Raw genomic sequence first — 144,179 nt, 5'->3', positions numbered from 1 at the left:
ACATTGTTATCACATTAATTATTATTAATAGCCTGCCTCTGATTGGCCGGCCGGTTCTTCCTGATGTCTCCTCCCCCAGAAACGCTTTGAGCCAATTAAATTAGACTGTGACTCAGAGAAGAAGACAATAAATTAAAACATGAATAAAATAGATATATTAACTTTTCAAAGCTGACACTCCTTTATTTTTATTATTTGAGTAATTTATGTCTTATTTAATCTCTTTTCTTCTCTCAGGAGTTTGAATAATTTAACTCACAACTTACAGGAATTAAATATTAATTTATTTAAGACCTTTTGAAACATCTTTTTTGTGAAAGCACTAAAATGCTTTCACAGAAAGCATTTTAGTGCTTTCTGTGAATAAAGTACAGAAAGCACTAAAATTAATTTAGATTGGTCTGTTTCTTTATATGTAATACTTTTTATGCGTTACATTAAGCACTTGCATGAAAATGTTTAGAAATGAAATATAAATCAGAAATCAACACTTCTTTCAACCATAAACTCAGTTTAATGATTTCATAGTTTAAATCTAACAATAAGGAAGCCCCAACATGAACAGTTTATCGTTTTTTTTGTTTGTTTTCTTTTAAATAATCTACATTTACAGTAAAGTTTCAATACACTTCTCCTAAGGAACATTTATTACATTTCTCTACATCTTTTTTATTGCAGTTGACAAGAAAAAAGTAACAGAAGTGCTTACGGTATTGCTACATTTCCCGTTTCCTAAGCTTTTCTTCCAATGATTCCCAATTCCTTACTGAGAGCTTCTGATAGCTGCTTTTGGTGATCAGAGTACACAGAAAAAAATACTGCTACCCAAGTCCAATACGATCCAAAAACGTGACCTTTTTTTTTGGTTTCTTTAGTTGTCTTTGCATACGTCTACTCAGCAGTGGTTGTGGTCCTGGACGTGTCCCATGATGCTGGTGTCTTTCCTCCCACTGGCTCCTCTGTCCTCCACTGCCGCTTCTGGTGAAAGGTGGCTCTGTTTTCGTGTGCCCACATTAGAAAGCCCCGCGGTTGAAGTCATGAATGAGTCGTCGTCCTGCTGCGCTCACAGTGTGAAACTTATTTCGAGAAGACGCTGAAAGCTTCTGTGCGGAGTGGATGAGGAAACGACAGCAGAAATACGCTCCTGTGTGCTCAGCAAGATTTCTGACAGAATGGTTGGAGGAAGAGTTCATTGGTAGTACAACGTCTTCACTGAGTAAAAAACAAAATAAAACAAAAAATGAAAATGATTTTCTTCTAGCAATTTCTCCAGCCTTACTGCATTTTACACGTAACACAAAAACAAATACTGACATCTGCATAGTGCAACAGCAGTTTCTTCTTTACAAATTCCTATGTATATCACTTCAGCTTTAAGATGCAATATAAAGTCCTATCATTTGCTATTTCCCCTTTTCTTCTTTTTTGTGTCCCACAGAGGTCAGCCATCGACAGGTGACCAGACAGAAACCACAGAGAGTCATCTGCTAATTGCAACAAGAGCAGAACGTTACAGTGGTATAATCCAATCTACGATGACAGCTATGGCGTGAGTCCAGCTAACTCCAGAAGACGCATCTACTACATCTAGTTCTGTGTTTGTATCATATAATTGCTGTAAAACTGTAATGCAGAGAGATGAACATAATAAACAAAAGAGAGGTAGGGTTTGAAGTCTGCCACATGGGATGTTAGTGCCTCAAAAATATTAATACCTCTTGAACTTCTTTGAACATTTTGTGTTTTTTTTTTCTTGGGATTATAAGTGACAGACCAACACAAAGTGGTTATTATTCAGATGATTCAAGTTTTGAATAAAATGTGTTGGTGTCACTTGTGGGACACCAACACATTTTATCTAAATTCTGCCCTAGAATTGCTTGTTTTGAATTAACAAAATAATTCAATGGAAAAACCACAAAAGTTTGATGTTGTCATGCTTAAATGATTAATATCGGTATTTGTACCAGCGATACCGGTCCTGTATTTACCTGGTATCAGATTGATACCAAAATACAGCAAGATAACTACCAGTAGTGATGGTATAAAGTCCAGAACTAAATCCGACCGACTCAGGTTTAATTTCAGATTTAGTTTCTGCAGTGAGACGCGTGCAGCTGCTCCAGTCTGACTCAGATTGGGCTCTAAAAGAATGAGCAATAATGTGTTTCTTGATTTACAAAGTCTATAGAAAGACGGCGACAGAATGCGGTTCTAGAAATTTTCACTTTGAGGGGCTGGAAACAAATGAACACTCCTGTTTTCAGATTTCTTCTTTTGTTATCTTGTGAACGTTGTGTTGGTCCGTCACATAACATCCCAGTGAAACGGTTCAGAAACTTCAAGAAGAATGAAAGCATTTTTGGACACTTGAGTTGAAGACATCTAGCTGCAGACGCGAAGACGTCCTCTTCAAACGATCAGCTCGTAGATTTTGATCACCAGCCGACACTCGGGTGATGACGGATAGAAACATCTCAACACAATGAGGAGTAGTATTTTATCTTCTATAAATAAAATAAAATGTGCAGCCAGTCCAGCCAGTTTGGCTCTCGATGGCACATGGTTGCCTCCAGTTCACAGTGTGCTTCTTCCTGATTCTCCTCCATTCCGTCGCCGTTAGTACGGAGTGAAGAGGATGGGCCCGTGTGTGGTGCGGATGGGGCCCGGGGCCGGCCTCAGCAGGCTGAGGGGCGTTCCCTGTAGCAGGTGTGGGTGAGGGTGGGGGGCCGGCCCAGGAGGCCGGAGGGCCAGTTGGTTCGACGACGCTGCTGCCGCCATCGCTGCGGCGACAGCCAGAGGACTGGGTAAAAGTCCAGGCCCCAGAGTTTTTGGAAGTTCCTGTGAGAAAGTTCAGAAAAAAGGAGGATGTTAGCTGCGTTTGAAAATAAACCCTGGAACATCATAAGGCAACATAAATGTTTACCATAAAGTCTGTGCGCTTCTTGTGCCGACTGAGAAGAGGATTAGGTTTACCCGCAACTCCGTCCCGATGCCTTCTGCTCGATATATGCTGCAACACCAACGACCAAAAGACACATTTTCACGAAGCCGTCTCTCATCATGAGCTCTTCGTTTTGAGCGTTTTTACCTGTTTGAGCTGCAGCTCAGAGTTGACTCTGACGTTGCATATCTCACAGTGGAAGGTGCGTTCCTGAGTGTTTGGGTCGGAGGAGAGATCCCCTCCCTGCTCAGGGCTGGGTTTGGGACCCAGGCGAGGGTACGCTTTGATGGGCCCCAGTCCACTTCGAGCCTCCAGGATAGTTTTGTGTTTGGTTCCTGGGAACAGCAGAAGAAGAGATCATTTGGTTGAAAGGTCATACGAAGCACTGCTTACAGCAACACAATTTAATTTTAGAGTGATCTTGTTTTGTAACAATCTCAGGGACATGATCATTTCTTAAAACATCTTTGCAATTTTCTGCTAAATTCTTACAATAATTTTATCTTTAATTTCACTAAGATAGCTAGAAATTTCCAGGGTATATTTCGTACATTTATTCAGTGAGGGGAAAAACACAAACATGTCTGGAGCTACAACTGTTTTTACCCCAATAATATCTATAAAATGAATCTGAGGACATTGATTTTTTACTTTTTGACTGTTTGGTTTGTGACTCTTTTTCTTTTGACTTTGTAATACTAGAGAAAAATTGTTTCACTTTTCTATTGTGAAACAATTGTGTACTTGAATAAGTACACAGATTGTTTCTTTAGAGAAATTAAACTAGAGAAGCTAAATTTACATTAATAGTAAAAGTTGCAAACAGACACTGGATTTTGTGCTCCACACCACTTGTCCTTGCTCTCCATTTATAATGAACATTACAGTTTTGACTCCTGCAATAATTTCTTAAACTCATGAGATTAAAAAGCCCTTGAAGTGGTACGACGTTAAATTGTTTCTATTATAGCTGAGGAAACCTCGAGGGTTTCAGCTGAAATGAATGAAACTGCAGAGGATGGAGGAGTCGGGTTTTAGATGTGAGATTGTTTGTCTGAATACGCCAAGCGAGTGAGTTGAGTTTTAAAGTTTAATGTTCAATAAAGCAGAATATTGTTGAAAAATTAACTTTATTCCCAAAAGAAAATTCAATAGGTGAAACACTTTATATAGATAAACACATAAACAGAAGTTTTCAAGCCTTTCTTTCTGTTAATTGTGATGATTTTCTGCTTGCAGCTACGGTGGCCGACGTGCAGCACAAAGTGAAACCCAATGCGAACAGGTGTAAATGCAAAGCTGAAGGCAAAATGAACTGCAAACACATGAATGGTGCAAAAACAAATGCAGCAGGAAAACGCAGCACACAAAAAGCGATGCAATCACAAACAAAATGCTGCAACACATGGAATAAGAGGAGCAGAAACGCCGCAATTAGTAAAAACAACAGTAAGTATGAAATCCTGCAAACTCCACAAAACTGAAGAACTCCAGACCTGAAGCAGCATTTTTCATTTGTGTTTGTTTTCATTGTAGGTTTTTGCTTCTGTTTCCTCTGCTTGTGTGCTGCGTTTTTCTGTTGCTTTGTGGTTTTGTGTTTTGCATCATCCACATGTTTGCAGCACATTCTGCTGTTTGCTGTGCGTTTGTAGATGTTGCACACATTGCCAATGAAAATATGACATTACATCAGACTAATGGGAATATATTTTTGAAGCTGCAGATTGTAACTTCAGTAAAAAATGTTTTTCATATATATATTTTTAAATGATCATAATGTCGTGACAATAATTTGTGAAAAAACTGAGCTCCTTCTCCCAGACCTCCCATTACTGACTACAGAAATACTCAGTCAGAAACAACAAATTACAGCCAAGAGGAGGGTCTTAGTGCTGTCAATCACTCTTGTGCTCACCCTGCCCCCCTTGGTCTTTGCATAGCCACAGCTGATTCACCACAACATAGCCCAGCAGGAATAACAGCGGATAAATGGTTTCCTGGAATGGTAAACTGTTTCTCCGCCATTAGCGCATTTAGCAGCGAGTACATAAGGATGACTGACGGCACTGAGACTGTCTTCATGCCTGTGATTGGCTGGTTTTGACCGGGAGCTGTGCATTTCTTCAGATGGCAATAGTAGCTCTGTGAGGAGGAGGATGAGTAGGAACTTGATGTTTTTCACCGATTGCCTCATAATATCACGATGCGGTGACAGTTTTAAAAACCTTTGTAAAATTTTACACACTGCAACTTTAATACATAAATGTAGGATTGATCAAAAGTATGTTTAATATGTGATTAATGTTTTTTTTCCCCAAAAGGCAGGTTTTGCTTGAACTGAGCCTCATCAGGACACATCTTATTTATTGAGTGTGTGTTATGGGATTTTTATTCATTTCAGAATTTCACATCAAGAGGCACAGAAACACTTTTATCAGTTTTCCATGTTCTTCTAAGAGCTCTGAACTTGCATTTTGAAGAGGTTAAGTTCCCACAGTTGTCTCTGTGATCTAGTCAAGCTTCTGCAGATTGGACCAACCTTTGTTATGCGCCTCCAGCTGTGAAAGGGAATTAACAGCCACTTTGCAGAGAGAGCAGTAGAGCAGCTTTTTGGCTTTTTCTTCCTCTGACTCTCCTGAAGTCGGGCTCGGTGCCGGGGAGGGGGCGTCAGGTAGAGCAGCCGCCGCCGGGTCCCCGGAGGAGCCGCTGAGGGCTGCCGAGGAGGAGGGAGAGGACGGCAGAGGTGCGCCGACAGACGACTCTGCATCTGCCGAGTTCATCGGAGTTGTCGGGAGGTGGCTAGGGGTCAAAGGTGAGTCTTTCAGGCTGGGGCAGGACTGAGGATCATCTGTAAGCAGCAGAAATATTTCTGGTCAATGAATTATTTATCGCAAACCAAGCATGAGTCATATGGCGATGATCCAGACGTGACATAAAAGTCTTAAAAAAACAAAACAACTCATGCAATGCCTCTAGCAGCAGTGCTGCGCTTGCAGTTTCCCTGAGGTCAAACAGACTGCAGTGAGACTCCAGCTGGATGTGCAAACAGCAGGTCTGACCAACCCACTGTGACAGGACATGTTTACATGACGGAGCTTGGCGCGGTTCGTTTCTGGGACTCATTGTGTAACCAAACATTTCTATGGCAGGTGTGCAGGTAAAAATAACACAAATAACATAAATTATTTGTAAAGCAAACAGCTGCTGAGCTGACTTTTTAAAATAAGTGACATAAATATTCACTTTGTTCAACAGATTATTTGGATTTTTGACCAATTTTTTCCATCAGCTTCCATGATTTACGTGACAGTCTCACCCTGCTTGTTGGGGTCAGACGTTGGGCTGGACGGCGTGAGGCCCGGTGGGGAGGGCGAGGATGGAGGCCGAGGTTGATGTTTGTCGCCGTCTTGGAGACGTGATGTCTTCGATGTCTCGATGCCCTTCACCCTTCGAGCGTGGCGGTTCCCTTTATAGTGCGCCTCTGCTTGACTCTGGGCAAATATATATACATGGCATTATTGCATTGTTATTTTCTAGCTTCTTTATTTGACATCAATATTCACCAGACACACAGATTTAACTGGATTACGCCTCAGTCAGAAGGTATGGTTGTAAAAACCACCAAGACTTTCCGTCATACTACTATGATGCACTTAAATTCTGTTTTAATGACACTGCTGCACTCTTCTGGTCAGCTGGCTGAAAGAAGGTTGCAACTCTCTTGTCTCTTTTGATGTAGATTAGTGAGGGATTATTGGCAATTTATTTATATTTTTTTAGAAGAATGATAAAATTATCAAATAAAACTGATAAAAACACAAAGGTTGAAGACACTTTTGCCATGAGCACTAACAGTCTAAAAGGCAATAAAATAAAATATAAAAAGAGCAAATAAAAGTTTGTAATGGCAAGGTTAGAAGTAATGATCGGACTTTAAGAGACAATAAAAATCTTAACACTCCACCTGGAACCCAGGCTGAATAGACACATCTGGCTTCAGTTTTGAAAACATCTGGTCCACAGACAGCCTGATTAATTAACCGGCTGTTGCACTCAATAAAGTTCAGAATGACAAAAAGACAATATTCTGCTGAAAACATGCATTTACAGGACAACTACCACTAATTTTGGTGTTTATTTTATAATGCTGATTATGTCTGTCCATACTTATTTACAGTATTGTTAGTCAATATGATTAGTTTCTTTAGAAATATGAATAATAAATAATAATAAGAAATGTTTACAGTATTTTATATTTCTCCGCCTGTGACTGGTTTCCACATATTTTGCAAAAACGAAACATTGCATTTTTTACTCTTAAAAAAAGCAGCTGTGTGGATTAAACACACAGCTGCTTTAATCCACGAGTATTAATTTTATGAAATTCAAAATAACTCAAATTTATTTAACAGTAGAAATAATCAGTTCTATTCAACATATATTTGCTTTAAAGGCGGGAGAATTACAATTAAAGTTGTTTGTTAATGAACAGCTGGATTGTTGTGTTTCTGTGTGTGAGACTCAAACAAATGGCTCAAAAACAGGGAGAAATATGTGGTCTTCATAAAATACAAGTAAAATTTAAAACCTTTAGTTTAGAAAAAGGTCTTAGTCAGGAAGGAACAAGGAGAGGAACCACCGGAAACAATCTGGTCCAAAACAACAGTTCAGTTTCAGTCAGGATGATACAGAATAAAACTCAGAAACAGAGAACTGTGGAAAACGAGAAATCAAAACAAACAAAACAAAATAATCTCTGCATGGCTGTAGAGATAATGCAATATGTCTGCAACAAACAGATTGGCTGAAAAGCTGGAGGCAGAAACAAAAGGAAAATTAAGACATGAGAAATAAAACTGCAACATTGTGGAGATGTGAAGATTTGATGCAAACATTTGATTTTAAAACAGATTAAAACGTGGAAATCTAATCGTCTTCTGCTCATCAAAGTGTTTCTGTTCCCCAACTACGGATGCACCGATCAACACCAGTTCTTCTAGATCAGTGGTTCTTAACCTTTTTTGAGGTACCGAACCCCCAAGTTTCATATGCGCATTCACCAAACCCCCCCACCCCTCCCACACACACAGAAAATAATTTGCAGTATTCTGATTTATTAATGTAATGTAATTATATTAGTTGTGTTACCACCCCCACGCCACTAGAGGCAGTACGAATCCCGAAAAGATGCGACTAAGGAACCCAGGTTAAGAACCACTGGTCTAGATACTCTTACCAAAAAGAGTAAAGAAAGGAATAAAAAGACTATTCTGTTTTGTGGTTCACAGTCTTTGTCCGTAACCTTTATCAAATTTTTTATCAAACTCAGCAAAGTGCATCAAAGTGCCTGCAGTGGGTTGATGCTTTCATACACTGAAAATGGTGGGAGTTTGATTTATTTAAACAACAGGGGGAAGAAAATCAGATTTTTCATTGTGACCTCCTGTGAACCCTGTTTTTGTCCACTGCAGGCGCCGAGTTGTTCCTCGGTTTGAGCGTCCCTCTGGTGACGGCGCAGCCGAAGCTGGCATGACGTGCTGATGAGGCTGTCAGTGAGGATTAGCTTCTGCATTTTTATGTCCTCCTTTGCCACCAAACCACAGTGGTGAGCTGATGATGATTATTGAGTGCCGAGATTATCTAAAATGGGTTCTGCCAGCAGCAGTCGGCATCCGACTGCCAATGCAAAAGATGCAAACGATGCAAAAAATGTTCAAGCTAAAGAGTAAAAAAAAAAAAAAAAAAAAAGAAGAACTGGTGGAAATATGAAAGTTTGTGATGTGGAAACTGTTTTTTGTCTAAATGATTTGTTTGTTTGTTTCATACAGCAACACTTTTACATAAAGCTCACATTCTTTCAAATCAATGTTCTGGAAAGTAAAGTTTTCGTAGAGCTTACACTTTTTCAAAATAATCCTCATTATTTCCACAAACTTTAGTGTATTTTCATGGGATTTTATGTCAGAAAACAATACAAGGTAGTGCATAAATATTACGCTAAAAAAATGTACATTATCTTCAACAGAACTTATGAAGACAAACTCAGAGTCTGTATCTGTATTCAGCAAACCCGAATAAATACTTTTAGAAATACTACTCGCTGCAACCAGAGCATTTTCTGACAAAGGAACGAATCTTGAATATATTTCCTAAATATATTTCCTACTCTTGTTGCATGGATGTAAGGTGGATGTTTTTGCAGACAGTCCTGAAACAGGAACTTATTCTTTCTGCATACTGTAAATGCTGCAATGTGCAAGTTTCACATCAACCATCAACATGCAACATTATTCTGAAAATAGACTATGTATAGAAAAACAAGGTAAAAAAAACAGATAAACCAAACCAACATAATCAAATAAACATTTTTCCAACGTAGTACATATTTGATACTTTTATGTTTGTGGTTGTAACCTGACAAAATGTCAAGAAGTTCAAGAGTATGTGACTAGCTTTACTTTCAGCCATATCCCTTCACGATGGCGCGTTAGTGGCTAAGAAAATGTATTTGTTGTGGCAGATAAGTTGAAGTTGTGGTTTCCGTAGTGCCTCTCAGTCGTGCTGCTGTTAGCAGACTTTCCTCAGAGTAAGACGGTTTCTGGTTAAAATTAGAGCGTCTCTGGTTTCGTGATTGTGTTCGTCTGTCTGGTGTGAATGGCGATCTGTTCTGGCCTGACAACGTCAATCGATGGAAGTCACTAAAGTCTAGGAAACTTTGAGTGAGTTTTTAGTCAAACCACAAATCACTACTGTTTGGTGAGTTTCAAGTAAGGCTTATTTTGTGCTGACTTAAATCTTAGCTCTGTCAAGGGGAGAGAGGACACTCTCCCTTTCTGCCTGACAACACATACAGTTATACTTGTTTCCTATTATATCCATTACACAGCTCAGGGACCCAAATAAAGCATGTCAAAGGTGTTGGGGACTCTAAGGAAGGAGGACATCTGGGACGTGTCCAAGATGCCTCCGTAAGTCTGCGGTATTAACTACCAGTGATGGCTACCAGTGTAGCCCTCATCCTGATTGGCGATGACAGATCGGCAGATATAGCTCTGCTAGAGTAACTCTACTCCCCCAGCTTCTGTTCGCTGAAGCCCTGCAATTAGCCGAACCCACGAAGGCCTGCGACTCGACATGCAAAGGCTACAGAGGAGACAATATACAATATTCCTTTTCTCCTGCATTTGTAGCGTTGTATTTTATTTTATTTTTTGTGCTAGTTCACTCTCTGCAGCCAGGTAAGCACATTTTTTCCTTACCGTGAAGCCAGCATTATCTACCAATGTACAGTTATTAGGGCAAAATATGATCCTGACACTTACTGAACAGATTCAGTTCACCGTTCACAGGACTTTGAAATAATGAATTAATCAAATCCCAGCAAGTTGAGCTTCTGCTCATCCATATTTAAACAGATTTTGAGACCAAGAAAATAATCAGCTGCAGTCAGACCAATTGAAAAGGTCTCCTTCTAATTCTCATGACATAATATGATTCCCTAATTTTAGTCTTTTCCTGCTTCTCCTCTGCATTGTTTCAGTCTAACTCAGCCTGTGCGCCACAGTCTGATTTGGGAAAGAAAATTCGCTTCATCCCAGCGTGATCTGCTTACTCAGACAGTTCATGGCCACGGAGAGGACAGGTGAAGCTGCTGAATCTGAATCAGCTCTTTAGGTGGCATAACAGCACTGGAGCTCACTCACACACCATGAATCTTTAATGACCTTTAGTGACTGGAAAAAAAAAGATTGAAAAGCACATTATTGTCCTTCCACATATATCGTACAACGTATGAAGAAACTAGTTTAGCTCTCATCCTTAAGTGAAAGGAGAAAACAAAAACACTGAGCTTTGCTAAAGCAACCATTTCTGATGGTGAACAAAACCTTGGCAGATAAATTAGAAGCTTTTTGCTGATACAATTACAAGTGAGTCAAATTTAATTACATTTCTAAAATATCTAACCTTAAACTTGGTAAAAAGGATGAGTATTCACTTTGCTTCAGATAAATTGTGTTGTTGAAAACTTTTGCAAATCGGTTTTAGAGGTTTTCAGTAAGTATTGAGTTATCCAGCACTGAAAAGCACTTTTTAATTTGTGAACAAGGTCATTAATTGTTGCATGGAGAGCTGAATATGCACGAGTAAAGTCGAACTGTACAACAACACCAGATTTTATTGGTGTTGACTTTAGATGGTGGATTCAGTCCTGCTCTTACTGATTACCTTCATTTGCAGGTTAATGAAATCATACAACATTTCCAGAGTTAGAAATTAGACGCCACGTGATCAACTGATGTCCTCACTGACGATGTTAATAAAATCTAAAAGGGACAAAATATACTATTTTTTCCCCAGCGTATTGTCACATGTCAGACAGAGCCACGCAAAGGAATATCTAAACGACCGAGGAACAAGAAAAGGGATTTAAGGAGAAAATGAGAACTAGAAAATGTTACTAAAATCCTTTTTCTTGCTAAGCAGGATGTGCTTTGATGTTTTATCTCCAGAGCGACAAAGGCACAGAAAGCAGATAGAGCGGGCTGAGGAGCCAAATCTACTGCGCTGAAGACGAGCAGCGGCGACAGGAAGAGGGGGTGTGAAGAAGCTGGAGAGACGGAGACGGTGCACAATGCGGACCCTGACAAAGGGAGAGGCAGTAAGACGAAAACTGATGAGGGAAATTAAAACATTATCAAACAGGCAGTGAAACATGGAGCAGACCGGGAAAAGAGAGAGAGAGAGAGAGAGAGAGAGGAAGGGATGAGCGAGAGGAGTCCGGCGTGGCGCGGCGGTGGTGACGATGGCTAATGCAGCACACTGTGACGTCAACCTTGCAGCAGAGCTGAGCTCAACACTAGCAGGCTAATCTGTCCTCTGTGGCCTGCAATGAATTGCAGTGTTATAATTACAACACATGCGGGTAAAGCACCTGCCTCTCAAATGCCTCGCTTAGGCAACTGACCTCTTTCACTCTGCAGCCAGTACTAATGCTATACATCAACACAAGGATCAGGCATCACTAATTGTGCAAGTTTTGTTTTTCTGCTGCTCAGCAATGTCTCTTCTAATATTTATATTAGTTTTGATTAATTTAGTCATAAGCACAAGGGAGCCAAGTTGATGAGGAGCGGTGATGTTATGTTTGAAACCTCATAATCGGGTGTTGATTCATAGTGATGAATGAACAAAAGGGAAACATAGTGGTCGCTTGGAGATCTATCAAACCAGCACCTTGCTGATTTAACAGAGCTCCGTCTGACTGACCCCTTGTGACAAAAGCTAATTTAAAATAATAAAAGTCTGGCAGCATTCTGGGTCGGTGTTGTAATTTATGCTAAGGACTGAGCTGCATGTTTCGTCTAAAGGCAGTCCGGCTTCAGCTCTTTACAATTGCTTCACCTTAACAGAGGGGCTAATCAGTCCAAGTTTTACTCATCAGGGTTTATTTCCAGTGTAGCAGCTGTCAGGATTGTCAATTCCTACGACATCTTCTGTCACACCACTCCAAGTCCAACAGGTTTTATTTTTTTTTTGTTTTACTGTAACTTGTCATTTCAAGCCAATGATGCATGAAAGTGGGAATGATGGTGCTGCACATGGTAGACAGATGAGAAGGGGAAATGTTTTGACTGCATTGTCTGATATTCTCTCTATCACAGAGAAAAGGTGAGTTATAACTGCAGGTAATACTTGCATTTAGAGAGATCGGATATTGATTGGTTTAATAAGGCGGTCTGCGTTTATCAGCAGCTGTTTTGTACTGACAAAGGAAACAGAAACAGTAAAGCATTTTGCATCTCGTTGAGTTTATACTTCATAAACAACAGGTTTTGTCACTTCCTGCTCGACCTGTAGTAGCCACAGCACAAATTATTACTTTAGTTTTTTTGCTACACTTAAATCCAAAATATCTATTGAGGAGCAAAAATGCTGCAAAAATGCCTCCTATGTCCTTTTTCTGTACCAAAAATAAACAGACATGCATCAATTATATATATTCCCACTTAAAAAAAACTTTTAGGTCTAGAAAACAATCAGTTATCTGTTTGCGGTTCCAGTCTTTAGTGACGCAGTGTTAACATCATCGTGCCTTCCTGGTGTGACTCATTCTGTGTCAGAAGAAAAGTGGGTTTTAAACTAAATTATGCCCTAAGCATCTAAGTGAGTTCTGGTTATTTATTTATGCTTCAAACTCAAAAATATCTCCGTGTTTTGTATTGAATATTTAACGCCATGACGAAAAATAAGGCGCGTGTCTGCTTTTAAACTGCTGTAAACACCCACCACGGTGAGTAAGCCAAGAACTGCACTGAAAGCAGAGCGTCCGTTCATTATTAAAGAATGTCCACAGTGCTTTAAGTTCCCAGTCTCTCAGGTTACTGTGGAAGGAGCTGTGGAGCTGCAGCAGAGCAGATGCTGCATGCAGCGTTACGAGAGCGGCGTGGACGAACAGGTGCTCCGGTTTAAGACTTCACACGCGGCCATCAAGAAGCCCCCTCAAGGATCTGTTTTATACATGAGTAAGTGAACTCAATGGATAAGAATGTAAATATAAACATGCTGGTGTGAATAAAAGTACTCTCCTGTCAAGAACACCAGACTCTTGTAGATTATGTGGGAACATGCAGGTCTGCACAAGAGATACACATAATTGATGGCTCCTTAAGGACAGAACAGGTCTAAGCTTCAAATGACTCTCTCTCTTTTACACACACAACTGAGTTTAGCGCCGGGGGTGTCCAAAGTCGGTCCTCGAGGGCCGGCATCCTGCACGTTTCAGTTCTCTCCATGGTGGTACTAACAACCTTTTCAGCTTGTCAATGTTCCTCTTAGGCCTTCTGACGAGCCATCATTTGATCCAGGTGCGTTAAACCAGGGAGTGTCAGGGTCTGGGTTTTTTCTGTTTTTGTTTTTTCTTTTCTTGTTGTTGGTTTTAGTTTTAGTTTTTCGAAGTACCTGCCATTTCCCATGGCATGCACTAGATGCCGCCAGGTCTCAGAGACCCTGGGATGCTGCGGGGGTAACCCCGTAAACACACCTGCAGCTCGTTTGGAGGGCGTGGACTGAGGATATAAGCAGAGGCTGAACGACTTCTCATCGTCTGAGTGTTCAACCGAGGATCAACCGGTCTGAGCCCGAATCCATCTGGAGATTTGTTACAAGTGGACCAAGTCGAACTCCGCTTGTTCCGCCTCAAACAAACCTGTCCGCCCTCCAACGAAGCCCTCTCATTCAGCGCTCTGTTTATTCATACTCGCCTTCAAACCAAGTAAGAACCTGTTCGTCTCATTCCTGGAAATCGCTCACCTTTCCCCACTAATCTGTTGTCTTTCATTGACAGTAAGACGACCCGGTCATCCGTTCCAGTATACTCACCCTTTTCCCTCCTGGAATCAATAAACTCATTATTCATTTATTTGTCTCTCCTGATTGTGTTCTTGCACGTGGGTTCGAAAACTAAATACCGACATGACAGAGAGAGAACTAAAACATGCAGGATGCTGGCTCTCGGGGACTAACTTTGGGCACCCCTGGTTTGGAGGACAAATTCTTCACACTTGACCCCAAGAAAAGAGTCCTATTTCCAGCCAAAGCTGTACATTAGGTGTCTGATTCCTGTTCATGCTGAGGTTAAAGGTTACTGTAACAAATAATAAACACAAGATGTTTCCATCTCTTAAAGCTGTAGTTGTCAAACCAAGACAGAAGAGCATTGACCTTACTTCTAGTGGTATTTTTGGTAAAGAACCATGACATGGAGAACAAAAAACTAATTCTCTGTTATGATTAAAATGTTTTGCTTCTCAGCCAACGTTGAGGGAATCTGTTTTTGTGATCTTTTAATTGTCTTTGCTTCTTTTGTCCTATTGGCTTCAGCAGTCTGGGAACCCCCAATACAAATGTGGTAATGGTTTCACAAATAAGGTTTAGATAAACCGCCATCTTCTTGAAACTGGAGTTGTATTAAGACTGATCAGTCTACTTTGGTCTTGGCCCCAATCAGACTAGCCGCATGCTTCTGCATTTGGTGCCAACAAATCTGTATCTAATCTAAGTAAAGACCCTAAAAGAGTTACTGCAGGTAAGATACTTACTGCTTAGAAGCTCTTAACAGAACCTCACTTTGGAAAATCTGAACTATCCCCTCATAGGTCTTAAAAGTGATTTATCATGCTTCCTTGAACAGGTTATATCAGGTTTCAGGGATGAACAAATCATGTCCAATTTTTTTGTGAAATTTCATAATGAAATGTTTTAGGACCTTTTATTACTTTAAATCAAAATAAGATGCAGCTGGCCACACCCTCAACTCGACGTTTACACTCACAACATGAAAATAGTTGCAATTAGATGCACAACTAAACATCCATGCATCTTAGAAAAGCAGAAGTAGAACCTCCTGCACAACCAACATGAATGCAGTCATGTTTCTGGATGGCAGGTCACCAACAAAACACTTGTCTTTTCCAACAGCCATTGTACAGAGATAAAACCATGCAGCTGATCAAATGTCCTGGAGCTCAGCTTGGTTTGCTAGGAGACAGGCAGGACTCAGCTGGGGTTGCTAGGTAACGGCACAGAGCCTGTCGATTGTTACTTAACAGGGAAGTTTTTGAAAAGAAAATTATATTCCAGATATAACTTATTACCTAAAAATGACTGAGTGTTGATTTTAAGCACTTGAGTTGTTTTTAGAAGCAGTCGAAACCCAATCGAAAGTATAAAAACATGCAAAATGTCACAGGCCCCCTTTGAAGGTACTGTCACATTCAGATCTTTAGAACATGCTAAATTACAGTACTGTCTTCTGAAAGAAACATGGACACCTTGATCAAAAGTTCTGTGCTAATCAGGAATTTGTTTTTACAAAATCAGTTTTCATCACGTAAAGAAGTGCAGTGAAAAACACAAAGCTTCCCCTGTTTACGTGTGACCACTAACGTTACGCTCTATAAACAGTCCAGTGGACTCAGCTCATGTCAGTCATGTCAAGCAGTAGGGTTTGGAGCCTTGCGTTACGAGTTATTTGCTTTTCATCTTCAGTTAACGCTGCTGCCTCCTTAATGGGGACACTCGGATCTTTCATCTAAAGTTTCATGACTTCAGGCCTCTTTAGTTTCAGTGCCTCTGCACCGTGTTAGCAAAGCCCTGCCTGTCAAAACTGAAAGGCAGAAAACGTGCCCGATCAGCACCGGGGTGACATGGAGGACGAGCTGTGGTTCCTCCTCCTGCTTCACACCAACCCTCAAACATCTTACAGTCCATTAAAATCCCATCATAACGCCCCACAAACCAGTACTGTCATATTCACACGTTTGCAATGAACTCTTTAGGAAATGTTCCTGAAGTCAAGAGCCACTGGAGGTATTCTAATGTAGAGCCTCTGAAATATGTAAAACCAATCAGTTCCTTGTTTGCCTGACTCCATCTCTCTCTACATTACATGCTGATGCCACTTGTCGGCCAAAGGAAACGCTCTCCCTGACGCTGGCGTAAGTTAAGCAAGCAGGGATTTCTGTCCCCAACGCAACAAGCTAAAATTAGAACCGAGAAAGACTTTTCACTTTCCCCGGCTGTGCTGTCAGTCAGCGACCAACACAGGATTCTGAGAATTTATGCTTTAGGTCAACGTTTAAATAAACAAAGCTCTGGTGCAGTGACCCTAAGGATTGGAAAAAATATCGGTACATGATGGTCTGCCGGTGGATGTTCAGCAACTCTTCTTCCTTCAAGCATGGCTAACCGTTTTCAAAAAAATAAGCATCTTGACTACTAAAAATTAAACTGAATGCATTGAATCATTGTTCCATACAGGATAAACTCTTATCATCCTGTTTTTCTCTAAATGCAAATGATTTCAGCACTTCTGTGAGATTGTTTTAATTATGATTTTCAGCCATTTACAAATGTGACGTAATGTTTATTTTGAAAACTTCTCTTTTTCAAGCGGCAATGCCATCTGGATATTATTAATTATTCCAAACTCTCAGCCTGACGTCCTCAGATATCTGAAGTCAGCCAAGAATTTGGTGAGCAAAACCAAACAACAAACATAGCACACAACTAAATATAGCCCCAATAGTGGAAAAAACATATTTTAATAACTTTTAAATTAAATTTTTATTGCCATTTTGGTTTTTAAGGGCCTCATTAAAACATAATATTTTGCAAAATACTGTTTGTGTCACAATGAATCCTAGTCATCCAACCACCCATGAGGTAAAATATGGAGGACAATGGTGTGAGAATGCTTTTCTTCAACAAACCTCTGAAATAAAGTTATTAAAGTCAACAAAAAACCTTCCAACATAGCAAGAACGCTGAACACACAGCCAGAGCCTTAATGGGAAAGTTTTTATCAAAGTCCAGAACTAAATCCAAAACAGGCAAGAGTTGAATTTAAGGGAATCCAATCGAATGTAGCTTCAGCTATTTTGCAAATGAGAGTGGATTAAAGTTTCAGTCCCTAGATGTGATAGAGATGCAGTCAAAAGTTCTGTAGGTTTTGTTTTTATTTGTTTACTGAGGAGCGTCTGAGTGCAAATACATTTCATACTTTTTCTTTTACATACAACATAACAAAAAATTACCCACTACTTTGGCTTGGCCTATCAGATAAAATCATTATTAAACATAAGTTTGTGGTTTTATTGTGACAAAGTTAGAAAAGCTGAAAGAGTGTGAATACATCTGCAAGGTTCTGCGGACAGTGCGAGCTTTCATACCTCTGAGTTGAAGCGTATTTGACAAACGTTGCAGGAGATTATCGGCCTCTTTGTTTTCACAATAGGCGGCCCAAAGGTATGCGTCATCACAGCCTTCTGGACCGGGTCCATCTGAGGAGAGACGAGCCAGAGGTCGCATCAAACATTCAGCAGCACACGGCAAATTCAGACGCCGTCATTCATCCCTCCTATAGAGCACATAAGGCTTTCCACTGAGGAAATGTGGACGGGAGTTGAAAGAGTGAAGGTGAACGACGGGGGAAGCAGCAGCAGAGGAGGAAAGCAAGTCTAACAGAGAGCTGGAGATCAATCAGTGATTTAACATCAGCAATCTTTTTCATTCACATCAGGGTCAGAGAGCCCTGATTACAACCCCCAACAGTTCTTGGTGATATTGATTCATGTACCAAACATTTAGTTTTCATTTTATTGTCAAAAACTCATTGTATTTGTACAGCAAATTTCAGCAAGGAAGCATTTCAAAGTGCTTTGCATTATAAAAATACAAAGATACAAATAGAGCACAACACGTGTGAATTTTTGTTAAAAAAAAAAAAAAAATTCAAAATAAAATGCAACTTTGTGACTGGAATTATGAAAAAAGTGGATAGAAAGTGCAAAAAAGAAAAAAAAATCAACAGTGGAATGAAAAAACTCCCACAAAAAATGTAAAGACATGCACGTTTTTTTGATACATTCCATATTTAAAACATTGTGCTATAACCTAAAATTAAAGCGTCTAACCCAGTCATTTCTAAATGAAGCGCATACATGTGGCCTGTTATTTTCATTGAAGGGTTTTCCTGCTATTCTTTTCCAGCCGACTCGTTTGAGCGCCCTGACCTGTTGGTGGGGTTTGAACAACCACAGATCTGGGTGTTGCCTTGGTTAAACAGCCAACAGTACACTGAGGTTTTACTCAGCCTATCATCTCCGGCTCACGCTGAATGCATGTTGCTATATTAGATCGTTTACACCATGAAGCCTCGGGCGGCATCGGGAGCTCTGTAATTGGTCTGAAATCCTGAACGTTGGTCCAATAAACTGCAGATACCTACACGGTGTTTATAGAAGTAGTTGTGTTATTTAATTCGTGTAGCTGAGTAGCAGCAACTCAGTGATTCACAGGAGAAAAACATAAGAAGGAAAAACAAGAACATTGCTGTGGGACAGTAAAGGAAAATAAAGAAAAGTTACTACAGACAAAATCATTGATGTTCCAGTTATTATTAATCAAAGGCAACTCTAAACAAAGGATTTAAAGGAATTCAGTGTTTAAACACTTTTGCAGTTTTCTGGAAGTTTCTTTCAGATTAGAGGCACAGAGAAGCTGGATGCTGCTTCTCCGTGTTTGGTTCTGGCTCTGGATGCAGAGCAGACCTGCTTTGCTCTGTTTTTGCCCATTTTTCTCTGGGCCAAACTAAATCAGACTGAACATTGAGCGTCCATGAATAGTAATTTTACAAGAGCATTCGTTCAAGTGTTTACCCAAACAACAGGCTGCTGCCTGTTCCACTGTGGGGACGAAGCAACCATGTCCATCTGCACCAAAGAGTTAAGTTCACTCTAAGAAACTGCTGCTGCATTCATGTTTTTAATGCAGGTTTTGTAGCTGCGAGCGCGGAACAATGAGACACATACTCTGTTTCTTACTTTAGTCCACAGTCTGATTGATGTTTCCCGCATTGCATCTTCTCGCTGCACTTCTTTGGCCACCTGTTCTCGTCAGGATCTCCATCTGTGCACCTGTCCCCACTGTTACGACCTCATTAACTTATTTTATCTACTCCCTGTCTCCTCTTTCACTCTCTCATACACTGGAGCTTTTGTTGCACCTGCACTCTGTCCTGTTCGCTTTGTATCGCATTTTTCACTACGCAGCACTTGGATTGGTTGACATTTCTTAGTTTTAATTGTTGTAAATCCTAAATTAAATAAGACTGAACTCATTTACTGCATTGGTGCATTAAAGATTTAGTCATCCTCAGTCTGCTCTTCAGGTAACGATCCAGACTTTTGGCATTTTGCCTTATTCTCCTCTTTGATCTTTTAAGGAAAAACTCTAGAGAAATTCAGTTTGTGAGATCATCAAAAAATGTCACAGTTTAGGATTAGATTTTCTTTGTGTCATCTTGAGATTAGTTGCTTTCTAATTGAAGTAATGAAACTCCTTTTGTGAGGATGACATAAGAAAGTCAGTTTCCTCTTTAGTAGAAGCTAAAATAAGAGTATTTAGTTACATTCATCTGTGTGTTTTTTAATGACAGTTTAAGTTTATTTCTACATCACAAACAAATCAAAGGAAATGACATTCTGTCATGATTCAAGAAGAAAATATGAAGATAAGAAACGTTCTTTATTGATCAGTGCATTAATGTTAAAGATCATGAGCGTAAAATTTATAGTGAACAGTAGGGCTGTGTAATTTTATCGATTCTATGATGTTTATCGATATTTAACTATCGATTTTTTTCATCGGTGAGTATTGATAAATTAAGTCCTATTTTCAGTTTTATGTCAAATCCAGATGAATTAAATGACAGCTATCACACATGACACTTTTTACCCAGTTGCACATGTAGATTAAAAATGACATGTTACAAAACAACCAGTTACAATTCATTTAATAATGAAATAGATAAGTTACTTTCTCTAATATAAGTGAATAAGACAAAAATGTTCCCTTTCTGCATAATCAGATACACAAAGCCACACAATTAACATTTGAACAAAACATTTATTATACCATCAGTTCAATTAATTTAATCCAAGTCTATGAAACAGACACAAAATGTCACCAAAATCCCTCCGTCCCTCTAAAATCTTTCAGAAAATCCTAAAAATGTATCTAATTGTATCATTTACTGAATATTGTGATATATATTGTATCGTGAACATAATTTCATGTGTCGTCTTGTATTGTGAGATTAGTGTATCGCTGCAGCCCTAATGAACAATGAAACTGGTAAATCGTTTTTATGAAATTTGTAATAAATTGGGTTTTTTTGTCTTAAGTTAATTTGATAAAATTGTTTTGAGACTGCAGACTTTCCAGCTGATGATTTCAAAAAGAACAGAAAAACTTTACGTTTGTCTCCACACAAACACCAAGTATTCTCTGTAACCTCTAAAGCCAAACCTCAGGCTAGATACTACGATTTAAATATGTAGCTGAGGATGACAAAATCATAGACTTTGTAGTAAATGTTTCCAGCACAAAGAGAGAGTGACTTGAATTAAGGCGCTTTGACGCCACTGGTCACCCTAAATGTTGTCAACGAAGCGGGATGAATCACAAAGCTTTGCAGGGGTCGGTCTGTCTGAGTGCATGCAGATGAGAACACTGATTTTGTGTTTATGCATCTCTGTTTGCGACCAGCTTGACCTTCACATGAAACCCAATCTGGAAATGAAAAGGAGCCGCAGAAAATGCTGACTGCGGAGAACACAGCCTGTGCCTCTTATTCGATTGATTAGCTGTAACTCATTTTATTGCAGCAAACCACTCGGCTGTGCTTCTTTTCAATCACGCTGAAACCGGCTGTGCTGAATAGAAAAACAGCTGTCACCCCCATCATTTCAGATGACACAATGTACAATAAGATAAGATGGGCTTTATTGTCCTGCTGGGAAAAATCTGCCTTGGTATAAATAAAACACAAACACAAACAATGGACTAAACTGTAAATCGTGCAACCACCTCTAGGAAGTTTGCCCTGCAGAGCAAGTGAAGAGTTAATGACACAAACAGACGGGGACAGACTCACTGTACATATTTTAACCTAAGTGCAGAGGGACAAGGGAATGCTTGAAGCAATTACTGCATCTCTGGGGAGCCTTTTACTGCCGGCCCGAAGCAGGAATCTCATTCTCTGAATTCAACCACATGGCTAGGAACTAATATTATTCCATAAACTTGTCTAATTATCGCTTGTGAAAAAATTGAGCTTATACTGATGTGAAGCTGAGAGCTTTCAGCTGTTGTATCTACGTTGAGTCTCTTGAAGACAGGAAGGATTTCTTCAAGCCCAAATATGTGACAAAGTTGGATAATATCAATTATTAGACTGGATTATAAACTTAAAATCTATAAACCTCATTGTTACCTTCTCGGGCATCTAAAATCCAGTATCCTTCACTTCTTGTTATATATGTATGTATTTCAACATATGTCTGTCTGTAACATAGAGATTATTGAGTATTTCTGTGTCAATATATGACCACAGAAAATCAGAGACACCAAATTAGTGTTTCTATAATATCAGTAGATGCATCAGCATTTTCTCCAATTTGGTGCAGAAATAACAGAGGATGTTGTTTTAGGTTATTGCTGAAGGGCGTAAATGATGCTCAGTTTTTGTCTGAATTGTACTCTGGGTTCAGGTGTTACAGAATCTGCGATCAGTGTAGTTCATTCGGGTCTTTATGTTGCAGTCTAAGCTGGTCATATTGATGTAAAATAAGAATGAATAATTCTCCTTTTTGTCTCCACACTGTATAAAAAACCTCTGTTCAGTCTAGAGTACTCCAGTTCACTCTAAATATTTCAGATGTTGAACTGAAGATGCTCCAAAATGCCACATTCCTTCTAAAAGGAAGGAACTTTATCACTGAGACCAACTTTACTGTCATGATATCTGAACTGTACAACCTAATGTTCTCAATGCTTATGGTGCATCTCATTGGACTCAGAAACGTGATTTTCTGAGTTCCCAGTGGAGCTGACGACATTGACGCCCCCAGAAGCTGCTGGTTGTCTACTGGGAACCTCTGTAGCCTGGAGTTCAGCGTGGCTGCCACGGAAATAAAACAGTGAAAGCTGCAGGTATTTAGTAGCTTCTGATGCTTTGTGTCTCACTCAACCAGAGGTAGATATAGTAATGCACCATCTCTATTTGTGACTGAATTTGTTGAGCGTTTAAAATCGTAAAATGGTGAAAGATGCGTTATTTTGAACTTTGTTAGCGCTACAACAATTAGCATCTCCCAGTGGTTTTTCAACATGTTGAACTCTTAATGTCATTCCCAAATCCAAGGCTTGACTTGCAATTTTTAAAAAAGCAAATGAAAAGGTGTGTGCTGTGAAATGAACATTTAAATGCATGATAGGTGTTTCTGCTTCCCTTTAATGAATGGAATGACGCCCTGGTGGAGAGCCATAAATCAAAATATCAAAACTGACACCAAATTTGATTTGACAATTAGATGGTATTTAAATGGGAGCATCTGGGTTTTGTTTGCATTATTGGTATCTCTTTTTTACAGCTCTGGAAAAAACTAAGAGAGCACTTAAAATGATCAGTTCTCTGATGTTACTTTTTATATGTAAATGTTTGAGTAAAATGAACATTGTTCTTTTATTCTGTGAACTACTGACAACATGTCTCTGAACTTCCCAGCAAAAACTTAGTATTTATTTGCAGAAAATGAAAATTGGTCAAAATAACTAAAATGATGCAGAGCTTTCAAACCACAAATAATGCAAAGAAAACAAGTTCATGTTTATTTAGAAACAACAAAACTGATGTTTTAACTGAGGAAGAGTTCAGAAATCAACATTTGGAGGAATAACCAGGAGGTTTTCAATGGGGTTCAGTGCAGAGGGCTCTTAAGTTTTCCTGGAACTGTTGATGTACAAAAAGTCTGAATAATTGTTTTAAAATGCCTGTCTTGTTCTGTGCTTGTCTCTGAACTGGCGTTCAGATTTTCTTCATGAAAACACAATTACATTCAGTCCACGGTAGAGCTGATGTGAACGGAGCCTTTAATAACACAAATCCAAATTATTTGTATTAGGCAACCAGGAGCATATTTATAGTGTTAATTGGGTGGTTTATTGTTTGATCTCATAGTCTCCTAATAGCAATTTGTGTGTTTTCCTCTATAAATATTGCAAAAGTAATTTCAGTTTTGATCAAAAGTACCAGAAGTTGTTCCTGTCCATTTTATCAACATCCAAACTTTAAATGCTCGTCTATTCTCGCCTTTGGAGGTAAATGGTAGTGATTCAAAGACACATCGCTGTGTCCACATGCTGGAGTGTGAGAACTCACGGCGTTAAAGTTGTGGAAGAGGCCGATGCCGGCCGGATGAGGCGACTCCAGGGGAAACTGGAGGAAAGGCTTCATGTCCAGAGGCGACGGGAGGACAGGTGGGTTCCTGAGGAAGGCAGGGACCGGCGCCGGTCGGTTTACACTTCCTGTTGTAGATAGAGAAGAAAGCAAAACATTACATGCTTAGATGATGTAAATCAATACATCTAAGTCCCTGTATATCACCATGGAAACAGAAAACAAGAGTATGGAAAAGTACTTTTGTTCATTTCCTGTCTAAATCATCCCATTTGGTTCCAAAAGAAACTTTTGCCACACGAGCAAAACTCATCAAGTCAAAAGGACTCATGGACCAAGAATAAAAAATTACAAATTACAGTATTATTGTTATTTTTTTGTTATTCATCACAGATCCAAAACTTAAAAAGGAATTTGCTGTATGAAAAGAAATGCATGTAGTTTTCTAATTTTGTTTAAACTCAGTTGAACAGATTTAATCTCTGGGGTTTTAATCTGCGCAGTTTGGGTCACTTTTCTTTCAAAGCACTTGCTTTATTTAGCCAAATTTAATAAATCAAGTAGAAGGCGATTTGGGTGCAGATGTCGGCTTTTCAGTAAAACTCTGTAAATAAATGAACTGTAAAAGTTTCATTGTAAAAATATGAATATTTTGTGCTGTTGCTCGTAGCATTTTCCACTCTAAGGAAACTGAGTTGGTAATAATTTTATCCTGATTAAAAACAAAACGTTTAATGAACAAACCTGTATCATTTTTGACCTGCAGTAGGGGGTGACACAGAGAAATCAGTCCAAGGGCCACAAATGGCCCCGAATATACCTGAATTAAGCTTCACTGACTGATGCTGAATGCAAAGCAACTCACAACTCGTTTTTCTCCTTCGGTGTTTAAAATGGAGTGGGTTTGCTCTAAACCCACTCCATCATCTTCTCCACCTCTTCCCACCCCACCTCTCCTCTCCTCACTTTACTCCCAGTAGCTCAGCGGCAGTGAACGCTGCTCTTGAGGAGTCTGCTGTGACGGGCAGGAGGGCTAAGCTCCTTAAGCCTCGCAGCTGGGCCGCTGCAGATATCAGTCTATACTCAAATTCTCTCTCTCTCTCCAAGCTCTGTTTTCTGTTTCCATTTCATGGTCGCTTACTCCACCTGCCTCTGGCTCCCTTGTTCGCCCTCTCAGCCCAGCACCGATTCTTGTGTTTTGTTCATCTACATTTTTCACAGCTGTTCCAATGTTTCTTTTCTGGATTTTGCAGATAATTGGTCAAAGAACTCGGTGTAACATTTTCTGTGGTCATTATAGCATTGCTTGATTCTGCCATTTTATGATGAATACTCAACATTTTGTGTTCAGAAAAACTGTACATTTTGATGACAAAAGAAGATGCTCCTTGTTTTGGCAACATTAAAAACTTGAAGGACTTAGAGGGGAAACCCTTCTTGTGGTGATGCCGTTTTGTGTCTCAACCTGCTTCCATTTTGTTTCAATGTACTTAACCATTGCAAATTATTTTATTTCTCCTGGTGGTTTGGATATTAATAGGCTATGATCATAAACCATCATTGAAATGAATGTAGATCTCATTTATAATTTATTAGTTACTGTGTATTTGTGCTGCATCTCATTTTTAGTTGATATTAAACATCCCTGATGCAGGAATGAATTGGTGCCAAAACTGCTAAAATATTAAATGTCCAGTTGCCTAATTGACCAAAGTGCTTCACAGAGCAATTTGTGGATTTTTCTGTGGAACAAAATGGCCAAATTTATACGCATAATTGTTTTTATGCGGCCCTCTTGACTCTAGAGGGCCACATAAAAGGACCTTCAGCAACATTTGTGTGCTTAAAAATTAATTTTATCAATTAAATCAAAGTCTAATTTACTGCCAAATATTCATCAGATGCAGAGATAACAATTCATTTGTATGTTAAGTTTGTTAATGGGTCATTTTATCATCTGGTCCTTTGAGGATTCATGATCTCGTTATGAACCAAAATGAAAATGAGTTTGACAATCCGCTGTTCAAACTCAGGAAGGGAACATCACTGTTTGACTGTGCAATAAATCACGGTGTTAGAAAACATTTGTGCTTAGAGCTTTGAGCCTAACAGGGAAATAAAATACAGAATTCAAAACATTTGGGATCATGTGGGGTAAAAAGTTAGACGTCATCACGTTCCCAGAAAGAAACATCTTTTTTTTTTGCATATAGAAACACTGCGTGACTTTATATGCAACAATAACTAATGTAACAGGCATTTTTACAGAGTAATAACTCCTGAACTTTGACAAAACTGTTCAGATCTGCAGAACCAGAAATGCCAGCAGGTGGATCAATACCAGCGATGGATGTTGACAGGCTTAGGTAAAGTGTGAGAGTAACACATTATTGTGTGGACTGTGGCAGATTTAATACGTAATATTCAGCCTGACGCAGGGCACTTTAATAGTGTCCAGCTTCTGTCAGTCTCTGTGTGTCCCTCACTCTGCTGTCCATAACCGGGACCTTACCTTTTAATAATACTTCACACACAGTTTGATCATCATCAGTAGCGATGGCAGATTAATTTTGGCCTTTTTAACATTTGTACAAACGTGCCTTTTTTCGAAATAGGATGACACACAACATGCAACTTAAAAGTTAAAGCAAGATCTGCAGTTAAGTGTTCTGATTAAAGTAAAGTTAAGAGTCTCATACTGTCTCAGCCTCAAGACATTAATGCTAATCCCAGCTACCCCAAAATGAGAAAGTTTAGTCTTTTTTAATGTTGTGTCTCTTCATACGGAGGATGCACAAGTACATCTCAAATACTTTTAAAAGATTTATTTTAGTCAAGTATTTCAGATAACGAAGCACATGATTGCAATTTGATGGTAATGAGCCAACAGATGATAAAAACCCAACATTCAGTGTGTCAGAAAATTAAAAAGAGAAACATTTTGTGTCACACCCTCATCAGCAAATTATCTCAAAGGTTTCCTGAGCCTCTAAATGGTCCCTCAGTCTGGGTCAGATGTCCAGAAGGCAGGAACTGACAGCTTCCACATCACATAAATCACAAAAGGTCAGAGCTGATGCAGCTGCTGCATCCAGACATATTGATAGAAAGTTGAGTGGAAGGAAAAAGTGCACAGGGATAATCATTCCTAAAGTCAAATCACTCCTGAACCAGAATCAACATTATAAGCATCTTAATCATTACAAGAAATGATATTGTTGAAATATTTCTCTCTATGTGTGATGATTTTTTTTAATACATAAATTTCACTCTCTGAAATGAGTGAAAAAATATATTGAATTATTTTTGAGAGATATATCTGTAAGTATCTCTTTTTAGCACATTTTCTAATTTTGAGCATAAATATACAAGGATATTTTGTATGAACCTAAAACAGAACTTCCCAAAATGTTTTCCTAAATATGTTTTGCTCAGCAGAATTTGGAAATATGCAGTCGGCTGTGTTTAGATCAGCTTACGGCGCATTTAAAACAGCAGCTCATCGCTTAATCTGCACTGTATTCAGGCGGTTCGTCTGTAATGTTTCAGCTGTGAGGTTTAATACCGGCATCATCACTGTTTCCCTTCAGGTTAATGAAGCTTATTCCTGACGCGCTTCTGGTAAATCTGAAGCTCATTTTACGCTACATTACAAGTGAAAGGTCACAGCCCGTCTTCTATTATAAATCTCTATTTAAGATGCAGACGCTTACACGGGAGGGAGGTTCTGTACAGTTCTGCACCATCGCAGAGCCGCTCGGTTTGGTGTGTGTGCGAGCGTGGCAGCACCGTCCTCCCTGACCTACCCTCCTTCTGAGTGATTTACAATGACATCAGATAAGCGAAACGGCGTGACTCTTCAGCAGCAAACACGCCGGGAGGGGTGGGAGCATTGATCGGACACATTCTGAGGAGCGTTAAAGTGTTAAGGAGCTGCCAAACTCAATAAATCCAGGCACCACTACCCAGCCAGCATACCCATGTGGGCCCCATATGGGATAAAAGTGGGCTGCCAATATGGGCCCCAAATGGGTTTGTCCGCGGGTTCCATGGTGGCCCCACATGGGTTTGCCCAGTTAGATTTAAATGGGTGCTGACTGGGTTTTGAGTGGGGCCCAGATGGGTAACTTACATGAGGCCCATCTGGGCCCCACTTGGGAGCTTTCATTAATTTTTACCTGGGCCCCAACTGGGTCTAAACTGGGCTAGAATATGGGTACCAAGTGGGTTTGTCCGCGGGTTCCATGGTGGCCCCACATGGGTTTGCCCAGGTAATTTAAATGGGTGCTGACTGGGTTTTGAGTGGGGCCCAGATGGGTAACTTACATGAGGCCCATCTGGGCCCCACTTGGGAGCTTTCATTAATTTTTACCTGGGCCCCAACTGGGTCTAAACTGGGCTAGAATATGGGTACCAAGTGGGTTTGTCCGCGGGTTCCATGGTGGCCCCACATGGGTTTGCCCAGGTAATTTAAATGGGTGCTGACTGGGTTTTGAGTGGGGCCCAGATGGGTAACTTACATGAGGCCCATCTGGGCCCCACTTGGGAGCTTTCATTAATTTTTACCTGGGCCCCAACTGGGTCTAAACTGGGCTAGAATATGGGTACCAAGTGGGTTTGTCCGCGGGTTCCATGGTGGCCCCACATGGGTTTGCCCAGTTAGATTTAAATGGGTGCTGACTGGGTTTTGAGTGGGGCCCAGATGGGTAACTTACATGAGGCCCATCTGGGCCCCACTTGGGAGCTTTCATTAATTTTTACCTGGGCCCCAACTGGGTCTAAACTGGGCTAGAATATGGGTACCAAGTGGGTTTGTCCGCGGGTTCCATGGTGGCCCCACATGGGTTTGCCCAGGTAATTTAAATGGGTGCTGACTGGGTTTTGAGTGGGGCCCAGATGGGTAACTCACATGAGGCCCATCTGGGCCCCACTTGGGAGCTTTCATTAATTTTTACCTGGGCCCCAACTGGGTCTAAACTGGGCTAGAATATGGGTACCAAGTGGGTTTGTCCGCGGGTTCCATGGTGGCCCCACATGGGTTTGCCCAGGTAATTTAAATGGGTGCTGACTGGGTTTTGAGTGGGGCCCAGATGGGTAACTTACATGAGGCCCATCTGGGCCCCACTTGGGAGCTTTCATTAATTTTTACCTGGGCCCCAACTGGGTCTAAACTGGGCTAGAATATGGGTACGAAGTGGGTTTGTCCGCGGGTTCCATGGTGGCCCCACATGGGTTTGCCCAGGTAATTTAAATGGGTGCTGACTGGGTTTTGAGTGGGGCCCAGATGGGTAACTTACATGAGGCCCATCTGGGCCCCACTTGGGAGCTTTCATTAATTTTTACCTGGGCCCCAACTGGGTCTAAACTGGGCTAGAATATGGGTACCAAGTGGGTTTGTCCGCGGGTTCCATGGTGGCCCCACATGGGTTTGCCCAGTTAGATTTAAATGGGTGCTGACTGGGTTTTGAGTGGGGCCCAGATGGGTAACTTACATGAGGCCCATCTGGGCCCCACTTGGGAGCTTTCATTAATTTTTACCTGGGCCCCAACTGGGTCTAAACTGGGCTAGAATATGGGTACCAAGTGGGTTTGTCCGCGGGTTCCATGGTGGCCCCACATGGGTTTGCCCAGGTAATTTAAATGGGTGCTGACTGGGTTTTGAGTGGGGCCCAGATGGGTAACTCACATGAGGCCCATCTGGGCCCCACTTGGGAGCTTTCATTAATTTTTACCTGGGCCCCAACTGGGTCTAAACTGGGCTAGAATATGGGTACCAAGTGGGTTTGTCCGCGGGTTCCATGGTGGCCCCACATGGGTTTGCCCAGGTAATTTAAATGGGTGCTGACTGGGTTTTGAGTGGGGCCCAGATGGGTAACTTACATGAGGCCCATCTGGGCCCCACTTGGGAGCTTTCATTAATTTTTACCTGGGCCCCAACTGGGTCTAAACTGGGCTAGAATATGGGTACCAAGTGGGTTTGTCCGCGGGTTCCATGGTGGCCCCACATGGGTTTGCCCAGTTAGATTTAAATGGGTGCTGACTGGGTTTTGAGTGGGGCCCAGATGGGTAACTTACATGAGGCCCATCTTGGCCCCACTTGGGAGCTTTCATTTTTACCTGGGCCCCAACTGGGTCTAAACTGGGCTAGAATATGGGCACCAAGTGGGTTTGTCCACGGGTTCCATGGTGGCCCCACATGGGTTTGCCCAGGTAGATTTAAATGGGTGCTGACTGGGTTTTCAGTGGGGCCCAGATGGGTAACTTACATGAGGCCCATCTTGGCCCCACTTGGGAGCTTTCATTTTTACCTGGGCCCCAACTGGGTCTAAACTGGGCTAGAATATGGGTACCAAGTGGGTTTGTCCACGGGTTCCATGGTGGCCCCACATGGGTTTGCCCAGGTAGATTTAAATGGGTGCTGACTGGGTTTTCAGTGGGGCCCAGATGCCTCATTCCAGTAGGAACAATGGGGTCTTTCTCACCTAACCTGAAAGTGAATTACATTAATAGATATACAATCTTAATCAACAAACCAAAGTATTAAAATGCTTTAGCACAAAACCTGCATTAAAGAAAAAGAGATGAAAAATGTCTTTTGGTCAAGGTTTTTATTTGGTAATTTAAAATATTCAGTTTTTTTAACTCGTCAATTATAAGAGCTTTATTGACACAGAGCAAATGATGCCACAAGAAATGCACTGGCAAAAGAAATCTACAAAATTATTCATATGGCAGATTTGAAAATAACAGAAACTAGTTTAATATAACAAATGTATAAACATAGATCTATATGTAGATATATAATTATCTATATAACTAGATTTCTAGCTATGTAAATATATATTTATCTATATATATATATAGATCTATATATCTAGTTATATTTCTAAATAACTATATCTTGTTATCTAGATAACTATGCATCTAGTTATGTAAATATGTATAGATACATAAATGTATATAGATCTATATCTAGATATGCAACTATATAGATAGATCTGTACATCTATATATAAATACATATAAATATATATCAACACACACACACACACACCTACATAGCTCTTTCACACTACATTTTTGTCAAATATTTTTAATAACCTATATGCCACACTTGAAAGCTCTCATACATCATTGTAACTGTCCATCTTGGAACCTGCCCACCTGAGTCTGAGCTGGCTGCCTCCCTAGTCGCTCTAACTTTTCTATTTCCACCTCTGTCCGGGGCTCCAGTAACCCACTTCGAGTGCCTTTTCCGTATCTTTGTGTGATTCCGTGGATGGATCCATTTCTTTTAAGTGCCCCTAAAAAACAAGCAAAGGTAGAAATTGCATTAGTGTTTTACTTTTAGTACAATGTAACATTAATGAAATGTGCATCTCTTCCCCTTCAAGGGGCAGAAATGCTTGCAGGGATCTGCCAAAATCAAAGCACTCTGGAGTCATTATTATTATGTACATAGAGGTGTGCAGATCGATCAGCAATCATAATCGGTTAATTTCCGTGAAAATGTGTTTGATTGGTGATCGCTGATCACGGCCTCTTGTTGCAGATCACCTGTATCTCATTCGCAGCCTGTGTGTGCAGCTGATCTACTCTTTCCGTCACACTGCGCAGACTTTTTAATTTTGCCAGATAACATGTTATCATTTATACCTAAAGTGAAAAAATAACAGCCAATCCAGATGATCGGCAGAGATGGGCCCCATGGGTGATCGGTATCAGAATTGGAAGCAAAAAACCTGATCGGAGCATCCCTAGTACACACACTATATTCTTATTGTAAATTTAAAATATATTAATGTATATAAATCAACTACTGACATAAAGGTTCTATCATGGTCTTGTATATTTTGTTAATACTGTTTGAAATGCAAACAATATTACCTTCAAATTTTGTCAGCAATCAAATCTTTAAGTTCTTGAGAGCACAGTGAAAGAATACTATGTGAATTAAACCAAAAATTGAAGTCTCAGTTTTTAATCTTAAGAAAAAAAAAAAAAAAAAAGATTACTAAAAATGAACAAAAGGCATAAGACAACCAAAATTAACAAATGTTCAAGAAAAAACGTGAATATAAAAACTGATCTTTACCATACAAAACATCAGAGACGCAGGTCCCGGAACTTGTTTCCTATGTCGGCCAAACAGGTTGAACTGGAGGGCCAATTCAGGGGACATGAGGAATCGCACAGCTTGTTGTACTGCATCATCTAAGGACCCTCCTCCAATTTCTGCAACCATGACAACCTTAAGTATAATGACAATTACAAGACAACATTTTAAAATCAGGACACATGATACATTTAGTTTTTATTAATTGATTTGTTATAAGCTATATATTGTTTCACACATATATAGTTTATAAGCTTACTTTTTATACATGAACAAAATGCCAATTGTTAATGTCTGTATCAATTTAAGTCAATAAATTTTGAAGGAAGGAAAAAGTAAAGCAAGGAGAACCAAATGGGTAAAAGAACTGAGAGCAGCTCAAATGACAACCAGGGAGACAGAAGATCTAGAGCAGTGGTTCTTAGCCTTTTTTGAGGTACCGAACCCCCCAGTTTCATATGCGCATTCACCGAACCCCCCCCCCCCTCCTTGCCCCATCCCTGCGCTCCTCCGCAGCACTGATTGGCTAAGCAATGTAACGTGATCCTCCGCAGCAAATGATGGCAAAGCGGCGCATCACGACTTTACACAAGTTTTTTTTCCCTCCGCGGCAGAGGCTCCGCCGAACCCCTGGGGTTCAATCGAACCCAGGTTAAGAACCACTGATCTAGAGTTGTGTGTTACAGAAGTCCCTGTTCCACGTTACCTTCTACGTCGCTTTTCTGGAATATCATTATCTCTTTGAAGATCTGATGTCACTTCTGCCCTTGCAAGCCTTCTTCACGCTTCTCCATAGTAGTCTGTAGAAAATAATTTTTTAAAAAGTATTAAAACATTGGTAAATCTAAAGCTCCCATTTGCATTGACCAAACAAATGGCTAGTTGAGACCTAAACACCCACTTGTCATGTTTTTTGCAGTCAAACGATGACAGAATAAAACGCTTTAAAATGTCACTTACACAATAAAACAAACATGATTTTAAAATATTTACTACTATGCCTTCATTCTATTTACAAAAAAGCTTTTATGCCAAATATACTGAAACCACATGGGCCCCATTTCGTGTTGCCCATTTCTGTCCCATTCTCAGTTAGCCCACAATAATGCTGAATACAGTCTACATTTAGCCCAAATGGGCTGACAATATGGGTCCCATTTTAGGTTAAACATATGGGCCTCCTGTAGTTAGCCCAGACAAAACCCATGCCCATTCATCATTACCTATCTAGCCCATAACGACACGATTCAATGCAGTTTCATGAAGAAAAAAATATAATAATAATTAAAAATGCACAATTAATGGATCCCAGCTATGCATGCTGGCTTAATTGGCTGCGAGAAAGATTGTTAAAAACCCATGTACACAGAATGAAAGCGAAGTAGTTACTCTTTATAAATAATGTAAGTGGTTTTATCGTGTCAAGGTACTTTAAAAGCAACCTCCGCTAGCAACGTAGATTCATAGTGAACCGATTTTATTCTGCCGCGTTGGCGCTCAAATTTACCGGTGAATGGCGCCGCAGCGTATTTGAAAATGATCTGGCCCAGAACAGTTTGAAATCGCTCTGCATCCAAATATTCTTACCTCAATAATGGCAAATGACTTATTGTGTGTGTTTTAACAATATAAAAAAAATCACCTAAAAGAAAAACAAAAAAAAAGCCAAAAAAAAGAAGAAACAACTAATTAGGTCTTTCGGGGTACTCCGGTCATCCGAACCATTACGAGCAACAAATGTTTTAACTAGCGATTTAAAATCTCTCCCTAAAATTTGATACAATACAGACAAAACAGACAGAAGTGTACTTACAGATTCTTTAGTAGAAGGCCAGCGAACCTGCAGACTCCGCGCCAACGGACTGATGGGACTACGTTTGATTTTGAAACCGCATATCCATCCGCAGTTAACAATTGTACGTTCTCCAAGAAACACGAGATTAATTTTGAGAGTAATACATCGGTTTAACAAATGTAAAACCGATGTAGCACTCACAAATTTTCTCAATAAAAATAAATAAATATAGTCGTCCTTATTCAAATGTGTTTTGGAACTACTTTCTTTAGTGGATGTGTAAAGTATCTACTTCAATTCACCAACCTTTATTGGCAACGGTGCCAGAGAAAAAATGAACAAAAAGGTTAAAAAGATTATTGAAAAAAGATTAAAAGATATAAAAAATAATCATTAATAGAAATGTTTAGTTTTTTTATTTTATTTATGCTGACAACTTGGAAAATGTTTACAGATGAAAAAACAGATGCTAAAAATTTTACTCTTGTCTTTCTCACTTGAGTTTTGTTTGAATTCATTTTCTAAACATTTTGTAATATTTTTCACGATGATCTGATCTGAACTATTTCTCCAAATAAGAATTAAGTCCTTCTGTGAAAAAGCTGCAATGAACACTTTGGATGTCTGAACATCCTATTGATAATAAAATAAAATTAAATTACATTTAAAAAAAGAAGCAAGGACAAAAGTCCACTCTGAACCATTACCTATTTTGAGTGAGCAGCAGAAGATTATGCATATTTAACAGATAATGTCACAAAAATGTTAGGACATCTGGACTGTTCTAGTGTAAAATAATAAAAAGAAAAAATGCTAGGACTTCAAAGTGTAGCTTGAACAATACTGAACTGGTTTAAAAAATAAAGCATTGAAGCATATTTTGGTCTTCTGGAACCCTAGTGTAATGTCGGTGTTAGTAAATGAGCCAGACACAGAAATCATGTAGTGAGCATGGTTCAAATACAATACCTCTTTATGACCTCCAAGACGAGGTAACCATCCAAGGAGAGCTTTTCATTTTGTAGAAAGCTTATACAATTGCTTCAACAATTTACCTTTTATCAGCTCCAATACAGGCCAACTGAGTAACAATTTCCTTAGCTAAAGGCCATCAATCTGACATCTCATAATTTTTTTCAAAGTTTTTATAATCTTGCTCTTGCAGCTTTTGCTTTTGACATATAGTAAAAAGTTTAAAAGTGACAGGGTAACCACATTGTCTAATCAGATTTAAAAAAAATTTTCCCATTACCCCACATGAAAAAGGATTTAGGTCTACATTTTCCTGCCCAGGTCTAACCCATGTATGGTCAGCCCATGCTTATGTCATGTGGGTACAATGTGGTCAGCCCACATGGGCTTCCCATGTTGGGCCCATGATACTGAAACTACATGGGCCCCACATAGTGTTGCCCATTTTTGCCCCATCCCCAGTTAGCCCACATAAAAAAGGAATGGGGCCTACATACGCATGCCCAGGTCCAACCCATGTACGGTCAGCCCATGCTTATGTCATGTGGGTTCAGTGTGGTCAGCCCACATGGGCTTCCCATGTTGGGCCCATGATACTGAAACTACATGGGCCCCACATAGTGTTGCCCATTTTTGCCCCATCCCCAGTTAGCCCACATAAAAAAGGAATGGGGCCTACATACGCATGCCCAGGTCCAACCCATGTACGGTCAGCCCATACTTATCTCATGTGGGTTCAGTGTGGTCAGCCCACATGGGCTTCCCATGTTGGGCCCATGATACTGAAACTACATGGGCCCCACATAGTGTTGCCCATTTTTGCCCCATCCCCAGTTAGCCCACATAAAAATGGAATGGGGCCTACATATGTATGCCCAGGCCCAACCCATGTACAGTCAGCCCGTGCTTATGTCATGTGGGTTCAATGCAGTCAGCCCATATGGGTCCCACATAGTGTTGCCCATTTCTGCCCAATCCCCAGTTAGCCCACATAAAATAGGATTAGGGTCTACATTTTCCTGCCCAGGTCCAACCCATGTACGGTCAGCCCATACTTATCTGGTTTCTATGCAGTCAACCAACATGGGCTTCCCATGTTGGGCCCATGATACTGAAACTACATGGGCCCCACATAGTGTTGCCCACTTCTGCCCCATCCCCAGTTAGCCCACATAAAAATGGAATGGGGCCTACATACGCATGCCCAGGTCCAACCCATGTACGGTCAGCCCATACTTATCTCATGTGGGCTCAGTGTGGTCAGCCCACATGGGCTTCCCATGTTGGGCCCGTGATACCGAAACTACATGGGCCCCACATAGTGTTGCCCACTTCTGCCCCATCCCCAGTTAGCCCACGTAAAAATGGAATGGGGCCTACATAGGCATGCCCAGGTCCAACCCATGTACGGTCAGCCCATACTTATCTCATGTGGGTTCAGTGTGGTCAGCCCACATGGGCTTCCCATGTTGGGCCCGTGATACCGAAACTACATGGGCCCCACATAGTGTTGCCCACTTCTGCCCCATCCCCAGTTAGCCCACATAAAAAAGGAATGGGGCCTACATAGGCATGCCCAGGTCCAACCCATGTACGGTCAGCCCATACTTATCTCATGTGGGTTCAGTGTGGTCAGCCCAAATGGGCTTCCCATGTTGGGCCCGTGATACCGAAACTACATGGGCCCCACATAGTGTTGCCCACTTCTGCCCCATCCCCAGTTAGCCCACATAAAAAAGGAATGGGGCCTACATAGGCATGCCCAGGTCCAACCCATGTACGGTCAGCCCATACTTATCTTATGTGGGTTCAGTGTGGTCAGCCCACATGGGCTTCCCATGTTGGGCCCGTGATACTGAAACTACATGGGCCCCACATAGTGTTGCCCACTTCTGCCCCATCCCCAGTTAGCCCACATAAAAAAGGAATGGGGCCTACATACGCATGCCCAGGTCCAACCCATGTACGGTCAGCCCATACTTATCTCATGTGGGTTCAGTGTGGTCAGCCCACATGGGCTTCCCATGTTGGGCCCGTGATACCGAAACTACATGGGCCCCACATAGTGTTGCCCACTTCTGCCCCATCCCCAGTTAGCCCACATAAAAAAGGAATGGGGCCTACATAGGCATGCCCAGGTCCAACCCATGTACGGTCAGCCCATACTTATCTCATGTGGGTTCAGTGTGGTCAGCCCAAATGGGCTTCCCATGTTGGGCCCGTGATACCGAAACTACATGGGCCCCACATAGTGTTGCCCACTTCTGCCCCATCCCCAGTTAGCCCACATAAAAAAGGAATGGGGCCTACATACGCATGCCCAGGTCCAACCCATGTACGGTCAGCCCATACTTATCTCATGTGGGTTCAATGTGGTCAGCCCACATGGGCTTCCCATGTTGGGCCCGTGATACTGAAACTACATGGGCCCCACATAGTGTTGCCCACTTCTGCCCCATCCCCAGTTAGCCCACATAAAAAAGGAATGGGGCCTACATACGCATGCCCAGGTCCAACCCATGTACGGTCAGCCCATACTTATCTCATGTGGGTTCAGTGTGGTCAGCCCACATGGGCTTCCCATGTTGGGCCCATGATACTGAAACTACATGGGCCCCACATAGTGTTGCCCACTTCTGCCCCATCCCCAGTTAGCCCACATAAAAATGGAATGGGGCCTACATAGGCATGCCCAGGTCCAACCCATGTACGGTCAGCCCATACTTATCTCATGTGGGTTCAGTGTGGTCAGCCCACATGGGCTTCCCATGTTGGGCCCGTGATACCGAAACTACATGGGCCCCACATAGTGTTGCCCACTTCTGCCCCATCCCCAGTTAGCCCACATAAAAAAGGTATGGGGCCTACATACGCATGCCCAGGTCCAACCCATGTACGGTCAGCCCATACTTATCTCATGTGGGTTCAATGTGGTCAGCCCACATGGGCTTCCCATGTTGGGCCCGTGATACTGAAACTACATGGGCCCCACATAGTGTTGCCCACTTCTGCCCCATCCCCAGTTAGCCCACATAAAAAAGGAATGGGGCCTACATAGGCATGCCCAGGTCCAACCCATGTACGGTCAGCCCATACTTATCTCATGTGGGTTCAGTGTGGTCAGCCCACATGGGCTTCCCATGTTGGGCCCGTGATACCGAAACTACATGGGCCCCACATAGTGTTGCCCACTTCTGCCCCATTCACAGTTAGCCCACATTAATGCTGAATGGGGCCCATATGTTTAGCCCAAATGGGCCAGCCCAAGTGGGCCCCATTTTAGGTTACCATATCGGTCCCATACAGTTAGCCCAGATAAAACCCATGCCCACTCATAACCCATGTAGCCCACATCAAACCCAAGTGGGGCCCACCTATCCATGCTGGCTGGGTATCCACGGCTTCTTCACTTCACGAAAACGAATGCCATCTCACCGACTTTCCCTTTTCTAATGCAAATGTTTGGGTGATAAAAAGATCAATGCTCGTGTAATGGCTTATTGAATTGTTTTTTGTGAGTTGTGATCAAAAGGGTGTTTGGTCAGAAATGAAGAGAAAACTAAAGAAAAACAGATTTTTTTTTTCAGTTTCCCAAACCACATTGCAGACACACACACACACACACACACACACACACACACACACACACACACACACACACACACACACACACACACACACACACTCAATCCAATGGATGTGACTAAGGCCTCCTAAATTGGCAATTCATTTAGCCAATTTAGCTTTAATGATCATAGAGGTAACGCCAATGCCAGAGACGTCCTCTGAGCCTTTCTGCATTCCCTGGTTGCGTCCGTCTCTCTGCTGTACGACGGCTTCAGGATGGACCGCCGACAGGACTACCGAAATAAAATTCAAGTCAGAAACATGGCGGACTTTGCTGCAAAAAAAAAAAAAGAAAAAAAGAAGAAAAACAGAAAAGATTTTAAGCCACGTTTGGTTACAGGCCTGTCAGCTCGACGACGGCAGCAGTGGCACATCTGCATCTAAATGGCCTGCTGTGCAAAGATGACTCTGAAATGAGAGTCTGCGGTGGATTAGCCTCCCCCCCTACAAAATGCCCCGCTTACTGTCACTGCAGCAGGGTGGGAGTGAGTCTGTTAACCAGAAACCCACGTGACGATTCTGTTTGTCTTCCCAAAACGTTTTCATGAAGGAAAAAAAAAAACATTGAACAATTGAGCACAAAGAGTTGATTGCACATTTTGGTGGCAGATGGCATCATTTGTGCGTTTGTGATTTACGACTCTTGATTCTAGCTTTGCTGCAGCAGTGCTGAGCTGTTCGTCGACGCACTTTGACAGCTGACATTTATAACCTCCTCGTGAGCAAATCAAGTGCTCCAAACTATTTGTTACACAAACCCGCTTCTAGTGCGAGGTACAAAATGCAGTGCAGCTGTGTTTGAGGCTCCTAACCTTTCGCGGTGGAGGATGGTTCTTTCTTAATGTCGCTCGCTGCTGCAACTGCGAAGGACTGAGCATGAAATCCAATTTACTGCAGCTCAGCTTACCCTCAAGTCAGAGGCAGCTATTTCAACCTAGGCGGGGGATGGATGGCCGTGTGGCGGCTTTCTGCACACACACACACACACACACACACACACACACACACACACACACACACACACACACACACGCACACATACACACACACACACACCTCTGGAATGTGAATGAAGCTGGGTGCTTTAGAAAGAGTAACTTATGCGCTCTGGGGTGATAAATGTTGAGTTTTGTTCTGTGTGAGATCGAGGCGGCGAGGAAAGGACAGAGTGAAGATGGGAGTCGAGTGCCGGTGAAGGAGAACGCGTCTGATTCCAGGCTGCACTTTGTTTTAATGATAGATGCTCCTCTGCACTCCAGCAGCCCAACTTAAATGCCGGCTCCCAGGGAACTCGCTCAAGTCGTCCTTCGCCGGAAATGTGCTCACAAGATTAGCCAGTCCATTTTCCAGTCGACTTTCTGATTTTATGCAAAATTGGTAATTAAAGAAATGTTTCTATTTGCCCCCGAAGGCTTTTAGCACCGCTCTCATCATCATTTATAGATTGTCTTGTTCTTAATATTCCCCCACTTCATTATTATTATTATTATTATCATCATCATCATCATCATCATCATCATCATTATTATTTATTTATTTTAGTGTCTTCTTGTTCTGAAGCATCATTAGGTTGTAAAAACCGGTCATTCAGAACCTGCAGATGAAAAGCAGGAGCTGGTTGAGACATAATAACAGTATGTTGAGTGGCTGGAATCAACCGAGCGAGAAAAAGAGGTCTGGACGAGGAGGGGGAGATGAGGTGGAACGAGCAGGAAAGCATGCGAAGAGAGAGAGAGAAAGAGAGAGAGAGAGAGAGAGAGAGGAGGGAGCCGCATATTTCGAGGTGAGTCCAAGGTTAGCGGCGCAGGTAAAGCAGGCTGTTAACCTGCAGGTTAATGTACAGAACGGACGCCAGCTGCCTTGAAGGCAGTCCTAGTCCCTGGTGCGTCTTTTTAAAGAACAACATGCAGCGCTGTCGAGGCGGAGAAAGCTGTCCAGTCAACACCTCTGCCTAACCTTTGTCATGTCCACTACACAATGTCGTGCATGAACTACTTTGTTTCATGTTGGCTTTGTTCCTCGTGAGCAGATCTGATTTCATATTTCCACTAACGGTGATGTAAAGCAACCTTTACCACTCTTACAGATTTCTCTTGTTTCTGGACTTAAATATCATAGATTACAATTTTAATGCCTAACTCTAACCTGAGTGAATACAGAAGGCAGTTTTCAAACAGTGACTGAATTTATTACAGGGAGGAAGTTATTCAAACCTACCGGCTGGGAAAGGTTAATTGCCTTCCTGGTTGAATCATGAATTAATTTTGAATAACATCCATTCCTTTTAGCCGAGTTCAATTCCTCTTACCACACCAAAGAGCCACCTGACTTTAACCTTTAAACAATGACTGAAACAGAACTTGTCTAAGGAAATTCAGTGACCTAAACTATCACAACATGCTCTGATCTCGAGAAATTAGTAGCAGATGAGGAACATCTGCTACTATTAATGTAGCCAAAAGGTTACAAAACCTTTCTAAGGCTTTGAGACTGAACCAAATGTTCAAGAAAGACTTAATGAACAAAGTTTACCGAAGGAAATTCTTCATCTTTCTTATGTGAAATTTGAAACTGCTAAATGCGGAGCCGATTGATTATTTTGAGACTAAAATGTTTTATAGACGTTTTTAAAAATGGGTTCTTTATCCAGCTTTTGTCCTTTAAGTTTATTGATTTTCTTACTTCATAGCAAATTATTATTACAAACAATTTACATACAAATAAGTAAAGAAGCACCTAGAAGAAACAGTCTGATCTAAACTTGTTGCAGGTGATTATGGTTCTCTGACAATTGAAAGGTTGTGAGTTTGATTCTTGTTCAACTAAACAGCATATTTCCCAAACCTTTGACTCAAATCAAAATGAGTTCAAGAGAAGATTTGTATTCTTTTTCATTTTATTCTGTAAAATCTGCATCCATAAATTCTTCATCTAGCTGTCAATCTGTTGAGTCTACAACATTTAAAGTGTATTTAAAGACAGATCTCCAGAGAAATGCCTTAAATTCACAGCGAACTCTAAAAACAGACTTCATGAGGAAAGAGAAACCACTGAGAGTTGGAGTCTGGAAAATCAGGCCATTTTGACATTAAATGAGTTGGAACCTTGAACACTTTTAGAGGTCAGGTATAAGTTCAGAACATTTATTATATTTTGGTAAATATGCCGACCAGCCATTAAGTGGTGCGCTTGGCAGGAATCGGTCCTCCTGGATCGCCTGGAGCATCAAACCGTTTTGTCAGAAAACACTTAATGAAGGTCGCCAAGAAAAGACGAGGCCTCATAGACGCATTAGGACGCTTTGCTGCCTTTTGATGGACTTTGTCAGAGGTCGTATTTTGCTTAGCTGGAGGCTGTGTGGTTGTGTGTGGTTTCCCAATCGTTCCAAGATCATTGCGAAACCTACGTCCTCCAAATTCCTGGCATTCCCACTGCAGTACCGCCTGTGCACCGAATTATATAAAAACCAACCATTCTTTCTGCATGCTTAATTTTCCTCTAGTGGAGGGTACTTGGTGCTAATGTTGGTGGTGAATAATGAGTTTAAAGGAGGGAATGGACCCATATCAAATTATATTTAATGGCCTCATAAGACCTTCAGCCATCTGTGTTTATTGTAGTAATGCAGCGTTTTAATTACATCAGTTTTACTGAGTTCAAGTTGATGGCTTGAACATAAAAAGGCTCGCGTTCGTCTACCATTCTGACATTTTGAAAATGCTGAAACGCCCAGAATCTGGGACGGATTTATTTCTCGGATTTTTACGTAAAGTTTTGCAGGTTAAAGCAAACAGGCCCATCTTTTGTCACACAGCCACGTTGAGAGAAAAGAGGATCACCAAGAGCTCCGCCGTGTTAACACAACAACCAGCACTGCATTATTGCTTCTCTTGTCAAACAATCCGCACACCTGCTGGGAACAGCAGGGCAGCACTTATCTGTAGATGTGAACCTATAGAAACCGGGGAGTGTAAGCTGGTGAGGTTACACAAGAGCGATGCACACAAAAGAAACCGTGTGCAAAAAGAGCAAACAGTGGCCTTGGATAAACAGAGAACACACAATAGCAATAAGCAGTCCAGTAAATATATTTTTACTGGAGTGTATTTTTAAAGCTGACCTGGGTATACATTTTGAGCATAAAGTTTTGAAGCGAGACGAAAGGCTTTGCATACTTTCTAACTAAAAAATGTCAACAGTGGCGTCCTCCAGCTACCTTTAACATCCAGACGAGTCAAGACTCGTTATCTTCAGACATGTCTAAATGTTCGGGCAGTTAAATGAATAAATAAAATCTTCATGACAATTTTCTCAGTTGTGTTTGCAAATAAAAAACATGAATTTTGCACCACTTGTACTCGAATATCCAAAAGTGACTCAATCCATATTAACTCTGGTCCTAAAAGCGATAAATAAAGGTGGAGGTTTCCCTCCTGGCTCCAGCAGAGTCGCACCAGCAGCTTTTTTTTTTTTCCTTGCTGCTTTTACAGGTGTGTAAACATGGCGCCACATGACACCTTGTCAGAGTCGGCTTACAAAAAAGGATGTTGACAAGCGTTTTGGCAGTGACAACACAGCGACAGGGTGAACGTGAGAAAACGATCAGCTTCTTCACTCAAAGTCATTTTCACATCCATTTATCCACAAGCCTAACTGCTTTGCAAATTTTTCTTTGAACTGTTAAAAAAAAAATCGTCATTTATTGTAAGAAATTAAATTCATAACTTTGCTTGTTGGGCTGCAAAATGTAAAAGCAAACAAATCCCTTTCAGTAATTTTCAGTTGATTTCTTGTACTTGACCTTGAAATCACACTCTTTCTAGAAAACAAGGAAAGCAGACGAGCGGAGAGCAAAATGAGAGTGAATCTAATGTGACAGGAGAAGTGCATAAAAAAATTACATCCCTAACACTTTCTCTGAAACAATCCACCCAGCCATCGTTTCCACGCCGTTTAACTCAGGAGCGTTGGAGCTCGGTATGCTGCAGCTCCGGCCATGTGTTTAGTTTTGGGGTTGTTCTTGTTGGAAAACGAAGCTCCACCCCAGATTTAACTTTTCTGCAGCTTCTTACAGGTTTTATTCCAATGTTTCTTCTTCCACAAGTTTCTTGCGTCCTCTACTCAAACTGCAGAAAGGCCTTGCTATTGCTTTTCTTTAAAAAAGTCATTTCTTTCTTGCCAGTCTTTCGTGAAACCAGCTCCTGTTTAGTGACATGAACGTCTCCAAGACTTCATCCCCAAGCTTTTGTGTGTTCACGTTTTCTAGCCCAAGCCTTTGGGCTTAACAGTCCAGCGGCATGTAAACTGAGATCAAATGACGTCACTTGTATGTACTAACGAGGTAACGGATAGGTAAGAGGCTGCTCTAGATTTAGATTTGCGGTATCAGAATTAGCGTAGGATTCTGATACATGTATGTCGTCTGTATGTTTGGCGTTTTGATTTGACCTTCCCTTATCTGGCATATTTGAACAGCTTGTCACGGTTTGTACAAATTTCGAGCTTCCCAGACGGCTGAAATGTTCACCGGTTTGTCAGACATGCAGAGCGACGGGCGCATTTCTCCAATTTAAATGTCAATACTTTTCACCCTTCGTTGCATCGCCCTGGTGTAAAGGTCACCCTGATCGTCAGGGACAACGTGTACCTGTGATCTCTTCAGAGGACATTTACGAGACGAGGACTTATCTGTTTGAAATGCATGTGTGTCTGTGCACCGGTTGTAAATAAACAAACACATAGAAACACAGATTTTATGCAATCTGTGATGTGTTAATATCTATGTGTGTGTGTGTGTGTGTGTGACAGAGACAGAGACACTGGTTCAGCAAGCCGTGATGCAAGCAGTGAAGTTTCACATACTGCTGAGTGAGGTCTTTGCATCAGACTGGAGGAAGCCTCGGCTCACTTTTAAATAAATAAAAACCCATGGGTCTGAAATATTCATCCTAAAAAAAATCACACAAGAGTTACTAAACTGAGCTCCACTCGTCTTTGCATCAAGGGAGCCAGCTTCGGCACAAATTTCCCAGTCTCAACCTTTTTCATATTTTCCTTTCATCAAAGCAATAGATGGATGAGGAAGGATTAGTGGAACGCAAGGAATGATAAAACAGCGGCGTGAAGAGAGGTGCTCATCCCTCCATCTTTGCAGTCAATGTCAATGATGCTATTTTGGTGACTGCGTCTAACTCTAAAAGGAAAATAATACGGTGCACGGACTTCCACCTACCCACGTTGTCAGGTTCACGAGTTTGTCTGTTCAGTGTTTATAATACATGCAGAGTTAAAGCCTCCGCACCGGGAAGGGGATTACCGCGAGCTGGAGCTTAAAGCCAGATCACAGGAAGACCCGAGTGGGGCTGGGAATAAAGCAAATATTTAGTCAGCGAACACCTACGCTGAACAAGGTCACTGCAGTTAATCAAATTTACTGAGAAGCTACACGTTGGACTCATTATTACTATTATTGTGATTATTAATACACTGACAAGATGAGACGCTGGAAGTGAACGGATCCACTGTGATCACAGTGATATGGATTATCGCAAGTTATATTTCCACGTTTCCATGTGTAGACAGTGAATGTAAAAGTTTACGTAACCCTGTAGAAATACCAGGTTTTGTGATGCATCAAACCAAAATCAGCCAATAAAGTGACTATAATTGAACATAAATGTGTTGCTGAGAAAAATGGGAAAAATAAAAGCTGCAATCACCTGGTTACCTCAGCTATGGCACTTGGATTAAATCAATTTTAGATTAACTTTCAGCTTTCAATTTTATTGACTTTTAATCTGCAAACAATTACAGAGAATCTGATCAACCTTGAATGAAGTTCAGCTGTCCTGATGGGATTTCCCCAACATTTTCTCATTTGCATCCTTTACTTATTTTTGAAAAATTTGACTCTTTTGAATTTTGCATCATGTTATAGTGAAGTGTTGTTTTGATTCCTTCTTGCATGTTTGAGGAATCCTTGTATCTCCCAGACCAACTTGGGATGAGGGTTTAAAACTCTGATTAAAGTCATCTTGTGTTCAAATCATAATTATGTAAAATATTCAGAAAATATATTCAAGGAGCCTGAGAATTATTTTGGATATCAGAGTTAGTAAACCTTGCTCGGTGCAAACAGAGAGTCTGCATAAGGCAACATTAGATTATGTAATGGTATCATTTTAGTTATTACTGTAATATTTGAGTAGGATTTGCACAAAAATATGCATTAAAAATTGCCTCTACACTGTCATGGGATAATAGCATAAAAACGGAAGAAAGAAATGCTGTAATAGCGAGTCTTTGCCTGTAGGTGGCCATTAAGTTGATGACATCAATACTTGAGTTTAGGTGAAGCTGTTCTTGACTCAATTTTTAAAAGATTCTCCCCAAAAGTTTCTATATATAGTTTAAAGGGAAGCTGTGGAAAAATCACACAAGTTTGTGTTTGTAACACAGAAAGAATGGTGGGTCATTTTAATTCTTTCATATTTTTGTAGCTTCAGTAATTTTTTCGTCCTTTTTCACAAATAATTATGTTCCACTCATTGTCTACTGTATCACCATTTGTTTATATAACGCTAGTAAATAATGTTAGCAGAACTTCACATAACGTTGTTATGTATTCATAAGGGTTCATAATCTGACATATTTTATGAGATTCAGATGGGAATCAGGGTTAAAATGAATGATGATTCAGTTTAACACTTCAGATTAAAAGAAACAACTGAATAAAATTCTGTTTTTGCATTTTAAGTAACATCTATCTCCATATTTAATAGATATTATGAACACATTCCCTGATGCATCATGGTTTAAAAACATGCTATGAAATGGTTGGTTTAAGCTGCAAAATGAAAACAGGAAGTAGAATGTCCTTGCTGACGCTATTGACATTTCTTCATGACTAATTAAAATGCGATGCTGATGTTCAACGGTGTGACGGGGGTCAAAAAATTAAACTGTCTGACCGCTGACAGGAAGTGAGGCTGCATGTCATCATTTAACCTTTCATCAACAATCTTCATTTGAATCCTTGCTAATTAAACGTGACGGATCGACTGTCCATGTGACTACTGAGGTAAAATCTTCTTCAACATTTTATGACGTTAGCAGCCAATCTTGTCTAAAAATGTCTGACTTCAACGTGTTTCTTCTGCAGAAAAGAGTCAGCTTCTTCACTCGTACTTTGCTGAAGCAGATTTTCATTCACATTCAGCTTTTATTCTTCTTAAGATATTGGCAGCACGTTTCACACAGAGTGAACATCTCTTGTCCTCTTCACTCACAATTGATTTGTTGGATTTAGACTTAAGTCACTTCAAACCTAAATTCACCTTTTCTTTTCAGTGTAAGATTAAAGTCACTTTACGTGATAAAAACTACAAGTCATCTTCGTCTTTAGACTGAAATGTTGAACTATTTGTGATTTTTCTAATAAATCTCCATGTGATCATATTGAGTCGCTCGCAAGGTTTTTGGCAGATTGGATGTTTTCTTTGAAAGAGAAGCCATCTGTCTTTCTACCAGACATCTTGATGTCTGTAGGGTCAATTTGTGACCTCACTCTAAAACTTTTGTTTGTACCAATCAAGTAATTACGTTACTTTCAGCTACAAAAACGCTGCATACATCAAACATAATTTATAGGAAATCTGACTTTGTAATTTGATTGCTTTAAATTAGGCCTCCATCTCCTTTAGCAGCTCCTGATCTTTAGGAAACGTCATCTCAACCAGGCTGCTCCATGATGCCGTTAATAACCGTTCTCAGAAGCGTCGGACTTATAAGTAGTTTGCATTATAAGCTCAGCTAATTGCTGCCGCCACAAGTCTGGAGAAGAGTTGAGAGGCTCTGTGAGGTCGAAGGAGGAGATTTGTGGAAATAGGCGGCGCTTTGTGAGAGTAAGCGTTTAAGCACCCTGAATGTTTGCCATAGAAAACTCCAGGTATGTTTTTGATGAATAAATAACATTAAAATATGATATAAACATGATATTTCATGTGACATCCCTCTTTTAATAGCCTCGTTATGTCTGTTATGTTTTGACGTAAAGACCCGCAGGAAACGGGTTTCTAGTTACGGCTCCATATGTGGTAACATAAGGAAACCGTTTCACAGCAGGCTTAGGCGTTAAAATGTGAAACAGCTCATTTCATTCGTCAAAAGTGAAAACAGAACAAAAGAGATAACTCAGATAAAGAGCATGCTGTTGAAATGAACCTATTCAGCTCACATTTGGAAAAACTAAATTTGGTGTAATGCCGGTTTTAATAGGTTTAATAGGTTTGATGTGTTTTGATCACAGGAGAAACTTCAGATTTTAACCCAACCTATGAGAAAACAATGCCCACATTCTCCAAAGACTCCAGAATCTTGAAGCCATGCAGTTCATAGAAGGTAAAAATTCCTAAAAATGTTGTAGAACGAGCTGGATAAAATGGCCAAAACTTTAAGTGACCATTCTGAAGGAAAGCTGTGTGCCAGCGAGAAGCCAGTCAATCAGATCAATAGCAGTAAAAAGAAGCAGGAGCTCTTAAATACGGTCTTACCCAGGATCATCCTGAATCCTTCCACTTCTGTTTCCCACGTTGTCTTCCCGTTTCACTCCTCTACTCCTCAGTCTGCTAAAGGGATGACTCAAATCTTTGGAGCCTTACATCTCTGACTCGTACAACTCAAGGTGGAAAAACCCAATCACCATCACAACTTTCACTTTTTCTAGCCCCTAACCTCGTTCCCCTCTTCGTCCTCCTCGTCCTTGCAAGAAGCTCGCTCTGCCTCTGATCTCGACACCCGGCTCAGCCAGCTGTTGACAGAGGAGGAAACCCAGCAGCCTGAGCTGCAACACAACATGCACTCAAGCTGCTGCAAGGAAGCCTGTAATTTATTCTCTGTGATGCAGGAGGAACACCAGAGACACGGAGGCTCAGCTCACAGGAGGAACCTCTGCACTACAGCATGCCTCTCTCTGTCTCTCCCTCATATTTTGGGGTTGGGTATAACCTAAAGGCACCTTGCATTCCCGAGCTACGATTGGCTGGAGGTGCAGCCAATGAGACGAGCCAGAGCAGAGCGTTTACTTGTGGTGTTTGAATCAGGAGGCAGAGTGATAATGCGGCTGTCATTTCTGCTCTCTTTTTCTCTCTGTCACCGTTTCTTTGCTGTTTACTACCGGTCATTTTTCACTCATGCGTCCTTGTCTGGCTGCACATCCATCCTCCTTTCACCCTTCTCTCAGGTGCATAAAGCCAGCTCAGACATCATCCTCTCTCTCTCTCTCTCTCTCTCTCTCTCTCTCTCTCTCTCTCTATAATCCTGGATGTTTCCACTGGTGTCCACCTGTCTTTAGACTTTTAGGTTGGAGACATATTTTCCCCCCTAACAAAAAAAAATAAAAGAAAACGTTGACAGAGTTCACTGAAAGCTGTGTGAGAACAAAAAAGGGAGGCAGACACAAAGGTGCAACGCAGACTGACAGCTTCAGAGACTCAATGAAACATTGTGTGGAGGTGAGGAGAGATTGAGGTTAATGCGAACTGACTCCTGCATGGACGTTTTTGGGCGAGGAAAGGCGGAAGATGTGGTGAAACAGCAGGATGAAGAGAAATGCTGACAGCTGCTTGACAGTCATAGGCAAAGGCTGCCGAATGAGCTCAAATAGTCTTTGCATGCACATCTTTTGCAACGTAAAGCAGAACAATGCAGCCTAATAAAAGCACAACTCTGTGCTAATGGATGTTTAAGGGTTTTATAAACCACATTAGAGTGTCACAAAAGCCTCAGCTTCAGGTAATATAAGAGTTACACTTACAGCAAGTATGTCCATAAAATAAAGAGGCAGTGCCAAAAGAATTTGGTCACATTATAACTACTTTATTATAAGCAAACACAAATTAATTCATATTTTTCACATCCCTAAGTACAAAATCTAACGTCACCTTGTTGGTAAATATTGCCACTTGTGTGTAATTTAATTTGAGTATGAAGTTATTCTTTAAACACCTCAGAAGCTCGTTAGCAAACATCAGTGAACGAGCATCATTAAGAAGACAGAATTAAAACAGAGGCCAGAGATGAAATTGTGGAGAAATTTAAATCAGAATCAGCTTAAAATAGTTTTCCAAACTTTTATGATCTCAAAGCATAGTTCAATCCATCATCTGAAAGAGCCTGACAGAAATACAAAGACATGGCTGTCCACTTGAACCAACTGGCTGGGAAGAGGCAGCATCAATCAGAGAATCAACCACGAGGTCCGGGATACGCCTGCAGCCGAGCCAGATTTATTCAGAAGCATTTTTAAAACAACAAAACTGACCAAAGTGCCGAACAGACTTCATATGCAAACAGCAAACTGAGAATGAAAATGTGTTTCGTAGAAGATTTGCAGTCATGTTGGAGACATCGTCCCCTATGTGAAACGGCAGCATCATGCTGTGGGAACACTCGTCTTCAGCAGAGACAACAAAATACAGAGCAATCCTACAATAATCTGTCCTGCAGGAATTTACAGCCAGAGTTACAGCTGAAGCACCGCAGCTGAAGGAAGGTTAAAATATTGGTTCAGTCAGACTGAATATTAAAGCTGCAGTTTGTAACTTTTGCAATAAATTTTAATTTAAAACGGTCACCACGTTGTTACAGTATAATATGAAAGAGATAATCTCCTCCCCATGCGACAATTGCAGTCTGCACCAGTCAAAAACAACCAATCAGAGTCAGGGGGAGGGTCTTAGCACTGTCAATCATCCTCCTGTATGATGCTAAATGAGCTAATGGTGGAAAACATCTTACTCTGACAGGAAGACTGTTTGGTGGCTGTGCTAACTAGCCTTAGCATTTCTGGCAAGCTATGTTGTGGTTAACCAGTTTAGCTTAGCAAAGAGAAAACGGGATGAGCTGAGCATCAGAGTGATTGACAGCGCTGAAACCCTCCTCCTCTCTCTGATTGGTTGTTCCTGACTCAGTGGTGTTTTTCTGCAGTTAGTACTGGGAGGACTGGGAGAAGGCAGAGGAGCTAGAGTTTTTACAAAAATCTGTTTTATAATGATAATTTTAACAAATATGTACAAAACACATATATTTTTAATAAAAGTTACGTACTGCAGCTTTAATTCTTATTTTTAAAAAAACTTATTTTTCTCCCGGTTCACAGTTATACACTACTGTGTGTTTTTGTGTCATATAAATCAGATTTTAAAAACCCTTTTCTGTGAATGAGGACATCTGAAAGGCCTGCAGCAGCTCGACGTCAGCCCATCTGTTCAGGCCTGGGACGGCGCTCATGACTGATAAGGTTTCCTCATTAGCAGAGTCGGCCTGAATAATGCAGACAGGTGTATTGTTGTAGTCAATAGGCCAGGTGCTAATATGGCTGTCTGAGGGTGCAGGGTCAGACGCAGCATGACTTTAATGGATGTCGCCATTGGAGGATGAAACCAGACCACTGGGCTCATGTTGCAAACCATCCTGCATGTCTGCGGGAGCGTTTGGGTGTTGCTCCATTGGGGATTTATAGCAAAGTTTTAAGATGTTTTCAAGGCTGTTAATTATAAAAATTTATTGCAAGCCTTTAATTTACACAGCTCATGACACTGTGGTCTTTGAAGCTCTAATAAGCTTTTATTATTCAAATATATGCAGAGGAAAAAGTCATGGTCTGAGGGCTTCATCAAAGTCATAATGAAAGGCACGTCATTTTCTGGAGCTCACTTCGTGTGTTCCTCAAGGCGACTTGAGCTTTCAAAAACACAGAAATATTATCGAGACATATGTCAGTTATTGTGTCTAAATGTTAGAATAAAGTTAAGAAGATAATTGAGGGAATGACATTAAATCAGTAAACAGCTGGTTCGTTACATAACTCAAGAATAAGAAAAGGAAGAAGTTTTATTTATAAAGCAGTTTTTCAGAAACACGTTCGTTTAAAGTGCTTTGCATGAATTAGAAGAAAAGCAAAAACAACAACACAGGCACAATAACAAAGAAACAAGCACAATGAAAGAAAAACTGGTTGTTGCTAGTCTGAAAGTCTTGGGAGCCATCTAGATGTTTTGTAGTTAATTGCGAGATTTTGTTGTTCCTATTTTTTTATTAAGAATCATGAACTCTGACCTTGTGACCTCCTGGGCGAATTGTTGTTATACTGTAGGAGTAAGTTTGGTTGGCTGTGCATTTCTGGGAAGATTCATTACTTTTCCATGATTTCTCTATTTGTGGTGAATGAATCCACTTTTCTTTGAATCCCAAAGCTTCTGGAATATATTTTAAACATTTTACAGACTAATTGATGTTAGTAACTTTATTTTTTCTTGAACCTCATCTTCTTTATGTACAGGTTTATGATTGAAATAATTTTGAAACTGCTTTTGTATTATTTGTCAGAGTATATTTAGACGAATAAGCCGAAACATAAGAAGTTTGTAACGGAGCAAATACTTCTTCATAGTATTCATTATGTCTGAACATTGTTGTGTGTTCTCAAACTGTCAGGTATGATTGATTGCACACAAAAAAATAAATGCCAAAGAAAAAGAAACATGTTGGGTGGTGAAAAACATCCAACATGTTGAGTCCAAACATTTTGAGTCAGAGTGTAATGACTAATTTTTGGCTGTGAGCTGTGCAGCCAGGATTACTTTATTGTGACCTCTGCCATCCTCTCACTCCCTCAATCTGCCCCAAGAGGCCATAACTGTGTCGACAGCCTTGTTAAACTAAAATTAGCTTCAGCCGCTAGCAGAGAGTCCAGATGAGAGTCCTGCCAAAGCTAAATGATGTCTTCATTCGATGTGTAACTCCCAAGGAAATAGCTTTAAGCATGTGTTATAATCAGCTACTAACAGGTTAAAGTGCTTTAATTTGAGGAGACGAGAGGATCGAGCTTTACTTTTATCATCTACCAGGCAGCTTAGATTTAGTCTCTACGATTTGTTTTCATTAGCAAAGTAAACTGACTCACAGTTTTCCATGGGGTTTAGTTTTTTGATTCTGAAGTGATAATTTGTGTGTCTCATGTTGTTACACATATAACAAATTGTTCAGTTGAGGAGACTTGTTTTGATATGTGGAAAATATATCTATAAGTTTATCACCTTATAAGCACATAGAAACAAAAACGGACTGTAGAAGTTATGACAACTAGATGCATCCAAAAGATTATATTTAAATGCCAAAGTATTCAAATACTAACAGACTAAAGTCTAAGTAATACATAGATACATGCTGCTTAGATATATTTATGTTTACCAATATGTTTCGTCTGAATGGAAAGCATCTTGTAGATATAAAGTTGGTGGAAGGAGCTAAGGATTATGGTGATGGCATGGAGGTCTTCACACCTCACACCTTGAGGTCTTTGTCAAATAGTCAATGGAAACAATCGATTAAAAAACTGCAGAAAAAGTATAAGATGTCTTCTGTTGCTGATTATCAAGAAACATCTAACGTTTTTTATATAATGTAAATAAAACCAATAAGTGATACCCTTTTTTGTTGTGCAGTGTTATTGTGAATTTTATCTGCATAGACTTTAAATTTCTAAAAGAATAAACTAATTAAGCTCTGACTTACCTAGTTTATTTATCAGCATTATTAGCTTTTTCTTCTTTTGCTCTTTCCTTTGGTTTGTTATCCTGTAAAGCACTTTGTATTGGCTTGTTGCTGAAAATGTGCTATATATATAAAATTATCTTTACTATCCCATCCTAAAAAATATTCTGATTAAATGATTTTACTTTGATACATGAAATCACATTTGTAGCAGGTGGTAAAACTCTACTGCTGACAGTAAAATCTTAAGGTTTCCATATTTTAGTTCTAAAATCTTAAATCTTGCTTTTTGAAACTTTTCTTAGCTCTGCGTCACCAGACATCTTTTCACCAACAGGAGGAAAACACACAGACTGAAATTCTTGTTGTTTTGGGGAGATTTCAGCTACATGTCGTCCTCAGGCAGAATGCAATCACTGAATTGCAGTTTTATTGACTTTTTGCTTCCACCACCTGGGGCTCTGTATGTGTGCATGATATTTCTGTTGTAAAGCTGCAGGAGGGACAGCGTGAATGTCAGGAAATACAGTAGCTTGAAATAATATTAATACTCCTTCATGTTCGTCACAGTCTGTGGAATTTCAATGGATTGTATTGGGAGTTTCTATGATAAACCAACATAATTTTAAAGGGGAAGTATGATTTTTATTTATTTTTATTTTTTCCCAGATAATGTCCTTTTATTTGCTTTAAGCTTTTCTGAGTAAATATTTTGCAGAACCGCCTTTTGCTGCCATTTCAGCGAGAATCTTCTTGGGTTTTTCTCTCTACCACGTCTGCAGATCTAAACACTAACCAATATTCTTGTCCAATATTTTCTCAAACTAACTCAAGCTCAGACAGAATGGCTGAAGAGAGTCAATGCGCATCACTTTTCCAAGTCTCGCAACAGATTCAGTGTTGGTCTGGACTTTGACAGGACCATTATAGCACATTTAATTCAAACTGTGGTTCGATATTCTCTGACCGTCCTCCCTGATCCTGGTGAAGAAACGCATCCTCACAGCATGACTCTGCCGCCACCAATTTACACCGCCGAGCCAATCGTTGTGTACAGATGAAACTTGCCTCCCTGAATCCCCCTCCTTCTCTCCATCGCTCCTTTTACTGCATCAAACCCGCTGGCCAGAGCAGGACGTGTGTTACACGCCGATGTTAGCCGACGACTGCCCAAACTTTCATCAGCATAAAAACCCTCACAGCCTCGTGTTATGTCACTTGCTCTTTGGTTCTGCTCAGAAAAAAAGTCAGCTGTGAGAGGAGCCCAGCTGATGCAGCCTCTCAGCTCTTTTTAAAGTGATCAAAGGACAGGTACTGCTACCTGGAGGTGCTTTCTTAGCCTTACCTGAGCCCCACATCTGCTGCCTCAGGTCCTCACGTTGTTCAGACTGATTTAGATCCGTTCTCCCCAGCTCCAGAACTCAGTGCGTCAGCCGGCATAAAGTAGTACGGATACGTCCGCGTAGAGTGGAGCAAAGAAAGTATTCTCACGTTATTTTGGGTGGATAAATCATGTAGCACTCAGCCACATGAATGCAGATCTTCCACCAGTCAGCTGGAGAGTGTGGAGGGAAACACTGTGTGCAGGCAGCCACATGCCTTCAGTGAAGCCGCATCAAACAACAAGCATCTGCATGTTCATCTTCCCTTCACACAATTTATCCTCCTTCCTTAAGTTTGTCTCAAAGCCTCTTGAGAGTCTGTATTTCCCTCTCGTTTTCCCTTCATGCCGTCACCTCCTTCCTAGGATTGAAGGAAACAAGTGCACAAGATTCCAGGCTAATTCTGCTTCTTAGGACAGGGGAACCTAATATGTGAGGACAACTGTGGAAGGGGGGAGATACAGGCAGCGCGAGAGAGAGGGAATGTAAGGGGAAGGAGGGGCTGAACGGAGGAGGGAAAACCCAGCAACGGATGGCAGATCACAGAAAATAGGGATTGCAGACTGGGTGCAGGAGGGATGTTGAGTCACTGAAACTAGACTTACAGATTCCAGTTGAGGAAGGAAATGCTAAAATGACTTGGTGGACACAGAGATGAACTGCAGGCTGTAATTCTCCTATGAGTTTCCAGGCACATTTTGCAGCCTAACAAGTTCTTATCATCTGATTTAATGAATTTTTAGTGACTAAAAAGGTGAGGAGACTTTCTGCAGGCCCACACAGGCTTTACTAAATGGAAACATGGAGCACAGGATCAGCACACGAAGCTGGACTCTAAGCGAAACTGGCACACATGAAGCAACGCTGAAAATTAAATGCACAACTTTGACATTAAAACAGTCCCCACAAACCGTGTGAACCTGATACTGTGGGAGTTCTCCGTCCCCACATGTCAATTCCTCCTCGCTGCCAGTTAAGGTGTAGATTCAGATCAGATATCTGAAATGTGCTTGCATGTGTCATTTTAAAGAGGTAGGCAAGGAGAGAGTGAAGGAGCAGAAGACGAGCGCCGAGGTGAAACCGACGCATGGTGCAACGTCGAGTAAATGTCAATCTAATTCTGATATACAGGACGGCCTCAGCTCCTCTCTGCTTTGACGCAAAGCGGGGAATAAATGTGTGGTTTGGTTTAATCTTACAGAAATATAAACATGTAACAGTGGCCTTTTGTGTAAATGGTGATAACTGTCCTGCTGGGTATGCCGGGCTCCCATTGCACTTTTAACGATGCATCCATTCAGGAAGTTTATTCCCCTTTTATTTCAGGCACACACCCTGACTTTTATTCCATTTGAATAATGCGAACTCCCAGAAAACAGATGCACCAGCTCCGTCTGGCAACGTGCCGCGTAGAGGTTAGGTTCAGGGACAGCCAGGAAGGACGGCGAACTGGAGCAGTAAGCACATTTCGTCAGGGGACACAGTTATACACTAACACACAGACACACAAAGATGTGTCTCCATCACTTAAAAACTAATTGCACACACTTGCATAAATTTCCTAGAGCCTTACCCAACCATTAGCATAAATAGCTCTATCTCTCAACCACATCTTACTGGAATGCTCCACGAACCAATTTTTTTCTGGCTTAAATGGAGAAGGGCTTAAAATAGGCCTGTAAACATGTTTATGTCCTGACAGCATTGTTGGTGTAAAGACAGCTGACCACGCTGCTCTCTCCAAACCATTTGCTCTCTCGCTCAGTCATAAAACTTTTACATGAACACTCGACATAACATCTGCAAGGCTTTGCAGGACGCTACATTCCTCGGTGTCTCTGATCTATATGTGGCCCGGCAGTGTTTACGCCCTTCAAATGCAGAGCCTTGACATAACCTCTGTCATATATATGACAGCTGAATACACAAAGGATACTGATAAATCTTTATTATTCTGTCTACTTTGGGTTATATGTGTAGATCGGCCTTATATTTGATGCATAGTTCATATAAAACAGGTGATTAAGGTGATTTGAATAACATTCCCTTTCCAGGGACTTTTATTTATCTAAACTAACAAATTATCTTAGATAATTTGTAATACAGATACAAAGATTTTGTTAGCATCTCTGAAACAGCAGATGCCCTTTGAAGCTTCTGTAAAGTCCAATACGTTTTCTGTAAGAACAGAGAAATTATTCATTTAGTTTTTTATCTAAAACATTAATTTCTTCATTTCCACTAAGTGAGCTATTTCATAAATTTAAAAAGGAAATGAGAAATGAAATGAAAACTCAACTAAATAAGATTAACTTTCAAAGTTCACTGACTTTATTAACACCCCTGCAAGGTAATTTGTCTCGCCACCGGAAGAAATCATAGAATATCACAGAAAAACCAAACAGTTTAGAGAAAAAAGTGTTTCAACTATAAGTAATTAATGATTTACTGTATCAATGACACGAAGGTCTGATTCCTAATAATTTATTTCAGTAAGAGACAAAAACACAAAGACGATGTCTAGTTATTGTCATATTGTATTCTTGTTGAGTGGACCCAAACACAGCAGGCGGAAGTGTCGAGTTTTAATTTAAACAAACTTACAATAATATAAACAAACTTATAAAAATTACAAGGAGCCAGGGCAGAACAGCAGGGGAAGAAGAGACGGGAGGAACCAGCGAGGAGTGACTGAGAAAGAGGTGCTGAAGTACTGAGAGTTTGAATGCTGAAACAAAGGACCTGGGCTGATTAGTTATCAGGTTGCAGGTGTGAGGGGAGAGAAATCATAAAGCAAAGTGAGGAGAGGGAGAGAGAAAGAGAAAGTGGCACATGGAGACGAGGGAGATTACACAAGAGACTAGAAAATGAATCTAGCAGTAAAACAAACTAAACATAATAAAACTAGAGTCACTAAGAACGGACTGAACTAAAGAAAACAGGAACAAGACTGATCAAAAGAATACAAACACAATAATAATGAAACTAGAATCAAATCAAACTACAAAAAACCCAATATCCTAGCAATTCTAGTTAAATCTTTGTAGATAAAATAACATTTCATGCCTAGAGCTGCTTTACATTTCCAATATTAATATTAGCTGAATATTAACCCATGGGTTAGTATTTAAAGCTAATTAATTCATTTTATTTATGTTGTTGGTAATAATGTGTAAAAATAAAACTATTTCTTTGAGCATAGCTTTTCAAGGTGATAAAAATACAAATAATTTGAAGAGGGACCGCTTTTAGCTCAGACTGCTACTGATCTAAAGTCCATCAAAATATTTTAAGGAGACTATGGAGAAAAGCAGACTCAAATCCTGTACTCATGAACTATTAAGTATTAACAATTATATTTCTGCATCTATCGTTTTTCTAATAGAAAATGTTAAAAATGCAACTACAAACACAAAATTTTACAACTTTATTTTTACAATAGGCACAGTGTATTCTTGAATAACCAAAGTATTACATTTGTCTCCTGCATCTCTCATCATCGCAGTTATCAACTACATTCAACTCAGATGACCCGTTCTCCCCCAAACTGTGGCTTTTTTTCTGAAAGTACATCGAGGTTCCTGAAAAGAACCGCCTGGTTACTCTCATCCCTTTTTTCCACGTCAAGGATAAAAGCGCCGACTACATCCCTCTTTCCCTGGTAGCCCTTGCGCATCACTGCTGCCTTTGAAGATTTAATCAGTCAGATTTCCTTGATTAATCCCGCTTCATGTACTTTCACAGTAAATAATTACAGATATGATTGCTCGCAGGATAGAGAGGGCAGCATGGAGATTTATCATGAAGCGCAGTCCCCAGGTATCTTCATTAGCCTGATTATTCCGATCCAAACAAACTCCATCAGCCAGTTTACATGCAAATAGGTTAATTTCATTCCAAAATCCCCCCCTCGCTCTGCAGGCATGTGGTGTTTAAAAGATGATTTCCCACCAAATGTGTCCCTTTTTTTGAATCTGTGTTTGTGTGAATATGTTGCTGGAGATATAAAATCATCTTACTGGAATATTTAATTTGCACATTTAGATTTTTCAGCTGATCATGTTTAATAGATGATACACCATGCATACCTCAATGTTTTCAGAAGCAGACGTCAGCGCTTCAGGAAAGTGGTCTAACAGTGACACCTAGTGGTCAAACTCCTAAACTACTCTGCATTTACAGCACTGACCACTTGGTGACGGCGTTCGCCTTCCTCTTTGTTCGACAACTACCCTTCTTGACATCGTTCCCCACCCCCCGGTGTTTTTATGAAATAAAACTGTCGCTCTATCAGACACTGCAGTGCTGCGCCTCAGTAAACAGCGCTGACTGCCCCTCTTCATCAGGATTAGTGAATTAATGAAAACGTTCAGACACTGAGCCCTGATCATCAGCTTAGCTGTGTTTTATCCCAAACAGCACATCCGGCAGCGTGAGCATGTAAGATGAACATGATGCCAGACAAACCTGTGCAGACCGCAACAAACGCGGCTGACATGCAGACACTTCAAGAGCAGGAAGCACGTTTTTTTTTTAATAATTGGTGGCACAGGTGCTGGTATCCATAAAAACCCTGGTAAAATGAATATAATTGAAGCATTTTTATTCCTTTAGATCAGATTTTTTTTTACTCATTTAAAAAGGAATAGGTTACAATTTGTTTCTAATGGAGAAAATTTTGATGTGACACAGAGGTTTGGTTCTTTTAGGCACTAACTAGTCTGGATGAGGGCCCATATTTAACCATGCAGAGTGAACAGGATGGTAAGGGATGCAATGCTAGAACGTTGGAAAACTGCAGCAAAGACATGATCTGGAATAAAAAACAAGAAAAAGAGGAACAAACTGAGTGGAAGCAGCAAAGCAACAGATGCACGGTAAAAACGGACACCGAGGACACGGACAATGGTCAACCAGGAGAGATTTATGAGGAGAAAGCTGATGAAGGATACGAGCAATAAAGATCTTCAGTGCAACCAAACCATTTTATGTTCCTTCATCAAACTTTGTTAGATGTCAGTGGTCAAAAAGGTTTATTGGGGCTCCAGCTGATTCTTTGTCTTCCTCTTTCTTTTTAAAATGTTTTCTGCTCTAAAGGCGGCGCTTCATCAAATCCATCATTTATCATGTGAGAGCTAAACGTCTGTGAGTGTCTGCATGTCCGTTGACCGGAGAGATGCCCTTCTTTTGTTATTCATCCGCTCCCTTCATCACAGTCCCTGCTTTTTTCTGCTTTACAAATACACTCTTACACACAGAGGCTTATACTAATCCTTGTGAAAACAAAGCGATATATTTCTCCCCACACGGATCAGGAATGGGATGTTCATCAGTGTGTTTATCGGGATTAGGAAAATGTCTCCCATAATGCAACCTCTGACATCATACCTACAAATATCTGGTCTAAAATGATGAGCTGCTGCAACTCTGCGCAGAAATACAAAGTAAGTGATGAGGAAAAAGTAACGATGCAATGAGTGACCATTCTCACCACTGAGCCCTGACCCGGCGTGGCCTTGTGACCTCTTTCATTGACCTCTCGGTGGGTGGTCATTGATACTGACCGACACCAGCGCTCTCAGATCAGATTTGTTATTTCTGTCGTCCCTTCTTACGTTTTCCTCTCTTTCTCTTGGCTCCAACGCCGGCTCTCTCTGTCTGAAGTCAATTGTATTGATGTGAGTATTTAGTTTGTGGTCCGATGTCAGGACGGGATTACGCTGACCCAGAGCCGGTGAGGAGAAAAGTCTGCACAGGCGGTTGGACACGTTAATCATAAAATCTTTATCTTACAATCCAGCCTCACGCATCCAGGCTTCATTAAGAGACAACCCTGGGATTAGGGCAGCTAAACCACAGAGCTGCAGAGAAAAATGAGAGAGGAGAGGGATATGCCTGTCTGTCTGTCTGTCTGTCTGTCTGTCTGTCTGTCTGTCTGTCTGTCTGTCTGTGCTGTTTTCATCCTGGATTATGGTTAGACACTCCCAAGTCATCTGACTCCCTCCATGTCCATGTATGAATATGTGAACATTCATAAGTAAGTAACAGTGAGACTTGTCACGTCAGTATTTTGAGTTATGACTAAAAAGCGCTGCGCAGGTCGCAGTTTTTCTCAGTCGCTTTGATGAACTTCTCATGAGTTGAAATTCTCAAAACTACTTGTTCAATCTTCAAATCTTTTCATCGCCTGTGAACATCAAAAAATAAGTTTTTCATTCTTTCAACAAGTTGCAAATATTTTTTTTATATCCACATGCATGAAAATGTAAAACTCTCTGCTTTCTCCTACATTTTCAATCGCATAAATCATGTTGATCAAAATCTAGATAAGTCCCTGTTGAATAGTCTCAACCTCCATAACATTTAGTCGAACGTTTGCCGTATAAATCTTAACATGGAAACTGTCACAATATGTCAAGCATGTCAAGCATTTTTCTGAACTCAATTAGAATTTTCTAAATATGTCTTGAATTGGTAAATTACTGCCAAGTGAATCCTGAATTTCTCTTGTGTAGGTAAATGTGTGAATCATTTAATCCACCAATGATCAACCAGTTTTCTGAATTAGCTCAAAGTACATCTGATGAAATATAAACTGGCAAGTAAATAATATAGTCAGAGCAAAACATATAAGAAGATCTTCTAAAGCCCAAATATGGCAGAGATTAATGTGTGCATGTCTACTCATGAAAGATGCAGAGTTTAACAATTTTTCAAAAATATTTTAATGATACATTTTCCAAATAGAAACAAGAGTGAATAAGTCTAATACATAACACAAATCCAATGCAAAAATGGCTGCTTTGTCAACCTGAGAATTATATGCTTTTCTTCTTCTAGTATCCACAAAAAAAACAAAAAAAAAAACAAGAACATCATGTTGAGAAATTTACCTTTTGATGTGTTTTAGTGGAAAACATCAAAACAGAACACAAAAAAGGAAACTGGACACAGAAACAGCGTAATAGGACCAATTAAGCAAACAAATAAAAGCATTGACAAAACATATGCAAGTAAAAATCAAACTTCATATACGCGGTATTAAATTAAAGAATAAATAAACGTACTTTATGCAGCAGGTCTCGTGTCACCAAAGCAAACATTAGAAGTGCTTACTGTACAGTACCAGAACATCTGGTCAAAATGGCTGAAGCATCAGCTGAGGACGAGCACTCCTTTGATCATTTGGTAATAATCAGTTTGGGAGATAATGTAGTGGTTTCAGTTAAGTATTTTCTAATCATACTTAGCAGTGCTAATCTACTGTGCAAATGCACCTTGTGTTTGTAAAAACCTAAAGTTATCCTAGCACTTCTTCATGAAGCGATTGGTCAGTCTTAAAGGTGACTTATTATGCTTCAGGATGAGAAAGGACTATGGGTTATACAAAATATGCTCATCACATGTTCTGAACAAAATCATTCTTAGGTAATGAAACTTTAGTCTGCCTTGTTCTGTTTACACTCACACGTGAAAATGGCTGCAAACAGATTAATAACTATACAACTGTACAACTTTGAAAAGCATTGGTAGAGGCTCCTGCATAATCAACAAGGATGCAACAAGTGGTTGATGAATGGTAAGTCAGCCACAAAACTCTTGTCTTTTCCAGCAGCCATTGTACAGCAGTGAAACCAGCTGAGCTCCGCTTGGGTTGCTAGGTGATGGACTTTACTCAGCTGAGGTTGCTAGGTAACGATGCACTGTGCCTCAAAAATAGGGAAATTTTTTGAAACGGCTCAGTCATCAAAAAACCATTATTGTCAAAAAAATGTATCAGTTTTTTGTTTTGTTTTTTAAGCGCTCTGGCTGTTTTTAGAAGCAGTTGAGACTCAAACGGAAGTATAAAAATGTGCAAAAAGTGAATTTTGCATAACAGATCCCTTTTAAAGAGGTCATGAAGGGTTCATTGCTTGGAATCAGTCAGGTTGGAGTGATTCATGAGGTTGTGTATTGGATTCGTCTCAGTCTCTGTAGACTGAGGTTATTTGTCTTGGGACCATGTGCGGTGGATGGTAGGAGTCATACGGACCCTCCAAGTGAACATCATAGCTGGTCTGAGTCTGATAGAGAACCTGGTCCACGTTGGAGGGGGAGTACTGGTGCGGAGGCGGCGGGTAGTGGGGGGACGGCTCCCGTTTGGGCACCATGTTGCTGCTGATGCTCAGAGGCGGAGTGGGGGGGCCGTCATACGGAGGGGTTCCCACACTTCCAGCATTATACTCCGGCGGAGAATGGTTCTCGCTCTGCCTTCCTTTCATGGCTCTCAGGTGAAGCATGTGAGCCGTGTCGTAGGTGCCGTACGGGGGACTCGGCAGGCCTGGAGAGGTGTACCCCACCATGCCTCCCAGAGGATTAGGTGGTGGACAGACTCCAAGTCTGTCCTCGGGTCTCATCCCAGTGCCGGGACCTGATCCAATCTGTAAACATCCGGCAACCAGGTTGGTTGTGGGCTGAGAAAGCCCCTTGCAGAGTGTCTCCATGAAAGCCCTGCTCTCGGTGGAAAGCCCTCCCTCCAGGGCCTCGGACAGAGCGCAGATGTAGTTGCGGGCCAGTCGCAGCGTCTCAATCTTGGACAGTTTCTGCGTTTTGGAGTGGCAGGGCATGATGCTGCGCAGGTTCTCCAGAGCGTCATTCAGGCCGTGCATGCGCGAGCGTTCCCGGGCGTTTGCCTTTATGCGTCTGGCACGGAAGCGCTCCTGCCGGGCTTTGGTCATTCGCTTTTTCTTGGGCCCACGTCTCCTGGACTCATTTTCATCCTCCAGTCCTTCATCTGCGTCCTCCTCGTCCTCCTCTGCGTCTTCACTTCCCATCTCTCTGCTCTGCTGGGACGCCCCGCCGGCGCCGTAGTGGTGCGCTGGGACGGAGGTGCTCCCATCCGGTGAGCTCACATCTCCATCCATCCACTGCAGGGGGCTGATGACCTCCTTTCCGTCTGCTAGTCTCACATATGGCTTAATCATCATGATGTTCTGCAAACAAGAGCTTTGTCAATCACATATGCTGTTGCAAAGGTTTACAATATTCAAACATTTTAAACCAGATACTTTAAATTTGACCAAACTTTTAATGTTATAAATTTATTGTATTTTTTTTAATCATTTATCGTGATAAATTTCTTATTATGGTAATAATTCTGATTTATTATTGTCATGATAAGTTCCAGTTATTGATATGTAAAATTGCCCAAAACTGTCCATAATATCATAATTGTTATTTTTGACTATTTTCTCCAACGTTTGTTTGATGAGAATTTCAGAAACTGTAATAATTACTCTCATGACTGTGAGCAGCTTGGAAATCAAACTTTCAAAATGTGACTTGTGTCCTAAAGAAGCACATTACAAATAGATTTGTTTCTCAAGAGATTATTGTTGTGCCAAACAATTGAAAAGAATAAAGTCAAAAATTGTTTTTTTAATCAACATTTTCATCCTTATCGCAATAGTACCACAAAATATTTTAACAAAACTTAAAGTCGATATCGCCTACCCCAAAATTAATCATGCTTACTGAATGCCAGAATACAGAAAGACATATTTTCGTGAGACGCGACTAACTTGAAGCTCAAAAGTTTACATACATCACCTCCTTTCCATTTAGACTTTGTGACTTTAATTATCCATCTGACAATAATTTGCTGTAATTTTGGTCAATTCCTCCTGACAGAACGACTCTAACTCTCAGTTTTGTAGGCTGTTCTTCACACTGATCTTTTCGACAATGTACCTAACTTTTCTCTGGGAACAAGATTTGAGATCGCTGCTCTGAAACATGGATTACTTGAAGTTATTGGTGATTTAAAATACCAATTTGCTCCAATTTCAACATTTAGCATTTGGTATTTCTTCATGTCTACAAAAATTATGGTCTTTATCTCTGACTGCATTTGCATTAATACTTTTGTTTAAAAAAAAGAGGCTTTTTCCACACTTTTGTTAATGAAATGTTATTCAGACATATTCTTGGCCTTACAAACCTGTTAAGCCGTGATAAAGCCTTTCCCAGATTATTTAAAGGCATCTTAGTGTATGTAAAGCTTCTGAATTTGAATAAAGTGAAACAAAAGTTGTTGTTTTTTTAATCTGTCTCATTATTCTGGCATTTATCAAATAAAATCAATGCTGTTAACAAAAGATTATTATGATTTAATGTCAGACAGTAAGGAAATAAATAGCTGTCTTTTTATGAAGTTTATGAATATGTATGTGTTTTTCTTTTGTGTGTGTGTGTTTATTGGTAAAACTCTTTTTTAGGGAAGAACGTCCCATGCAAAGTCAGATTATTGAAATTTCTAACCAGTGCAGCTCGAGCAGCTCTACATGGATCTGTTTCTGGGCCTGTTTTTATGCATCATGTTATTATTATTATTTTTTTCTTAGAGGTCAACAGCTACTAAGTTAATACTTTGAGCTTACGTAGCTCATGTTGTTGGTTTTTCCAAGAAAAAGATTTTTAGTGCACAATTTTGCTTTCACATCCAAATAGTGAAGATACTCATGTCAACAGATCAGAACATGAAATTGCTTTTGCAGAGAATTTAATTTCTCTAGCATTTTCTAGAACTCAAAAGCAATGCAAGGAAATCTGGTTTGCTTGCACAGATTACACATACTAAAAGAGATAATGTTTATGAGATATCATTGTTACACAACAAAGTTAAAATGCAACACTTCCTTAGATTTTTTTTAAAAACGTGAATGTCGTGGTGGATGCTTTGTAAAACAAAATGTAGTTAAACATTTAAATTTCAACTCTTATCATTTTGTCCATATTGAACAAATACAATTCTTTTAAAGAAGTTACAAAAATCACAAATGATCTTAAAAGTTTATAAATAAAGCTGCACTAAAGTAGATGCACATTTCAGTTCGAATTTTATTATATTTTAATACATTTTAAAAAAATAAAATAAAAGTGATTATAAGGACATTGGATATTATTATTTGAGAAAGATGATGTGTGAAGTAGTTGTTTTTTTTTTTTTTTTTGGATTCACTACATGAATACTTTAAATAGTGATGGACTCCCATTCAGACTCTTTTGTACTCTACTCACCAGATCTTGTACATCATTATGTAAATTTAGTTTTAACGATTTGTGGAATGAAATGAGCTCAGTAAAACAAAACAAAGCCGAACTGACAGGAACAATCTCTGCCTTTAAACAACTATAAATTGTCCTGTGTTGAGATAACAATGATGAACCTTTCACTTTATTTATACACAAATTAAATGAACAACATCCATAGGTAGTTGAATATACGTTTACTAAGCAATATCTTTTGTCTAATAACTTCATTTTATTTAAAACAGATGATAATACAGGTTATAGGCCAATATCCAATAAAATACACTGCTCAAAAAAATAAAGGGAACACTCAAATAACACATCCTAGATCTGAATGAATGAAATATTCTCATTGAATACTTTGTTCTGTACAAAGTTGAATGTGCTGACAACAAAATCACACAAGAATCATCAATGGAAATCAAATTTATTAACCAATGGAGGCCTGGATTTGGAGCCACACACAAAATTAAAGTGAAATGTTCCCTTTATTTTTTTGAGCAGTATATTTGTGAAATATCTAAAAAAAAAAAAAAAAAAAAAAAAAAGAGGATGTACTCCTATAGAAGAGCATCCTCAATAATTAATATAATGAATTACTTCAATAATTAATAGTAACTATTAAAAGATAACATTTAGTATGTGATGGCCTGTTTCAGCACCGGACAGCTCCTCCCTCCCTGCCCATTACCCGAAGCTCAATTTAAAACCTAAAATAAAATAAATATTCTCTAATTTAGTAGATTGTGTTTTTAAACGAATCCATTGTCTTCTGTGCGCGCACTGTCACACTCTGCCCCCCCCCACCCCGCTCGGGGTCAGCCTAATCCCGGTCATTTTGTGAACTGGTAATGCTGCAGCGAGATAAAGTCACTGACAGGACTTCAAACTGGGGCAGCGCAGGATTTACTCAGTGGATGAAGCGGCGACCACGAGGATTAAGCGAAACATTGACATCCTCCAGATCACTGGCCTAACAGAGGGCTCCGGCTGAATTAAAACAAGCATTTTGGCTATTATGTGTCGTTTGGTAAATGCGAAATAACTAAACAGATACTGATTTTCCCTTGATTTTACAAAAGCTTCTTGCCTCGTATTTCATTCTTTTTTTTTCTTTTTCCTGCGTGATGTTAGCGCAAATTCAAACGAAAACAAACATACTATAATCACGATAGAAACTTTATAAATTCCGAGTGTTTAAAAGTATCATTTGGAAGCCTACCTGCACTTTTGGTTCCCTCTTAAGGAAGTTTTTCAGGCCTTTTTTTTTTTTATTATTTTTGCTCTGATCCCGGATCACAGTTTGCGGTCTGCGCACATCAGTCAGCGCTAAAGTTGTGACCTGAAGCAGAGCAGTCCTTCGCTGTGCGGGTCACTCCACAGGGGCTCCTGGTTTTAGCTTCCACCTCAAGCTCCTCCTCCCACTCCCACCCAACTCCTTTTGACGCGCTGGAGATCGCGCGTGTCCGGCCCGTGGCTCAACGCGCCCCCATCTCACCCCCCACCCCCCGGCGCTCCACTCGTGGTGCATGCGTGTGTCGGTTTATGTGCTTGTGTCTTTGGGAGTTGCGCAAAAGCTCTCCGAGGTTTTGCAGACAGACAAACAGGAGAGGCCCAGGCTTTTGTTGCCTTGCGAGGGCGGCCGCTAAATCCGCAGCGCGGCCGCATTGAGCGGAGGGGAGACGCGCTCAGCAGTCTGAGCCTAACTGTATGTGACAGCTTGAAGTTGCGTGTGAGCAGGTGTTTGCTCCATCCATCCCAATGCAGTGCGGAGATAGACTGTCGAACAAGTTCATTTCTCTCCCTGAGGGGTTGCTCTGACCAGAAGGGCCACATAGGCGCATGAGACGCTCAATTATGGCCGATATGACTTTAGGGACCCCCGACTCTCTGCAGTGAAGGAGAGATGAAGGAGGGGGGACTTGGAGCGTTATAACATTGTCAATAAAAGGCGGTCGGGTCCTTGCTTTAGTTGAGAACTTGTTCACTCTTTGAGAAATCCTAAAGCACAGAAATCAAAAATGTGGAACATGCATAACCACAATTTACATTCAAATGGATTCCTGAAAGCTCAATTTTACTGTATTAAAACATAAACCAAATATAAATAAGCATTGAGCTCTTAAGCTTTTTTCTCAGTCTTTGTGCATCAGTCAAACCAATCAAAATTGGGATGAAAGGGAATAAAATGTCATGTGAGTTTGACTCACCTACCTTAAAGTCTTGGAGGTTCTTGGGCTCCTTCCTTTGGATGTTCAGTTTGTGTGACATTAACATTCTAGCAGTTTGTTTACATTATTTCTTTGGAAGGAGTCAGATGTTTTCTCAGCTGTGTTTGGGGCTATTTTTCTCCATCTATTCTCCATCCAAATGTCCTTCAGCTCTGTGAAATCTGCCAGGACTAAGTAAGACCCAGATCATCACGCTCCCACCTGCAAACTTCCCTTATGGCACTGTGATTTGGGGTCAGAGTTCAGAAGAACCATTTTTCAAGACACAATACCTTCGAGAATAATTCAACATATTCAAACAAACATCATTCAACCAGATATTAGACGTGTGATTTCAAAAATAAAAGGTTTGTGTGATCCCAATTTCTTGCATTGTTGATTATCCTGTTTTTTTAAGAAGCTATAAAAACTGTAACTTTAGTTAACATCAGCTGTTTACCCAACATTATATTATCTCTACTTGCAGCTAGAAAAAGATGGTCAACATTCACACTTTGACTAAAGAAATGGTTATTATGTGAATATGGACAGGAGAAATGTTTAATACAGCCTTAAACAAAATTGTTATTTCAAATCCGGTTGGTTTTCAGTGAACATCTTATTGAGTAGATGTGCAATGCATGGTCAGTTGATAAAAATCGACTGATTAGAACGAAGGAAATTATAAATAATTTACAAAAGTCTTTTTTAACTCCCAAACGTTCAGGTTTTTTTAACCAAATGGTTAATTTCCCTTTAAGCATCACATGCCTTTTATTCATTAAATTAATGTATAACGAGAAATGTACAAATAATTTCCTATTTACAACAGGAATATTTCCATGATAGAAATAAGAAATTGTTTCGATTGCTTCAAGTTTTTGAATGTTGGGTAAAACATTTGAAACTTTTAATGTTTTTGAATGTGTTTTTTTCCCCCCACTGTTTTCAAGAAATTGTTCATTGAGTAAAACAGCTTTGGGTTTGAAATCCTGATTCAAAGTCAAAATAGTGACTGTGTGTGCCAGACGTGAAAACACAGAAATGCGTGACAGGCTAGCTGGGTAACGATTTGGTCCATAAATGAGAACTACGCTCTCCTGCCTCATTCCCCAGCCGACCACCTTGCCCGCCTCTCCTCCCCCTGCATCCTTTCCTGTCGTACTCCACACCTGCAGCCTGAGATGGGAATAGCAGAGCCCGGCGTCTGCATCCCCAGAGACGAGGAGGCAGGGGAGCATGATGGCTGAGGCTCAGTGCCTCCACCGCACATGCTTGCTTCATGGGTTCTAATATTCATTTTTATTTGCATCAGAACATATACATCTACTAGTTTTGGTTTCAAAACTTACCTCTGTTTATTTTGGATTTTTTTCCAGGTAGACCCACTTTAGAGTTTAGCCATCAGGCTCCACAGGTGCTGCGTGAGAGCGGAGCTGTAACCGTGAAGTCCCCTGGTTCTCCCTCAGTGTCCACACACGACAAAGTCCTGCTGCAGATGGCCGACTCTGTCTGTGGCTCAGATGCCCGTCCGCTCTCCCTCGGCCGCTTGGTCCTTTCCTTACCTTTCTCAGGATATGAATTTAGTTTATCTCCTGAAATTGAATGACATATAAAACTTCACTTCAGTACACACACAAACATGACCCTCCTGTTAATTCCCAGAGTGTTTGAGTGTGACAGTGGGGGGAAAGTGGGTTTCGTCCATCTGTCATACTGGAAATCCTCTGAGAGAAGCCAGACAAACTGCGCGCAGGGTACAGCAGTGTGCAGATACGACCGCGCTCTATAAAAAAAAGTATCGCAGAAGTATTTATGCCCCTCAAACTGTTAGGGGAATTTATATGAGTTTATATGATAAACATAAAACAGAAGGAAAATAATAAATTTTCCACATATTGAAAGTGAAAATTTACATTTATATCCGTCTCTCTTTACTGTGACACCTCTAAATATGTCAAATATAAGCAAACACTGCAGTGGCACCATCAGGCAGAGGGGATTATTTTCTTCAGTAGCTTCAAGGATTCTGGTGAGATTTCATTGGAGCAATGCATCATCTATTGTTGGAAAAACTTTGGCAAAACTTTGAACTAAGACATGACCGTCCACTTGAACTGACAATGACAGATTAAGCAGACAAGAGGCTCATAGCAACTCTGGAGGAGCTGCACAGGTCCACAGCCCAGAGCCCAGGTGGGACAATTTGTTGACACGACAATCATTTGTTATGCTTTCCACAAACTTGGTCTTTATGGAAAAGAGAGATATGTTGACAACATCGTCAACACTCAAGTCAGGGACACAGCAACACAGGGAAGCGGACTGCGTTTGAGATGATAGGAAGACTGCAGCAGAGACTGACGACCAGGGTTGTCCAACTCCAGTCCATAACAATCCTGCACGTTTTTAGATGCATCCCTGCTCCAGGAAAGTCAATTTAATGCTTTAATTTCCTTCTGATTATGTGGTGAAGTTATGCAAAGGCCTAATGAGTGATAATTTGCTTCAGGGAAATGCAGAACCCTGAGGACTGACTTTAGAGTTGCATCTGATTAATAACTGGAACAATATATTTGATGGTTATTTGCTTGATGATTATTGTGACGGCATTTGACAAAATGTAATGTTTATTCCTTCTTCATAAATAGTTTCTACGTTATATCTTTATGATGTAAAAGACTTCAGGCTTCCTTGTTGCTGAAATGAGCTATGCAGGTAAACTTAACTTGACTTTGAGGTTTAAATGTTTCACAAAAAGGAAGAGGCGAAACATGTTGCCTCCAACCTTCGTCTCGTACCCCATAAACTCATGCAATATGTTCTGTTAAGCTGTTAAAATACATTTAGACCTGAAGCTGTAACATCACAAACTACGGTAAAGCTTACAGGAGCACGAAAACATTTCCAAAGGCTCTGTAAGCAGTCGAGGATATGCTGCATGAGCAGCAGTTTGAAAGGTTTTTGCAACACAAGAGCGGCAGCCTCGAATGACAGTGCGAAGGCCATCTCAGCAGACCAATCGCATCGCTCTCCGTCTCCCCGCATATGTCTGCATCCACTGGTGAGAGCAATGACAATATGGTCAGCTCAGCCAAATTGTTTGGAAAGCTCACAAAACAGCGGCAGAGAATGAACGTTGCTCTGTATTTCATGGTCTCTCATCAACTTTAGAAATGGCCAGCATCTAAGCCAAACTTGAACCAGCCTCCAGCCAAGCGCCGACCCTGGGGAGACAGAGGTGATGTTGACCATGTGTCCCTCCACTAACCATCTCATTGAAGGCCCCCCGACTCCTGGGTTAAACTGACACCCTCCTCTGCGATCACCCCTGAAAACCCTCTTAACCCTTTCCTAAACCCTCTGCGAGCCCCCCTGTTGTGCGTGCTCATTGGATGACCGCCTTCAGGCGTCCCTGTTCCACGGCTCCATTGTCTGGCCCCATAAGCAGCTTTGTTTCTGCATGTGCAGCTGGGATAGCCCCGCTCAGCCATTAGCCACAACACGCTAAAAAAAAAGAGTGCGGGATAATATAATTACAAAACAAAAGTCAGGTGGTTCACGAGATCTGCAGGGAGAAAACCCGTTGGGGGAGATGCGAGGACACGCTGGCGGGTGGCCAGCTATAATTTGATTATAAAGTTGTGTGAGCGACAAAGGACACAATTGAATCTTTTTTTTCCCCTTTTTTTTACCACTCCATGATTTAATTTGATTCCATTGGGGCTCTAAAAGGAGTCTAGTGTGAAAAGAGAGAAGATTTACTCTTCCAATTTCCAGCCACCAGCTCAGAAAATGTAATATGCTCTGACAAAATATCGAAACCGCCTTTATTGTCCTGCTGCCTGTGAGGCCCGAACGGCTGAATCACCGCTGGGTTGAGTTTTCCTCCAAAATAACTGCTCTCGTGCTCTTTTTCTGTTTTATTTTGCGTGAATGCACACAGACCGGCAGACAATAGGATCAGTGGCAGATCCATCTCCTGTAATACTTTCTTTAAACAGGCCAGCAAGTGTGTCCCCCTGTTCTGTCGGCAGACCAGAATTTATCCTGTTAGTCACCCTAGATGAGTGAAAGAGCAAAATCAACCCCCAGTCCAGCTGGTCATGCACACAAAGATGCAGCCATTCACACACACACACACACACACACACACACACACACACACACACACACACACACACACACACACACACACACACACACACCCACACACACACACACACACACGCACACACACACGCGCGCGCGCGCACACACACACACACAGCTTCATGGACAGCTGATAAGAACAGGTTTGCGCTGGTGCTACTGTTCAGAGCAGGTCAAGCAGAATAAAATCTGTTAATGTCTTTTTGTCTCTTCATTTCATAGCACAAGTACAGCTTTTTTTATGCTTTTGTTTTGCTCTTACATAAGACAATGAGAAGCTGCACAATACGCACATGCCCCTGCCACTGCAGGGCTGGTGTCAGCTTTGTGCCCTCTCTGGGTGTGTAAACGCCCATTTTTTGCCCCATTAGGCACTGAGAGATTGTACCACTGGGAGAGAACCGCATTCTCATGCAGCCCTGAGCTGCTCTAGAAAGGATTTTGCTGCAGATTTATTCTCACACTGTGCATCAGGAAAACATACAGAAGGCATCGGATTTTCAGATTATTATTATTTTTTGCTTTATTGCAGCATGTAGAGAATGAAATGGTAACGCTGTGGTAATTTCCACTTCTGTTCTTTTCTCTTTACATTGATACAGGATAGGCTGAGCCGATGTACTTCTTTCCATTTCCATAGGAAGAGTTGTCCCAGGTGTAAGTTTGTATGATGAACTGTTTTCCTCCCAGACTGAGGTAACAACTGAGAAGGAAGAATATGAAAACCATCAGAAAATGTCCACATGTAAAGAAATTATGGATTTTGTATGATGTTTTTTATATATATATTTTGTTGTATTTTAACTGGATGAACAAAATTTCTTAGATAATCTTAATGCAGCTTATAAAGGAGCCCAAAATACTTTCAAATAATGAATTTAGTTTTCTCACGTCCTAAAATGACTTCGTGCTCTTCTGGTACAACTGGTTCTGATATCTGCATTTTCACCTCACTGGTACTGAGTCTTGGAAAATTCCTAATACCAGTCGATTTCTTACACATTTTGTCCATTTTAAGGAGATTTTATGTGATAAACAAACACAATTATACCTTCACAATTTCACAGCGATTTTGTGTTAGTTAATCAAACAAAATCCCAGTAAAACATAAAGTTTCTGGCTGATAAATTATAAAATGTAGTCGAGTCTGAAGGATACCGATGTGTTTGCAAAGCTACTCACTATTTCCCAGGCCGAGCAATGTAGCAAAGGCTGTAGAGGGCCAAATCAAACTCAGGGCTGCAGCCAATCACTGCAGAGCCCACCTGCTTGTAGTAGCCGTCCCAGTGGAACTGCAGTCCCAAAACATCAGGATAGTTAGACCACTGCAAGGAAAAGAAATGGACAGATTTCTGTTTAGCATGTGACACACAGCTTAACTCAGTCACTGTCAGTGGAGGAGGGAGGATGCTCACAGGCCCGTTGAAGCTGTGGCTGTAGTAGTTCAGCTCCCCTCGCTTCTCAAGAAGATAAAACCGGATCCAGTTGTGGAAACCAGACACCTTTCCTCCCTTGATTTCACCTGCAGATATTTTACTTTAGTTTTTTTTTTAAATTGATTTTTAAATGAAATGTGACTTCCAATGAAGTCTGCTTCATTCAAACCTGCAAAGATGTGTTCAAAACCGCTGGAGTCCATAGCGCCGTTGTAGCGGGAGTAGAGACCAAACCACATGTTCTTCAGGTCCTCAATGAACTCTGCCTCTGATTTATAAACACCTTCAAATGCAAAGAGACCCCAGGTGTCATGGAAACCGTATCATGACATTTTTAAAAACAGAATTAGTTGATTAGAGATCAGACTGTGAAGGAAGAGAGCCAAGCAAAAGTGTTCGTAATGTTTAAGCATTTTTAACATGACAATCATTAATCCCAGTGTGTCTAATTCAACTTAGTTTATTTACCTCAAAGCTCCAACATCGAACCATGGTACCACATGGAGACGCAGGGCTGCATCCGTAATAGCAGATTTACTTGTGGAAAATGGAGAGCGGCAGAGATACCAGCGGCTTATAGCCCGGTGCGGCTTATATATGTATGTTTCCAGTTGTTGTTTTTTTTTTAAAACTTTGTGGGTGCCGCTTATAAGTAAGGTGCGCTCTATAGTCCGGAAAATACGGTACTTCTGCAAGGTACTGTAATTTAAGACCACATTACCCTTGGTGTAAAGGAAAGCAAACAGCTCTCTGCCCAGCTCGGTGTTCAACATCGTCTCCTTCAGGAACGTCTCCTGCTCGGTCAGCTGCTGAGAGGTGAAGCTCTCCGCCTGTCCGGTGATCCTCTTGTAGTTGTCGAAAAGATTCAGAAGGGCTGCATAGGTCGGGCGGGAGAACAGGGCGTTTTCATCCACGAACTTGTACAACCTGAGAGCACAAAAAGCAAAACAGCTACACTTCAAAACACAGAGATCTCCAGAAGGTCTTCTACGGGTTCGCTGAGATGCATAAAGGTCCTCACGGTCTGGAGGAGAGATCCGACTGGGAGCTGGTCTGTGAGTCGGCCACCAGGGCTTGGGGGTCAAGGATCAGCTGAGAGGCCGAGGCCTTGTTGGTGTCCAGGGCGAAAAGCGTCTCAGACAGAGACTTGATCTCAGCGTCAGTGATGGTAGCACCAGAATCACCAGCTGGACACGACAAACACAAAAGTTTTCACCTTCATTATTTATCCAGCTGCTTTTAAACAGATAAATCCTCAAAACTCCAGAAAATTTAGATGAAAGTTATTTTTATTCAATTAAAATGTTTCTGATATAAAATGAGATGGGCAAAAGATAATAATATCCTACATAAGGAGTACAATTATTACATAGAATAATTTATGTGTTTTTATTTGCATTTTGACCAAAACCAACAACATGTCAGATGTTACTTAAACTGTTCTCAGTTATTAATAAGTCTTTATTGGTTTTGCAGTAATCTAGTGCTTCTAATATTTGCTGACAAGTTTTTGCATTTTTCCACTGGTGTATATCCCTTCTTTCTTTATAATTAGCCCCGAGTATTTGCCATTACATCTAAATCTACCATGGGGTATAAACAATTTGGTCACCCTTTCAAACAAAATAGGTCACTGTAAGGTTTACATAATGATAAAAATGATTAAGTATTTTTGGGTAACTGAGGGAAATGTTTGAGTTTTGGAAAGGAAAATATTGTCTTTCAAAGGTAAAGTTATTGTCTATAGAGTAATGGGAGTTTTTTTTTTTTTTTACTTGGGCCAAAATTGCTAAGTCAATGACCACTATTGCACTTTTTTAAAATTGAAAATATAAAAATGATTTATTCTAAAAGCTTAATTTTCTCTTGCTCAACAATCAGTCTCAAAACAATTTTAACTCACGCAAAGTGTCCCAAGAAAAAGAATCCAAAAAGTAATAATTGTGGAGCTGAACTTTAATAAAGGCTTTGTATACTTGAATTAAAAAAAAAAAAAGGCATATTGTGTTAAAATGTTTTGGGTCTGCTACTATAAAAAGTTTTCAGTTTATTTTTTATCGTCTCCTAGACTGCACTTTCGACAAGAACGACATGTTGAACAGGTAAAGACAACAAGGTGAATTTAGAGTTCAAAGAAGGCTGAACACTGACCCCTACTGGTCAGTTCTGAGAAAAACGAATAAAGAGCTCTGAGGAAATAGTCATACAAATAATGGTGGGAAAAAAAACACAATGTGGATACACAAGTTATTGGAGATAAAAACAAGTATTTGTCCTATCAACTAACTTTAAGGATTTTCTTTCTATTCTGGAGAAATTTCACTTCACTCTTACCTACATTGTTGTGCATATTTCACCATAAATCAAGTCAACAACGCCCCAAAGCATATCAGCATATTATATTTCTTTAGGTTAATATTTTTTTGACCTGTGATATTTAAATTTGACAAAAAAAATTGCTAACTATGTAAGAAAGTATATACTTTTTCACACTAATATATTCATCTTTTTTTTTTTTTTTTTTTTTTTTTTTTTGCAGGAACAGATGGTCCTTTTTTCATGCCCTAATTTCTAGGGTATGTTATTGGAAGTAAGCATTAATTCTCTGTAAAGCCTAAGCACTAACCTTTTAGTTTCCACTAATTTGTACTTTAATAGCTTTTTAGGGTACTCAAAGGTGCTCACCTTAATCTTAACTTAGCAAACTGTAAATAAAAAGCGGCACTAAATGATCTACTTCTGATATTTTTCCCAAATTTCCCCCCCAAACTGAAAAACTTTGTCTTGCAGTTTTGTGTAATAGATGTTGAGTCTCCATGTATCTGCTATGATGATCTGCTAAAAAAGCATCTTGCAGTTGACAGATGAAATAAAAATACTACGAGGCATGTGCTCTGAACAGCAAATCAAAAATGTACCGACAAACTGCTGAGGAACAGGTTTAGATGAAGTCATGGGAAAACAACCAGGTGTTACAGAGAGACAGAAACTGATCGAGTAAAGGCAGCAAAGAGCCTTTAACAGCGAGGAGAAACACTGCTGGTCTTACTTGAACAGTAGTCTGAATAGTCGCTGCAGCAGTTGTTGTACTGGGAGCACTGGGAGTTGCAGTGGCACGGGTTCTGAGCATTATAGCTTTCACCACACCTGCCATTACAAGATGTGGGTCCAACTACAGCTAAAAGAAAGTTTCATATTTTTATTTACATATTTGTCAGTAATGGAAAAATACAGTTCCCACATTTTACATCTATTTCAACGCAGTCTTTACAATTCAGAGCTGTAAAAATGGGTAAGTTTAGATATATCTGTGTAAAAAGATGAGAAAGTCTAAATTTTTTTATGCTGAATTAACTTAAAATAAGTAATTTATTAAATGATCGAGTAGGCTCTTTTGAACTTCACTGCTAAACGTAACAAAAATTAGACTCAGTAGAGTTGTCTTTATTCTCCTAATAGCGTTTTACAGTGTATATAAATTTGTTAAACCAGCCACTTGCTCTATGAGAAAACTAAGAAAGATATGTGCCAAAACAACACAGCTGAATTTACTTAAAAACAGGGTACATTTACAAGACAGGAAAACAATTTAATTAGTTTAGGTGCAATAACTTGTTTAAACGCAGAGTAATACACTGAACTTCCTAAATGTGAAACTTAGCAAGTGTGAAAATTAAATCACAAAAGCACTCCCATAAATATAAACAAATGACTAACTTCTGATGGGATCATGTGGAGTGGGAAGTGTTAAGAAGCAGCTGAAGTGTTGTTGGTTTTACCATTACAGAGGGTGGAGTAGTCGCTGCAGCAGTTGTTGTACTGGGGGCACAGGGAGTTGCAGTGGCACGGGTTCTGAGCGTTGTAGCTTTCACCACACCTTCCATTACAAGACAGAGCCGCCTCTGGGAGCAGAGGAAAGGTTCGCACAGACAGGCACGTGCAGAAGGGGGGGATTAGGGGGGCTTGAGCACCTGCCCCTTTTGCTCCTTGCCAAGTGCCCTTTTGTTTTTGTTTTTTGTTTGTTTGTTTTGTTTTGTTTTTTGGTATTATTATTTTCTAAGCCCTCTTCTGACACATAATAACATGTACAAAAATTATTTGGTTTTTTGTTGGGTTGTTTTTGTACAACATAATAAGCCCGTCACCCTGTTACCTTTGACCTTTTGCCCGTTTGCCTCTTGCGCATTGAGATAAGGCGGCTAACTGGAGCTCAACGTACCGAACGTTCCAGATTACAGAACAGTTTTTGGTGAATTAAAAAGAAAATACTTTGGTGAATAAAGTGGAGAAGACTTGCTACTTGTCAGATGACGGAAAACGTTGAAGTATCGTTTCTGCTTCAGCCCGGAGTCGTGGCTTAAGCAGAGAGGTAATGAAATACAACAGACACTGACAGGCCTCTGCGTCTGCCTTTCTCTGAAGAACTACTGAACGGGAGGAGACAGCCAGGTGAGGAAAAGCTGTTCTTATCTATCGATTCAGTATTTTTATCATACAGACATTAGGCTGTTGTTGTTGTGCTATTAGCTAGCTGCTAGCTAACGACTTAGAAAAGCAAGATAACTGAAAAGCTTCTTCCCTGTGTCGTTATTGATATCAGTCATTCTTCAGTATTGCTTATCGCCCGTCCAAAACTTATCATCTCCATAATGGATATATGTCAGATCTTCTAATTTCCTTTGCTGCATAATGTACATTGCATTTATTCTGGCGTTAGGTAAATTTATCTTGAAGGAGAATAGCACTTAAATAAAAGTTCAACAAGGATATTCATTTAGAATTAAAAATAACTCACCCTGAATTACCATGATAGATATAATGTATGTAATAAAAGTATGTCATTAAAGGAGGGGAAAAAACTCAACCCAGACTTTAAGTAAGTTTAGGGTCTGGTTCACAGAGTATGCAGTTAAATTTTTTTCCCAAATATTCAATGAAAAAAAAAAAAAAAAACTCAGTTAAGTAAAATAAAATTGTAATCAAAACCTTTGGAATTAATGATTCCTTTTTTAAAAAACAAAAAGTTTTGTTTAAAAAACTTTTTTTTAAAATTAAATAACTAATTTTTGTCTTGTGAACTTAAAAGGTTATTTGCCAAACATAAACTTTTATTTGCACACATCAGGAATCTTTTGTTGTGATTTTAGGCCCTGCCCATGATGTCATGTGAGAATCACAAGCAAAACTTTGAGTCACAAGCAAAAACTTAGAATAGCAAGAAAAAGATTTCTGACATGCTCAAATAAGTTTGTTTTGCAAAAAAATAATTTCACTTCATGAGACAAAAATGTGTGATTTCAATTTTAAAACAAGTTTTTTTAAGCAAAACTCAGTAGGCTTTTCCCATAGTGACATGCATTAACAATTAAATTTTTTCTTTTTTTTTTTTCTTTTTTCTGCAGTTCCACTTTAAAGTTTGATGCAGCTCTGCTTTCCTGAATGGACCATCTTCATCTCCACTGCAGCAAACAGGCAGCTCTTTTTTATAGATTACAGTCCACTAAACGTTTGCATTGTGTCCTTGTTTATATTTTTAAAAGTGTAATTCTGTAAAGACAAAATATGTCTGGTTGTCTAGCTCTGATTTACATATCTTGCTGAATTGCGGGTTTGAATATTGCAATACTTTCCTATTACAAATTAGACCTGCAGAAAGAAATTACTAATAAAATATCTTACATATGCATAGTTGTATGCTCTATATAGAGATTTTCCTTGGCTTTGATTTTATATCTCACAATTTTGTAATTTATCATTCTTTATTAAACTCTGAATGCTGTGTGGCTTTGTTAATATTCTGTTCTAGAATGCAGTTAGATGTGCCCTTTTTTTTGGAGCATCTGCCCCTTTAGTGGTCTCTGCACAGCCCTGCCGCATAGGAATTTACATTTTACAAACAAAACAATGTTATATTTTAGTAGGTTTTACCTGGTTTTGCTACTTACCTTTGCATAGTGTGTAATAGTCGGAACAGCAGTCATTGTACCTCTCACAGGCTGTGTTGCACTGACAGGAGTAACTAGTGTCTATTCCATACCCGCACCGGCCCTGACATGAGTCTGAAATCACACCAGAAGCATTTACAACACCGACTGCAACATTTCACTCACATGCTACCGGCTTGAGATGCTCATTGTAAAGTGATGCTGTGAAAGAAGGAAAGAGTCTTACTGCTGTGTCCCTGGTGGAACAGGGCCATGCAAAGGAGAAGGATAGCAGCGACTTTCATCTTGGATCAGCAGCCCCCTAAAACAAGGTGACCAAACTGTTACCACATCCATCTTTTTATAGCAGTTTTATCTCAGCCAATCCAGAGGGAGCCTCGTGAACACAACCCAATCACAATCATATCAATCTAGGTATGGTCTTATGAAAACTTTTTCTGATGAGTCATGGATTCTATTTTTATTCTGTAGATTATGCTGAGACATACTAAAGCAGTCAAAACTGTTGAATGTTTGAATACGGTAACACATTTGGAAATATGTAAAATTCAGATATCACTCTCATGTGTGAAAGTGCACACCTTACTGTCGGATTTCAAAAACATTTTGATAAAAGTTATTGTTTAAATTATTGATCCACCATCTTATATATTCAGCATATTCAGTGTGAAGTACAGCCAAATCAGTATCTGTCATGTGCCTTTTTCTATTTTTATCAAATCAATTTGATCAGATGTTTTACTTCTCAGGGTCTACCCAACATGAAAACATGGAGTTGTCGGTGCAGCGTCCCTGATCACGTTGAGGTAACCTGCCCCTTTGTAAACATTGTGGAGCAATCATGTTCTACACACAGGGTTCCAGATCGATGGAACATTTTAGTGTTGACATAATGAAATATTTGCACAAATGTCTACAAAAGAAATTTTCCATTAGGTGTAGGCAGAAAACACTGATGCTTTGATTCTTACTGCAGCTTCAAAAGAAAAATGTATTTTTCATTCATTTTAAATAACACATTTTACATGTTGATTATTATTATTGTAGTTTTTATTTTATTATCATAAACTATAGTATTATTAGTTTTAGTGTAACTCTCTGCTTATTCTCTTCATTTTTTTTACTTTATTCATTCAGAGTGGGTAGGGAGAAAAGATAAGTAAAGTACATCTTAGTCCCATTTATGTTAATTTATATTACTTGTAGCAACTCTGAAAGGTTAAATGGTTTCAATGGAAAGCAATTTAAAGCAGGTATGCATTAAATGATTTAGGAGAGTATAAAGTGAAAATGTGTTTATTTGTGGCAAGTCATGGTAGATGTGAAAGGTTGGATTAACTAAAATATAATCACAATAGTTTTTTTTATTATTATTATTTTGATTGTATAATGTTGTGGCAAGTATTTCTATTAGATAAATAATGTGAATAATCGATTCTATTTCATTAGAGAAAGTTCTTTCTTTCTTTCTTTCTTTCTTTCTTTCTTTCTTTCTTTCTTTCTTTCTTTCTTTCTTTCTTTCTTTCTTTCTTTCTTTCTTTCTTTCTTTCTTTCTTTCTTTCTTTCTTTCTTGTGAACTCGCTGAACTTACGGGTAGCAGATTAAGAGCAGCTGCATATTAAACTCTGCTGTCCTCCAGGCCTGTAGATGGCGCTAATTAAAAGTACCGGTCTGTAACTCCGAGTTTTTTGTTCTAACTCGGCTTCCTTCCTTCCGCAGCGTGGATTTCAATGACATTGTAAGCTTTCATAAGAGAGCTGTGTTTTCCAGTTTTTAATCATGTCGCTAGCTTTTTTATTTAGAGCTGTTACAAGAGAAGCCGTAAAGGTGAGCAGACTAAACTTCTCCATTTCACTTTTAGCTTCAGCCGTGTTTTAAGAGCTGTTGTTGTTAATGGTTGACTGTTGTCTTTCTGGCTTTCCCTGGGTCAGTTCCAGTGGCTCATTTTACCATTACTGGGTTTTTATGTTCCTGTAATTGTCAAAAAGGATGAAAATTGAATAGTAGTATTTGCGTGTTTGTCCTTTGTGTGGTTCAGGTGAGCGTCAGTCAGCCTGTGCAGTGTTTGCACTCAGGCTGTCAGCTGCTGGCTGCAGATAAAGCCCTGCTGTTGAAACTGAGGAAAAGCACCGGCTACACCTTCATTAAATGCAAGGAAGCGCTGGAGAGGTTTGAGAATGACATGGCACAGGTGTGTTGTCTGTTCTGGAGGGGGGTTCTAATACTGACTGGTGGAGGAGCAATGTGTGACTGTGTTGCTGAACCTCCAGGCTGAAAGCTGGCTACATGAGCAGGCCCAGAAAGAAGGCTGGAGCAAAGCCAGCAAGCTGGAGGGTCGAAAGGCCAAAGAGGGTCTGATCGGCCTGTTTGTGGGGAAGCAAGCCGCAGCGATGGTGGAGGTAAGGGCAGCAGAGATCTACTGTATCAGCAGGTTTTATCCCCTGCTTGTTGGACTTAGTGGTTTATTTCTGGTTTTCTTGCAGGTGAACTGTGAGACTGACTTTGTTGCCCGTAATGAAAAGTTTCAGCAGCTGGTGAAGGATGCGACTCTCGCCACATTGGCACACCATCAGGATAAAAATCAAGACCCGACAGGATACGTAAAGGTAAACATATCTTTTACTTACACACTTGTTCCTGGCCATAACAATTTGGGGAAATGGTTATGTTCTCCTGTAACTATTTATAATGTAATGAATATTAATTGTTTAAATTTCAAATGGTCATGTGCCACAGCATTCACTAAGAAGTGTCCCTTTTAAAACCAAGACATGAACTGAGAGATTGGAGAAAGTTTCTGATTTATCACACTTTTATTACTAACTAATGGTGCAAAGATGCCAAACCTGAACAGACTCTTGCAAAACTATTTGTACCAATTTAGCTTTACTGCATTTACTCCTGTAACGACTAGACCTGACGATGTATTTTGTCATAATCTACATGGTTTTATTTTTTGTTTTTACTCAAATAAAAATCTTAGAATAAATCTTATCCCATTTTACTCTGAAACCGCTAAATAAGACCGCATGACAAAGACGGAGTAACACAGCAGAGGCAGGGATAAAACTGTGGAGAGGTTTACAGCATTGCATAACATTTAATATGTCATGGAGCACTCTTTAATCTGTGACCTGAAAGGTACAGAAATTCATAGCTTGGGTGGAGAAATCTGTTAACATTTACTAGTTATTCCCTTCACAAGTCTGGTTTTTGTTGGCCAATAAGCCATAAGCATTGCTGTTTAATTTTATAGAAGCCATGTTGGGACTTTAAGCTAATGCACGCAAACCTTTTGAGGTTTTTCACGGTAGAAGAAAAAAGCTAAAAAAGACGGGAAACATTTTTTTGCAATTAACAGTTATGCATAACTTTGTGTAGTAGTTGTTTCACATAAATCCCAGTAAAACAGACTGGTTTGTTTGTTTCTTTCTAATGTACAGCTTTTATTTTCAGAGTGTCCTGTCTGGTGACGAGCTGAATAAACTCAGTGTGGGAGAAGGATCTTCACTAGCTGACCATTTGGCTCTCACAATAGGTCAGTAAACAAACACATGCTTATATATTTATTTCCCAGCTCAGATGTGATCTACCTTATTGATGTTGCTTCATCTTGTTAAAAGAAATTAAAAATAAGGTTCTTTAATTCAACCCTTGCAGGGCTACAGGCTTTACTGACACTGATAAATTTTGGATCATTTTAACTCTTTAAATGCATTTAGATCTTCTTGCTTTTTGAAGAAGTCTTTTATTTTTCGTTCTTCCCAGCTCATGCATACAAAGTGGAAGTTCTTAACGGCAACGTTACAGACTATGTTTATGCTAAAAAAAAAATGGTTACATTGATTCTGATTTTTTAAAAAATTGTATGCAAATTTAATTCATATGTGCTTTTTGAATGTTAGAAAATAGTACTAAAAATTCAAAAAAGCCAAACTTTCCTCAGGTATTTTAGAAGATGTGATGAAAATAAATAAATCATGAATAATCAAAATTCACCTTAGAATATATAACCTCATTAAATTTTAATTTATTTACCTGAACTCATGCAAAGTTATCTCTGAATTAGAAAAAAAAACATAAGCTTTTCAAGGTAAAACCAAAATTTACTTTTTGAACATTAAAGATTACTGATTTCTAATTTAGTCCAATTTGACAGAAGGATTACAGAGGAAACTTCAGTTACCTCAAATTAACCACTTAGTGACAAAAAATAAATATGATCTCCACAATCTAATCAAAATAATTCTGCAAAAATAGAACATCATATTTCAGCATTTTACATAAAAACTTACATAACTTACCAGTGTTGTCAACTCAGCAGACTGGTAGGTTTCACTGGGTTAGAGCTTCTTCCCAAAAGTATTCTCCTTCTGCTATTGTCACAGATATTTGTTCCTTTTCATCCACCTGACTTCTTCTGTCTGCCACTCCTATTGATGAAGGGCTGAATAAAGACTGAATTAGTGTAGTTTCTGCCTTAACTTGACTGGCCAGATCTCTAAGTCAGTCTTTTAGGATGGGCTATGGAAGACTGTTACAAAATCAAATGTCACAAAATTATGTAATTTTAAAAATGTTCAGGGTTTTTCCCAGAAAACCTGCTAAGCCTGGTAGTTGGATCCTAGGGGAGTCATTCATCCAGCAGCCTGTCCTGTTTTTGAGTTAAAAAATGTTTAAAGTTGACAGGAAATTTTAAAATATCCCTCGATAATTATGTGTTATTGAAAGATTGGAAGATTAACACCTGAACGCCAGCTATAAAATCTTTAAAAATGCAAACATTTAAAAAAGAAATTAAATAAATAAGCAATGCTAAGCAGGGTGGGGCACAAGAAAATCTTGGTGGCCCGCCAGGGAAACTCTGGCTATATTTCTGCAGCAGTCAGTCGTTGTGACTAGGTAAATTCCCAAAAGTAATGTGTAATAAAATTATAACATTTTGTAATTGCTTAACAAAATGTTGCAAAGTCTTCAGTAGCCTGTAATGTATCAAGTTGTATCTCATCATGAAGAAATCCAGAACTGATTATTATTATTAATCTATTTCCCTGGTTTAGTTCATGGCCTAAAACTGTGTTGTTGTCAACTATGTAAATATGTAAATAAAGATGGGCTGCTTCATCTAGTTCTTGCTTTAAAAATGCGATTATAATTTGGAAACTGTTGTTGGTTTAATCTGAAATATTTAAATATGACAAAGTAAAAACAGAAAAAATATTGAAGGGGAAAAATATGCGTTTACAAAGTATTTTGGATCGATCTCCCTCATCAATTAGATCCTCACTGGGTTAGGAAAGAAACTCTTAAATTCAAAATATGCACAATGTTGCATTTAATTTAAACAGATTTAAAGCTGATTTGAAAAAATAACAATCACTCTGTCAAATGAAAAGTTCAACTTTTTGCACATCAACAGTTTTTGTGCAAAGAAGTCCACATACTTACATTTCAGGAAGGATCTTTCAAGATTTAAGGTTTCTCCATCTGTGGGAAACAAACGCTCAAATGCTATTTGCAGTATTAAAATTAAAGGTCTGGTCCGCAACCAGATTATTTCAGCCCGATTATAAACTTAAACCAGAGTGCTGCAGTCATATTCAATAAATTAGATTACTAATGAATAATGTTTCTGTAACTCGACTCAGATTTGAACAGGTTACTTGACCACGTTTTGTGCTTGTGACTAGTCCGAGTTCAATAGTGGGAATTGCTAAAATTGGATTTGTACTTCAGAAAATATATTAGTTAGAAATATTTAAAGGTTTTAGAAGTATTATCATTCATTAAATGGGTATCTTCTGCTCCTCTTAGGACGTCTTGGTGAGAACATGTCTCTAAAGCGGGCGGTGACCGTGACAGTCCCTGCTGAATGGCACATAGGCTCATACGTACATGGCAACATCAGCGGTCAGACGGAGGTGACATTGGGCCGCTACGGCGCTCTGGTCATATTCCAGGGTGGAAAGGATGAAGAACGAGATACTTTAGGTCGTAAACTCGGCCAGCATGTGGTGGGGGAGGCCCCTTTGTCTCTAGGGAACGAGGACGACCTGCCTTGTGGTGAATCTGAGACACGGCTGCTGCCTCAGACCTTTCTGGGAGACCCCACTAGGACCGTGGCACAGTTCCTCAAGGGTCAACAGGCTCGAGTGTTGGACTTTGTCCGATTTCAGTGTGGAGAGACACTAGGGGAGCAATAAGGAGTTCCCATAACATTTCTCTGTGTTTTTTCATGTACAGCGATGAAATGCAAGAGACGGAGTCACAGAATGATATGACAAATGTGATGGCTAAAAGGCATTTTGGAGATGATGAAGTTGAAAATCTAACAATAAACTTTAAAACAGTAAATGTTCAAGTACTTTGTTTTTTTGTTTTTTTAATTAAAAACATGTTTGTTTTTGCCAATGTTAATTAAAGTGGCAGCAGTGTGTATTTTCCATACCACAATCAAGCATTGTGCTTTAAAATAGCAAATATGACTTAAAAAGAAATTTGACTTGAAATTGTCCGCTGTCTCTTTAAGGAGTTCATGCTCTTTCCAACACTCCGCCTTCTGGTCATCACAGTCTATGATCGCAATGCCTTTCCATTATGCTGTTCACCACCATTCTTAGGAGCATTGGACTGAAAAGTAGATTATATGATAAGTTCAGCAGATTCAGTTCCACCTGGTGTTGGCTAATGGCTGCCCTGCCAATCTGGTGGAGCTGAGTGGGGGAGGGGCTGTCTGAAGCTGCAGCTCCAACAAGGAGAACTTGAGACGGCAAGCGTTTGGGCACCTCCAATGGACCCCAGGGGAGAATCAAGGATTTCTCAAAGATTCATGAAAGAATTAAAGTAATAGTGGTTTTTAATGAGAGAAAAGTCGATTTTACATAATGCATCCTTTTAAGATACTCACAGATTTCCACTACTGAGGCTGAAAAATAAGGCATCTGTCAAGGGGTGACTCTGAATTTCCGAGCTCTTTGTTTTTGAGAAGTGCCACGAGCTAATTTCCTATTAAAACATGAAGAAATTGGCATTAATGTGTGAATATTAACAGGGTGTGGCATAATAATGTGCATAGTACAATCTTTGCCCAGGGCTCGAAACTGCTGTTGAAAGCCACAAAATATGTCTTATATTCTGACATTCTTGCAATGTGATTGGCTGATTCAGTTTGAGACGTGTGACGTCAACGGGGGCGTACCTACCAAACTGGTTAGCTGCTGCTGTCCGTTTAGCTCTGTGCAGACTGATAACCTCGTCATAGAGACACCAAAATAAAATAAAATAAGACATGGTGAGTAAAGATTTTCTTCTGGATTCATGCTTTGTAGCATATAATTTTGTTAGTTCGTTTCTAAAGGTTGTAAAATGTGGAATAAATCAAAAGCAGGTTAGCTAAATGTAGCCTGCTTTACTCCATGTTTTTAACGTCTATCCTTCGTTGTCTCGTCTATCTTAAATCTGCCTCTACCAGTCTGACTTCACAGAAGACCAGATCATCGGTGAGTTCATATTTATGAATAGTTTGGCTTTTAATGGTTACATTAAAATGTTGTACGATGTGGTGTGGATGCAGCGCAGATTTGAAAAAGCTTTATAAATTTTGACCCTGTAGCTCCCCACAAACTACTGGAGCCCTGAAGGTAAATAATGATGAACGGAGTTTTTTTTTTTTAGTTTTGACACTGCCTCATTAACAGTCTGCTGAAGAACTGTGTGGTTTTTGCATGGGAGTGCAAAAAGTATTTGTGTTGAGGAGTGCATTGTGTGCATCAGGGTGTGAACCAAGACATGAAATCACTGATGTGGTTACAGTCACACAGACAAACATTCAAAAATGTGTGTTGGGTGTTCAACAAGTTATAGTAAAGCTGAAGGTTAACAGGCCTCTGTAATAAATGTGCTAGCATCATTTTAAGACTTTATGTTTGAAATGTCATACAGATTCATAATTCAGTGTGTCATACATGTCTGACCACCTAAATCTTGCATGATTCAATTGTATGAAAAATTACGTTTTCACACAACTTTTGTTAGTATCAACTGTAAATATAGCAAGTTTTGGGCTGCCAGTAATAAATGTGGATTTACAGAACTGCCACTAAATAGATACATCTTTGTACAATAGATCAACTCCGAGTCATAGCCAAGTCTGCAAATGCAAGGTGGCATTATCGGGAAATACAAAAACATTTTCTACCGCTTTCACTTCTTCGAAATACTTAAAAAAGGACCCAACAGAAAACTTACTTCAGTTCTTTTAGGGACATTTCATCTGCGTAGTTGTGTGGAGCTTATTTGCTTTTCAGCTCAGATATGACCTATCTAACCAGCAGACTCTGCACTGCCCCTTCTATGCCGCACTAACTGGATGTCTGAACAACTTTAGGGAAATGAAGCTGACGAAGTTTGTTCAATAACTTATCTATGGCCCTCAGACACATTTGAATGTTTTGCTCTCATTTCTTTGTGCCTGGACGGTTTGTCACTAACAGATGTCGAGCTTAGCATGTGCCGTTTAGCTGAACCGCACTTCTTTCTCTTTTTCTCTTTTCAGAGTTTAAGGAGGCCTTCCTGTTGTTTGACCGGACCGGTGACGGGAAAATAACCTACAGTCAGTGTGGCGACGTGATGCGAGCTTTGGGACAGAACCCGGTCAACGCAGAGGTGCTAAAAATTCTCGGAAACCCCAAAATGGAAGGCAAGCATCTAATTTCACCAGTTGCACAAACGGGGAGTGTAAAAATCCAGATGGATAAATAACTGTCAGACGTTTGGTTGGCCCGTTTGGATAATTTTATTTTTAAATTTCACCAGACGGCTTGTGGAAAAATCTGCTTTGTGTTACATTTCTGCAATATAAAAGTTTCCCTCCTGCTTTCTTTTTACCACCTGCAGAGATGAACAACAAGCTGCTGGATTTTGAGCAGTTTCTTCCCATGTTTCACGCCATTGCTAAGAACAAGGACCAGGGCTCCTTTGAAGACATTGTCGAAGGCCTGCGTGTCTTTGACAAGGAGGGAAACGGCACAGTGATGGGAGCAGAGCTGCGTCACGTCCTCACCACTCTGGGTAAGACCTGCACCAGAAAAGCTCGGCTTGACGTTTCTCTGTACAGTTCAGATGTTTGTGGTTAGTTCAGCACTTCCAGTAATGCAAAAAAAAAAAAAAAAAAATAGTGTCTATTTTTTAAATGAATTTCTCAATTTGAATTTTATGTTTGTGTTTCAGGTGAAAAGATGACAGAAGAAGAAGTGGAGACACTTTTAGCAGGGCATGAAGATGCCAATGGCTGCATTAATTATGAAGGTAAATCTGATGGATAAGAAATACATCGAGCAAAAATGACAGACATAAATACACACACTTTTCATTGGTATTTCCTGAAGCAAATGTTACTATGCAAGTTACGTCTGAGGTATGAGTATAGTTTCAGCATCCAGGTGAACAAAATTTAATGGCAGGCCTATATTTATATATATATATTTCTAATGTAATTATCCTTTTGGGGGTTTTTTTTATAGCTTTTTTTCAAACTAAACACAACAACAAAACTCCATCCCACAGTGGAGATCTTTAAAGAAGTAAAAAAAAAAAAAAAGAGTCAACATATTTTTTTGACTCATAAAAAATGCAGTAAGCAAGTGAAACATTCCTTACTGCAATGTTTCACTTTGCAGTAAGGAAAGTGAAACATTCACAGATTTAGATTTTTATGTTGCTTGATAAATCTCACATTTGTAACCAAGTACACTTTAAATACTTTCTTGCTGATCCTGCACTGAAGGCAAGCAGACGACCAAACCCAGGCGTGCCAAGCATAATGGAGGAAGAAAATTACTTTTTATACGACAGTATTAAATATGGCTGGCCTGTTGACCATAAAGATAAAGTAAAATTTACCAACAACAAGCGAAAGGAGTTAGGAAATAAAAACCACTAAACCATACATTTATCTCCGACTGCCAGCTGTTCACTGCCAGTTTTGTTAAAACGGTAAACATTACTGCATTTGTTTGTTTGCGGGGTTTTTTTTTTCCCCTCACTGGGTTTTGAAACAGTCATTGCATATTTTATTATGTTGTTTTATAACTCATTATTTTTTGGTGTTTTGGCTGGAGAAAGCTTTTTTTTTTTTCCTCCACTGAGGGATGGTGATGAAGTGTGCTCCTGTCATGGTGACGCCAAGTTTCTTCCCGTCTCTTTGCAGAACTCGTCAGGGTGGTGATGAGTGGTTAAGGACGTCAGACGCCTCCATCTTTAAATTTATTCTTGAATATTTTCTGTGCTGTTTGTCTCGTCTTTCTCTTTCATCCACGTCATTCTACCTCCAACATTGTTGTTTTGTTGCTGTTGAACCTTTTTTTTTTTATGTGCCTTTTCCTGTCTAATGTGAAAACCTCATATTCCTAACTCCTGTTGACGTTTGCAGGCACAATCAGTGGTACAACTCCTCCTTTTGGTTTACCTTCATCATCTCTGGCAGCCAGCCTATGTGTTGTCCTTTTCTTTTGGATGGATATGATCATGAGACCTGTTGCGTTAAACATATTGAATAAAATGGTTTACAAAGTTTTAATTAGCCTCCAAGTTTTGTAAGTCAAAATAAAAATAGATTGAAGTTGGGTAAAATGGATTCTGTTGATGAAATGTTGGGATGTGGATTTGTGATTTCTTTCAAATTATTCGTGTTTTGCCGAATACAAATACAGACCTATTTTGTTCAGCCTGCTCAGTCAAAAGATAATCGAGGTAAGTATATCAAAAATACATCTAGCTGAATAAAACTACTTGATCTGGATGAGAAGCTGCTGCTATAAAAATAACTCGGAAGGCTTTTAAGCTAGCATTAATTCATAAACTGAATTTATCCATGTTATTTTCTGAATTAATGCAAATGCATCTTGATCGGATTAGATCAATTAATTTTGTTGAATTGGATCAAACTGATTTAATTTGGTCTGAACTGGATTTCTACATTTAAATCGAGACACAGATGTGACTGTACTTTAAAGCAATGCCTTAAACATTTCTTGTGGGACACAACTAATCCAAAGATGTGAAGAAATGATCGAGAACTTCCACAATTTGGTTCATTTTACAAATTCTACAAAATAAATAAAATCCTTGGTAGCAAGGAAATTAATCTAAACCTTTAAACGGAAAGGATTGAATGGAAGTGATAAAAGATAAAGTACTTAGTGAACATAAATTATTTTGGTAATCCTAAATGAAACTAAACCTAAACCGAGATGAGTTTTGTCTAATCTTAAATCATGTAGTGAGGAAAAATTAGTTTTTTGCACATTAAATGTGAAAACCTGGTTTCTGTTGTATGTATTTGAATATGAACGAGGGCTGCTTGCTCTATGAGTTCACTTAAGATTATTTTTGGAAATTGAAAGAGCATCAAAATGAACAAAATTAGTTTTAAATGCCATGAATGAAAAAAAAAAAAACACTACACAATGACTCCTCTTCACATCTTTATTTTTTCCTCAAACATTTCGTAATTAAACCAGTTCTGATGTTTGTTTTTTTTAATAAACTGTCAGCACTAATGTGATGATTTTCAGAGGAAAAAAACTCATGTCTACTGTATAATACCGCACTTGCTGCTACCTTGAGCGAAGTGAAAAACATACAGAAACTGAGCTGACACTTATTTCATATCACAAAATTCACACAATGTAGTAATAACACAGATAAAAGATGTCAATTTATGCTCACGGCGGAGGTGAGGACTGCAATACTGGCTAGATGGACATTAACTGCAAACGTTCACCATCTGACTGGATTATATATCATGACACTGATGTGACGTGTTGAGTGTGTGGAGCAAAAACGTTTTTTTTTTGTTTTTTTTTAAGTTTTCCAAACTTGGTGATCACACGACTGATGACACTTAATAAAAAAAATAAAAAAAACTGAAAGGTAATGTTGTTTACAAGTCTTAATGGCTTGGGCACACATGATCACAGTCACGTCTCTGACAGATCCAGCAAAAACAGTCCAGATCGCACACGAAGATGGCGAAGGTAGATACAGGCTACAAAGATAATAATATACAGTTACAATGTTGACATATCAAAGGAAAAATATGGAAAAATTACATGTAAAAAATATAAAAAATCGACAGGATATAAAGTGAAAACACTGTTACGGATTTCAAGGTTTCTCTGCTAGAGAGTTTTAAGGTGTTCCCTTGTTTTTGACAACATTGGAGTTTCTTCCAATTTTCTGTATGAAAAAACAAAAGTTAAAAAAAACAACAAAACAATCCCATATGCAATCCCAAGCAACCATCATAAATGAAAAATATTTTGGTTTACATAACACAGCATCTAATACTGCTTTGCATGTAGTTGCTATAAGTGAACATAAGTACATGTTTAGACTGGATGCTTAGAGTTCATCCACACTAAAAGGTTTTACTCTAAGTCCTGCTGGCATGATGGGAGTTTAAACGAGAAACAAAAATCAAAGAAAAGTCTTTTCAGGATTTCAGGCTGTACTTTAAGTTTCCACAGCATCATAACTGGATACAAAATAGATGTTTGTAACAGATAATCCAGTTTACAGTCCGTTTCCCTTAACAGCTTAGATCGGCTAATTTAGCGATTTAAATCTCTTCCTTCATTACAGACTTTCAGTCATGTAACCTTCAGGTTCAACCCTGTAGACACGACTTATCCATGCGACGTAAACACAAGTGGATCTAAAGAACCATGAGTAAGTTTGAAACTTCCTGTTGGTTGAAGTATTTAAGACCACAAAACAAAGATATAAGTGCTAGAGTTCAATACGACGGATGCTTCAAGTCTTTCAGCGAGACTTTCAAGGAGAAAAGTGCTTTTCCTTTACATACATGTATGTTTTTTTAAAACGTACCTAAAGTACAAGGAGGCAGGGCCACTGGATGAACTATGAGGCTTCATGAGCTATCGCAAAATGTTGCAGAACATTGGATGAAACAACAGGAAGCTTTTGTTCTACGCTCTGACACGTTGGCGAAGCTGAGTAAGGTGTTTACCGTGAACTCGCCTCGCTGCCGTTTGGTCGGCAGCAAAAGATTAAAATCAGTTTTCCCTTAAGAGAGTCAGTTGTGTTTTTAAAATGACTTACTTTCAAACAAAGAGGTGGATTCATTTACATTTTGATGTTCACATCGATTGCCTTGTAGAAAAACAAAAACTAAACATGTAAAATGTCTTCTCATCCATCTGTTGGTGACTTCTTCATTTCAGTTGACATAGGCAGGCGTCAAAATGGTCAGTCATTTGGATTCGCAGGCAATTTATGGGTGTTTTTCCTCACTGTGGTGCAGGAACAGGAGCTGACGGGTGGAGTGACTCACCTTGGTGAGGAGCGCTGGGCTCTGTGGGAGGAGCAGGAGGGGAAAATATAACAGCTGTGACTTCAGGTGGAAAGCATTGTTCTGTTTAAAAGTTGGACTCTTTCTCTTTTTACAAAAGTTGTCAAAACAACAATGCTTGCATTTATTGAGATGGGCATCATTCAGACACCATGTGCAGTCAGTGAAATGTTGACTAGTAGCTTATTGTGGTGGGCGGAGCAAATTATAACCATCTTTTTAACCTATAACTATCCAGCTTATTCAAGATCAACAACAAAGATGAATGTTGATTTAATTCAAGACATTCTTCTGGTGTAAGGGTCTGTAACCTCTTTGGGTCTTCCACTATGGTTTTTTAACAACTTTGGCTAAAAATTAAAATAAAACAGTTAATGTTCTTAAATGTAGATATAATAAAAAAAGGTTTTTATCTTTTTTTCCCCAAAAATTTTACAATATTTCCACAAAAATGACAATAAAAGCACTAGTAATTATTTTAAATCTCAAAGTTTTATTACGGCTGAACGATATGACTGAAAAAGATGATTTCATATAAGTGGATATTGATAATTATTGATCAATTATTTGTTTTAAATATGGAAAATGCCGCCATCTGGTGACGTGACCTTTTCTGTTTTATCCACAGTTTTTCACACCACTCCATTGTGTCTTTTATTTTTAAGCAGTTTTGATGCACAGTGGCACAAACCTTAAACTGCTGCTGCACAAGTTACTCCACAGGCTGTTGCTAGGTAACCACAAGCTGAGTTCCACAAGGAACTCAGCAGGCTGTTGCTAGGTAACCAAAGAGTGAGCGAGTTAGCCGATGGCATCCAGCTAACAAATGCCAGAATACCATAGCAAAAACTCCAAGTGTTGTTGTGAATTCCTGCTATAACTGCATTGAGCAACAACTAATGTGATAAATGAGCTCCACCTCTTAACTCACCGTGGTGTATGGGTGTAGTGCTGGAGCTGGAGTGAGGGGCCGGGGGCTGGCCTGGGGGGCAGGGAGATGACGTGTGAGTGCCTGCTGCAGGTTGGGACTCGGGGGCCGGGGCAGAAGAAGCTGGTGGGGCAGGACTGGGGGCCGCCTGTGGAGCTGGTGTGCTGGGAGCTGGCTGACTGGCACTGGGGCCTTGAGGCGGTGCAGCCGAGGCCGCCTGGTTGGAGTGAGGGCCTCCGGCCTGGCTGTGCTGCTGGTGCTGGATCTGCTGGAAGTGCTGCTGGCGGGCCCTCATCTCAGCGTACTTCAGCTGCTCCATGTGGAAGGACTGGCGGTCAGCCAGCAGCTGCTGCCGCTGGTACTCCAGCTGAAAACACAAACACAACTTAGAGCTTGATGATCAATTCAGATTTTTTTTGTGAAATCAGATATTTTATTTAATTTTTTTATACATCGTAGGTCATATTTTCAAATATAATCGACTTATATAGGATCTCCTGTGAGATTTGCAAACAACCTGAAAGAATCTCGCATCTGCAGTGGAGGACGCAGTAACATCAGGAAGAGAGCGCGCTCAGTGTTTGCAGGAGTAAACATGGATGCTAATGGTGGAGCATATGTTGTGATTTTAAAGCTGCTGTCTAACCAGAGCACGAACATTAACCACTTTAATCCACATTTCTGTCTGCCGTGATTGTTGTCTCCATCCTGTTCAGGATGCAGAATAGTGACGTTTGATGAATGTGACCTGGCCTTACAGACACAGGTCACATTCGAAAAGATCGGATCATATTTAGAGCCACATATTTAAGTGGTTTGGGTTATATTTATAAAAATTTGATCTGTGTTGTTCAGTCTGTCACGAAAGGATCAGGTGCAGGTAACGTAAGAGCAAAAAAAAAATCGGACTTGAATCACTTCAGGCTGCAGTCTGAACGTATAGCGTTAGATTATTTGGTGAAACAATACTCGGATTATAAATAAAACTGTGTGCTGTTTAACAGGACCACATATCCCAGGTTCCCGCACTCACAGCCTCCCGCTCTCTGTCCATGATAGTTTCCAGTTCTTCAAAGTGTCGCAGTTTAATCTCAAGCTTCTTCATCTGGGTCTCCACCAGCAGAGCCACCAACGATTTGATCTTCCTCTCTTCCACTGCAGCTAAATGCTGTGAACACAGAGCAAAGGGATCTGCCTTTATAGGAGGTAAAGAATAAAAAAAGTGTCTTGAAGAGGCAGGAGTGACAAATTGAGCTTCACCTTGGCTTTGACGGCAGCAGCTGCTAACGCGGAGGCGGCAGCAGTTGCCAGGTTTCCCTCTCCCACATCGCGCTCGACTTTAGCCTTCCTCTCTCCTTCCATCTCTCCTTCTCTTTGTCCCTCCTCTGTTCCCTCCTTAGCATCCTTCTCCTTCTCACCATCACCTGAGAGAAGAGAAGAGAAACATAATGTCTGAGCTTTGATCGGGCTTTTATGAATCTGACATCTCAGAGATAAAGCCTCGCGTACCCATCTCAGGCTCTGTTTTATCTGCCTCTCTCTCGCCTTCGGCTTCTCTTCCTCTTTCTTCTTCTTTCTTCCCATTCTCCACCTGCTTCTCTTCCTCCTCCATCGCTCCATCTTTGCTCTCCTATGCGAAAGAAAAACAGTAGGTGGAGCTGTTTTTTTTAAAATAATCTATTATTCTATATCTGATTAATCAAATAAATTAGAGATTTTTCATGTAACCACTTCAGCCTTTTAGATACAATGTTATAAATACATTGACAGATGTAAATAAAAGGCAATTAAACTAATTTATTAAATAAGAAAATTAACATTTTATGGACTAAAATGCAACAATAAAGCCTTCCTTTAGTGAACTCTTGATCATCTGCAGCTAAAACATACGTGTCGAGCTCAGCCCTTTCTGGATTAATCAAAGAATAATTGAATAGAAAAAGTGCTTAACGAGAATTTTTATTTATTTATTTATTTTTTTTACAGAATTTGAACCAAGTCAAGCTAAAACAATGCCACTTGAGAAAACATATTTACAGACAAAGAAGTTGTTCCTTTATTTTAATGCAAAGCAGTTCTGACCGTGTTGTTCTGTTAGGAAATTTCCTTTTTTTTTTAGTTTGTAGACTCCAGTTGACGATTAATCAACATTTCAATCATTGATTTGTCACGATTAATCGTTTCAGACCTACAGTGAAGTTAGCTGCACTACGGCTCCCAAGAAGATGAACAAAATAACACAATTTGATTTTATTTGCAATCTTTCAAATGAGCAAGCACGATACCTTAGCATCTCTTTTCTCCTCACTCGACTGACTGTCACTCTTGCTTTCGTCGCTGCTTTCATCTGAAGAGAAGTATAAGAATTATTTATTCATCGTTGCAATCGGTACAGCTCTTTTTGTTCCAGCTTCTCGTGTTTTTTTCCTACCGGGTCTGTCTCCCTCCTCCAGGCCGGTCCCTGCGATGCCGCTTCCCTCCAGGCCATACAGGGGATCCTGTCGGCCGCTCACTCTCGCCGCTTCCTCCACCCGCCGTACGTGAGCCTCGACAAGCGCTGCAGGAACCTCCTCTTTCATCCGGGAAAACTCCTCTAATAAGGAGAGACACATTGTTCTTGTCAAGACTTCAGGTTGTTTACTTTAAATAAAACAATTAACACATTGTGCTTTAGTTAAAGGTGAGCTTGAAAAGGCTAGGATGGGTGTATGGGCTTCACAAAGCATGTTCATCACATTATTTGCATAAAATCATTCATTTAAATCCAAAGAAGAGGCTGCTGACCACACCCCCCCATCTCAACGTTGACATTCGCACTTGAAACAGCAAACAGATGCACAATTATACAACCATACATCATTGAAAAGCAGAAGTTGAGCCTCCTGGAAAAGCAACAAGAATGCAGCAAGTGGTTTATGAATGGTAAGGCAACAACAAAACGCTTTTCTTTTCCATCAGCCATTGTACAGCGCATACAGCGGTAAAACCAGGTAACCAAATGACCTGAAGCTCAGCGTGGGTTGCTAGGTGACAGGCTGGGCGTGGCTGAGGTTGCTAGGTAATGGTGCAGTGACCGTAGATTGTGACTCAACAACTTTAAGGTTTTTGAAATTACTTGATTTCCAGACACCAAAAAACATTAACTTATGGCCAGAAAATGGCTGGGTGTTTTTTTTTTTGAAGCGCCTGGGCTGTTCTTATTCTTAGAAGCAGTTGAGACTCCAATGGAAGTAAAAAAAACAAAGTGCAAAAAGTGAATTTTGCCTAATGGGTCCCCTTTCAGTGTCATTATTGATAAATGTTTAAATCTCTGGATTAAGAAATGCACTAAAACCATACGTCCATATTTACAATGATGGAGAAAAAGAACACAACAAAACATCACGCTCAGCTCATAACTGGATATCTGTTCATCATGAAATTTTCAAAAGAAGCCGCTTCTCACCGAGAGCGGATTTGGCTGCAGCTGAGGCCACGCGTGGGTCAACTACAGAAGCCAGGAAGGCCACGGTGCTCATGACGGGGTTTCCTGCTTGGCTGAAGGGAACGGGCTGGTAGGCCAGTGGGCCCAGAGTAGACGAGCTGTCCTCCAAGTACGGGTCTTCGATCGGCAACCGCAGGAAGTGCAGGATGCATTCGTCTTGTGTACGGCTGCCCACGTGTTCAGAGACCTTGTTCCAGTCGTCCTTATACATCTCCAGCCCCTGAGAGACGAGGGATAGCCATTCAGCCATTGCTGTCTCCACAGAGGAATTGTGACTAATAGTGTCGGCAAAATGCAAATACCTCAAGTAGTAGTAGTGTTTCCTGCTCTGTCCACTCCCTCATAGAGCTCACTCCACTCTTGCTCTGCACTCAAAAATATCACCACAAATTTATTTGCATGCCAGACATACAATAAGGGTGACAGTAAGAGTTGTGCATGAGTTGTGAAGCTAAAACTGTGCGACTTGAGGAGTTTTAGGTAGGACATATTTACACGCTGCGGTTTTTATCTTAAATGCAAATGTTATCTCAAAAATGGCCTTTTTTGAGTCTGTATACTCCAGTTAATGATTAGTTGATTGCTAAATTAGTTGATGATTGTTTCAATAATCACTTCAGCCTTCGTTATAAGCAACCACTCTTGTGTTCACCTTAGCAGATCCAGTCTTCTTGCTGTACATGTCGGTCCGCAGCCCAAAGTTTTGCAGATCTGTGGGCTTCTCCTTCACCTTGTCTGGGAATGATATCATCGGCTGGGTGGCGGGGGTCTGAGGGGGTTACAGTGAAAGAGCAAGAATATAAAATAACATCCAGCAATCTCTGTTTGCATGTTTACATGTGAGTATTTAGAAACCTGGGATGTTTTGGGCTGCAGGGGCACCAGACTCGAAGGAGTGTCCGCCAGGACGTGGAAGTGAGAGGTCGGCGGGGGTCCCATGGGCGTGGGCCGACTCTCTGAGTCCACCTGATAGTTGATCAGTCCCCACTGCTCCAGAAAAGCATGAACTCTGCAGAACAGGAGACACGTGGCGTTTCCTCCACTGCTGGAAAGTTCAGATTAACGGCCGAAGGACGGATAAAGATCAGCCTCCACTCTACCTCATGATGGCACACACGTCTCCTGCCAGGTTTCTGCGGCAGGCGGTGGAGGTCAGGTACTCCTGAGGGTTCAGTCGATAGGTGTCAATCATGAAGTTCCTGTATGCTAGATAACTAAAGGGATAAAAGGAGACAACTGAGATATGCTACTGCATTAAAACAGTCACAGTAGCCTCCAAACGCCTGATTAGACACTCTGTGTTGTGCACCAATCGAATGCTTACATCTCGGGGGTTTTAGATTTGTTCTTCCCGTTGAAAAACTCGGGCAGGGCTCGCCGCTCGATGGCATGAACACTGCAAGAGAAATCAGAGCAGAGTCAATGTGATGTTCTCAGCCATAACCAGATATGGTTTCTACTTTAATCTTTGCTGAATCAGTAGGAACAGCAAAGAAACATTAATTTGATATGCGAGACCACAAACCAATCAATGATTTTCTGAAAGTCTTGAACAAAACCCGATGAAGATCCTACAAACAGCAGCTTTCAGTCAACAAGACTTTCTGTGTCCAAGAAAACTACGACACTGAATAACAGCATTTAATCAACTTCTATTATTTTTATCTGATCCTCTTCATTAATCATCTGTGCCATCAAAAGGCAATATCACTTTTTTCAAGGTTTGCAGAGGCATAAATGTGTTATTGAAACATTATGATAAATCCACTGGGAATGAATTAAGGAAAGAATGTTTTAGCTCTCATTCTTTATATGACTGCAATGCTGTAAAACATTCAGAAATAATGAGTCAGACAGATGTAATTCCTTAAACTCACGTTACAATCGCGTGTTGGAGACGTTTCAAATGAAGCCACTGCGTAAATGCTGTTACCTGTTGTAGTCGAACCAGGCGGCGTAGCTGGGGATGATGATGTGGTGAGTTTGCTCCGTCACGTTGTCCTCGTGAAGGTCTGAGCTCTTCACCGGTTCGCCCTTCACACTGGGGCTGCCCTCCTCCTCTTCCTGTCAAAAACACACATTTCATTAAAAAGTCATGTAAACAAATCAACAAACAAAAATTAAAAAAAAGGCTTAAACTGACATTTTTCAGTTTAGTTAGAATTAAATTAATATGCCTCAACACATTTCAGCATATTTTCTTTTAAATTAAACCTGTTAGATGAACGATACCTTTCCTGTTGTCTCCATCGACTCGTCTTCTTGTTCGTCTGTTGAAATCACATCAAAAAGACGAAGGGGCAATATTTTAATAAATACCTTCAGCAGCACAAAGCTCTGCAAACACCTCTATAGTAATATTTAAAAAGTCATGTTTGCTCTGACACATATTTTTCAAAGCTGCAGCAGGTAACGTCTATAAAAATGTGTTTTCTACATATTTTTTTTAAACTGTCGAGACGGATAAAAAAAGAAATCGGCTCTGATTGGTTGTTTCTGGCCGGGAGCGTTAAGTTTCTGCAGATCGGAGGGAGAAGCCAAAGAAGGTTGATTGTTTTATTTATTTTTCACAGATTGTGTGTCATATTGTACTGTCTGAACATACTGACAGTTTTAACGCAATATGTAGAGACATATTGTTCTGTAAAACGTTACCTACTGCAGGTTTACAGATAAATAGTCTTTATATGTTTTATCATCCATACCCATGTCAGTGCCTCCCTTCACTGGGGTCGATTCAGAGTCCTTCTTGGTGTTGTCTGCAGGCAGACAGCAAGAAATTAATCCACTGAAAAGTTTGACAGTATAAAAAAGCTTACATAGTAGTTTTCCAACAATCTATTAAAATTTTAATGAATATATATATAAATATATATCAGTATACTTGTCTTTGCTGTGTTTCCCTCTTCAGATGCAGGAACAGGTGAGGCTTCATCCAGATCCTTGGACAGCTCCTCCTGCTCCTCCTCCCTCTGACCTCGTTTAGACTTGGTGTACGGGGTCGTTGGCCTGGCAACACACACGAAAACACCTGTTCACCACCCAGTGTATCCCCACAGTGTGTGTAAGTCACTGGAAAAGGGTTTTTAGTGATAAATGTTGACTTTCTAAGCCATTTTCTGAAAGGTTTTACAGATTCTTACTCATAAATTTGGCTCAGAAGATGTGAGTAGCAGCAGAGCTTAAAAAAAATTACTCTTCCGTGCGAACTTGGAAAAATAAAAGAAAATCTCTAGAGTGCATGAACACAGGATGTTTCGGCAAAGTCAATGACTTTATAAAACCAGCAGGGCTTCCTGATATATATAAACATTTTTACAACTAGTAAAAGATTTCGACTGCGTTTTATAATAAATGGAGTCCAACCTGAATGCTTGAAACTGAATTACAATCGGTCTTATTGTTTTGGTTTGGCTTGACTGAATATTTCTGGATACGAATCACGTCTGTTTGTTATATGAATAAATTATAAGTAAAGTGAAATGAAACTGAATTGGACAGGCAGACAGAAGGATGAATGCGACTTGTAGGTTTGTTTGTGAAACGAACCTACAAGCTCTTACCCTTTTTTGGTGTTTTTTTTCTTGCTCTCCTGAGGCGGAGGGGTTGGTGAAGGTGATGGCGATCGCTTTCTTTTCTTGGCGCTGCCGGGTTTCTTGTCCCTTCGCTCATCTGGTGTCGTCACCTCATCGGTCAGCGTCTTGGCAGAGATCCTCTTCCTCTTTGGACAGCCGTCTCCCACCTCATAGTCTTCCTCGTTCATCCACTCGTTGTACTGGTCGAGGTCTAAAATCCACTTTGCGTGAACCTGTCAATAGCAATATTCAAACATTTTCAGTAAGCAGATAACAAGCAAGAGGGAAATAGTTCTGCTTATTGCTTCAGACACAGAGTGACTTGCACCCATTTAACTCTTTTAATATTTTGTGCAGCTAGAAGCAGGAATTTACTTTATTGAAATATCATCTAAGTGAGCAACATTAAGTAGTGTGTCATGGTCAAGCAGAAGGAATGGAAAAGATGGTTTTAATTCATTTATTTTTTTTAAACAAATAAATGTTTAAAGAGTGTGGCCTGCATTTTTTTTACTCACACCCCCCGTACTGTGAAACCCTTAAATAAAATGCAGTGCAGCCTACTGCCTTCAAAATCCCCCTGTTCAGCTAATAACATTCAAGTGAAGCTAATTTAATCTCAGTGTAACGTCAGTGAACAAACAGCATCATGAAGACCACAGCAGGCCAAGGAGGAGAAGCTTAAGGCAGAGTTAGTTTCTAAAAAAATATACGAAGTTTCACTGATTATTCATATGACAAGGGGCGGTTTTTGGCACCAATTCACACCAAAACTGTTATCCATGATCCTGAACCAACTATGTCTCTGATCTGGAGACATGATGGTGGCAGCATCATGCTATGGGATTGTTTGTTTGTTTTTTTTACTTTTTTTTTAGCAGGGATAGAGGAGCTGGTCAGAATTAGACAGAGCTAAATACATACAGCAAAATCCAGGAAAAAAAAAAAACCTATTAGAGGCTGCAATAAGCTTGAAAGTTCCTCTGCCAGCAACCAGAACCACAACGAACCAGTTCAGTTTAAAGCAGTTCAAATGTTAGAACGGCACAGTTAATGTCCAGATCTGTAGTAAGATTTCAAAATTAAAATTCAGAGATTCTTTCCTCACTTGAACCGAGGCAGATCTGCAAAGAACGGGTCTCCAGATGTGCAGAGACCTGCAGCTGAAAGAGGTTGCAGCTGGGTGGTTGTAAAAAAAAAAAAAAGTGCTGACGCAGGATGGTAGAATAAGAAGACATTTTTCTGAGTTTTACGTGTAAAAAATGTGAAAACCATGGATCGTGTTCCTGCCACATAATTGCATGCTACTTCATGTGGTTCTATTACGCAGAATCCCAGTGAAACACAGTAACGTTAGAGGCGAAACGTGAAACGTTTTCATTCCTAATTTAAGATGAAGAACATTTTTAAAAGGTCGTTAAAATGAACAGCAATAAATCAGGACGAAGCAAATGACCTTTCTGGGCTTTTCTGGGCTGGGAGGATCCTCCAACGCAGCCTCGATCTCACTGGCCGGGATCCAGGTGTCATAGCTGAACGACGAGAGGAACACAGTCGGACCAAGGGAACAAATAACATGTTCAGGCCTGCGAGAGACGACTGCAACAGCAACGACGTGTCAGCTTAAAGTTTAGGAGCAAACACAGGAGGCAGGTTGGGACCTTAAAGACGTTCCTCAGTTGTGTTACAAAAATTACAGAAACTTTGTTGCTCTAACTTGCAGTGACCGTCGATGTTTTAAAAGCAAGAGTCTATTCACTTGTTTGTAATCAATAAGCTCCACAGTGTCACTGAAAATAAATTACAATTGTTTATAATCAACAGAAAAAGACAAATGAGGCTAATTTTCTTTTCTTTTCTTTTTTTTTTTTTTTACACTATGATCCAGACACATGAATCCAGAACAAACCTGTCTGGAAAATATCCCCAGTGGAGCAGAACCTGCTTGTCTCTCTTCATCACTGGACGCACCCACTCCTCTGCACAGAGAAGATCAGTTCACGTCGTAGCAGATCCTGCTCACGTCGAAGAAGATTTGACAAATACACACCACACCTATCAAGACCTCACCTTCCTCCAGACTGGAAGGAATAGGCACCACAATATGGGAGCTGGAGGTTTTGTCCTCAGTCACGGAGCCCTGAAAAGACGACACAAAGAGGAGACGACGCTAATTCAGAGAGGGCGGCGCCGCAAGAAAAGCTGGGCTGATGTGAAAAAGCATGACAAATGCTTTACTAAATAAAATAATAATAATACTAAATGAAAAAAAATGGTTAAATTGAAAATGTGTTTACAAACAAAAAGCCCACCTGGTGTCTTTTGATGATGTCTTTGAGTTTTCCGAGCAGCTTTGGTTCTATGTCAGAGCTCAGGTAGATGACGGGTCGAGTCAGACAGTTGTTCTGCAGCGAATTATGACACGAAACTTAAATTCACAAACATTTACATGTTGACAATTAGTGGGTGCTCCTTTTATTAGTAATGTTTTCCTCTGAGTTTTAGAATATTAAAGCAGAATTGCTGTAATTTGTTTCCTTATTCCCATCGTTGAAGCTCAGCAGAGCCATCCTCAGTGTATCAAATGGGATAAATAATGTAGAGACATGTAACTTTTTTTAATACTTATTTGTATCTGTTGCCCAAAGCAAGGAAAATTTGACCAAAATAAGATGATTAAAAAAATTAAATCTCTTTTTATATTGGACGAAATCAGATAAAAAAACAATACAAAAAAAAAACATTGACTAATGCACATTGCATGTCCAAGAAATTAGTTTCTCAGTAAAGATTAGTACCTGCACTAAGGACTTCTCTATGGTCATGAACATCTCCACATTTCGGTCCATCCTCGACGGATTCTGGAAGTCAAACCTGCGCCTACCAGGAAATTAGACTGGAGTTACACACGAAACAGCAAGAAAGCCAAAATCCAACTCTGCTGCAAAACTTTAAACAAAAATAAATAAACAATAATAATAATAAAGTCAGGTGGAAAGAAAGTCTTACCATCCTTGGTCACTCTTGAACTTGTAGGCAGCAGCCAGAATGTGGCACAGAGCCCCGCCGGACTTGAAGTCTAGGAAACATTTCATCTGAACGCAGAAAACACAAAAGTTTGAGTGCGAATCAATGCCATGAAGAGTGTTTGTTCAGAGATCTCAGCGGGGAGAGGAAATGAACCCACCGGCAGCTTTGTGAGGGGAGGATTGCTGACATGTCTGCCGAAAACCTCCTCCTGGAACTGGAGCAGCTGGACCACCAGGCTGGACAGAGACTTGTTAGTGGGGGGCTCAGCCTGGATGTACTGAAGAGGAAAAAGAGAGGAAATGTCTCAATAGCGTGCAACTGCTTAAAAGATTGTCATGTTTTGTTCTTAAAACAACTTAGTATTTTAGGGCAGCCCTTGTTTGTATGCGTTATATCAGCAAATCTACGATCAGGTTATGATTGTGTAACTGCTTGTTCCGTCTCCTCTGATGCGTCATTAATAATCTATTTGTTTTCTATGATCTATAATAATCTATTTGTTAGGGACACAAACAAAGCAAAAATGTTGACAGTTTGATCCCACAAAACCATGTTTAATTTATCTGATGATACAGTTTTTTTCAATAAATCAAAAGTTTGTTTATTTCTTCAACAATCTACAGTATATACTGATAGGTATTAACAAATTTTACACATATGCACCTACTTTTCCAGCCTGAGCTAAGTCTGATCTTCATCAAGTAATTGGAAAAAAATAAATAAATTCCTGAACATTTCATGCCTTTTCTTTTGTTAGTATATTGTTATTTTTTTCTAACTTATAGTAGAAACAAACAGCACTTTGAATGTGGACTTCATATTTTTATTGCACTTGCAGCAAGGACTATTTTATTGAATGACAGCAAAGGTTTTCTATATTTATTCTAGTATTAAAAATAATATTGAGATTCTGGATCAAAGTTGTATTTTATCTAACTTTAATCCTCTACCTGTGTGTCACAGGGGCCTATAATATAATATGAACATAAAAATACAAATAGGGAGGTATATTTATGCTCTCTGTTTATATACAAAGCATGTTTAACAAAGAAAGACACTAAAACGATAAAGAATGTTTTAAGTTCTTTGTTTGCCTTTTGGTTGCAAACTGTTTCTTTTATCTTTTCTATAAAAAAACAGTAATGTACTTTTTATAACAATTTAATTATTTCCTATATTATAAAACCTTTAAAAGTACAATAATAATTGTTGTTCTTTAATAATAATAATAATAATAATAATAATAATAATAATAATAATAACAATAATAATAATAATAATAATAATAATTTTCCTAGGGTAAACCAAGCTAATTTTTTATGTAGCTTTTGTGGCTCTACACATATTCTATTTAAGTGGATCTCCTGGTTGTAAATGTTTTTCATTGATATATTTTTTTTTCTGCTACAGCTTTGCTCATTTTTGTGTACACTGAATTATAGAAATCACTCCAGGAGTCCAGGTTTTAAAATGCTATAACAATCCTAATTTTAGGATGAAGTAATTGGAAAAGTACTTAATCCTTTTTCAGAATAAAACTAAGTTGAGATACAGCACCAACGTGTCTGGATTATTAAGTTGAGACAACCCATCCAGTTTTACAGTGTAGAAGTTCCAGCGCTTTTACGTTCATCAGTGAAAACGTTACACCGGGATGTGATTGGATATCTGCTGAGAGCAAAATAAATAAATAAAATAAAATAAAATAAAAAATCACCGCTTTAATACTATTTCAGTTTCATTTCGTCCAAAGCAGAAAGCTGCTCGCTGTAATCAAGCCCAGTTCAGGACTTCAGTCACAGAGGCGCGCCACAGAGCCAACATCTGGATCCGAGCTGCTTTAACCGTTAGCCGATTAGCTGGCTAGCTTGCCGTCTGCCTGGCTAAAGACACCTTTATCTTTATAAACTCTACCCTCTCGGGTCAGATTTTGTGATGGCTTTCATTCGTTTAGCTACCCAAACGTAAGCAGACACCACCGTTCGCGTTTGCATCTGCTGCATCTGTTGGCTCAGCATCCTTTTGTGAATCAAACAGCTGGATGCTCATCCGCAGCAGCAGCAGCAGCACCCTCCCTCCTCTCTTTGTCACTGCCTCTGCTCTACGTTTAAGGGTGACAGAAAAAAGAAAGCCCCGTGTGCATGCTTATAAAACGTGCGCTCAGTACCTTTTTATAATTCTTTCCCAGCCAGACTCGGACATTATCAAACTGGGAAACGGTGTCAGACGCTTCAAAATATTTTACATTCGGGCCGCCGTCTTTCTTCCGCACCGCCATCTTTGCCTGCAGACAAACCAGTCGACGTTGCCTGCCACCTAGCGGACAGAACAGGCTACTGCATCTGGTGGATGACACAGAGGTTGTGATGACAGGAACGGATCGGCAGGGGGCAGCGTTGTGCAGATAATATTTTTAATTGCGCGTCTTGGGGGCAAATTACAGTTTTCCTGAACACGGTTAGTAAGCTGATAATACTCGGTCCTTTTACAAAATTAATAAGAAAGGTTAAAGCTAATTGGATGTCTAGAACTGAAATAAGCAACAGTGTTTAAGAACATTTTCAACATTGTAACTGCATCGGTCAGCTAAATAAAATGATGGGAATTGACATTTTAAATGTCATAATACTTTAAAAGCAAACAAATTGTGAAGAATAAAATGTCATACTGGAAATATAAGTACAATAGTTTAAACAACTATATAAACATATGTTTTATTACACTAGTGGAACTACAACTATTTTTTTTTTTTTTTAATAAATCTTCACATAATTACTTGAGCCACGGCTGGAGTTAGGCAGAATGTAGGAAGGATTAGAGGAATTTGTGAAAATCCTATAGAATAGATTCACATAATTATCTATAAAATGACATTTCAAGAGTTTTTTTTTGTTTGTTTGTTTGCTTGTTTTGTTTTGTTTTTCCCTCTGGGGCACATTTTGTTATTTGGATTTTCTCTTCAGAAGTAATTAAGAAATAAATAAAAAAAGTTAATTCCAATGGTTTCTTCTATTTTCCCAACAAAAAATGAAGCAAGCTGTCTCACAACAGCCTGGTAATAAAGCCTGTGAAAGTGAACAATTAGAAGAAATGAAGAAAATCAATTATTCTGATATGAAGGTAGTAAGTTTATTATACACTATTTAAGATAATACTCTCTATTTTAACCCTTTGAGTATTTTTTGAGTGAGACGGTGAGATAGAGAAATAGTAAAAAACAGTTCCATAGTTCTTAGTAGTTGTGAATATATATATGTTTATATATAAATTGCTCAAAACCATCACTACTATCAATAATAATAATAATAATAATAATAATAATAATAATAATAATAATAATAATAATAATAATAATAGACTGACACATTAAAGAAAGTTCTTTAAAAATTTACTGATGTCAAGATGAAAAAAAAAACAAAAAACATGGGAAGAGCAGTAAAGGTTTCCCGGTATTTACATGAGGCTAATACATTTAAAAGCTTTATGTGCAGCTCCTATCCACATGGCTAAACCTTTCTAAGCATTGGAAGTTAAAATATTAAATAAAAAACTGCAGAAAAACTAGAACCAAATACTTGTCTGACATGTGAGACTATTTTCATGTCTCTGACCTTTTCAGTGGTTCTCATTTAGTCAGAAGTTAAAATTAACCCTCATTAACAGACAATAGTTGCGTGTGTGAGTGTGTGTCTACGTGTGTGTGTGAGTCTTATAGGACCCAGACTAATTTGTGAAAATCCAGAGACAACACTGAGAGAAGAGAATTGCTCCTTGAACTAGTATTCCTCAGACTCTTGGTGTGTTTGTATTTGCTCTTGAACGTGTGTGAGCATATCTGTGCGTGTGTGTGTGTGTGTGTGTGTGTGTGTGTGTGTGCCGTCCACCCGTCGTCTGTGCCGAAGGGGAGAGAGAGAGAGAGAGAGGAGCCTATTGATTATTTTAATCCTCCTATTTGTGAGTCTGTGATCCTCTCGGCTCAGCCTTCCACAGGAGGATTGCTAATGGGCCTGAACGCTTCCCTCCTCAGCCCACTCTCCCTGTCCAATTAACTGAACGTAGGAATGTGCAGGGGAGGGAGCGCTGGGACTCAGAGGAAAGGGGTGAGGGGGTTAGGAGGAAGTGGAGGGGAGGGAGGCTACAGTCCAGCGTTTCTCAAACCAGTCATCTACACCACATTCTGCAAGAAACCCCTCGCCCAGAATAGTATTACCTCTCACCTTTAATTAAAGATCCATCTCCTTGTTTTTATTCTGGGGAGCCGAGAACTCCCTTCTTTATGTTCCAGTGTTTCATTTTCACAGGCCGGTCAGGCAGGCCGACGGCGGAGCCAGCAGAAATAGAGAAAACACACATTTTAATGGGAGAGAGTCACCTTCTCACAGGTTGTTGTAGTTGTAGTTCTGACATTTAATATTTGTCTCAGAAATGTGTTCAGCTCTCGAATAAAAATGGATTTCAGAGCAGAATCTTAATCGAAGCGGTGTGGTTAACATCAAAAGGAGTTAATTTATGTGGCTTATTATTTATTTATTTAAATTTACTGAAAATACTTCAAATTTGCTATAAAAACATAATGATATGTTTGCCTCTGATAAATCCCAGGCTGCAGATACGTCAAGTGGATCCATTTTTAATAGCATCTCAAGAACTCAACAAACTTTCCACCAACTGATGAGCTCATCGCTATCATCATTATCATTATTATTATTATTTCTGGTATTACAGTCACTACAGCATCTTTTGAATTTGCTACATGATTATAAATACTTCTGCTCACTCTAAACATGTTTCTCATTTTAACGGTAAAGCTGTTGTTTTTACTGCATGATCATATTGTTCTGTATTCATAATAGAAGATTAGATTTTTTACATTTTGAGTTCTCATACCTCCTTGATGCACAGCAAGGGGGTCCATAAGTCTTACAGCATAAATAAGTATCAAAGCAGAGTCAAATGTTATCACATTTTATGAAATTTGGATGAAAAATCAACATCAAAACTAGAAATCTTTCAATTAATTAATTTAATGACATACTTAATATGATTATGAAAAGAAAAGTCTTTCCAGTCCCTCACAATATTTTAGTGTATGTCTTTTTTTTTCTATGGCATTTGTGAGAATTTACAGAAAACAACAGAATGAAATGTAATTTACTGATTTCGTAATTAGCCATGGTAACAGATTCCTTCTGATTTTGCCTTTTTATCACACTTGCATGATTAATATAATCAAACCCGTTTTAGAATCAAAGATAACGAGGTATAAGGTTTTTAAAAGGTGATTTAATATCTTAGGGGCGGGAGAAAGGCATCAAAACCTATTTAATAACTAGTTGTGCAAACCTTGAAGGCATCACTTTAGTAGAGGTAGTAGCAAATATGATATGATTAGGCGAGAGTCTAATTAAACTGTTAAAATAAAACATTTTAGTTTCATTTATTATATTATTTGTTTTTACTTTGATTTTTATTTAGCAGTTTTATTGGAAATTCATTTATTGTCTTTGTGACAGAATGAACTCAGCACACTATACTCCAGTGTGTTTCTACAAGAGGATATTTCTTAATCCTTTGTTTACATTTTAACCAAGCAAGTCCACGTAAAAAAAAAAAAAAAAGATATAATGCAAAATGAAATAAAATGCTGCATAGTTTAGAAAGTTGTGGTTTTCAGGTAAATCAAATAAAGAAAGAAAATGCACAACTATGCATTAATACTTCTGTGTAGGACTTGTGAGTATTGACTGCTCTACACTGTAAAAATGAATTTGTACTTACCTGTTCTTCGTTGTCAAAGTAGTAAATTATTAATATCTAAGCTCTGCTGTATGATAAATCAAGTTTATTTGATTCTTTTTTTTTTCTAAAAAATGCAATGTTACTTTAAAAATGTTACCGCTTCACAACAGATTTTACCACATGGTTCTTTATTTTTCCCCAGAATAAATAATAAAAGTGTATAATAAAACCCGGGAAGCCATTTGTTGGACTTAGTTACAGTGAAATAGTTCATAATTTTCTTTTTTTTTTATTGTATTTAATGGTCTTTCAGGGGGGAGGGGGGAAAACACTGCAGCTCACAGTAACAAAGTAGAACACACAACTCAGCTTGCAAATGCACAGTGACAATAACTCAAACTTTTTCCAATCAAAGGTAACAGTTCCGGTAATAACACACACAGTGAGATGCAGCATGTCATCGTGGTGTTATGAAAGCCTCAGAGGGGGGAACTGGAGGTGTAAAATCCTGGAGTCGGCTGAGTTTTTCTGTTACAGCAAGAAAATTATGAGATGAACGGATAATTTCACATGAGAGACGAGTCATGCTTTATATTTGGGACAAGAAGACATACGATACATTTACAGTATTGAGGTCAAGCATTAGGCATAATTATAAACTCTTCCCTTCACTGTTTACAAGTGAAAGTTACAACTCATTTCTTCACAGGATTTCTTTTAGGGGTAAGCATCCTTGTTTTATGGATGCAGAAATAAACTGACTTACAAATAGTTTTTTTTCTCTCTCTCCTTACATCATTATCCACTTTTCCAACGTTTACAGGATTTATTTTCTTCTAGTTATAAAACAAAGACTCATAGTAGCGTTCTTCTGCTTAATATTCACTACCAGTGGATGAAAACATTTTAAAAACGGAGAGGGAGAAATCCCTCTCCGTTTCTGTTGCATCCTGTGGATCAACTTCTGCACATATTTTTATTTTAATAAGGGAAAGAAATGTATTCAAAAGGGAAAAAAATATATATATAAGGCACGAAGAACCTATACTTATGGCAAATGGCACTAATAGTCAACAACAGTCAGCTGCATTTTGAAAAGAAAAACATTTTAATATGTGTCCGTTTACAATGAAATAATGAAAAACACATTTTAAAGAAAAAGCTCATCCCTGCCTCACTGTAACCATCTTTCTGTGCCGAGCTAAAGAAGAGGTTTGAACCTTTCTTGCTCTATTCTTTTAATTCAAGGAGCTCTGGCACTTTGTAAAGAACCTCCAAGACGTGTGTTTTAAGAGGATTATGCTCCTTTTCAGCTTGCTTCAGGATGCCACTCAAGTGGTTTTACATGATTTATGGCTGCAAGGAAAACTTCACATGTGGCATGCCGTCTGTTTTCCTGTTTATCCCAGGCCTCAAAGGGGTGGATGTAGGCTAAAATACGCCCTTTAGACAGTATTTTTTTTATTTTTTTTAACATCTTGTAGAAGGACAGCCTTTAGCAAACTGCCAGAGCTTATCAGTGTCCCACTGAAACACCCGTTTGTGTTTAATTTTCACATTAAAGGAAATTGGTTTGAACGTTCAGGAACGATACTGAGACCTATCGAGCCTGGAGTTCATTATGTACCGAAAGATGTTGAATTACGACTGTGACAGTCCACAAGAAAACAAGAACCACCTTCCCTTAAATCAACATGCTCAAGCTTGACAACATTTCGCATCTGCCCACATAAACAAGCCAAATGCCCTTTTCAGAAAGTCTTTGAGGTCAGACAACACAAAAATCGAGCAGTTTGGTGACACTAAGAGGTGTGTATCAAAGCGTCAGAGTTACAATTTCAAACCTTAATACACGGTCGTAGCATCATCATACTGAAGTCTGTTTTGCTGCTAATTGTACCAAGTAGATGAAAAAATTAAGAATATCCTCCAAATTATTTAACTTTATGGTAAATTACCAGCTGGATGGCTATAATTGGGTGGTCCAGCATCCCAAACCAAACTGGTTTTGGAATGAATAAAGTATGCAAACATTAACGTTTAGGAATAGTGCTGCCCTCAAGCCTATTGGAAATGTATCGACGAAGTTTAAAAGTCAAGTGTGAAAGGAAACAATTAGATGAACGCTTCTAAATTTTGATGAGAGAAGTTGGGCTGTTGATTCTCAACATATTAAAATCTGCATTTGTGGAAAAAAATGAAGTAAGTTAAATTGAGAAGAAAGTAAATTGGTATCAAAAATGACATCATAATTATCCACCTTTTTTCATCTCATTGAGAAAAAAAAAAGCACACTTCGATCAATACGACACACTGTAGACGTAAACTTAATGTGTAACTGAGCATGGGCTTCAGAAGAAATCTCAGCTTGTTACCATAACGTGATGTTGCTCCGAGGCTCAGGAATCAATCTGGAAGCTAAACCTGGGTATTGATAAACTGTGTGTGTGTTGAGGGACTGTTACCAGCAGCTTCACTCCCTCCTTCCCCCTTTCTGTGCAAATTACACCAACAACAACAGGATGCTTTTACACTTCCACAGAACCTAAGGGCAAAAAAAAAAACACACTCGTATGCTTCCGCACAGGCATTAACACAGACATACAACACACAGCGTTATAATCGAGAGGTGTGCTGAATTATCAGCTGCGATCAATATATTCATGCCTTTTTCTTGTTTGGTCGCAATGGAAATCTATCTCACAGTGAGGGAAAGAGGCTGCAGCCGAATACTTCTGCCCCGGATTGACAGTCTACATTCAGGGATCATTTCAGTTGGTTTGTCTTTGAGCAAAAACTGAAGTTCAATATCGTGTAAACAGCAAAATGATTGGAGTAAAAGTGAAGATGATTTATTTTAGCCATGCTTACACATACTGTACATGGCATTTTATTAAAGATCACAAAAGGTGTGTGCATCATGAGTCAATCTTGTCTGATGTATGTACATTATATTCTTTTTACACAAGCTTTCTTTAGCTCTGTTGTCATGATGTCACTATATGCATTAAATGGAGAGAGGATGAATGGATGGCAGGATGTGTTGGATGAAGAAACAGGAGGAAACTCTTCGCTCGATCAAAGGGTAAAAGGGGAGGAGGCGGGATTATATTGTCAGTCGGGGTAGATGAGGAAGCCGGAGAAGGTGCTGTATTTGTTGGTGTTTCCACCGTGAACTTTGCCCCCGTCCAGCTGAACACACACTTCGTCGCCCACGTCTAGGTGCAGGATGACGCTGTTTGAGGCGTAGTCGTAGTTCTGATCTGCGTCTTGGGCGATGGCGCTGGCTCTCACCTGGCATAGAGACAAGAACGTAGATCAAAGCTCGAAGTTAAGATTAAAACCAAAGGGAAAACCTTTCAGTTTTCTTTTGTGTTTTTTTTTGTACATGTTGCTCATTTAATTTCTGTTGCTACATTTTTCCCATAAGAATCTTGATTTCTTGTTGGGAATCATCTTTTCTCTATTCAGTCAGGTCCCATTTTCAATTATTAAACTTTATTCAGGCAAATTAATCCACATATTCTTCAACCTCGCAACGCTATTGAATATATAGTACTCAGCTCTTCATTACATGCACTCATCTGCATCATAAATAGTACTTAAATTAATGGATTTTAATGACGCATTAACCTTGTTCTTTTTCACTTCTAGATGATTATACAACATACAATGAGATTCAACAACAGGAAATGGGTGCACAAGTTTATATCATGGTGGATTTCATATAATTTCTACATAGCTAAAATTATACATATTGGTCCAAATATATACATAGACCCCCACTAAGATTTGGATAAATTCCCCTTAGCTTGCTGCACCTAAACCATACTATTGTAGCCCCAACAAGCTTCATAATTCTAGATTTGATCACTTTGTTTTTGGCAGCACGTGCAAATTTAATCCAAATTGGTTGTTTTCCTGCTTTGATCTATTTATTAAACAAATAAATCTAGCTGGAATGATGTCCGAACCATTCCAGAACCTTAATGACAGTCGACTCTGGTTATGCTATTTTCAGTTTTGGTACTTCTATATAGCAAGAACACTCAATTGTTTCAAACCCCTAACTCAAACTTTTACCGTCGGATGAGAAGGAATTGGTTAGCAGAGCAACACAAGGACGAAGTAGAAAAAGACAATCCCACAGAGGAATAATGGTCCTAAACAGACACCATAGCTCATGAACCAGTATACCACTAAGCTTCTGATCCTGGAAAGCAACTACTTGTTTATGTTAAATTTAAATCTGGATCGCTTTTCTTGCGACTCAAACTCTGTCAAGACCTCTGAGGGGCTCATTTAGCTTTTAAAGTATGGTGAGATTTGTCATATTGACTTTATATTTCTATTTAAAAGCAAAGCTCTACAGGAAGATTGTTGTAAAAGACAACTATTTCACAATCAACCATCAGATTCAGTTTATTTGGAAAGATGCTGCATCCAGTTTGCTCATACTGTGATCTGGGGGCTAATGTCATCAGTGCTGATCCCTTCCTGCTCACTGGGTAGATAAATGAGATGTTCAGTGATCTTTGGCCTCGAACCTCCATCTGAGAGCACATTCTTAGTCAGTATCAATTTATTTCCCCAGAGGATTGTTGCTCTCACAGCTGATCCACCTGTAGCAGAGGGGGATTGCAGAGGGATGAATGTGTCAGGGGACATATCAGATAATTTATCAGGCATTTAAAACTTTTGCTCTCTTAAAAAAACACATGATCAGACCAAAGTTAGCAAGAGAGAAACCAGACATAAACCAGAGCTTCATGAATAATGTTCTTTTAAAATGTGGGTCTAAAATTTTAGGTTATTTCGACACCGTAGCAAAGTGTTATGGTGTCTATTAGTGCGTAGTTTAGGTAAAATATGGAAAATGGTACATGTGAAGTAGGGCTTGACTGTAAAACAGTAATATATATCACAGTAAAGACATCATCATAGAATATCCAAAATATTCATTGAAGTCAGATTCAGAACTGCAAAGCAAGACTGGTGGAATCAACTAACTCACTCACTCTTTGGTCACCTAGCAACAAGCTTGTGGTTGCCTAGCGACTACTAGCTGAGAAACATTCACAGCAGCAGTTTAAGATTTTACCACCATACTTCATAACTGCTTAAAAATAACGATAATAATAAAAAAACAACGCCATGGAGTGAAAACTGTGAATAAAAGAGAAAAGGTCACATCACCAGTTTGGCAGTATCTCAGATATAAAACAAACAAAAAAAACCCCGAATCAATAATTATCAATATCGACTGATACGAAACCCTCATATCACCTACTGTGAAGCAACAACTAAACACCCCTGGCAAGCCCCCTCTTTTTTGAATAAACAGTCTTCTGATGAGGACTATATTTACAGAACAGTTTACATTGTTGCTGCAATGTTTCGCAGTGATTTAGCTGCGGCCCCTGTCTTGAGAAATGACAAGGATGAATGTCGCAGTCGTTAAATAAGCTCGAAACAAAGTCATGAACACAATTTCTGCTGTATATTTCCAGAGAACAGTTCCACAGTAAAGATATAAAGTTGCACATCGGCCTCTTTATCAATTCTGTTGTTAAAAATGTGAAGGTGTTGTTTTCATCCACCCTCACTGAAGTCTGTTTTTACAATCAGTAAGCAAATCTTATAATAAATTGAGCTTTCACTGGCCAAGTAACAAACTACCCGAGCAGACAAACAGTGGAGAATAAAGCATGCATCTGCATACATATTAATGAATGCAAATACAATGCCCCAACTCCATCCTCTGTCTCCTCCTCTGGGTCTCAGTCTGATGGAGGATATGGTTCATCATCTCCAACAGTCATCAAGCTTCCCATGTGATCAGAAAGATAAATCAAATAAGTCCAAAATAACTATTTTTCCCCCTCACATCCCACCTTTGTCACCTTTCTTCAATACAACTGAGAATATTTATGGTTTTTTGCAAAAGCGTTCGTTTAACAGCAACAAGGTGAACATGTTTGTTTCGTTCCCAAAGACGGAAATAAATCAATACATATCCTTTGTTTTAATTCAGCTCACATCTCTCCATTAATTGTTGTCTCCCCCACCACACCTCTCACCCGCTCCATCATCCCTCTCTCCTTCCCCACCCGATCCTTTTCTCTTCATTCTCGGCCCATCTATCCATCTTTTTGTGTCCGCGCATCGGAATAAGATGCAGGTCACGCACGCGTTTCCTCTCCCCCGCTTGCCAGTGTTGGTGGGAGCAGCGACTAAGTGTGTCCCTGTCCAGCCTAAATCGGATTGATTAACGACACGCTACTATAGCAGGTCTCCAGAGAAACCCTACCCGACCCCCAAAATACCAAGACGTCCTCCCTTACATCCCTCCCCCTCCCAACTCCTTACAACATCCCTCACCCCTCCCATATTGTCCAGATGCATTAAGCCAGGCTATACATGGCTGCAAGCTACAGTAATTGGTAGTCTGACAGCCATGGCAGATCCCCGCCTAATAGGTTCAACTCCTCAATAACTCCATACAATCACAATAAATGGGGGAGCAGGCTAGGCAGCAGTGGTCAAACGGGCCGATGAAATACGAGCGGGAGGCCAGGATGAGATACTACACACTGGATGAAGTGGCTCTTCTTCTCCTTTTGTTTCTGTGAAACTCAAGCGAACACCTGAGGAACAAAATGTGCTGGATTCGTGGATTTTTGTTGCTTTAAAGAGCAAGTGTGCCGTGCTCCAAAGTGAATGAACAGCTCCCCAAAGGAGATCTAATAGGTTTTAGAAAAAAGAAAAACAACAACCACCCCCCCCCAAAAAATAAAAAAAAACCAAGAAGATTCTGACAACTTGTACATCCAACATCTGTCTGCATGGCTGAATGGCGAAATTCCCCAGACGGCACCATCAGCTGAGCTAAAGGCTGTCAGCCAGATATGACTAGCTTTGAGAACAGTGCACTGATGAACAAAGAACGTAAGAAGCACTTATAGACAAAGCAAATTGCATTGCCTATTTATTAAAACCATTGCATTTGATGTGTGAGTTTGATAACTCGAACTTTTAAATCCTGAGACGGAGCTATCAGGCACATGCAGGGGGGAGGGGGGGAACGGGGTGGCGGGCTGGGGGTGCTTGAGCACCTGCCCCTTTTGCTCCTTGCCCCCAAGTGCCCTTTTGGTCAAATGGAATAGCACTTAACCAAGAAATCATTATTGATATAAATTAGTTATAAAAGTATTACTGATTGCACTTTAAAAATTAGGTAACTTTATGTTATTAAAGATAAAGTTTAAACAGTAATGATTTCCTGGTTAATGTCAAGTTGTCATAACAAAGACATTTTGAATAATGTCAACTTTGTATTAAAAGTGTCATAATTTACCGAATGACGCTTTATGACAACAGTCATAAATATTCATGAAGGCTTATTCATGTTCATGACAGGTGTTATGTCATGTTTATGAAAGTGTCATGTCAGTCTTATTCAGTGTTACCAAATGTTCAAATCCTGTGTATAACTATATTTAACTGCATTAGTTAAATTTTTCTATTGACTTTGGTTCTGATTCCAGTTGAGGCCATTTGTCTCTTATGAAGACGGATCAAACCAAATTACTGAGCGACCTTCAATTGTATCAATTGGAGGCAAAACCACTATATACTGTAGGCTTTCAATATATTTTTAAAAATTAACACCCAACGCAGGTGCAAACAGATGAACGATCGGATCTTTACGTTTCATACGGAAAAAGATGCCCATGACTCCAGCAATGACCCAAGGTCGAGGGATAAAATAATGTTTTAACATATTTATGTTTTAACATATTTTAACATATTTCTTCTAATTGTATGAAGTATTGATGTTTTGCAGTGGCCAGACCAGAGTCCTGACATGACCTGACAGAAAATCGTAAGATTATGGTTATGTAAAGGTTCAAACACTTCAAACTCATCACAAGTGATAAATCGTCAAAGTATGAGTGGGTTATGACAACTATAGGAAGGTTTTTATTACTGTAATACTGTAATTACTGGGAATCATATGAATAATTTCTGGCATACTATTTTTTTATGTATTTATATTTTTCACACAAAAATATATTTACTAGAGAAATGCATCATTTTCTTCTCAGAATAAAACTTCTTTGGTCAATGAGTTTGAGTTTATCAAACATATTGTAAAAAAAACAACATAAACACTTATGTAAAGAAAATAATTTAATTCAACATGCAAGAAAAAGAAGAACAACCATAAAAGATAAGAATTTTACAAGTTCAAAATAGGAGAGGGGTTAAAAATCATTTAGGTTTAAATCTGTGAGAGAAATGACTAATTATTGAATAACTAATAATATAAACTATCATCTAAATTTTACAGGGTTGGTTTTAAAATTGCAAAAGTTCATTTGAAAACTACCTCTTAGCTCGACTGTCCATCAGAATTACGTTGTCTTTCTCCACACTGAGGTCGATCAAACAGCAGGTTTAACAACTTTGCATTAAACCACTCAAACAAAGCCTCTACTGATCACTTAAAGGATCTGAAGGCTAAATAAAATCTGTAGATGGCTCAGAGAGAAGAGCCAGCATGTAGGGAATCTACTGGATCTCCCAACTAGATGTTACTCTGAAATTTAAATAAAACTCCAGTTAACCCTCGCTTGCCCTACAATAAGTACAATGCATGTAGAAATGAACAATAGTACCGTAAATCATGCTTTGAGTAACCCGTACAAACCAATAAATGTTGCCGCAGTGATATTCACACTACCTCAGTGAAATGGCCTTTAAATATGAACGTCAGCTAATTATATTTGCCAGCCAAAAGGACACAATGTTATTTATGGCTTATGGTTGACTTCCTTAGAAGACACATAGGTTTGTTCAGCCTCTGTTCAGACAGTGGAGATGCTGACATTTATTGTGGTGTGTTTATGATTAATTCATGGTCCCTCTCTCCTTCTGTAAGTACAGTGACCCAGGGAACACATCCTCCTCTTCGGACGTTTTAAATACATATTTACAAGAGTCTGACATTTAGGATATAGCTGTGGTCACCATCGGTTGACACAGTGTGATTAAGATACACTGTCTTAATCTCACATTAAGTCATTTTGCAGTAGCATGACGAGACCCCTGCAGTTGTTAAATTTGTCATGTTTTCTTTATGAAAACTTTTTGGTACTAAACAAAACCCTCTAAATTCAATTGGTTTGAAATTCATAGCTACAGGGCATTTAAAAAAAAGTATTTACAAGTTTTTCCCAACGTGTCATGTCACAACTGTAAACGTGGAAAATGTTTGGGGGGGTGGGGTTGTCGTTTTTAGAAATAAGATTCTGAAAAGTGTGGTGTGCATTTATTCTTGGCCTGCCGAGTTAGCGTTTTGTAGAATCACCTTTTGCTGCAATTACAAAGGTGAGTCTGGGGGTTTTTCCTCAAGCAGGTTTGCAAATGTAGACATTCATATCTGTATTATTGCAAAATAGCTTCCACTCATTTATAACAAATGTAGAGGGTCTATGAACAGCTCCCTACTCATGTCACAGATTTTCTCTTACATTCAAGTTTTCACCCTTTTACATAGCTCTAATATATAAAGAGCAAAATTAGTGCTTGGTGAGCGATTATCCAATTTGAGTTTTTGGCTCTGCAGGTCCTCCAGAGTTACCTTCTTCACTGATTCTCTGACTATTTGTCATCTTGCCTGGTCAAACAACTTCTCCACAACATTGTTGTTGACCTGTCTGCTGTGTTCCCTGTTCATAACGATACTGTTTGTTCACTAACGTTCTCTGACAAACCCCTGCAGCCTTCACAAATGTTGATGACATTTGATAAAATGCAATGTTTGTTGCTCGTTTTACGGTTCGTTGTTTTGTCGTGTTTTGATCTTGTAAAGCACTTTGAGCTGCCATGTGGCTGAAATGTGTTATGCAAAAAAAAAAAAACCTGCTGTGTACTTATCCTGAGATTAAATGAGACACAGATTCTGTAGACTTATAAAGGACGCTGCTTATACTGGATTTTACTTGGAGGCATTAGGCTAAAATGTGCTGAACACAAGAACAGGGGGAAAAAACTAAAAAACATATTTCTGTAGATTACATTGCCTTATGCAATCCCAACAAAATACTTTAAATTTGGTATTTCTAACATGTTTAAATAATAATAATAAAAAATGTAAGTATAAATACTTTTGCAAAGAACCCTATGACAAAAATTCCTCATCATTTTCATTTTAAATGTTTTCCCATCCCTCACAAGAAATAGTCTTCGACCCAAAAATAAAAATCTGTGTAAGTTTTTAGCACAATAAAAAAGAAAAAAAAAAAAAAACAATCAAAATGTGCACATAAATTTCTACTCTGGTGATTAATTTAAATGTGCAAAGCATAAGCTTGTTTAAATAATTGTGTCTCATATGTGAGTGTTGAATCCATTACCAGAGGACATGTATCAATTTCTTGCACCATAACGCCCGTGTGCCGAAACAATGAAACCTGCACAGATGAGTCCGAAGGTGCAGCTGTCAGTACCAATCAGAGTGAAATCTTGTTTTCTTAAAGTGGGCAGGAGAAGGCACTGGGGCTTTGGGAGTGAAAGCAAGAGTGGAAAGGCAAATCAGGATTATTGTCAACAGCGGTGGAGATTGATAGCGACAAGGGAGAGAATTTCTGCCTGTTGGGCCAACGCCGTTCTGACTTGATCTGCTACTACGGGGAAGAAGGGGAGACCCAGGAGACAGTAGAGAAGATTACACTGCCAACACTTTTCATTAGATGGGCAACATTAAATGGGCGAAGTGGGGAGGAGGGGCAAGAGACAGAAAAAAAAAGTGACAGAGTAGAAATATCTATCTGACAAGGATAAATGTCTGGCAAAATCTGTATTTCCGACCGAGCCCGACCGTTTTGTGTGACAAATTTATTTTAAATATATTTCACAAACAGATCTATGTCATTTTTAGTAGCCTGCAGGGGAAAATATAAATAATAAAGATATATTTAGCTTGTAGAGACAAAGATTCAAGTACACAAATCCAAAGTTTAGAGAGGCTGTGGGTGATGGAGAGGGAGCTAAGGAACTGATCAAGCATGCCTGTTTCATAGTAGGAGGGGGTATAAATGAGGTCGGAGGATGGAGGTCTCCATGTAAGGCCCTTTTTTTCAGTTTTGTTTTGTTTTGCTGTGGCACCTTGATCCGCTGGTAATAAAACTGACAGGATTCATTCACTGTGATGTACAGACCTCTCGGAGCGGAGCGAGCGATGGAGACAGGGTCTCTTAAAGTTACCTGAGGGACCTTTAAGGGTGAACTGGGAGAAAGAGGAAGGGCAATTGAAATGGCCTTTTTCCTTCTTTTTTTTTAAATGGCTGCCGTGTCTCTGCCTCCTTACCAGCTGTTTCTATTATGCAGGTCGACATATAACCCTATTCCTGCACTGCTGACTCACACACTAATTGGCATACTAAATGCTAATATTTTGCCATGACACTCAAGACCCAAGGTGTCAAGATGTTGATTAGAAAGTCTCTAATTGGCTCTAGACTGAAACCTTTGAGGGAAGAGGAGAGGGCTTAATTGGATATAAAGGGGGTTTTCCGGTTGGTCTACCTACAGAGCTCCGGTTTCAGCCAACCCTCTGTTCTGAACTTCTTTCTAAATATGTACATATAATATTTCTTTCACCACATAGCACAGAAGTTGACATGCAATGGGGAAAAAATATATATTTTCAATGGTGATATAGAAATGAAATTCCCACCAACCCAAGTAAGTCACACGGTAAAATGTAATGTGATGGGAGGTAAATATTAAAACATGATACCTGAAATGTGCGTAATGCTTCATAGAAAAGCCTTTATTTTCAACATTGCACAGGTGAGATTTTGTCCCAGTCTTCCCAACAAACTCTCTTGAAGTTTTGACATTTTTGGGGGGCACCTCCTGCTCACTCTGGTTTAGCTTTTTTTCCATATTTTTTTTTGATTGCACTCAAATCAGGTGATAAGCTGGACCTTTCAGAAGCTTTGTTTTTTTTCCTAAACCAACTGAGAATTGACTTGACTGTCTGGGTCATTGTTTTCTCAGTAAATTGCATTCACACCAAGGACCAAAATGCAAAAAAAAAAAAAAAAAAAAAAAAAAACCCTGGCTGAAGTGCAGCATAATTTTCCTTCTCTCATGGTTTTGTCTGTTTCTACAAGATATTCTCCCAGTATTTCATAAACCCTTGTCCAAATGTTCAGCAACAACCTTCAAATGACCTTCAGCTCTTTCTTCAACAGTGGCGTCTTTTACAGTGATTCTGCAGACAGGCCATGGCTGCTGAATGCATTATCAATTTATTTGATTTAAACAACGGCACCTGCTGATCTCAGGTATTTCTGCAGTGCCCTATGAAAGATCATTTGCTCTTTGGAAAATATTGTTGTTATTGTTTTTGTCTGCTCTGCCAAAAAGTCTCAAGAGGAGCACCTGCTTGTGTCTGGATTATGGTGAAATGTAATTCTTTCTGCTTCATGGCCATTGCCCCTACGGTGCTATCTGAGATATTCAATCAGTCTGTAACCAAAGACATATGTATGTTTTGTAACAACAAGGTTCAAAAGTCATGAGAAACCTTTTTAATGGCCACCAGTGAGAGGCCAAAGAATTGTCTTCTAATTACTGACTTTTAATGGAGAGGTAAAGGTTGCTATTAACAAAACAAATCATCACACCAGACTCCGTTCATGTCTGCTTCTTTCTGGCCAGAGTTGGAGGGTTCTGGGCGCTCCTGCATTACACAAATCACATTCTCAGTATTCTCACAGAAACCCTCAACTCTCGCAGAGAGCAGGCCGTATTTATACTCAAGTCTGTCCCTGTATGTGGATGTGCTGTTCTTAATCAGTCCAGTTTAGCGGTGCACCGACTTATCGGCTAACTGATTTATCGGTGCCGATTTCCTTAATATTGGGAGATTGGTGATCGACCGATTTTTACATGTGAAGCCGATCTTATCCACCGATGTTATCAACCTTCGGCACAGGTCTAAAAATCAACCGGTGTGCTTTTCTTTCCTCCTGTGAGAGAGGACTGACTGACAAACCGGCCAACCAGTCATGTCTGCACATTTACAGTTAGCAATAGTCACCCCGTTGTTGCCAATTCAGCAACTTTCTTGATATATTAAGCAACATTTCAGATTTAAAAAAAATTATATCGGCCAAAATTGGAATCGGTAAGTTACACTTCTTAAAAGATAAGTAATCAGCAATCGACCAGGAAATTGCAATCGGTGCAGCCCTACTTTCCATTTCTTCCTTTGGTTGATGCAGATCTCTTGGCTCGCATTTTGCTGAAAGGCTATCGGAGTTTCCCGGAGTCGTCCACAGGTGGGACATTTTGACATTTGGCTGGATACGTGTTTACAACAGTTCAGTGATTGTTATTCCACATGTCTAGGTCAGAATGACCCAGTCCATTTGACACAGTAAATTTATTTTAGATAAATGCATACCTTAGTGGAAATCAGCCAAACAAGATCATTTTTAACTATAAATATAATTGTATTCTTCTACACTTTCACATGGTTTACTTGCTTCCCGTGCCATTTTGCGTCTCATATTTTCATTTGATCAGTGCTTGCCATTTTGTCACCCATAACCAAATTACTTATTTATTTATTTGTGTTAATATCTTTGCATGTGTGGATTACTTGGATTGGGATTTTGTGTCAGTAACACCGTTACCAAAATGTGTCCCTTAAATCCACAGTGCAAGCGCCTGTGTGTAGACATAAACGCTGCATTTAGCCACAAAAAAACACCCTAATTTAACTGACAGAGCAAATGCCGTTCATCACATAGAATCCTAATTAAACATCCACATTTAACATCATTTAAATCACATTTACATACTGTAGTCTCAAAAAATTTTAACATACTGCAATTCTTCTTGTTCAACCTGAAAATGTCAGCAACGCTGTGACACTCTGCTGCTTATAAATGAGACAAACCTCTGTTTCCTTGATGAGGAGGAACAATGATATAATGGGGAGGCAAACAGGAAGGCACAACAAAGGCAAAGGCCAAACACAGCCAACAACCAGCTGAGCCCTTTTGGTCTGCAGAATATAATGGCCTCGGCCATTAAAAGGGAAACATATAGTCAAATAATAGCTGTGTGCATGAGCATGAATGTGTGTGTTCAGGAAGACAATAGCACAGAGATGTAAACCTGCAGGATATAAAGGAGGCTCTTTTTTTTTATAAGCAAGAAATGAGGTCTAAAATAATCTCCTCACACCTTTATATCACATTGTGTCTCCCATGTAATCGTATACCCATATGTATATGATTTATTCTGGAAAGACTCAGATAGCAGAATAAAAAGCAGCTGAAATATGCCAAAATAAGATAAAGTTAAAACTGTCTAATGAAGTGCTTTCATATTGACACCTTGTCTGACTCAGACTCTAATTAGCGGCTTGCACCTCACACAGTAGCATCGAACCTGCTGTCTGGTGGCGAGCCGTTCCTCCCTTCTAATTGAGTCCAAGCCTGTCATCAGCACAACTATTGAGTGCTTTATTTAATTATCTAATTAGCTCAAAGATCTCGTTAATTACCTCATGTAGCTGCTCAGGTTAAACCCTCGCATTTAAAGATATACATAAGAGAACAATGATGTACAGATTGTTTATTCAAACCACAACGAAGCTGGAACAGTTTTCACGTCTGCCTCTTCAGTCTGGACACCATTAGAATTGCATAAGTCCAAAGAGCCAAATTTAAAATACGTATATTATCTGAGGCTACAACTTGTGCTCAAACACTTAAATGAACACATTCAAATATAGCCTAAGAGACTCTTGTTCAAGCCGAGGAGTTTGATCTGAACACGGCTAATTGTGGCGACGCTAAACAATGTTATAGGGAAATATTAAATGACTATATGGAGAATACAGCCATGGTGCTTCTAGAGAAGACCAGGCCTTTCCTGGTTGATGCAAGTTTGTTTTCAGCTTTCGTGTTTTTTTGAGGATTAAAAAGACATTAAAAAAAAGACATGTTCTGCAGGTTCCTTAATATAGGTAGCCATTTTAAATCCAACCTTTTGTTACCTGTGGAAAACATGGTTAATTAACATTGTGCCGTTCTTTTTCTTGTTATTTCACAACATGAAACCTCGGTCTTTGCCACCAAACTCTTTTTAGTAAAAACTGTAAATGAATCACATTTCTCTGCCTCCCAGATATGTTTTACTTCCAGGTGTTGGGAAACAAAACAAACTGCTCCTGCGATTCAGAAGGAATGGTGTGGCTTTCGCTCTTGCTGTGGGACAGCGGACCAGATCTTTATCTTCACAGACGATTGCTCACAGGAGTCAATCGGTGCTTCGTGGAATTAGACAAGGTTCAAATCCATTTTTCCCCGATACATTTTATGGAGCATTCAGTGTAAATAATGGGTGCGTGTATGTCCGAAGCAAGAGATGTTTCTGCATGATAACACTAAAAAGAAAGCTTGCTACCTGTGCAGGTTAAACTCCACCTGGGCTGTTTTGTTCTCGCTGATAATCGAGGAGAGGAAGGTTTCTGGACTGAGAGCGTCGGGTTCTCATATCTGCTTCTTGTAGTTGATATTTTTTCATTCAAGTCTTCAGACCTTCATCTTCAACATGCACTGTTGCAGAGCAAAGAGTGAAGGAGCCAGAAGGAGAGTCATCTTGACTTACTGCGAAGCCGTGGTTCATAAAGGTCGATTGCTCCCTTGGGGCAACAAAAGCAAAGCTCTCGACTTAATGGTCCATCTACGTTTTGACCCAACCCTGTAGTCAGGATGGATCATGACTGAAGGAATGAGAATAAAATGGGCTGAAACAAACTTCCTCCGAAGGGCGCTTAAACTCAGCCTTAAAGAGACATTTTTGTACGTCCATTTGGGTTTCTGGGCTTCACAGTGGCACAGTTGGTAGAGCTGTTGCCTTGCAGCAAGAAGGTTCTGGGTTTGATTCCCGACCCCGGTCTTTCTGTGTGGAGTTTTCATGTTCTCCCTGTGGATGTGTGGGTTTTCTCCGGTTTCCTCCCATAGTCCAAAAATATGACTTTCAGGTCAATTGGTTTCTCTAAATTGTCCCTAGGTGTGTGTCCACCCAGCAGGTTTTAGCAATAAGTTAATGCTTTTTGTGTCTGGAAAATGAGCTGTTTCAAAAACCTCCACAATGTAACGTCACAAATCAGCAGGCACACCTAGCAACCCCAGCGTAGCTCAGCCTGTTACCTAGCAACCCCAGTTACTTACTTAACTTTGTGACAGTTATTTACTTAAATATGAAACTAAAGTGTTTAAAAACTAAGTAAATAAAACTAAATAATTTTGTTTCATCCATGTTTGTCACTTAATATTATTAGACTGTTTTTAAGTGAAAAGCCAGTAGCTGAGTGCTCTTGTTTTCTTACAGTATTGAAAACGCAAAGTTCCAGTTTCAATAAACTAATTCAGATTTCTTTGTGTTCGCCTGGTAGTTTTTCATACTTTGCTTCTGACATTATTGATTGCACTTATCTGCCTTTTGACTTACATTTCTAAGCTGTTATATTGGACTTGTTTGGATATGATGCTTGTTCATAATTAATAATATTTTTTGCAATGTGTTGCCTTAATTTTATCGGGTAGATTTGGGGTGTCCTTATTCACAGTGTGCTCTTGTGAAAACCCAGTTTTTCCATAAGTCCTTCCCCACCTGCAGACTGACCAGCTGGCCAGGTTCACCGATTCTGGACCAGCTATAAATATTCATACTCTCCCTCCACGCTCCTCACTGTAAAGGGCAAAATACATATTGGTCGTGAATTATATATCCATTGAAAAGGTCATCCACCTCAACACCAATCTTTTTATGAATTATAAGACATACTGAAAGGAAAAAAGATTCAATTCACTGAGCGCTTAATCAAGCAAATGAGTTGTAAACTTGCACATCGGCTCTGTGATTCATTAGCAAGAGTTTGAGACAGGGGCTTGATATATCCATTTTCTCCTTACTTTTACGACCAAATTGCTTTTCTTGCTCCTCAACTCCTCACTGCGTTAAAAAAAAGGCCGTCCTGTAAATACACGCTCCTCTTTATGTCAGACTTCTCGTCTGCAGCTTCCCTGTCCCTGCAGTGATCTCTCCATGGGATGTGTCTCGTTATCAGCTCCCTTTGACAAGACATTGATTAACAGTGCGTATCAGCCTGACAACTGCTCTGAGCTAATACACACATGTTCACACATCCATCCTTACATGCTGTGAAAGACGCAGCGCGCACACACAGGCACTAAAAACTATAATCATTTTCCTAATTTTATTCAGTGGATTGGAGCATTTTTAGCAACCAAAATCTTTTCTGCTGTTTCTGCTAAATGTAAGAAAAAAGATGAAACAGATGCATAAAATAAGCTCCTGGTCCTTCTACACTAATTTATACCTATTATGCTAATGTTAGATGTTGTATTAAATCTGGTTTACACACAAAAGAAAGATGTGAGTTACTGATCACAAAAAAAAACAACTATAATTTACAGTTGAAACCAAATATTTACATACATGGCATAAAAGCAACCATAACTTAAAGAGTCTGAAATTTCTTTTTCCCATTTTTGGTCAGTTAGGACTTTTGAAACTACTTCCACTTTCTATTTGAGATGTTTTTTTTTTATAAAATATTCATAAGTTTACACTGATTTGATCAGTGTTTGGTATAATTTACTTTTAAAATATGCAACTATGGTATCCTTTCGCAGGTTTTTCTGAATACTTTACTGAAATTTGGTCAATTGTAACTGAGTCGGGTTTGCAAGCCGCCTTCCTCAAACACACTTTCAGCTTTGCTCCCAAATTTTCAGGCTTAGTGTAGTTGGCTCTGAAACCTTGGTTTGTTGTCTGAAAGCCACTCTGTAAGTAATTTTATGGCATGTTAAGGGTCAGCGTGGTAAAAACCAGCACCTTGTGCTCTGCTGTGCTTCTTTATGAGGGTCTAAGCAAAAAAAAAAACAACTATCCAATCAGCAGGGTCATAACTCAGATCATGCAGCCCATGACATACAGACCGCTCCCACACTTCCACAAACTCTGACTTGGATGTGCACTCATGAGCTCACCTCACATATTTGAAGGTTTTAAGGTGTGGAGCATTGAAGGGAGGCTCTTTTTAGGGTTAAACAAAAGATCTACATTGTATATTTTAGTAGCAAAATTAGGCTAATTTTCTGAGAAAGAGATGCAGCTTTTCATGTTTAGGAGCGCGCTGAATGTGTGTGCAGGTGAGCAGGAGGTCGCAGCTCAGCTTTGGGAGGACATATTGGTAATTTAGGCCTCAAGTCTTCACTAAGCCGCCTGTGACTTTGGTTTTTTTATGCAAAATATGATGTGGACCTCCAACCTTTAAGTGAGTTTTTTGTTGTTGTTGTTGTTTATCTCCATGAACAGGAGATTGAGTAAAGTAAATTGAAATAACATTTCTCTCCAACAATCCTGATTCTTAGTGCCTCAAAGAACAACTTAGATGTGTTTAACTTATGGGATTTTGCTTAAGTAGAATCCAGATATGAGACACATTCTGGTTCCTCAAGGCAAAAATTACTTTTTTTTATTTTTTTTTTATTTTACGGTTGTAATTAGATAAATGTGCTCTCAGCGAGAAGCTTTTGTCCCAAACAAAATCAACATTCAGTGTCTGGCTGTTCAGCGTTACAGGACACTGAACTTTTATGAAAAAAATAAAAATAAAAAATGACATCATGATAAAGTTAGCTTAAACTATAACTATACATTTTTATCCCTTTATCCCAATACAAACACCTACCATTAAGAGCACACATTCATTACAGAACCGGATGTTTCCAAATGGAGCTTAATTTCTTTCTGTTTAGATCTTCATAACACTTGTTCTTGCGTGTCAACACTCAGAGAGATAGCAAATGGAGTAACAACCATTTGGTGAGTCTAAAACAAATACGTCCTATAAATACAATTTCTACTATAAGCTAAGACAATAACTTATTAAGAAAGAAAGAAAGCTGTGCCTTCACCTGGCGATTAAACAATTGTGTCTCCACAAAGTCGCTTCACTGTTCTGCACAAACGCTTCTCTGTTCACAGGAATATGCAGCAGCTGCAATGAACCTGTAAGCCAGGTTCAGCTATAAATTGAGTTAAATAATTTAGTTGATGGAAAAATAATTAATGGGGAAGGAGTCAATAGACAGTGTGGACGGCGACAGTGGGAGGTGAGTGCCTGCGTGTGTGCATGTGTGCGTAAAGGAGGGCACAGGTGAAGGGGAGAAGATCTCATCTAAAGGCAATGAAAGATTTAACAGCAGGAGGAGACAGGAATGACAATGTCAGAGCAGACACGCAACTAACCGAGACCCCCAATTATATCTGGCATTTAGCCGTCCGTCCTCTTTACGTTTCCTGTTCGTTCCGTCAAAAGCAATGAAATAGGGGAATAACTATATTTATGGACTTGGTCAGTCACATAAAATATGCACTGTGAGCTGATCTTTGCGTTTGGGGAACACAAATCACACTGAAAAAGTACAGCAAACTTGACATTATCTTGCTTTTTGTAGCTCTTTGTTAGCAGATCGCCTCAAAACAGAGAAGTTTAGGAGGGTTTGACCCAAGACAAACTAACCAAGACTTTGTGTTTTTCTTTTTATATATTTTTTTAAGCTGATAAATTCTAAGATACTATGCTGAGACATGTCCAGGTCTAAATGATAAAATTGATTATTTTAGTGTATTGATGTGACATAAAACTTAAAATAATAGTTACTAATTTCCTAATTATGACAACATATAATTGCAAGACGCTTTGGGTTATTATTCAGTCAAAACAGACACTTTAAATACTAAATTAAATTCACAAAATTATCAATCAGAGTTTAAACAAGTTGTGATGCGACCACCTCAAGAAATTATTAAATTTAATTAAATGGTCCCGACCTATTCAGATAAACAATGGAAATGTTTTCTCTCATTTGTTACAAAGTTATGCAAACATCCAGGTGTTCTTAGTGAGTAAAGACGAAGGTAAGATGAAGTTTTTATTCCACAAATACAGAATAATTTTGGGACGAACCCACCAAGAGCATGAAAAATCTGTCTCTGGCTCATAAATAAACCCATTTTTAAAACTACGACAACTTACAGTGCTGTGAAAAGGTTTCTGCCACCCTAGAGATTAATTTTGCTTCTTTGTAACATTTAAGCATTTCAAGTCATGAAAACTAACTCTAATACCAGATAAAGGTGACATGTGAACTTATAAGAAGCAGTTTTTAAGTTATTTTGCTTCTGAAAAGGAAAAAAAATAATCTATCCAACTCAACTTTACCCTATGTGAAAGAGTAATCGCCCCCTAACGACCAAACAACCACTTGGCAGTGAGTCTTTTACATAACTGGAGAGATTCTGACCCATTTTGCTTCTCATCATTGTTTTAAATCATTCATATTGGAGTTTTCTTATGTATGTAACAAAAATAGCATATTTAACATAACGCTACAGTTTCTCAGCTGGATTACGATCCTTTGAATACGTCAGTCCAAGACCTCGATGCTTTCTTGGGTCATTCAGATGTGGACTTTTCGACGTTCCTTGGATTATTCTTCTGCTGCAGAACCCAGGTGAGCTTCAGGTCAGAAACCGATCAGAACTCCTTCAGGTCTTCTCTGCTTGAGAGCAGAATCAGTGGTTTCTTTAATTAACTTACAAAAATGTTTCGCCTCTCAGATTATTTTCCTGAGACTTGATGATCGTCAAGATGCCAAATGTGAGACGGGCCAGTCCAGTCTCCATATTGGATCTTTTTGCCCAGTGTTTTTAATTATGATCAAATCCTGAAAACGGACCTTTTCTGAAGCATTTGAGACCCGCAGTGAGTTTAGATGTTCTTCTGGGTTCGTTTGAGACTTCCTGGATCTCACTGTGAGTCTTTAGCCTACTGCATGTTGACAGACAGACTCTATTAAAAGTGGTCTTTTGATTCTACGTGTCTGGAAGTAATAAAATAGAGGGGGGGAAACAGTAATCATAGTTTAACACGGTGGGAAATTATGTGTTCACAAATGATCAAATCGGTTTGGATACGTTTTTTAGTACATAAAATCTAAAGTTGAAAACAGTTTGGTTATTACTCAGCTCATCTTTGCCTGATATTAAAATGAGTTTGATCTGAAATATTGAAATGTAAGGAAAAACACTCTGATCTGAATACGTCTTAGTCTGTAGGATGAACCCAGAGCATGCAGGGAAACCTCCCACAAAGCAGCACACTGAGGTCAAATAGCCACTGAAAAAAAACTGTAACACTGAAGAGATCCCTCCGAAAAATCACTTTAGTAAGTATGGAAAACTCAATCTTTATTCAGAACCTTTCAAAACCAGAACTTCTCCATATATGCTGTAATATATCAGATAAAAGAGAATAAAGCTTTGTCTTATTTACACCACAAAGACTCATACTCTTGTGCAGCTTTGGTATCGTTTCAAACAGCTCTTGTTTCTCTATTTAATCTTGACTGCAGAAAAATTATGGAGAAGAAAGACCTTAACATTACGATGAAGGACGAGCGACCAGAGAGTGAGATCTCTGTTCCAGCTCATGATTTTATTCATCTCTGCAAGATTTGGACAAATAAAACTCTTGAAAATCTATCATAGGTTCTCACCTAAAATGTTTTCTTTTTTTTGTTGTTGTTTTAAATAACAGGTGTGAACTTACAGTATGAAGCTGAAAATAGAAATCTTTTTTCTATTCAAGTATCTGGAGGGATGATAATCAACAAAATCGCTCTCTCCAGTGTTAGGTCGTCGGCTGCCAAGTTCTCTGACTGCATTCACATTTTTTAACATCTTTCGGAGTGTGGATTTAATAAATCATCTGACTGAACATATGTATCTGGTGCAGGAATGGTGTCTTCTTGTACGCTGTTAGTCCATGAACCGTGTAAATTATGTGCAGAAAATGTTACACCAGTGAACACTTGCACTAACGCAAAGCGTCTCTTTCTTTTCCATTCCTTTCTCTTCTTTCTCTCTTGCAATCCCCTGGCCGTTGCTTTTTCAGTGCAGCACACATGTCAAAATCCAACTGAAGGCTTAGTACTTCAAGCTTGTCCCTGTTCTCCAGATGGAAGGCGTTTTCCAGGCATTTGTACTTGTTTATTTATTAGTGCTAAAGTCAGAGTCCCTCAGAGGACAATAGCCAGCTGTTGCATTTTGGCTTCGTTCCACAGAGACGAGGAGGATTGTTATCCTCTTGATCGCTTGGCTGTCACTCCGTTCCTCTTCCCTTGTTTGCAAGTTGTGCAAAAAAAAAAAAAAAAAAAAAAAAAAAGCTTCTTTCTAAGGCAGCTTTTGAGTAAAACCTGTTGTTAAATACCTAATTTCCTGTATATCCATTATCTTGTGTTATTTGCAACTTATCCGTCAGACCTTTTCTTTTTGAGTTTTTAAACATTTCTTTTTCATGTTGTTTGGTTACCATCCTAAAAATAGAGGAGCAGTCCTGTTCAAACATTAGCCTTTTAATACAGTTAGCCTTTTAGAGTAGTTTTCTAATATCTCCTAAAGTTTTTAGAGAACATATTTCTGATTTTAGCAAAGTAACTACATTTCTAACTTTGAAACTTACAAGAACAGTGAAGTAGTTTTTGTGCATCAGACTAGGAAGAACTTTGGCTTTCTGATGTATTTCGCAAGAGAACTTCACATTTTTTGAGCCTGCAGCACCTCGACAAAGTATCAGGACATCTTGAACCTTTTTACATATTACAACCACAAACATCTTGTTTTTGTTGTTGGATTGGGGGTGGCGGATGTTTGCAATAAACCAACACATAATTTGAAATCATATTTGCAAGTCAAAATTTAAAAAGTGTGACATGCGTTTGTTCTGGGCCTCTGTGTTTTAACCTTTTGTAGAGAGTGAACTACAGCCTCTTATTCTTGTTTATTTTTTCCCTGGGCTTTGACTGGGCCATCAGTCCTGACTGTAAGTAAGTGAACCTCTACCCCCGTATAAAACGTCTAGATTAGGTTCCCTTTCCCTGGAAAAACAGAAGCATCCCCACAGTCTGATGCTGCCACCACCATTATCAGAACGGAGTCATCAGGAAGGTTTAAGGCAAACTGATCAATTTACTGCGTTTGATTTTCTGTCATTGATTTAACAATCTTGCCACTCTTCCATAAAAATAAATGGGGTTGTGTAGCTAATGGATGTCAAGTCAATATATTCCTCAATATGAGCAGTGGGTCTCTGCAGTTCCTCCAAAATTACCACAGGCCTGCTTTGGAGGCATTATAAAATAAATTTTTCCTCTATTTTATAATGATCCACCACTTTGTCCATGACTATTACAAAAAATCCCAGAAAAACATATCAAAGTTTGTGATTGTGTGTAAATGTGTGTAAAAGTGTGCCAGGCTCACTAGAATGGATTATCCATTTTAATTTGTGTTCTAAATTAAAATGTATATATTTGCTTATTTAAATTGTACGCAGTTCTGTGAGTAAATATATATTTGCCCATTTATCCTTAACAAGTGGAACTTTCAATATCTAGCAAGTTATTTTCGCAATTTACCGTTTATTAAAAGATTCCCCCTCAGATTAATTTCACTCGCTATTACTGCGGGGATGAAATTACCGTAATAACCCGAGATGGGCTGGAAAGCGCAACGTGTCCCCTTTCAGAAACCGTTTGAATTTTTCAGATAGCGCAACGTGTGGCGGAGTTACGGTACTGCAACTTTGGCTGGATCGTCGCCGCTACGTTTAGGACTTAAAGGTTTAAAGCTCTTCAGTTTGGATGGATTATCCACTGATTTGTTAACTTCTGAAGCTAGCTGGTTGTGCTTGATTTTATTTAGGGATAAAACAGTAAAGGTGGCTAATTACAAGAGCATGCCACACTTTTTAGAAAAATTGAAACCCATGTAGGATTTTTCTTCTATTTTATAATGATACACCACTTTGTCCATGACTATAACAAAAAATCAGTTGGTGATTGTGTGTAAAAGTGTGTCACTAAAATGATTTCTGTGTTTATAATTAGAGTCTCATTTGAGGAGAGAGAACACCTGTACGACTCTCACCTGTCCGTTCTTCTTCAGGTCAGCCCACATGCTCGTCCCGTCGCCGCCTCTCATCAGGACATGGTAGGTGAAGTAGTAGATGCCGGGCAGAGGACAGGTGAACTTGCCTGTGCTCGGCTCATAGTAGTTCCCCACGTTGGTCACCACGTCATCAAACTTCAGTATTTCGCTCCCCTCGTGTTGCTTCCGCAGACCGGCGTAGAAGGCGATTTTAGGAGTGTAGACGGAGGAACCGTATCCACCTGGACCAGGACCCGGTGGGCCTGGTGGACCGGGCTTACCAGGCTCTCCAGATGGACCTTTAGGCCCTGGAGGACCAGGAAGTCCGGGGCTTCCTCTAAACCCCTGCTTGCCTCTCCGGTTTGGGAAGTCCGGAGGCTGCGGGGAGACGGCAGTCAGCTCTCCCTGAGGGGGGCTCAATGTGTCACACACCATCTTGCAGCTCCCCAGCATCTCATAGTGTGTGCCACCACCTCCGGACCCGGCCCCCTTTGTGGTGTGGACCAATAGGGGAATGGCCACCAGCAGGACCAGGACCATGGCCACTCCGACTCCAGCCCCAATGACTCGTTTCTTGCGGCTGAGCCGTGAGGCGGCCAGCGTGAGGAAGTCCTCCTCCCCTTTGGCTGGAATGGTTGTGCCGGCCAGGCTGACCTCGGGTCAGAAAGCTACTCAAAGGGGAAAGTGTCAGACACAACGTCGGATGTTATCTGACAGGGGGAAGAAATGTAGTCTTTTCAAGGATTCTAAGAGTCACAGACGAGTAGAGTAATGTCAGTACTCAGAGGGGAGGGAATGACTGATTCCCCATTTGTACATCCGTTTTGTTTCTCCCTTTTCTCTGGCTCACATGGTCTGGTGACTTTTATCCAATTTAAAACAACACATCATATGTCGCAAAACATTCACAGCTGACGAAATGTTAAATTTAAGGGGTTTTATTCTTTCCCTGCTCTGTGGCTGTGGACGCTCCAGTGGAAAATCCTTCAGTTTCTCAGACAGGGAGGAGCTGTCAGGTGGGGTCTTCAAAATTCCCACTGGAGTTCATCTCACCCTCCACATTCAGGGAAAGGCGCCTCGCTTGTCTGTCCAGAAACGAGAAGAGAAGAACAAGGAAGCGGCTAAATCTCACTGCTTTTATTTTTCCCCCGCTCGCGTTCAAGAATTTATTCCAGAAATCTGGTCTTGCATTCACACCACAGATTTATTACAGCTAGTAAAAGAAAGGGGGTTAAATCTGAGGAAGGGGAGTTGAATCTGCTCTTTCAAAAGTAGCTTGAGTGAAGTAGGAGATGTCTTATTGCACATATCATGGGGAAGGGATTCTCTTACAACTTTAGGTAGAAAAAAAGGGAAAGATAAAAGTACATGCTATGAAGTGATCCTCATGAGGAAGAGGTTGCATCTCCAGAATGGGAACTGAGTGAAAAGAAGCTTACAAGGAGCATGAAACATTTTAATGCAAGCATCAAATCAAGTGACTCTCGTAACTTAAAGGAGGAATGAAGCAAGTGACAATAATCAACTCAGGAATGCAAACAGGGGGAAAGATGCATGCGAAAAATGAAATTGTTATGCACTTAATTGACAGTTTTCTGAATTAAAAATAGACTTAGAAATCATAAAGCATTAAAATATTCTATTTAGATTAAACGTATACTAATAATAATAATAACACAAATAATGATGATATTAAGATAAGTTTCAGTTCGACAATATAGTAATATTGTAAGTACATAAGTAAACAGAAATATAGTATTATTATTTATTTTATTCCACTAACTTCGTCAGGTTTTGATAGCAATAAAAACTTAATATGATTTACTTTATTGCACATTCACGGGTGAATCAGAAAGCAAGTGATTTAAAGCAAAACTTTTGAAAGAGTCGCGCACAAATCAACAAACCGACTTACCAAAACTCCGCTTTTCCCGCCGACGTTTCAGCCCCGGAGTTCAGTGTGTGCTCATTCTGCGGGGTTCACGGTGAAAAAAACGCCGCTTCCGCTCCAAACCCGGACCGAAATCCTCCGGAAAACTGAGCCGCCTTCACCGGCGCATCGGTTCGAAGTTGCTGCGCTTCGGTCCAAACTCAGCTCGAATCAACCAGAATCCTGCGCAGCATTTAAACTTTGACCGTCTCATCCATGAGTTCTGCACCCTGAGTCCAAACTCCAAAACGATCCGAAGCAGATTGAGAGAAAGAGAGATAAAAAAAAAGTCTAATAATATTGTTTAATTAAACTCTATACAGTCCTTGAAAAAGACAGAAAAATACGTGCGAGCTCTGATAGGTCACTTTTCCAGACTTTAGATGTGCGTAAATGCCGGCGCGCAGTCAGTTTATTTGCAGAGCAACAGTTCAGTCACTTGTTGTATTTCTCTCTCCTCGGCATCATCTGCCTACTATCCTGCTCCCCCCACCCTTCCCGTGTAACACACACTCTCTCACACACAGATTCATCGTCTCAGCCTGCATGTGACCTTTTCACAAATCAAATAACTACATTAATTCATTCTCTAATCCAATTCTATCACTTCTCTTTAAATATGTTGAATTCATTCATTCTTTAATCTCTCTTTTCACCCTTCTTGTTTTCAGTCATGAGAAATCCCTGACATGATATAAAAATATTGCTGTTTAACTATCGTGCCCTCATATTTTAACCATTTTCTAATATTTATTCAGTGTGCTTGTAATGAAAAACATGGTTCTTGTCTCCAACTCCTCAGCTCTGCATGCTCCTGTCCCATTCATCCCAAAAAACATTTTTTTTCTTTCATTTTTATGTTCCGGGTGCATCCTATTTTGCTTTCTTTTGTCCTTGAGCTCTCTTAGAAAATCCTCAGCTTCTTCAGTCTCGTCTCCTACCAGAGCATCCTTATATCCCCCTTCAGCATCTCCGTCTTAGCTACACCTAGTTTTTTTTTCTTACATGTGTAGCAGACGTTTTTATATGCACAGCCACTTTAGTCATCCTGATATGATTTAAATGTAATCTCCATCACTTTCCTGCTAGGTCATGTACTGCCTTACAAAATAAATATAAACATTAACTGTAACTCACAAAATGACATTAAAATGCAGGAAGAATACTTTTCAATCAAGAAAATTGGAAGTTAAAACCTATTTATTTATTTATTCATTCATTCATTCACTCTGGAATCATTTTCCAGAACAATAAAACAATAACCAACCAGCATTGGTTACAAATGTTAGTTAATATCACATGATGTCCACTTTAATTGAAAGATTGTCAGTTGCTATTTCCCCCAGCATAAAATTAATATTTAAAAATTGTACCAATAACGTGAATATATAGCTGTTAATTGATGTTATTTGACTTTTTTTTTACCTCCTGCAGTAGCTTCTTATATGGATATATTATGGGGATATTTTCCCGGTGTTCGGTTTAATTTGTGATGAAATGGCGCTGAATGGCCAATAGGTGGCAGCCAATCGAGTGATATACCGGAAGTCAACAAATTAACTTGACTGTAAGTCATATAGACATAATATAAGGATATTATTATTATTATTATTATTATTATTATTATTATACTTATATTATGTCTATGGTAAGTCAAGCAGCAACACCAGTAGACAAAATTATTCAAACTCCGGGGAAATTTACAAAAAGTTTGCTTCTGATTTGAGATTGGATCGGCGTCTCTCAAAAAATATGATAAGACAATGTAAAGGGCAGAGCAGTTTTAACGAAATTCCTTAGTTTTCATTTACATTTTAAAAAGAAAAGGTGTGTCTAAAATACTTCAGATCTATTGCAGTGATTATTATAAAAATATTCAATTGGTCTCACACCAGTCAAACTTTTCTCTTGATTAGTTTCCATTGTTTTTATTGACTCATCTTGGACCAGTGGTTCTTAACCTGGGTTCGGTCGGTGAGTCGGTCTCAGGGGTTCGACGGAGCCTCTGCCGCGGAGATAAAGACGCACCTGAGTAAAGTCGTGATGACGCCCCGCTTTGCTGCAGAGGATCACGTTACATTGCTTAGCCAATCAGTGCTGCGGAGGATCACTTCGTTCTCAGCATGGATTCTGCTCCTTAGTCGCACCTTTTTGGGGTTCGTACTGCCTCTAGTGGTGTGGGGGTGGTAACACAACTAATATAATTACATTACTAAATCAGAATACCGCAAAGTCTTTATTATTTATTATTAATTTTTCATTCTCTTTAGAATGTAGAGCTAATTAAATGACCTTAAAGTGGTTCCAGTTTCTCTCGATGGCCAACCTGTTGAAACTGTGGCAAATTTTAAATACCTTGGGTCAACTTTGCTGGAAGCACTGACTATATTTGGAAGAACTGTTCTCAGAGACTCTACCTTTTAAGAAGACTTAGTGATCTTGGGGTGAAAAATATATATTTTATTTATCACTACAGAAGAGTTCAGTGAGTGCGCATATAAAACTGGTGGGTTAGGTACTTCAAAAAAGGTTAAGAACCACTCTCTTAGAGTTAGAAGGCCTCTGTATCATCACCCTATCTGTATCTCCCTCTGCAGATGTCTTCCACTCCATATTATTATTATTTCCATTCAGAAGTAACATGTTGGTCAAATGAAAAGATTGCATTAATCTGCTATGGGTGTAAATACTTTTGGTTTCAACTGTAAGAAAACAGCTTTTAATCTTCAACTATCAGTATCCTTAATGGCTAGAAGAGATTATTTCAACATTAAATAGAAAAAATAAAAAATTCAGTGCTTTTAGTTAGATTTGAAACACGTCACTTTGGGGTATTTAAATTTTGCTTCTTCAAATTGTAAAATTTTGAATTGTCCCCTTTTTTTAATGATCTACGTGTGACAGACTCCATCGATTCATTCTGCATATTATCATTTCCAGAACTGGAGCCTTGATTAGCTGAATAAAAAAAAATCAAGAAGGAAAAAAAAATGTAGCTGGTGGAGGAGATGAAGAGCGGCACGTGTGAAAAGACTGAGGAGCACAAAGCTGGAGTACGTGTAGGCAGGTAAAGACATTAAAAAAGAAAGAAGGAGAGTGGTTGTTCTCAGGGTTTGCCGTCAATTTCAGTGTTTTTGTAGCTTTCAGACCTCGTTAGTGATGAAAGATGTATTGATAGTGACAACTCCCCGCTTCCTCCTCCTCTCCTTCCACCTCCTCCTACATGGTCTCTTTCTTATTCTCTCCCTCTGCCTGATTGTACATTTAGAGCTAAATTAATTAATCCTCAGAGTGGACATTGTTCCATATTGTCCTCTTGGTAACCCTGCAGCATCTTTCATCTCTCCCCACCAGGCTGATAAGAAGCGTTTTGCAAAAATATACACACACCCCCTTGAACTTTTCAATTCGTTTTTGCAAATTAAAACCCCAAAACTCAAATTATTTAATTGAGATTTCATATTATAGACCAACATAACGTCATATTTGTGAAGTGGATGGAAAAGAATGCAAGGTCTTAAGTTTTATTTGCGTATAAAATGTATAAAAAAGTGCATCTGTATTATACATTAGCTTTTTCAATCACATTCCACACTGAAAATAAGTTTTCCAAGCTTCCTGTGGATTATCAACAGAATTTAAGTCTACACTTTGACTGGGCCATTCTAACATATGACCATGTTTTAATCTCCAATTTTTGCAATAAGAAGAGGTAACTGTAGAGGTAACTGCCTTACCTTGCCTTACCTTGGATTGAATTACACAATAGTGAACTGTAATTAAATCACTTCAAATCATAAATGGTTGCACTGGATTTTATTAAGAGTTCCCTGTAAATGCATGGATTTAGAGTATGAAGTTGTAGAGTTTGTTATGTTAAGAGTTGCACTAAATAAATAAGATAAAAAACACATCACCAGTTTTGTTATGTTGGTCTATCACATCCACAATTCAAATCAAACCTCCAATCGAGGCGGTAATGTCAGAGAATGAGAAAAAGTTCAAAAGGTATGAAGGCTTTTTCAAACCGCAGCACATGAAACGCAGCTGCTCTGCCTCTGATTCTGCATAGTAGGACGTGTTAGTCATTTACACACAAAAAAAGGCCAGTAAAACCATTTAGCTACTCAGTGTTAGTATACATGTACGCTCTGTCAGTTCTGCTCCTTATTTATTCATCTTTCAACTTTACTGAGCTGGAGAGTGTAGCAGATATTGAATATGGATCAATAGATCACTCCCTAGGATGCATACTGTCAGCCTACTGAGCCCTCAGGCAGATGCCAAGCCTCTGGTCACATTTGCATTTGGAGATAGAAAATAACTACTGCTTGTCAGATGGAGGGAAACTATGTGGTCCTTGCTTTATTTTTTATTTATTTCACAAAACTGGCAAATGAAATATATAAAGGCTGGAGGACTTTCTGTGTTCATGAATATGACATCTCTGCTGTAAACCCTTTGCATGGGTTTGTTTGTGCCTCTTCAAGCGCGCTCACATGCACATATACTATGCATGTGGCTTCGGCACGATGGTTAAACACCAAGAGGTTCCCTGCATTCAAATTATAATTGCTCAGAAGGAAGGACAATTTAGAGAGAATGAGTTTTTTAGGGCCTCATGAAATATTAAGTAAGCGGGATGAATGTATAAGCTGTGAAGAGATAATGTCTGGCTCGGCTTCCATCGTCGTCCTGTCTGCTCTTTGTTTTGAGTTTAATCAAGTTTACAGGACGAACATGCTGAGTATGCTTTACACACTCTGAATTTTTAGATGAAATATATTACTGAGTCTTTGCTTATTAACCCAGTTACATGTTATATATTTTATTTTGCCCTTCACTCTGGTATCCATCCTCCAGCTCTCTGACCTTCAGGTCTCTGAGCTGCAGAAATATGATTATTACAGGAGGATGCGGGACGGTGAGCTGTGAGGACCAAAGTAACAAGAGAGATCCCAGGTTCAACAAGGCTGCTGCATTTAACCCACACTGACTCAAAGTTTGTTTTAACTGAGGGGGAAAAAACAAACATAAGTAGGAATTTGGAAAAATACATTAGGTTCCTTCATTGGGTTTCATGTGTTTATAAAGCACGGCTGCTGCAAAGTCCTGAAAGGCCTTGTAAATTCATCCATATGAAAGTGTGCATAACATATGTTTTCTCAACTTTTATTCCTCCATTAATTATCTAGTTAAAGTTATCAGAAATAAAGGGATTTTTACAGTCATTTATTTTTAGATGACTCGCACATTGATTGATTTGATTGCGGGATTAATGCGCACTTATTTAAAAATCAAGTAGAGTCATTTCACCACTTCTGTTTAATTAATACATGGAATCCAACACATTAAACTGTCTAAATACACAAGAAGTTTCCATTTTCACACCAAGTCATACATCACAAGCATTACTAAGAAATAAAAGGACGTAGCAGATTTTTCTTTTATAGATATTCACAGGACATCTGTGCAGAAAACATGCTATATTTTGTCATGAAAATGTCTAGCTTGGGGAAAAAAATTAACCCTTTCATGCATAGAGGTCACTACAGTGGACAGCTGTCTAAAAACCATTTTCTTGTGCTTCTTGTGGATTTTTTATGTTATAAATGCACACAGACCACTGAAGTGGACACTAATGCATTATATAATACACTATCAACTACTGGCCATCATCTGCAAATGCAAGAAGTTATTTTTGTTAAAGCCAATATGGACGACTGACCTGGTCCCTCCTCCTACTGTAGACGACTTTGGCAGGTAAAACAAATATTGTGGCATCAGATAACCCCTAAAGAGCAATACTACTGATGTATTTTTCAAATAACAACTTTGTATTTGGAGAAAATTGCAATTGATCACCTAAATAAAATAAACTAAAATAAAAAAAAATGTCCTACCTTATTTTTTATGCCTTTAGAAAATCCAAATAAAATTTGGAAAACAATCCTCAGACAAAGGATCATAATTCATGCATAAAAGGGTTAATTGGACAGCTATGTGAGTTATTTTTTTGTTTTTTTTTACATTGTAATGTCTGCAAATTTAAAATTGTTTTTCTATATCAACTAATTAGTCATGGGATCAATAAATTACTGTTTTTTTTTTTTTTTTTTTTTTTTGCATAAACTCTAAGAAGAATCAATAAATCCTTGACTTTTCAGGTTAAGGACTTAGGTTGAGTTAAGTTGGACTTTTTATTGTTTTGGAGCCACTAAGTAACAAATTTCTTGACAGATTTGTTTGACTTTATTTCTACTTACCATGTCATAGTTGTCCAACTAAAATACTGAATTAGCCAACAGCGGTGCTGCTTTATGCGCAGTCCAGCTCAGCTAGCTCAAAATGAGTACTCCACTGTAGCTGTGCTTCCATTGGCCACATAATTGTACAAGTTGACATTTTGAGTAAATAAAATGCTTAATGGAAACACAGCAATTTTGAAAAAAAAAAAAAAAAACAACTCTTTTTTTCAATAACGAGTTTTGGTTTTAGGTTGAAGAGTTTTTTGGCTGAATCAAAATTGGTTTGTTTTGCACAACTGCAATGGAAACACTTTTTCCACATCACACGAGTCACATGATCAACAGCTGGATGTTTCCATGAAGAAGAACACAACAGGAAGTAGTTGTATAATGATGACGCGGAGTGTCTCTCATTGGCTTATCTCGTGAACAAACTTATCCACGTTTGATTTTACTTGTGGAAACACTGCAATGGTGAAATTGTGTTTTTTCGACATTAGCAGAATACACACAAAGTTTTGTGCACGTTCGTCTTGGTAATGCAGCTTATGTCGTCTTCATACTTCATAAGTTTTCTTTTCTTTTCTGCAGTGACGCCATGAAGGTTGTAGCTTGGCTGGAGTCAGATCATCCCTATAAACTGGTTTCTTCCCAAACTGAGATTCCCTGGCAATATAGTCAATATAAATTAATTTTTTGTATGATTTAAAGAAAAAGATTAGGACAAATTTGTATGAGTTACATTTATTCATTTATTAGTTTACCTTCATAGTGTGCTCACTCATCGTCTGACCGTCAGCTTCTCAATGCATGACAGCAACACAATAAAACCCTTTTAAAAATTATAACTAAAAGTAAGAAAAGGTTTTATTGTTTTTTTTTGTTTGTTTGTTTTGTTTTTGTTGTGGTATCCCTAGTGATTAATGCACTTTTAATAATGTCTAAATTGTGGTCATTTCAGAAAAACACACGGGTCTTCCTCCAGCTCACAAAGTTCGAGTTTACAGCTAAAACTGTGATACCAGATGACGAGCAGAGGATTAAATGTTCAGTATGGGGAATGCAGCAGTGAGCGTTCCTGATAAGTGTTGGGTAAAATGTGTGTACGTGCATGAACCGCTCTCCTCCGGGACATGTATCTCTGTCTGCGTGCAGATCTGATTATGGTTCTTGATTGCGAGTGACAGTGTGCAGATTGAGTTGCACAGCCTCTCTAATTCTCTCTATTAATGAGTTGAGCTCCACACTGCTGCCCCGGACCCCATCTATTAATCACAATTTGTCATCTGTCTTGCGCTCTCCACCCTCGCCGTCTTGCCCTCCTCTCCTCCTCCTCCGTTTCTCCTCCTCCCGTACAAACACACCCCCTCTTCTTCCTGGCCCATTTTCCCATCTTCTTAATAAATGTCGCCTCTTCATTCCAACCTCTCTTACCTGCTTTAAAACTAGTTTGTTTTTTTTGTTGTTGTTTTTTTTCACCAGAATTTCCTCCTTTCAGTTTGTATAGATTCCCTTTCCAGCCCTTTGTGTCTTGAGGTTTTACTCTTCTTTCTTCCCTCCCACATCTGTGTCCTTCCTCAGTATGGCCAAGCATACAGAGTGGCTTTCCTCCCTGAAATCCACATCTTAATTCTGCCAGCACACCAAGGTTAAATAAGCCCTCTTACATGGGTAAATAATGATTTATAACTTCAATTAATAACCGTATGTGTTGCTTTCTCATTACGTTTTTAAAAGCCATATGGCGGTTTATTTAAGCTGTTTCCTCTGCTCCAATTTTTTCTTTTAGAAAAACAGTTTATTACTTCATAAAGTAACCATATTGTCAAAACTATTTGTAAAATATAGCTACTTCAAATCACTTTCACTGAAATACGGTTGCAGAATGATTACACTGAGATGACTGACGCTTTGTCTGGACAGAAATAAGAGAAAAGTAGCATTATAAGGATAAAACTCTGCAGTGCTGCATCAAATGTTTCTGGTGAATCCCTACTGAGCCGCAGTGTCAGAAATTCTCCACCCCACACTGAGCATTAATTAAGGCTCTAGTCTGTCCCAGAACCTGCTGTTCCCATCAGGAAATCTGGTTTCTGGATCTCTCCAACATGGCAAAGGCAGAGCATGATCACATGAGCTAAATGGCAAACACATGCACGTACACACACACATACACACACACAGGCATACATTACACACACACATACACACACACACACAGACACACACACGCACACATGCACGCACTCATGCACGCACACACACACAGAAAGATACAGGCTTGAACAATGCTTGAGTTGAGCTCTACATTAGCATGACAGTCTGGATAAACTTTATTATGTTGAGAGTATAAAAACTGCACAACTGAGTTTCAGCTTTGGTCTTGTGTGTAGGCCTGTCACAATAAACAGTAAATAAATTAATCTCATGATAAATTGAAAGAAACTCAATAATCTTCTTTTGCTTGATTTATAGTTTCTCTCTTTTTACCGAAAACTGAGTGATAAAAGTTTTCAGTCTGGTGCTTTGCTCTTAACTATCCCCTTTTTTTTAGATAATTTTGTTTACAGTGACTTCATAATGCATTTTATTTGTTATTTTTGTTGTTTTCTTTATTCTAGTGTTTAAATGTTCATTAGAAACTATATTGGTCCTTGAGAATGTGCTCTTGCATTATTACGCCACTATTACTACTATATTACTTGAAAATGGTCTCAAATTAAGAATATCTTTTATCGCAATAAGTTCTAG

At 39.4% G+C, this 144,179-nt stretch overlaps 7 protein-coding genes and 1 long non-coding RNA gene across 11 annotated transcripts; 2 read left to right on the top strand and 6 right to left on the bottom strand.

Moving 5' to 3' along the window:
- Positions 1-490: 490 nt before the first annotated feature.
- On the bottom strand, positions 491-48,953 carry LOC106924394 (zinc finger protein 385A-like). Its single transcript, XM_014998085.2, has 8 exons — positions 47,806-48,953; positions 23,727-23,872; positions 17,674-17,784; positions 6,261-6,435; positions 5,484-5,792; positions 3,092-3,279; positions 2,927-3,013; positions 491-2,841 (listed from the first exon to the last, which is right to left on the bottom strand). Exons 1-8 carry the CDS (start codon positions 47,813-47,815, stop codon positions 2,620-2,622), a joined length of 1,248 nt encoding a protein of 415 aa, XP_014853571.2. The 5' UTR covers positions 47,816-48,953; the 3' UTR covers positions 491-2,619.
- On the bottom strand, positions 30,338-34,966 carry LOC148159651 (uncharacterized). 2 transcript variants are annotated; one of them, XR_015762841.1, is made up of 4 exons: positions 33,674-34,966; positions 32,567-32,660; positions 31,840-31,995; positions 30,338-31,048 (listed from the first exon to the last, which is right to left on the bottom strand). It is a non-coding gene; the product is annotated as an uncharacterized LOC148159651 (long non-coding RNA). The 2 variants fall into 2 exon arrangements; XR_015762840.1 differs by lacking the exon at positions 33,674-34,966 and having other exon boundaries at positions 32,567-33,458.
- Positions 48,954-62,000: 13,047 nt separating the features above from the next.
- LOC106924392 (neurogenic differentiation factor 4-like) lies at positions 62,001-63,155 on the bottom strand. Its single transcript, XM_014998083.2, has one exon. It carries the CDS (start codon positions 63,153-63,155, stop codon positions 62,154-62,156), a length of 1,002 nt encoding a protein of 333 aa, XP_014853569.2. The 3' UTR covers positions 62,001-62,153.
- Positions 63,156-72,118: 8,963 nt separating this feature from the next.
- On the bottom strand, positions 72,119-83,325 carry endou (endonuclease, polyU-specific). Of its 3 annotated transcripts, XM_014998077.2 has the most exons (11): positions 83,307-83,325; positions 79,229-79,303; positions 79,003-79,116; positions 76,837-76,959; positions 76,107-76,235; positions 74,079-74,244; positions 73,779-73,984; positions 73,227-73,340; positions 73,037-73,143; positions 72,804-72,946; positions 72,119-72,324 (listed from the first exon to the last, which is right to left on the bottom strand). In XM_014998077.2, exons 2-11 carry the CDS (start codon positions 79,284-79,286, stop codon positions 72,210-72,212), a joined length of 1,275 nt encoding a protein of 424 aa, XP_014853563.1. In that variant the 5' UTR covers positions 79,287-79,303; positions 83,307-83,325; the 3' UTR covers positions 72,119-72,209. The 3 variants fall into 3 exon arrangements, with proteins under 3 accessions (XP_014853563.1, XP_087861694.1, XP_087861695.1); XM_088005568.1 differs by lacking the exon at positions 76,107-76,235; XM_088005569.1 differs by lacking the exons at positions 76,107-76,235; positions 76,837-76,959.
- Positions 80,690-85,356, top strand: tsfm (Ts translation elongation factor, mitochondrial). Its single transcript, XM_014998081.2, has 6 exons — positions 80,690-80,829; positions 81,041-81,193; positions 81,273-81,401; positions 81,486-81,608; positions 82,459-82,540; positions 84,817-85,356. The coding sequence occupies exons 1-6, from the start codon at positions 80,782-80,784 to the stop codon at positions 85,203-85,205; spliced, it is 924 nt and encodes a 307-aa protein (XP_014853567.1). The 5' UTR covers positions 80,690-80,781; the 3' UTR covers positions 85,206-85,356.
- An 806-nt stretch (positions 85,357-86,162) lies between these two features.
- On the top strand, positions 86,163-89,578 carry myl6 (myosin, light chain 6, alkali, smooth muscle and non-muscle). The gene is made up of 6 exons (XM_014998082.2): positions 86,163-86,293; positions 86,474-86,501; positions 87,557-87,700; positions 87,898-88,071; positions 88,231-88,308; positions 89,210-89,578. Exons 1-6 carry the CDS (start codon positions 86,291-86,293, stop codon positions 89,236-89,238), a joined length of 456 nt encoding a protein of 151 aa, XP_014853568.1. The 5' UTR covers positions 86,163-86,290; the 3' UTR covers positions 89,239-89,578.
- Positions 89,579-90,472: 894 nt separating this feature from the next.
- Positions 90,473-105,837, bottom strand: smarcc2 (SWI/SNF related BAF chromatin remodeling complex subunit C2). Its single transcript, XM_014998073.2, has 26 exons — positions 105,559-105,837; positions 103,549-103,668; positions 103,371-103,456; positions 103,160-103,241; positions 102,674-102,766; positions 102,432-102,501; positions 102,271-102,340; positions 101,818-101,893; positions 100,350-100,594; positions 99,671-99,795; positions 99,492-99,545; positions 99,019-99,056; positions 98,720-98,850; positions 98,111-98,182; positions 97,887-98,000; positions 97,642-97,795; positions 97,439-97,555; positions 97,089-97,151; positions 96,748-97,006; positions 95,734-95,895; positions 95,588-95,649; positions 94,812-94,932; positions 94,563-94,726; positions 94,336-94,470; positions 93,306-93,669; positions 90,473-92,377 (listed from the first exon to the last, which is right to left on the bottom strand). The coding sequence occupies exons 1-26, from the start codon at positions 105,667-105,669 to the stop codon at positions 92,313-92,315; spliced, it is 3,153 nt and encodes a 1,050-aa protein (XP_014853559.1). The 5' UTR covers positions 105,670-105,837; the 3' UTR covers positions 90,473-92,312.
- A 3,464-nt stretch (positions 105,838-109,301) lies between these two features.
- On the bottom strand, positions 109,302-135,704 carry c1ql4b (complement C1q like 4b). The gene is made up of 3 exons (XM_014998072.2): positions 135,166-135,704; positions 133,251-134,335; positions 109,302-112,424 (listed from the first exon to the last, which is right to left on the bottom strand). The coding sequence occupies exons 2-3, from the start codon at positions 133,788-133,790 to the stop codon at positions 112,245-112,247; spliced, it is 720 nt and encodes a 239-aa protein (XP_014853558.2). The 5' UTR covers positions 133,791-134,335; positions 135,166-135,704; the 3' UTR covers positions 109,302-112,244.
- Between the last annotated feature and the right edge of the window lie 8,475 nt (positions 135,705-144,179).

This window comes from Poecilia mexicana, unplaced genomic scaffold (genome assembly GCF_051168715.1).
Source record: "Poecilia mexicana isolate PSO_F unplaced genomic scaffold, ASM5116871v1 scaffold_5, whole genome shotgun sequence".
Taxonomy (NCBI): Eukaryota; Metazoa; Chordata; class Actinopteri; order Cyprinodontiformes; family Poeciliidae; genus Poecilia; species Poecilia mexicana.
Note: the sequence above shows the minus strand (reverse complement) of the source record. Positions and strands in the feature narration are given on the sequence as shown.

Coding starts and splice junctions, on each gene's coding strand:
- LOC106924394 (XM_014998085.2), bottom strand. Junction 6,436..17,673: donor AAATACGCTTCAACTCAGAG/GTATGAAAGCTC, acceptor ATATTTGCCCAG/AGTCAAGCAGAGGCGCACTA. Junction 3,280..5,483: donor GCTGGAGGCGCATAACAAAG/GTTGGTCCAATC, acceptor TGCTGTTCCCAG/GAACCAAACACAAAACTATC.
- LOC106924392 (XM_014998083.2), bottom strand. CDS start 63,155: ATGATGATTAAGCCATATGTGAGACTAGCAGACGGAAAGGAGGTCATC.
- endou (XM_014998077.2), bottom strand. CDS start 79,286: ATGAAAGTCGCTGCTATCCTTCTCCTTTGCATGGCCCTGTTCCACCAG. Junction 73,985..74,078: donor TCGGATCTCTCCTCCAGACC/GTGAGGACCTTT, acceptor TTGTGCTCTCAG/GTTGTACAAGTTCGTGGATG. Junction 73,341..73,778: donor TGCTTTCCTTTACACCAAGG/GTAATGTGGTCT, acceptor TTGCATTTGAAG/GTGTTTATAAATCAGAGGCA.
- tsfm (XM_014998081.2), top strand. CDS start 80,782: ATGTCGCTAGCTTTTTTATTTAGAGCTGTTACAAGAGAAGCCGTAAAG. Junction 81,194..81,272: donor TTGAGAATGACATGGCACAG/GTGTGTTGTCTG, acceptor CTGAACCTCCAG/GCTGAAAGCTGGCTACATGA. Junction 81,402..81,485: donor AAGCCGCAGCGATGGTGGAG/GTAAGGGCAGCA, acceptor GTTTTCTTGCAG/GTGAACTGTGAGACTGACTT.
- myl6 (XM_014998082.2), top strand. Junction 88,072..88,230: donor TCACGTCCTCACCACTCTGG/GTAAGACCTGCA, acceptor TTTGTGTTTCAG/GTGAAAAGATGACAGAAGAA. Junction 88,309..89,209: donor TGGCTGCATTAATTATGAAG/GTAAATCTGATG, acceptor GTCTCTTTGCAG/AACTCGTCAGGGTGGTGATG.
- smarcc2 (XM_014998073.2), bottom strand. CDS start 105,669: ATGGCGGTGCGGAAGAAAGACGGCGGCCCGAATGTAAAATATTTTGAA. Junction 99,796..100,349: donor AAAAAAAACACCAAAAAAGG/GTAAGAGCTTGT, acceptor GTGTGTTGCCAG/GCCAACGACCCCGTACACCA. Junction 95,650..95,733: donor GGAGGAGGGAGACAGACCCG/GTAGGAAAAAAA, acceptor ACTTCTCTTCAG/ATGAAAGCAGCGACGAAAGC.
- c1ql4b (XM_014998072.2), bottom strand. CDS start 133,790: ATGGTCCTGGTCCTGCTGGTGGCCATTCCCCTATTGGTCCACACCACA. Junction 112,425..133,250: donor ACCTGAAGAAGAACGGACAG/GTGAGAGTCGTA, acceptor TCTCTATGCCAG/GTGAGAGCCAGCGCCATCGC.